This window comes from Jaculus jaculus, chromosome 6, assembly GCF_020740685.1.
Source record: "Jaculus jaculus isolate mJacJac1 chromosome 6, mJacJac1.mat.Y.cur, whole genome shotgun sequence".
In the NCBI taxonomy this organism is placed as follows: domain Eukaryota; kingdom Metazoa; phylum Chordata; class Mammalia; order Rodentia; family Dipodidae; genus Jaculus; species Jaculus jaculus.
Genome location: NC_059107.1, coordinates 64,576,091 through 64,720,269, shown reverse-complemented (window position 1 = coordinate 64,720,269; position 144,179 = coordinate 64,576,091). Strand labels below are relative to the sequence as shown.

Genomic DNA, 144,179 nt, shown 5'->3' with positions numbered 1-144,179 from the left:
CTAAGAAACTATGGCTTTCAACCTAAACTACTCTACCCAGCAAAAGTCTCCCTTGTAATAGATGGTGAAAGGAAAACTTTCCATGATAAAACTCAGCTTTACAATTATATGAACACAAAACCAAACCTACAGAAAGTACTCCAGGAAATTCTCCACAGAGAAGAAACAAATAACCAAACACAAATGCCTACAAGAAGAAGATCATAGCAATCAAACCCAGAGTAGATACAAAAAAAAAAAAAAAAAAAAAAATTCCATGGAAATGCCAACACACCTCTACCACCACAAAATGACAGGGATCAAATCAAATCTCACAGTCATCACCCTAAACATTAATGGCCTTAATTCACCCATCAAGAGACACAGGCTAACAGGGTGGATCAAAAAATTAGACCCCTCAATCTGCTGCCTTCAAGAAACCCACCTTACCACTAAAGACAGAAACCTCCTCAGGGTGAAAGGGTGGAAAACAATATTCCAAGCAAATGGGAATAAGAAACAAGCAGGTGTAGCTATATTAATATCAGATAAAGTTGAATTCAAACCAAAAACAATCAAAAAAGACAAAGAAGGCTACTTCCTACTTGTAAAGGGAACAATCCATCAAGAGGATATTACAATCATAAATCTGTATGCACCAAACACAGGGGCACCGCAGTTCATAAAACAAAACCTACTTGACAATAAAACAGAAATAACCACCAACACCATCATAGCTGGGGACTTTGACACACCATTATCAGTAATAGACAGATCATCCAAACAGAAGCTCAACAGGGAAGTAAGAGAGCTCAACAAAACCATAGAGCACTTAGACCTAACAGACATCTACAGAACTTTCCACCCCAAATCCACAGACTACACATTCTTCTCAGCAGCCCATGGAACATTCTCTAAAATAGACCATATACTGGGTCACAAAGATAGCCTCCACATATTTAGGAAAATCGACATAATTCCCTGCATGATATCAGATCATAATGCTATATTCCTAGAAATCAACAACAAAAAAACCAACAAGAGCCCCAACGGCAACTGGAAACTGAATAGCACACTCTTAAACAATAAATGGATAGTGGATGAAATAAAAAATGAAATTGCAAAATTCCTGGAATTGAATGACAATGAGAACACATCATACCAAAACTTGTGGGACACAACGAAGGCAGTCCTCAGGGGAAAATTCATAGCACTCAATGCCTTCATAAAAAAGACAGAAAAATCCCAAATCAATAGCTTAACCATCCACCTAAAGGCATTGGAAAAACAAGAAAAATCCAACCCAAAGAGCTCCAGAAGGAAGGAAATAATTAAAATCAGAGCAGAAATTAATGAATTGGAAACCAAGGAAACAATTAAGGCAATTGACAAAACAAAGAGCTGGTTCTTTGAAAAAATAAACAAGATTGACAAACCTCTGGCCAATTTGATCAAGCAAAAAAAGGAGAGACTCCAAATTAACAAAATTCAAAATGAAAAAGGAGAGATTACAACAGACATCAGTGAAATCGGCAGAATCATCAGGACTTATTTCAAAAACCTCTACTCCACAAAACTGGAAAATGAGGAGGAGATGGATAAATTCCTGGATGCATATCATCTACCAAAGCTAAACTCAGAGCAGATCAACCACCTCAATGAACCCATCACGCTCATGGAGATTGAAAAAGTAATAAAAAACCTCCCAAAAAAGAAGAGTCCAGGACCAGATGGATTCCCAGCCGAATTTTATCAAACCTTCATGGAAGAACTCAAACCAATCTTCCTAAAACTATGCCACACAATTGAAGAACAGGGAAAACTACCCAACTCCTTTTATGAAGCTAGTATCACCCTAATCCCAAAACCAGGCAGAGACGCCACAAGAAAAGAAAACTATCGGCCTATTTCCCTAATGAACATAGACGCAAAGATCCTCAACAAAATTCTCGCAAACCGAATCCAACAACACATCAAAAGCATTATCCACCTTGACCAAGTGGGATTTATCCCAGGAACACAAGGGTGGTTCAACATATGAAAATCTGTCAATGTAATACACCACATAAACAAGCTTAAACATAAAAATCACATGATCATTTCGATAGATGCAGAAAAGGCCTTTGACAAGATACAACATCACTTCATGATCAAAACATTGGAGAGAATCGGCATGGCCGGTTCACATCTTAATATAATAAAGGCAATATACAAAGCTCCAAAGGCCCAAATAATTCTTAATGGAGAGAGACTGGAGGAATTCCCATTGAGATCAGGAACAAGACAGGGATGTCCTCTCTCACCTCTGCTTTTCAATATAGTTCTGGAAGTCCTAGCCCAAGCAATAAGGCAGGAGAAGGAAATAAAAGGGATACAATTTGGAAAGGAAGAAGTTAAGTTAGCTCTATTTGCTGATGACATGATTGTATATGTAAGAGACCCGAGAGACTCCATCCCAAAACTCCTGAAGGTGATTAACTCCTATAGCAAAGTAGCAGGATACAAAATCAATGCACAAAAATCGGAAGCATTTCTGTATGCAAATGACAAAGACACAGAAAAAGAAATAAAGGACATAGTCCCATTTTCAATAGCAAAAAATAAAATAAAATACCTTGGAATAACGTTAACCAAGGAAGTAAAAGATCTATACAACGAAAATATAAAAACTCTCAAAAAAGAAATTGAGGAGGACTTGAAACGATGGAAAGACCTCCCATGCTCCTGGATAGGCAGAATTAACATTGTGAAGATGACAATCCTACCAAAGGCAATATATAGATTTAACGCAATTCCAATTAAAATCCCTACAATGTTCTTCACAGACATAGAAAAAATGATCTCAAATTTCATATGGAAAGGCAGAAGGCCTCGCATATCCAAACATATCCTCAGCAAAAGAAATACCTCTGGTGGCATCACCATACCCGATATAAAGTTATACTACAAAGCCATAGTAATAAAAACAGCATGGTACTGTCATAAAAACAGGAGTATAGACCAATGGAATAGACTTGAGGACCTGGATTTTGGGCCAAGCAACTATAGCTACTTGATATTCGACAAAGGCCCAAACAATATAGACTGGAAAAAAGATAGCATCTTCAACAAATGGTGCTAGACAAACTGGATAACCACATGCAGGAAACTAAAACTTGATCCACACATTTCACCATGCACAACACTCAAATCCAAATGGATCAAAGACCTCAACATAAGACCAGAAACTCGAAAACTACTGGAAGAAAATTTAGGAAGTACTTTCCATGATATAGGAATGGAAAAAGACTTCCTGAATAAAACCCCAGTGGCTCAAGTTCTTAAACAGTCACTCAACCATTGGGATCATATGAAGCTGAAGAGTTTCTTTACAGATAAGCATATAATAAACAAAGCCAATAGAATACCCACAGAGTGGGAGAAAATATTTGCAGGTTATCCAACTGATAGAGGCCTTATCTCTAGAATTTACAAAGAACTCAAAAGTCTAAACAATAAGAAGACAAATACCCCACTCACAAAATGGGGCACAGAGTTAAACAGGCAATTCACAGAGGAAGAGATACAAATGGCAAACACACACCTAAGAAAATGTTCATCATCCCTAATCATCAGAGAAATGCAAATTAAAACAACTATGAGATTCCACCTTACCCCAATAAGGATAGCCAACATCAAAAGGTCAAATGAAAATAAATGCTGGCGAGGAGTGGAGAAGCAGGGACACTCATTCACTGTTGGTAGGAATGCAGGATGGTACAACCACTTTGGAAAGCAATATGGAGACTCCTGAAAAAGCTGACTATAGAAATACCAACAGACCCAGTTATACCATTACTGGGCATGTACCCTAAAACCTTCAAACCAAAAGCCAGAGAGATTTGCTCAACCATGTTTGTAGCAGCTCAATTCGTAATAGCTATAAGCTGGAATCAACCCAGATGTCCATCATTAGAAGAATGGATAACAAAGATATGGTATATCTACACAATGGAATTCTATACAGCAGTAAGAAAAAACGACATAAAGAAATTTGAGGAAAAATGGTTGAACCTGGAACAGATCATTCTCAGCGAACTTACCCAATCACAGAAAAAAAATCGACACATAGTCTCACTCATCTGCAACACCTAACCTGAATTTGCCCAAGATGCCTTACATATCCAGCAAGTACCTCATGGACTAGACAATAAAATGGCTGGGAGGGCGGGGAGGGAATCAAAGGGTGGAAAACAGTAATCCGGACCCAAACGGCAATGGTACCATAAAATTCTACTTCCTAAAAGACAGACCAAATGACTGAACCTTCACTAGCCCCTTACAGGAAACACCTGAACCACAAGACACTGGAGAGGGTAGGATCAAGACTGACCTAAATCTCCTACATCTTCCTTCCCTCCCTCTCCCCCTCTCCCCTCTATCTCTCTCCTCTCTAACTCTTGTATATTAGTTATCTTTTTCCTCAATTTCTTAGTGGACACTGACCTGTAACCCCCACTTCCAGCTTGGGCCTACAATCCACAATGAGCTTTTGATCAGAGAAACCTACAAGGTTTCCCAAAACAATGACAGACTTCTGTCAGAGTAATTGATGACCCACCAAAGGCCAATGGTAAGACCCTATTGCTGAAGACTCCATACGCAGCTGACACGTAAAATGGAATGACATGGCTGGAAGCCAGGAGAGAGTCAGTCCCCAGACAGTCAGCGTGTCTAGTGCCAGAAGGCGCTACATAGGCGACTGGGGGAAGTGACCAAGATCTGTCCAAGCAACACATTGTTTAACCTAAGTAGCAACAATTAACCGGATGTGATACCCACACAAGTGCAATAGTGGTACACAGCCATGGTGAGGAATCAATTGCTCTTGATTTGGCTAACTGATCCACTCAGTGGTACTAGACCCTTAGCTGGAGCTGGGAAACAAGTCAGAACCATACCCAAACAGAAGCCCACTCTACAATATCAAGCTACCATCAATCACGGGGTATAAGAGGGCCTACACCTATCAAACTGTCTATCAAAAAAGTAAGTGTTATCTCAATTTTCTGGGTGCTAACTTACTCTCCATTGGAGAATCTGCTTCTCTTTTCCAGATAGATGCAGATCCTAAGAAGAGATCTGCCCCAACATACCTCAGAAGGGGCCCAACTGAAACTAAGGACAACTGGCGAAATAAGCAAGGGTGATGTTTTCCTGTGAACTGGATACCAGCACAAAGGGGAAGGAGATCAATGCAGAGAAAAATCAACTCCTACCAAATCAGAGAGCCAGAGCCTCAGAGGCCCCCAACACCTCAGCACTGAAGCAGACCAAAAATGAACCCAACATGGCTCAGGGAAATCTTGCGGAAGAGGGGGCGGAAAGAATGTCAGAGTCACATGTTGGGTCATGATTTTCAGAGACATTTATCATACTAATAACTGGGGGCTAACTCCACAATGCACGACCCATTTTCAATAACAAGGAGGGTCTAATGGGAGGGGGTAGATCACAGATGAGCCTAAATAATAGTACCAAAATGCCTGTATTTACTGAAAAGAAAACTAATAAATTAAATTTAAAAAAAAATAATAATGTTACCAAATGAGGTATCTCTCTAGCGCCCCCCCAATTATTTTTAAATAAATATTTTATATGTATTTATTTATTTGAGAGAGTGAGGGATATAGAAAGAATGGGCACACCAGGGCCTCTAACCACTGGAAACAAACTCCAGACTCATGCACTACCATGAGCATCTGGATTACATAGGTGGGGAATCGACTCTATGTCCTTAGGATTTGCAGGCAAGTGTCTTAACTGCTAAGCTATCTTTCCAGCCCTAAAAATCAATTTTTAAGTTAGTACTTTCACATATCAGCACCATTACACTTTGTTCTTACTCATCTTCCTCTCCATTTACTCTGTCCTACAACCCCCTCCTGCTGGCTCTCTTCCTCTCCTCAACTACCTCCCCTTTCTTCTAGTCAGCTTTTAGCATTCAAAAAGGAGTGAAGGAACTTTGGCTATAGATAATAAAGAATAATGTTTCACTTGGTCTTTGCTTCTGAAATGTGCATATACTTTTTCCTCTTCAAACCTGTTCAGACTTAAGTTAGGGCATTACAAAGGAGACAGCCACTGAGATGAATGAAATTTTCCTTCTAAGCTCAACACGGTGTCAGCAAACATTTGATGAATTGAGGAGTAGATGGAAGGAGCAATACTGCCAGATGCCCAGCTCCCGAGTATAGCACTCTATCATTGTTGACTGAAAAGACAAAACCAGTAATTCAACTTGCCGTTTTGAGTCTTCACTTATTTAAGGAGACTTTCTGGAACTGAAGCTGCATATATAATCATGACATGGCTGTTGGTGACCAGTAACTGTGTTTTATATTTTTCATAAAAAGTATTGTTTAATGAAATATTAAAGAAGGAAATAGAAACAATGAAAGTTATTTTCTGTGGCGTGAAAAAAAAAAAAAAAAAAGGTATGTTCACCTAGCCTTAGGGTAACACAACAGGCAGATGTGACTAAGACAATGACCAAGGCTGTAGCCTCAGTGCCAGCCCCTGGCTGGAGGTCACAAGCTCTGGGAGGGAAACTACTACTGTTTTCTGGCTAAATGCTTCTATTTTACCTATATAACACTTATGTTTATGCCCGCTTATTAATCCTACTCTCACTTTTGATTAGAGAAGCTTCTCTTTTTCAGATGACAGTGAACACTGGGGTGTCTCAAAATTTATCAAGAAGCTGAGAAGCAACAGTGGAATGTTCAGCACTGAGACATCTCTATCATATTCCCCAAAGCTCAGGGACTATTGCAGAAGAGGTAGTGGAAAGAATGTAAGAGCCAAAGGAAGGGGAGGACTGCTTACAATATGGTCTTCCAGACACAAAGTTGCCTTGATATTCATGACCTCACAGTGCCTAACACTACTTATATACCAGACCTGTAAAACAGGAGGGAAAAAATGATGTCACAATAGAATAGAGACTAGTTGAAAAACTGGAGGGTGGATTTACAAGGATGAAAAAGGAGCATAGTAAGAGGGAATTATGTTATGGTATATTGTTTATATTTATTAAAGTTGTCAATAAAAAGGTTAAAAAAGAGCTGGGTGTGGTGGCACACACCTTTAATCCCAGCACTTGGGAGGCAGAGGTAGGAGGATCACAGTGAGTTCGAGGCCACACCGAGACTACAGCGTGAATTCAAGGTCAGGCTGAGCTAGAGTGAGACCCTACCTCAAAATCACCACCACCACCAAAAAAAGGTTAAAAAATAAGTTATTTTTTTATTATTTACTTAATTTTGTACTTATTTCTAATCCAATCCACATCTTCCAAAAGTCTATCAGAACACTTTTCAATAAGGCTACTGTGTAATAAAATCTATTACTTTTCATCCTTCTTTTCTGTTGTCAATATTCACCACAAAGGTTTGCTTTCTCCTATCTAGGCCAGCAGCTCTCCAGTCCTGCTGTATGGCTCCTTCTATGGTACTGGCCTCTCTGCCCTCTTCTTGTTAGAGTAGACCATATGTTTCTTTGTAGTGCAATACTTTGCTTTATTAGAGTAGATGACTAGTCTCATCAGATCACAAAGATGGTCCAATGTGGAAAGCACAGCGACAGCCATCTTTGTCTCATAATGCCAAGATATTGACATGCCCCTCTTTCTTTTGCTTGCTCTCCCTTCTTTCCTCCCTCTGTCTCCCTGTCTGTTTTTGTTTCCAGTGGCACCCTGAGAAAGAATAAATGGAAGTTAGATCTTTTGAAACACTGTATGTTTAGAGATGTCTTTATTATACCTTTAAAAGTCCTTGATTGTTGGTTGACTGTAGAATTCTAAGTCAGAAGAAGAAATTCTATTACTTTCACAAATAAAGGACCACTGTTTCACTGACTTTGCTATGGTTTGGATTTGAATGTCTCCTGAATGCCCATATGTTAAAGGACTACAGCTCAGTGTGGGGCTTAAAGACATGGAACCTTTAAAAGGTGTTATTTAGGTCATAGGAGTATAGCATTGAAGGGGGTTGTGGGACCTCAGCCTCTTTCTTGTTCTGTTTTTGCTTCTGCCTTGTGAAGTAAGCCATTTTGCTCAGCTACATGCTATCACCATGATGAGCAGCCTAAAGCCACAGGGCCAATTGATCATGAACTAGAACCTTCAAAACTACGAGCAAAATAAACTTTTTCTTTAGTTAATTACTTCTGTAAGGAAAAAGTGTTAAAGGTGTGAGCTTGAAGGGAAGAAGCAGGTAGACAGACATCTCTGCAGGGAGTAAAGCTTTTATTCAGAGGTCACAGAGGGTCACCTCACATTTCAGCAGTCCTGAGACTGGAAATGTAAAGTGTGTTGATAGCTTTTTGCAAGGGGCTTTTTATCTAGCAGAGGATAGAGGGAGGGGGAAAGTGAGGATGTGGAGGCTGCAAGCCAGGGTAGCAAGTTAAGAAGTGGCTTCTTGTGCCTTAAGATAAAGGGGCAGCTGGTTATCTCTGGGCACACTTGGGCTATAGCTCAAGGTTTCCTATAAGTCTGCAACTTCTGGACAAATCCCCTGGCAGTAGTCCAGGGTCTTTCAACCTCAGGTATTTTGCTTCAATAATAGAAAGATGAGGGCTGGAGATATGGCTCAGCAGCTAAGCACTTGCCTATGAAGCTTAAGGACACCAGTTCGAGGCTTGATTCCCCAGGACCCACGTAAGCCAGATGTACAAGGTGGCACATGCATCTGGAGTTCATTTGCAGTGGCTGGAGGCCCTGGTATGCCCATTCTCTCTCTCTCTCTGCCTCTTTCTCTCTCTGTCTATCGCTCTCAAATAAATAAATAAAAATAAAAGTTTTAAAAGACTAATAGAAAGATGATTGATATAACCTTTGTGTTCTAGTGTTACTGGTGAGAAACCCAAAGTAATTCAGAGTCCTCTATTTTATGCAATACTGGTCTTTTAAATATCTGAAAGCTATAGGATCTTATTTTTGTCCTCAGAGTTCTGAAATTTCACAATGGTATGCCTTCTTGTGGATTTAGTTTAAATCAGTTTATTGAGTCTTCACTGACCCCTTTAAATCTTGAAAGGTATTCCCTTTAACCTCTGGGAAATTTCCTTCTCTCTCTCTCTCTCTCTCTCTCTCTGTGTGTGTGTGTGTGTGTGTGTGTGTGTGTGTGTGTGTGCATGTGGGTGTGGTGTGGTGTAGATGGCGTATGCACATATACACATCTGTGGCAGGGTGCACTTGCTGCTGGCGGCCACACTGGAATGTTGAGTGTCCCAGTCCCACCCCATCACTCTGGCTTGCTCTTCTTACTCATCACAGAGCTTACTGTCTTATGGCATTCCCGAGAGCTGTTTATGTGACAGCACTCTTTTAGATCTCCCCAGGCCCTTGTGCTTGCACAGGACATACTCTTAATCACTGAGCCACCTCTTCAGCGTTAGTTCTGAGAATTTTTCTTAATCTATTGCTGATGGCTTGGTCTCCTCAGTCTCCTGTTCATCTTTGAAATTATTGTTGGTCTTATCTCAAACTCTTGTGTTCACCTCTAATGTTCTTATATTATCTACCCTACTTTCCATTAGTGTTTTTATTCTGCTTTACAGGAACTTCCAATTTAGTTTCAAGCTCTTCTATCAAGTTTCTCATTTCTGTTGTCACATTTCAACTTTATGAATCATTTTGTGGTTGAGTGTTTACTTGTTTCTTGTTTCATAACATACTGTACTTGTTGCAGTGATGTAATCCATATTTTTCTCCGGAAATATTAATAATAGCTTTAATTTTTTTTTCAGTTTATTCTTCCTGGATCAATTGTTTTCCGTGTTTGCTTTGTTTGTTTTGGACTCATTATTTTCATGTTAGAGAATTTACAGAATGTCTGATAAGGCTGGACTCTCTGCTCATGATAAAGTTGGATCTAAAAAAGCTGACCAGGTATTCCCAACATGTGTAGGCCATATCCAGGAGGTCAATTATATTAATTTCATATTTTTGACTTTCATGTTACATGTAGGTAAAGTTTAAATAAACAAACAAAAACTCATTAAAATGAATCTTGATTTTGTTAAGCATTCATTTTGACAGCAGTCAGAGCTTAACATTAGGAAATATTGGTATAGCTCAATTTTAACTTTGATTTGAGACATGGTGATATAAATAAACTTAACTTACTACAAAGAAAAGTCTGAATTATATGAACGACTAAGGTGAGAGAAAATACGGAGAATGATAACTTTTAAATTAACCCATTTTACCACAGGCAACTCAAATTTTTTCAGTTTAAGTCCCACAACCTTTTTATATCAACTTTCATATCCTTTTAACAACATACCCTAGAATGGACTTTTACCTTAGCTATACACTTTTAACAACATACCCTAGAACAAACTTTTACCTTATAACATGTCTCTTTCTGTAGAAGCAGGATTATAATTTGGTATTTAAATATGTTCATTGTAGTAAGCATGAACAAGCATGTTGCCAAAAATATAGAGGTCAGTTATTTTAAATATATTGTAGATCTGTTTGCAGTCAGGTTCACAGCTGGCAGAAATCACCCAACTAAAAGCAGCTTATGGGAACAGAGGTTTAATTTGGTTTATTACTCAAGAGGAAGTTCCATGATGGCAGGGGGAAATGATGGCATGATCAGAGGGTGGACATCATCCCCTGGCCAACATAAGGTGGACAATAGCAAAAGGAGAGTGTGTCAAACTCTGGCAAAGGAAACTGGCTGTAATACCCATAAGCCTACCCCCAACAATACTTTGCCTCCAGGAGGCATTAATTTTTAAATCTCCATCAGCTAGGAACTTAGGATTCATAACACATAAGTTTATGGGAGACACCTGAATCAAACCACCACATACTGCACCTGACCCCCATAAACTGATAACCATACATGATATAAAATACAATGCATGCAGCCTAACTTTAAAAGTCCCCATAGTTTTATCAATCATAATGCATGTTCAAACCTCTCCATAATCCAAGGTCTTTTAACTAAGCCTTAATAATACCAAAAAATCCCCTCAAAATCCATAATGACACAGGATAAACACACTGCAAAAGATGGCATTGGGCATAGCAAAGAAATATTCAACCAACACAAGATTTAAAACAAAACAAACATCAAACTTTGTAGGCCAAGTCCAACAACTCTAGTCAGTGACAAATTTCCAAGTTTGATAATTCTACCCAGCAACAAGTCTCTGGAATTCCAATTCCACCCCTCCAGCTAGGCTACTTACAGTCCTAGAAAACTTCATCTGGGGCTGGCAACTTTCCTTAGCAGCTTTCTCATGGTCCCGGCATCTCCACTGGGTCTCCACTGTAACCCATGGTTCATTCTCACAGCTCCATTGGGTCTCCATACAGGCATAACTGCCCATGACTGTTTCTAAAACATAAGATCACATTGCAAATTCAATAACCCTCTCTCTTTCCTACATTGCTTATACTCCATAATACCAGGTAGGGTACTAATTTGTTAATCCAGAGGGAAATAAAGCAGATTTTGAAGAACAGGACACTCCTTGAGCACTTAGGCCCCTTCAAAAGAGTCTACATTCTTCCGGTTGCCCCAGTACAGGTAAACTGGCTCAATCTCGAAGGTTGTAATCTCTCAATTGCAGCTGAATGGGCAGCAGTTCACCCAAAGATTTCATTTCTGTGCCATATACCTCTGCTCACACCAGTCCATTTCTACACAATGCAATCCTGTACAAATTCTCAGGACACAGCCATAACAACAAGCTTCTCACACAAATTGCTTCTGGTCCTGTCCAAGCAAAGCTCTTTCTCGCCCTCATAAGCCAAACCTCACAGTCCGTCTTTTAGCTGACCAAAATAGTCCATCAAGCTGTACTTATAGCCCTGCAGGGTGTCTCTTAGGCCAAGGTTTCAAATCATCCCACATTCCTCTTGAAAATCAACTCCAAAAGGCCAAAGCCACACAGTCAGGTGTCTAGCAGCAAAACACCACTCTTGGTACTAACTTTACTGTTGCAGTCAGGTTCACATTGCTGGCAGAAATCGCCTGGCCAAAAGCAGATTGTGGGGATAAAAAGGTTTATTTTGGCTTACTGACTCAAGGGGAAGCTCCATGATGGTAAGGGGAAATGATGGCATGAGCAGAGAATGGACATTACCCCCTGGCCAACATAAGGTGGACAATAGCAACAGGCAAGTGTGCCAAACACTGGCAAAAGGAAACAGGCTATAAAACCTGTAAGTCTGCCCCCAACAATACACTTCCTCCAGGAGGCATTTATTCCCAAATCTCCATCAGCTGGGAACCTAGCATTCAGAACACCTAAATTTATGAGGAACACCTGAATCAAACCACCACAGCATGTTTGTAGTAACTTAGTATCATCTTAAACTACATCTGTGTACCTCAGAACATTTAATGACCATAAGCTTAGTTGTAGATAATGACAGACTACATGAAATATATGAACATGTGGCAGCATGATGAGTGCCTGGCCAGCAGTAGACATATAACAGACATGTACCTAATACAATCGTATTAAAGGGAGAGAGATTTTTTTCTTTAAAATTGTATTATAGTTTAAATTGATAAGGACTTAAGTTAATTTGATATTTTAAAAAGTATATGAGTGTTTACTTTATTTACTTATGTGCCAATATAATCATATCAGCTGTATAAAGAGTATATATATACCCTTAGCCATATATAGCCAGTCCATTTCTACACAATGCAATCCTGTACAAATTCTCAGGACACAGCCATAACAACAAGCTTCTCACACAAATTGCTTCTGGCCCTGTCCAAGCAAAGCTCTTTCTCACCCTCATAAGCCAAACCTCACAGTCCATAGTTCTTACTACATAAAGACTGTCACAAAGTCAGTCGCTAGCAGTTTGAAAGCAGATACTTTTTTTTTAACTTTACCTGGTGCTACAAAGAACAATTTATGTGGCCACTGTTTATGCCTGGAACTTGTTTAGAGATCGAGGAATGAGAAAGAGCTTTGTGTAATGAGGCTGAGGCTCAGACAGGATTGAGAGCAGGCGCTTAAGGCGGTGTGACAGAACTCACTTGTGAGCTTGTGTAAGGCAGAGGAGGAGGGGAGGAAAAGGGGAAGTTATGTAGGTTTGGCTGAGGAAGGAAAAGAGTGGAGGATGGGTCCAAAGTAGAAGACAGTGTTCAGGGAGTAAATGGGGAAGGGGAGTTTGATGGGGATAGGTTTATCAGTTAGGTTTCTATCTGAGAGCTGGCCCTGGTATGGGCATTTCAGCAGGGATTTTTTGGCACAGGAGGATTTGGTGAGTGGAGCAAGGGTTACAGAGGGAGGGGTGGGAGTGGAGGGCAAAAAAGCTCAGGCCAGCAGTGGCCATTTTCTAGAGAATATTTTGTCCAAATTTGGTTGAACAGAAAGTTGGAATAATTTGGTGGATAGGAGTTCAGTTAGCTTGAGTTCCTTTAAATTAGTGCTGAGATATGCCAATGGAGTGTCTTTTGGAATAAATAATTTAGTGCCCATTTTGGAGAACAAGGACTAAGAGGAGTGGCTGATTCCACCACCAGAGATGTCTCTGAGGCTTAAGGAGGGCAATAAGGTAAGACCCAAGAATTAGGAGGGAGCCTCCCCATGCTCATAATACTTGGGATGTCAGGTAGAACAATAAGTGAGAGGCTCCTGGAGCCTCCAATCACCCACAGACAGAGGATAGAGTGAGAAACTCCTGGAGTTTCTAAGGTCTAAGGGGCACCTCTGCAGCAGACAGAGGGTGATTACCTTCTCCTGCAGGCTGGAACATGGTAGATGAAAGTCAGTCAAAGGTGCATGGCTTCTTATCTGGAGTTCAAAAGTCCAGGGCAAGGAGGGAGGGAGAGAAGAAAGTGTGAGCTGGTGGATTCCTCAAAGGGCTGTCAGAGAATAGACTGAACTCAGAGAGGAATTTTGGATATTCATCAGGGTGCATGGCCAGCAAGTGAGCACAAGTGTCCCAAGGGAGTGAAACACTGACAGAGAGGTACAAAGAAGGATAAAGAAGTTGCCCAAAAGCCTCTAAGGCTCTGATCCAAGTCACAACACCAGAAATGTAAGGGAAGTGAAAGAGCAAAGCAAACTGGACTTGATCTCAACAGACAGACTGTTTATTGAAACACAGTAAGGGGCCGCAGTCTTCCCACAGGATGGAGGCTGAAGCACTCAGCTGGGGAAGGGGCTCAGCTTATGGGAGCACTATTTGAGTAAATGACAGGAATCAGGTACAGTCTGGTGGGGAGAGATAAGTAACCAAATAACAACATCTGATTTGTTGGATCTTTCACAATGAGTCAGAGGAGCTATCTAGTGGTTTTCTACAGGTTGGAATGTCTCAAATGGTTCCAGTTTGTCAGAGCTACTGGTTAAAGAAAGTTCATCAATCATTCAGGAAGAAAACCCATTAACCCTTCATTTAGTTTTGTTAGTTCTTCGTAAATCCTAAATATTAATCTGATAAAGTCTTTAGTATCTGTTATGTATGTAATTATATCATCCTCAGAGAACAATAATTTCATTTCTTTCCCATTTGTGTCCCTTTTATTTGTGTTTGTTGTCTTATTGCTATATTTAAGACTTCCAGTGCTATAGTAAACAGAAGTGGGGACAGTGGACAGCTGGCAAAGATTTTCTGCCATTCTGTGTGCTGCCTCTTTTCTCTATTCAGTGTCCTTTGCTGTACAAAGGCCTTTCATTTTCATGAGGTCCCAATGGTTGATTAGTGGTTTTACTTCCTGAGTAACAGTGATTATATTCAGAAGTCATTGCCTATGCCAACATGTTGAAGTGTTTTCACTACTTTTTCCTCTAGCAGTTTCAGAGTTTCAAGTCTGATAATAAGGTCTTTGATTCATTTGGACTTGATTCTTATGCATGGGCAGAGATGATCTATTCTCATTCCTTCTATGTATAGATACCCAGTTTTTACAACAGCATTTATTAAAGAGGCTGTCTTTTCTTCAGTGAATATTTTTGGCACTGTTGTCAAAAATCAGATGGCTGTAGCTTCCTGGGTTTACATCTGGGTCCTCTATTCTGTTACATTGATTTACATGTCTGTTTTTGTGCCAATGCCATGCTGTTTTTGTTACTATGGCTCTGTAATATATCTTAAAATCAGATATGGTGATACCACCAGGCTTACTTTAGTTTCTTAGAATTGCTTTGGCTATCAGGAGTATCTTTATACTTCCAGATGAATTTTAGGATTTTTTTTCTATTTCAGTGAAGAATGCCATTGGAATTTTGGTGGGGATTGCATTAAATCTATAGAATGCTTTTGGTAAGATACATACTTTTACAGTATTGATTCTTCCAATCAGGAACATGGGATGTCTTTTCATTTCCACTGTCTCCTGCAATTTCTCTCTTGATTATTTTATGGTGTCATTGTAAAGATCCTTAATTTCCTTGGTTGGGTTTATTTTTAAATATTTTATTTATTTCTTTGAGAGAGAAGGGAGAAGAGGCAAATAAAAAGAATGGGCATGCAGGGCCTCCAGCCACTGCAAACAAAATCCAGACACATGTGTCACCTTGTGCATCTGGCTTACATGAGTACTGGGGACTTGAATCTGGGTCCTTTGGCTTTTCAGCCAAGTGCCTTAACCACTAAATCATCTCTCCAGACCCATGGATAGGTTTATTCCAAGATAATTTATTTTTTTGTTAGCTTTTTGAGGTAGGGTCTCACTCTAGCTCAAGCTGACCTGGAATTTACTATGTAGTCTCAGGGTGGCCTTGAACTCATGGCGATACTCCTACCTCTGCCTCCCATGTGCTGAGATTAAAGCTATGCATCACCATGCCCAGATAATATTATTTTTTTGAGGCAATATTAATGAGATTGTTTCCCTGATTTCATCTTTGGCATGTTTATTATTGGTATATAGGAAGGCTACTGATTTCTGTGTGTTAATTTTGTATCCTGCTACTTTGTTGAAAGTATTTATCAGCTTGAACAGTTTTCTGATAGAGTCTTTAGCATCTGTTATATATAGAATTATATCATCCTCAAAGAACAATAATTTCATTTCTTTCTTTCCCATTTGTGTCCCTTTTATTTGTGTCTGTTGTCTTATTGCTATATCTAAGACTTCCAGTGCTATAGTAAGTGGGGACAGTGGACACCCTTGTCTTCTTCTTGATTTTAGTAGAAATACTTCAAGTTTTTCTTCATGTAGCATAATGTTAGCTATAGATTTGTTATAAACATCCATTATTATATTGAGATATGTTCCTTCTATTCCAAGTTTCTAATCTTCTTTGTATCATTCCAATTTTAGTATATCTGCCAAAGCAAGCACTATTCCAAGTTTCTTCAGGATTTTTGTCATGAAGGGATATTGAATTTTGTCAAATGCTTTCTCTGCATCTATTGGGATAATTGTGTGACTTTCGTCCTTGAGTCTATTTATATGGTGTATTATATTTATTAACTGGCATATGTGAAACCATCCCTGCATCTCTGGAATAAAATCTACTTGATCCGGATTACTTATCTTTTTGATGTGTTTCTGTACTCAGTTTACCAGTATATTTTTGAGAATTTTTGCATCTATGTTCATAAGAGTGATTGGCCTGTAGTTTCTTTTTCTTTATTTGGCTTTGGTATCAAGGTAATGTTGGCATTTTAAAATGATTTCAGCGTTATTCCTTCCCTTCCTATGTTATGGCATAGTTTGAGTTCAGGTGTTAGTTTTCTGAGAAGATTTGGTAGAATTCACTAATGAATCCACCTAGACTTTTTTCAGTTGGAAGATTTTTTATAACTGCTTTGATCTCATTGGTTTAAATGGTTTTATCTCATCATGCATTAACTTTGGAAAAATATATATCCATATCTTTTAGATTTTCCAATTTAGTGGAATATATATTTTTAAGATATGTTCTTATGATTTTCTGAATTTCATTAGTATCAGTTATAATGATGCCTTTTGCATCCTCAAATTTTATTGATTTGGGTCTCTTCTCTCTTTTGGTAAGGTTATCATAAGGGTTTATCTATATTGGTTACCTGTCAAAGAACCAACTCTTGGTTTCATTGATTCTTTGTATTGTTACTTTGGTTTCTATTCATTAATTTTTGCCCTGATTTTTATTATATTTTTCCATCTACTTATTTTGTGTTTAGCTTGTTCTTTTTCTAAGACTATTATGTTATTTTTTGTGACCTAGTTCTTTTTTAAAATTTATTTGAGAGAGAAAGTGGAAGAGGCAGGTAGAGAATGGGTATGCCAGGGGCCTCTAGCCATGGCAAATGAACTGCAGATACCTGTGCCACCCTGTGCATCTGGGTTATGTGCGTACTGGGGAATTGAACCTGGGTCCTTAGGCTTTGAAGACAAGTGCATTAACCACTAATCCATCTCTTCTGTCCCCATTTTATTGAGTTAAGGTCTCTATCCCCGGCCGACCTGAATTCACTTATGCATATGTTTAGGTCTGTAATGTCCTCCTGTTGGAGTGTGCCTTTAATCAATATAAAGTGACCTTCCTTATCTTTCCTCACTAATGTTGGACTGAAGTCTACCTTGTCAGATATTAGGATAGCAACCCCTGCTTGTTTTCTAGGCCCATTTGTTTGAAACACCGTTTTCCAACCTTTCACCTTAACATAGTGTCCATACTTTGTCAAAAGGTGAGTTTCTTGGAGGCAACCTATTAAAGGATGCTGCTATTTAACCCAGTCTGCAAACCTATGTCTTTTGGTTGGGGCTATGAGGCCATTGACATTAAGAGATATTATTGAAAGTGTGTATTTATTTTTGCCATTTTTTGTAGTTCTTTCTGTTTTAGCTTTGCTGTCTTGTATTAACTAGTATTCGAGTATTGTTTGTTTGTTTCCAGGTTCCTTATGTTGTGCTTTTCTTCCTCTTCACCATGGAGGATCCTTTAAAGTATTTTCTGTAGAGCTGGTTTTGTCTTCAAATATACCTTTAGCCTGATTTTGTTGTGGAATGTCCTTATTTCTCTGTCTATTTGAATGGGTAGCTTTGCAGGATAAAGTAACCTTGCTTGACAGTTGTTATCTTTCAGAACTTGGAATACATCACTCCAAGCCCTTCTGGGCTTTTAAAGTTTGTGTTGAGTAATCTGCTGTGATCTTGATAGGCTTGCCTTTGTATGCAACTTGATTTTTTTCTGTAACTGCTTTCAATATATTTTCTTTGGTTTGTATGTTTGGTAGTTTAACTAAAGTATGGCGAGGAGAGGTTCTGTCCAGGTTTTGTCTGGGTGGTGTTCTAAAGGATGCCTATATCTGCATTTGCACCTGTTTCCCAATTTGGGGGAAGTTTTCCTCTATGATTTTGATGAAGACACCTACTATGCCATTGAAGTGAATTCTTCTCCTTCTACTATACCCTGAAATCTTATGATTGATCTTTTCACAGTGCCCCAAATATCTTGAAATTCCCATTCATACTTACCTATTAGTTTGTCTTTCTCTTCATTGGACAGATCTGCCACCTGGTCCTCTAGTTTAGATATTCTGTCCCCTCCTTCATCTGTTCTACTGGTGAGATTTTCTACAGATTTTTATTTCATTAGCTGTGTTCTTCATTGCTAGTAATTCTGACTAGTTTTTCTTTATTATTTCTATTTTCTTACTTCTGCCTTGTGTTGCCCTCTTTATTTCATTAAATTGGTTTCCTGTGTCTTCTTTGATTCCCTCTTTCATTCCTTTGATTTCCTCTTTGACTTCTTTGAACATATTTATCATCATTCTTTTGAAATCTTCCTCAGGCATTTCCTCTAACTCATGCTCACTGGAGGTCATTTCTGATGCATTAGTACTTTTTGGTAGTTTTATATTGTCTTGATTCTTGGTGTTTCTTGTGTTATAATGTACATATTTTTGCATCTTGGATTAATTTAATGCTTGGATTTTCTAGTTAGGTGCAGTATTATTAGATGTATCAATCAATCTGATGTTATATATCTTCAAGGTAGGAGCTAAGGTGCTAGGTGTGGCTATTAAGACTCTCAGAGTATCTACAAAAGTGACCCTTGATGTTGGGTTTGCCTGCTATGAGAGCATTCAAATAGGCTGAGTGGAGCAAAACATAGGCAGATTCTAAAATTTAACTAAACAATGTAAATGTTCAATGAAAAAACAGCACAGAGTATTTATGCAAGAGTAGGTATTATGACAACCAGATCCTCTAACAAAGTCACTGTCCTTTAGGGTGTGTGGTGCACCACATCCTTAATCCTGTCAACTAGGAGGTTACGATTTCTGGTCTGTTGATGGTTCCAAGTTAGCTTATGACCAAGTGAGACCCTTCCCTGGTATAATCCCAATTACCTTTTGGGATGAGTTTGGTCTCAGTTAAGCTGTGCTCCTGCTTGGGTCCCTCTTTGGTGTACTGTGTGTTCAAGTAGGCTGACAGAGTTCCTGGATCGCTACTGTGGTTGCTAGCGCTGGATGCTATGAGCTTCCTTCCCCAGGTCTCTTGTGCTTGCTGACACTTGTGCTGCTGGCAGGGGAGAGGAGGCTGTGGATGGTGGCTCTAGTTGTCCCGCTGGTCCATGTGAATCTCTACCTCATGACCTGCTCCTCTGTAGTTTGCTGCAGTCCTCCCTTCATGTTTCTTAGCTCCAGTGTGAGTGAAAAATCCCCATCTCCTGGCTTTTCCTGTGGCTCAAGCCAAGCCTTGCAGCTGTCACCCTGCAGACCTGGTGCCACCACTGCTAGAGCCCCTGTGCCTGCCTGTGTGGGCTCTGGATGCTCTGGATCTACTTCTCTGCTGCCATTGGTAATTTCTTATGTACCTCACTTTTTAGTAGAAGAGTGTATTTTCTGGGTTTTTTTTTTTTTCTTTTACTCCCCTAGGCTGCTTTGGCATGGTTCCAATGCTGCCATCTTAACCAGAAGTCTTGTGTTCTCTCTTTGATACATCCTATTGTTGAGACTAGCTGAAGAGCTTTTTGTTTGACTTACTGTGTTTCATTTCTAGCACTTCATCAGCATTTCTATTTCCTTACTCATATCTTGTATTGACTTCCACATTTCATTAACTTAATTTCCTGTGTTCTCTTCCAGGAGTTTGTTTTCTTATTTAATACCTTCTTTAATTTCTTTGAACATATTTATAATCATTGTGTTGAATTCACTGTCTGCCATTTCATCTAATTCAGTCTCCCTGAAAAACATTTCTATTACATTTGTAAATTTTGGAGGAATTATGTTGTCTTTGTTTTGTATTTCTTGTATTGCTGTATAGTGATTTTTGCATCCTGACTTACTTTAATGCTTATGTTTTCTAGTTATCTACTCTGTTCTTAGATGTGTAAATCAGAATTTATATCTTCAGGGTAGGAACCCTAGGTGCCAGATGTGGCTTCTGTGTTACTCCCAAGTAATAGAAGGAGTGACCCCAAGCTATTGGATACACCTGTTATGCAAATATCTTACTATCAAATTAACAACAATGTTCCTTTTGATTTGTAGTATGCTAGGATTTTTTTGTTACTTAGAAGTCAGAGCAGTGTAGGGTGAGTTAGTTGAAAAAAGATGAAGGTGGCACAGATAACTGGGAAAGGAAATTTGGAATACTGTTAGTTTCCAACAATTTTAGAGGCTGGTAGGGGTATGGATGGTTGTAGTTATAAAGACTAAAAAGGAAGGGATAAGGAGCAAGTTGAAAAGGGGTTGGAAAGAAAGTGAAAGTAAATAAGTTGTGCATGTAAAAAATTGTAGAGCCAGGCGTGAGACTACATAGTGAGTTCCAGGTCAGCCTGGATTAGAGTGAGACCCTACCTCGAAAAACCAAAAAAAATTGTAGAAAGATTCCAACAGTCGGCTGGGTGGAGGAAAATCCAACTGAGCAATATACAAACCCAAGCAATACTATTATGGAGTATTTATGCATGAGTGAAGATTAAAATGAACATGCAGTGCTGGGCGTGGTGGCACACACCTTTAATCCCAGCACTTGGGAGGCAGAAGTAGGAGGATTGCCATGAGGTTGAGGCTACCCTGAGACTACATAGTGAATTCCAGGTCAGCCTGGGCTAGAGTGAGACCCTACCTCAAAAATAAAATAAAATGAACATGTAAACTAACAAAGCCAAATATCCTAAACTGGCTGGGCATAGGGACTGATATTCTTAATGTTGTCAATTGAGATGCTGAGTTTACAGGTCTGCCTGGGTCAGAGTGAAACCCTGTCCCCAAGACAGACAGAAAAAAAAGGCATTATAAGTTAAGTAATATCATAAGTGACAAAATTTAATCTTCATATACAACTTAGTAAGAATGGCAAAATAGACAAAATGTACATTAGATCTAACACATCAGTTTTTTTGTCTTAGTGGGATTGGCTTCCAGTTCTTTCCCTCCCTAGGATTATTTTCTTTAGCCACTTGCCCTGGTATGGAAAGTGTAACTTGTACTTCCTGTGCAAGCCTATATTCTTGCCCTGGTCCAATAGTAAGGCATAGAAAATAACAATAGTGCCCTCCCACCAAGAAAACCTATCCTCCTTTTCTATATAGCTAAAATATGCTATTATTTCAAAAAGGTATGTCCTATACTAAATAGTAAAACAGAGAAAGTGATTCATAGGGAAGAAAATTATAAGTAAACAGAAAGCAGTTAAATGCAAGTTAAACACCTTGTTAAACCTCAATTGTATTGGTCAACTTTTCATTATAGTAACAAAGTACATGGGGTAATGGACTTGATAAGAAAAAGGGGGATATTTTGGCTGTTTCAGTCCATGGTTGTTTACCCCTGTTGCTTTGGGCTTGTTGGTGACACAGCACATCATAGTGGGAGTGTGGGGTGGAGGAGGCCTGTTGACTTCATGGTGGTCCAGGAAAAAAAGAAAGAGACAGGAAGAAGAGGGTCTGGGATTCCAATATTCCCATATATTCCCATCAATAGCACACCTGCATTAACCTAACTTTCGCTAATGACCTTGCCTCACCCCCTTTTAAGGCCCCATCATTCTACCATGGGCTATGGCTAAGCCTTTCAGACATAGGTCTTCCAGGACATCCCAGATACAAACTATAGCATCAACTATCTTAATTTATCATGAAACAGATCCCCCCATCTTTAACAATCTTTATTCATGTGTGTGTGTGTATGTGTGTATATTGGAGCATGCCAGGGTCTCTTGCCATTACAATGAATGTGACACTTTTTGTACCCACTTTTTACATCCAGCTTTACATGAGTGTTGGAGAATCAAACACCAGACCAGCAGGCTTTGCAAGCAAATGTCTTTAACCACTAAGCTATCTCCCCAGCCCCTGGTTTCCCTTCTGAGTTTGTGGGAAATCTTTAGATTTAGAGGGCTAGCCTTCAGCCAATTGATGGCCACCCAGCTCCTTAGAATCTGCTCTGGGGAGGATCTTAAGGATCCCAGCTCTTCCTGCATTCGGCCTGTCTCCATTTTTTCTTTGAGACAAGCACATCCCCTCCCGAAGAACCAGGTCCTGATCAGCCCCAAGCATGGCACCATATTTACCCAGATATTGTTGGCTGGATGAATAAACTGCTTCCCTAACCTCAGACGAATCCTTACATTGTGGTGAGAGTGAGAGTCTTCCTACCAAACCTGAGCCAGCAACCTTCTTTGTAGAAACCAGATCAAAGTCCACACCTTCACAGGTTGCTTGGGTATGTGTGTATTGAAGTGGCATGTTTCTTGGCTTATTGTAACAGAACTATGGCATGGGTTTCCTTAAACTATGGAAATGGATTCTCTTAACAGTTCTGAAAAATAAATAGCACTCAAAAATCAAGGGGTAGCATGGCCAGACTGTCTCTACATGCTCTAAGGGAAGGATCCTTCCATGTTGCTTACAGATTTGGTAGCCCCAAGAGTTGCTTGGCATTGCTCCCACTTCCACCTGCACCTCCACTTGCCTTCTCCTCCCATCTGGCTGTCTCTTGTGTTACCTGCATACCTTCTTTGTCAGTGCTGAGGATGAAACCCGGGGCCTTGTGCATGCTAGGCAAGCACTATACCACTGAGCTATACCCACAGCCTTTGCACATCTATTTATAAAGATGCAATATGCTATATTAGAGACCTCTTCCTACTCAGAATGACTTCATCTTACCCTGCTGTATCTGTAATGACCTTATTTGCAATTCAGGATCAGAACTTTGGGGAGCGGAGACATGTAGTAGTATGGAAAACAGATTTTTTGCCCCTGGCCTGGAAAGTTAACCCCTCTGAAGCACAGCTGCCCCTCCATGCCTATATCCCCTAGCCTGTGCCCTGGTTCTTTGAAGAGGGGCTGTTCTAAGCTTGCTGACAGCAAGATTTCAACATTACTGAAACGTGCCCCTCCACTTAAACAAGAGCTGAGTGAATGGAATAAATGATAGCTGGTAAGTGAAAGAATTTCAAATTCTGAAAGAGAGGAGGAGAAATATTTGAGAACGAGTCCTTCCCAGAATCTCTGTACCTCACTCCAGAGTTTCCTTAGATAAGACACAGCACATTCTGGGTAGCAATTCCCATCCAGCTCTGCGAGGACAGCTCTTCTGTTCCCACTTGTCAGCGTCCTCAGCATCTCAGGCTCCCACCAGTGGTGAAAATTGGAAGATACAGGTGGTAAAAGGGTGCTCCCATAATGCTCACCTGACATGTTGGGCCTGTGCTTGCAACAGTGACCGCCCACTCCCCCAGCACACAAAGACCCAGAAATAGAAATCCAGGGACACAGATGTCTTTTTTGCCACTGAAGAACAAGACTGATGGTCTTACTGTCTAAGATGACATGGTCTGCTGGGCAGGAACATCCTGACTTTTCTTTCTTCAGTTGAGACCACAAGCCCTTATGGATAAGAGCAGGCTGTCAGGTCACATTGCCCCTGTGATGTTTACTTTAAAAACTTGCAAATCAGTGTGATTCACATCTTTAATGGTTCAGCCTTCCCTGTAATTGTGAGGGAGGAGAAGTTTGTCTTGAGCCCCCCACCCTCACCTTGCCACCCTTCTCAGTTGTCACAAGATACACTAGTCCTTCCAAAAACAATGACCTACACCTTCACTTTACTGGTGTCACCCTTCTCAGGAGTCTTCACTCTGAGGGAACAAAGCAGTGAGAAGCACTCAGTCCAGTCTTCCTGGAGAAAGCACGGAGGACATGGGCTCAGAATGGACAGGAAAAATAGGCTTTCCTGCCAGGAGCCCTGTCGTGGGCTAGAAGGTCTGCAGTGGAAAGTCCAGAGGTGGGCAGAGCAGAACAGTCCAGTGGGCCAGCCACCCAGCCAAGATCAGAGAAAACCACCATGTATTCTACCAAAACAGTCTTCAGAGGCAGAGATAAGACAAAGGCACAGCTAATGACAGACTAGCGCATCTTTCATCTAAACAACTGAGATTTCCTGGACATATTAATTACCCCTTCCTCCCTTGGAGGGAGGAGTACTCTTGTTACTAAGGCATCTCAGCTCCCTAGCAGCAAGCACTCCCCTAGAGCCAGGGGACCAGCTTCATCCCTGTTGGTATGGGGTGCTTAGATAAATTCCTTAGCCAGAGCCTTGGTCTCTTCCTTTTAAAGATGGGAGAAGTAGTAGTGACTGAAGCCTTGTGAAGTGCTTGCTGGAAGAGGCGGTGTGAGGCCTGCATCTGCCTCTTCCCTCAGGTGCCCCACGCTCCTGTTCTGCATATCAGCAAACCAAGTTCTTGAGAGAAAGCTTGGTGTTGCCCATCGGGAGGGAGACCGGTGGTGAGCGCAGGACAGTGGGCTGCACAGGTGGGGTCTTAGGCAATGGGACAGAGCACCAGGGCTCCTCAGAGAGTGTCACTGTGTCAGAAATAGAGAAGAATCGGGGGCCAAGTCCTGGCCAAGCTGCCATCTAGCCTTTCTTGCCAGGGGGTGATATCACTGTACCCAATTTTATCTGCCCGTGGCACTTGTGCAAGATGCAGACAGATTTCTGGGGATTGGTAATTGGAGAAGAGCAGCATAGAATTTCTAGATTAAAATGTTCCTCTCAAAACCCCTACATCAGCTTCCTGAAACTTCAGTCTAGGAAAGCCAACTTGTTCTAACTTCAGTCGGTTCTAGGACAACAACAAAGTGAAAAGATCATTTAAAACATTATTCTGGGGCTGGAGAGGTGGCTTAGCGGTTAAGGCTATTGCCTGCAAATCCTAAAAATGCAGGTTTGGATCTCCAGGTCCCATGTAGCCAGATGTACAGTGATGCAAGTGTGCAATGTCACACATGCACACAAGGGGACACACATGTCTGAAGTTTGCTCACCATGGCTAAAAGGCCCTGGCATGCCCATTTCCTCTCTCCACCTCTTTCTCTGTCTGTGTCCCTCTCTCTCAAAAATAAAATAATAAGCAAATATTATTCTAGGGCTGGAGAGATGGCTTAGAGGCTAAAGTGCTTGCCTGCAAAGCATAAGGACCCAGATTCAATTCCCCAGTGCCCACATAAGCCAGGTGCACATGGTGGCGTGTGTATCTGGAGTTCATTTGCAGTGGCTAGAAGCCATGGTGCACCTATTCTCTGTACCTACCTCTCTCTCTCTCTCTCATAAATAACTAAAAATAAAAAAATTATTATTCTGCTGCATATTGCTTCTTACCCTTTCTCAAGGCTTGAGGAATGATGGGGTAAAGTGGGGATGGGACAGGAAGTGTCTGTTCTTCCTTTGCTATTGAGAAAGTTGACTTCCTAATAAGTGATGGACACAACCTTTATAACAAGCTACCACTTGTTCCCTGGGCTTCCTTGTACCAGCAGGGGCAGACCTGAGGGGGATCCATTTGCTGGCTGGGACTTCTCATGGTGTCTCCAAGTCCAGCAAGTAAGGCTGGCAGTGCAGTTAGGGCCAGATCCAAAAAATGCAAGGCATGTCAGGGAGAGGTGTGAGGAGTGGAAATGTGCAGGCCTTGAAGCAAGCCAAGGACTGGAGTTATGAGTGAGGGTTCCCGCAGAGGCCATATGGCAGTGCCACCAGCCCTGGAGGGACATGACTGCCCTGGTGATTTGCTGGGCACAAAAGGCACCTGTTATTTCTTTTAACATTTTTATCAGATGTCTGCCAAAGAAATTGTGCACTAAATATTCTATATAGTTAGTGAGAAATGAAGACACAAAGGAAGATTTTTCTCAACAGGAAGTCATTGTTTCACTATATTTTTTGTTTGTTTTTGAGATAGGGTCTCACTCTGGCCCAGGGTGACCTGGAATTCACTATGTAGTCTCAGGGTGGCCTTGAACTCACGGTAATCCTCCTACCTCTGCCTCTTGAGTGCTGGGGTTAAAGGCGTGTGCCATGATGCTTGGCTGTCTGTTTCACTGTTTTAAGGTTAATGTTCTGAGTCCAGTTCAAGCTTCAAAAGAAAGCTTCAAGTTCTCATCAGGGCTCTCACAATCCTTTTCTCTTTTAAGTTCTGCTGCTGAAGTTAAGGATTAATTTTGCTCCAGTAATAATAAAAAGAGCTAACATAGGGTTGGAGAGTTGGCTTAGCAGTCATGGTCCTTGCCTGTAAAGCCTAAGGATCCAGGTTCAATTCTCTAGAATTCACATAAGACAAATGCACAAGGTGATGCAAGAGTGCAAGATTGCACATATGTGCAAGGTGGCACAAGAATTTGATTGCAGTGGCTGGAGGCCCTGGTGTACCAATTCTCATTCTCTCCCTCATTTACAAAAAAAAAAAAAAAAAAAAAAAAAGCTAACAGAAAACACATTCCCTGGGCTGGAGAGATGATTTAGCTGTTAAGCACTTGCCTGTGAAGCCTAAGGACCCCGGTTCGAGGCTCGATTCTCCAGGATCCACGTTAGCCAGATGCACAAGGGGGCGCATGCGTCTGGAGTTCATTTGCAGTGGCTGGAGGCCCTGGCGTGCCCATTCTCTCTCTCTCCCTCTCCCCCTCTTTCTCTCTCTGTCTGTCGCTCTCAAATAAATAAATAAAATAAAAATATATTAAAAAAACACATTCCCTGCCCCACTCTATTGTACGATGTGAAAACAGACCAACTTGTTCAATGGTGAGTAAAGCTATGTTTTATGTGAAGGACATTACATAAGATAAGCAGGAAGCTAATAAATGGCAGTCCTGTGACTTGAATCCAAGAAGACTGTCTCCAGAGCCCCAGTCAGCCCTTTCCTTGCCCTTTCATGGTGTAAAGTGCCAGAGACAACTGGTACCTGGCAGACCTGTGAGCCAAAATGCCTGCAGGCTCTAACCTGGGAGCAGACAGGTGAGAACTTGTGGATGTGTCGAATTTGCCAGTCTTTAGCTCTTGGTATTTTCTTCATCCCCGAAGCTAAGATCTTACAAAAGTCAGGAGATGGTGCTTAGGATTGGGGAATCACTGAAAAGCATTATAACCTTGGATGTGCTCCTCCCTCAGCTCCACACCTGTAGGTCAGGGGAGGGTGGGAGATAATAGGACAGGATCTCTGGTCAGGGGAGCGTGGGAGATGATAGGACAGGATCTCAGGTCAGGGGAGGGTGGGAGATGATAGGCCAGGATCTCAGGTCAGGGGAGGGTGGGAGATGATAGGACAGGATCTCAGATCAGGGGAGGGTGGGAGATGATAGGAAATGATCTGAGGTCAGGGGAGGGGAGGAGATGATAGGACAGGATCTCAGTGCTGTCTTCTTGCTCTTCCACCCCAGTGCTCTGAGGCAGTTCCACACACAGGCCCAGGTGCTATGCTGGGCTCCAGGTTTCCAGGGAAGAGGACCAGCTGCCCCTCTAAGGAGCTTGTGTTTCCCTAGGGGAAAATAGTGCTAGATCCATTCTGCCTTGAAGACAGTTGGGATCTCAGAGAACAAATAGCATCTGGATGTTGGGATATCACCCTCAGGTAACAAAGGAGACAATGGTGACCATGGATCCTGCGGTGGCAGAGACCTCAGGCCAGCTCACAGCAACTTGGGTACTAGGCCAATTCTCGACGCATCTGGGAATGACACTGAGGGTGAAGTGCTGGCTGTCTTTCCAATATGGCCCTATGGAACCTGAGCATGCATGGGAAGAGAACAAAAGGCTAGGTGTAGTGATGTATACCTGAAACCTCAGACCTCTGAAGGCTGAGACAGAGGGTTGCTACAAGCTCAAGGACAGCCTGGCATATATAACTGTTCTAGGCAAGCCTAGGCTACATAGATACATAGTTAGGCCATGCTTTAGAAAAAGAGACAGAATAAAGTTAATAAACATAACCACCAAGCTAGGTGGTGGCTCACAGGTGATATTTATAGAGCATACAATAAGACTACAGACTAAGATGTCATTGCCTGCTGTAGCAGGGATGAAAACTGGGTTTAGAGATCTATGGAATTGTCTCTAAAGTGGCTGCTGTGATTGGAAGATGGCCAAGTGACCTGAGGAAAGCTTTCCTACATATCACAAAGTGAAAAATGAAAAATAAGTTTCCCAGAGCTGGGACACCCCTGGGTGATCCAATAATCATTTTTGACCCCCCCCCCAAAAGAGGAAAGCCAGAATGGTAGTGCCAAAGCCAGAGAACCAGGACTGTTCCATGTTGGCACTTATCATTCACCCATAGCCAGAACTGAGCTGGCTCACTGTCTGGATGTTGATGCTGGTGAGGGCTCTGGGTCCACTACAGTTGGTGTCACTACAGAAACTGTGTGAGGTTGAGTTAAAGCAAAGGGACTTTGTTTCCCCTCCACTCATCTCACAGATCCTACATGAAATCTGTCTTTCCCTTATCACCACCAAGCATCTCCCACACAAGCCTATGGTCAGGTTTTGATCTTAATGAATGGGAAGGAGCCCTCATTTCTCTCTCAGGGGCCCTTAGAGGGTGACCTGGCCTCTCTTAGGACCTTGGACAGCTGACCTTATGCTCTACCAAGGGTGGCTCTGCTATGGGTCCTGCACTTCATTGGGCTCAACTGCTCTTCTCTGAGCAGCTTTCCATGGAGCTGAGTCATGAAGGCCAAGATGCCATGCTCACCTAGCACACGAGCTCTGACTGCCCAAACACTTGTGCTCCCTTGCAGTGTCAGTGCAGGCTTCTCCGAAGGAGTCACACAGTGGTAGAGGGCTGCTGTATGCCTGGGGGTATGGAAGGATCCTGGGCAGGGTCTGCCGTCCCTACATGTACACATAAGACCACTATGGCATGAGGTGGAACCAGCACTGGGAAGAGGAGAATGGGGCTCTGCAACTGGAGGTCAGCTAGCTCTCCCCACAGTGCCATCTTGCCCTGTTGAACCTGGCTTTCCAGCTCATTATGAATATGGACTATTAAAGGCTGGAGGATAGAACAGATTTAACATAGAGTGCTTGACTTTCAATGTTTTAATACATAGTATGCAAGCCTCCAGCTATATTCTAGCACTGAACCGCCAAAGCTCAGAGAAGTTGATCATAGATAGCCTTTGTTGATGCTGAGATTGTACTGGTCATCTCAGAGAGGAGGGTCACCTCCAACTTACTCTGCAAAAGGGTATTCTGAATGGATGAAGCTGTCAGCTGGGGTCATCAGCTTTATGTTGGAGGGATACCATGATATGTGTGGCTATGGGCCCCAATATGGATGTGTGTGGTTGCTTGTGTGCTGATCCATTCATGTGCTTGCAAAGCATGTATCGAAATGCCACAATGAAGCCCATATGCTTTGTGTACTAACTTCAAAGTCGATTTAAAACTTTAAGGAGCTAACTTGTAGAATTCTAAAGCAGTGAAAATTTTATGATGTCCCTCAAGGAATAACTCTAAAATAATTTTAAGCAATAAAAATTAGATGAAAGTGCCATAATGAGATCCATTATTTTGTATGCTAATCTAAATATATAATTAAAAAATTAGTCCCCCTATTGTAAGTCCTGTCTCTATTGATCATTTCTGTTTTACAGATGAAAAACCTACAGCTTGCGATCAGCTGGGACTCTTGGATGGTGGCTTCTCCCAAAGGTCTTAGATGAATAAGGGAGCTCACAGCTCACAACTCTTTTGTGTGACCACCACCCCCACAAAAAAAAAAAAAAAAAAGGACAAGATGAGTGGCTGCACTGCAGACACTTGGAAAGAGATCCCTTTGGGACTCTGCAGAGTGGATCTGAAGAACTGCTGCTACCTGGTGGACGTATTTGGTAGTGGTAGTGGAAGATCACAGGAATAGCGCGTGGGAGATGGCAGGGCAAGCAAATCACTAGTGGACAATCTTGGTGAATGGTCTTTTCCTGTAACTATCTCATGCAATTTTAAAAGAATGTACCTTTTTCTTATGAGCTCTATACCCACTAAGTAAAAATGCTTTTATGGTTACAGTCATCAAATCTATATATAGTGTGATATATATTGTGCTTGGTTGTGGTGTCAGGCATGGTAAGTTTTCTCATAATTTTGATGTGCTTTTCTTCATATAACCATTTATTTCACATTCACCTTTATTTATTGTTTATTTATGAAGAGGGCACATAGAGAAAATGGGTAGACCAGGGCCTCTAGCCACTTCAAACAAACTCCAGACACATATGCCACCTTGTGCATCTGGCTTTATGTGGTACTAGAGAATCGAACCTATGTCCTTAGGCTTTGCAGGCAAGTGCTTTTGAACCATTTCTCCAGCCCCATTTTTTAAAATTTTATTTTATTTAAACTTTTTACTGATAACTTCCATAAATATAGACAATATATTGTCATTGTAATCCAAATTTCACCTTCATTTTTTATTTTTGGAGAGAGAAGAGAGAGGAAATGAGAATGAGAATGGGCACACCAGGGCCTCTCGCCACTGCAATTCATGCTCCAGATGCATGCATCACTGTGGGCACCTGGCTTTATGTGAGTACTGGGGAACGAAACCCAGGCCGTCAGGCTTTGTAAGCAAGTGCCTTTAAGCGCACTGAGCAATCTCCCCAGCCTTCATATTCATTTTTTTTTTTTCTCAAGGTAGGGTCTCTCTCTACCCCAGGCTGACCTGGAATTTACTATGTAGTCTCAAGGTAGCCTCGAACTCATGGTAATAATCCCCCTGCCTCTGCCTCCCGAGTGTTGGGATTACAGGCATGCTGCCACCACGCCTGGCTCATCTTTTTTTTTTTTTTTTTTTTTTTTTTTTTTTTTTTTTTGTTTTTCGAGGTAGGGTCTCACTGTAGCCCGGGCTGACCTGGAATTCACTCTTTATTCTCAGGGTGTGGCCTCGAACTCAAGGCGAACTCAAGGCGATCCTTCCACCTCTGCCTCTCAAGTGCTGGGATGAAAGGTATGCACCACCAAGCCCAGCAATCATCTTCATTTTTTAAAACAGCTATCACTGAGAAGAGAATTCTAATTTGGTAGTGGTTTTAATTTAGTCCTTTAAAAATGTTATGTTATACCCCTCTCTCTTCTAACTTGCTTTGTTTCTGATGAAGGATTGGTCCTCATCCTCATCTTTGCCCCTGTGCATACTATCTGCATCTTGTTGCTGCTTAAAAAAAACTTTTATTTATGAGACTTATTTATGTGTGTGTGCATGCCATGACACAAATGTGAAGCTCAGAGGACAACTCTGAAGTGTCTGTGCTTCACTTTCTTTGAGACAAGGTCTCTTGCCACTGCAAATAACTGCCAGACTACAAGCAAATGGCAGACTGGCTTCAGGTTCTCCTGCTCTGTCTCCTGTTGTTGTAAGTGTATTGGGATTACAGGTAATTTGTGCCACTTTGCATCTGGATTTATATGGGCACTAGGGAGTTGAACCCAGGCTGGCAGGCTTTGCAAGCAAGCAAGTCCCTTTAGCCACTGAACCATCTCTTGAGTCCCTTGTTGCTGCTGTTGAGATCTCCTCACCACTGGTTTCAGCAGTCTGTTAATGGTGGGCTGTCATGACAGTCTCTCCATGATTCTCACACATGTAGTTCATTGAGCATCTTAGATCTCTGTGTTTGTGATGTTTACAAACTTGGAGAAGTGCTGACCGTTGCTTCTTGAAATACATCCTCCACTTTCTCTCTTTAGGAGCTTCAAAGGCACACATATTTAGATGGCTGAAGTTGTCCAACACTTCATTGATTTTCTGTTCCTTTGTAAGGATCCCTGTCTGCGTTTCATTATTTCTACTGGTATTCATCCCCAGTCTTTTCTTCTTCAGCTACTCACCCCATTTAGGGTGCTTCGCCTCACTTCAGAAGTTTTGTCTGCATATTTTTTATTTATTCATGAGCAAGAGAGAGCAAAAGCATGAGTATGGGTGTGCCAAGGCTGTGCAAACAAGCTCCAAATGCATGCACCACCTCCCTCTTCTCTTTTTCCTTCCTTTTTTTCATGGTGCTAAGGATTGGAACTAAAACCCAGAGCATACTAGCAAAGTGTTCTATCATTGAACTATATCCTCAGCCACTTGGTGCATTTTTCATAGTTATGTTTTTCTTTAAAGCATTGCAAGCTACATAGCCTTCAAGAAAAGATCATGTTTAAAATTTTTTTTATTTTTATTTATTTATTTGAGAGTGACAGTCAGAGAGAGAAAGAGGCAGAGAGAGAGAGAGAGAGAGAGAGAGAGAGAGAGAGAGAGAGAGAGAGAGAGAGAGAGGGAGGGAGGGAGGGAGAGGGAGGGAGGGAGGGAGAGAGAGAGGGGACAGTGGGCGTGCCAGGGCTTCTAGCCACTGCAAACGAACTCCAGATGCATGCAACCCCTTGTGCATCTGGCTAACGTGGGTCCTGGGGAATCAAGCCTTGAACTGGGGTCCTTAGGCTTCACAGGCAAGCACTTAACTCCTAAGCCATCTCTCCAGCCCCATGTTTAAATTTTTATCAATCATCTGCATGCTAATAACTCATGGACTGAGTGTTTGTGTCTCCCCCTACATACAAATTCATATGTTGAGATGAACTAACTATATTTCATTTGACCAATATTATTCTGACAACTTCAAAGATGAAAGTTTGTTAAATCCCTTTTATCAATGAGAAATTTAGCATGTTTACCTCTCTCTTCAAATTATTATTTATAATATTCATATTCCAATAGCTACTTTTTAAGTGACTGCATTTAGATTAATTAGAAGCTAGACTTAGCTGTACATTAGCTGAATTGTTCATCATCTTGTTTTTCCAATCCTTCTCATACTTAAGATTAATGTTTAATATTCATTTTCCAATCAATTGAATCTGGTTGGTTTGGTGTTTTTAAGTGGTGGGAATGGAACACTGGGTCACCACCCTGTCTAATTGCCATTTTTCTTCATTCATGTTTAATTGCCTATGTCTCACTTTAATATGTGGCAGAGAATTTTTAATCAATAAGGTGGTTTTTTGTTTTGTTTTGTTTTGTGTTTTCACTTAAAGTGCTCCTTTGCCCAACTGGCTGCTTTTCTGATGAATAGAATATTAGGTACCCCTTTCCTGGTTTGTACAGTAGTGGTTTCACTGAGGACACTGTGATCACGCTTCTTTTCAACTGTGACATTATCACATTCTCCTCCATTATCATCTTTAACATAGTGAGCTCTCAATCCAGATCGGTGCATGGCCTCTGTGCAGAGTCCACAGGAGAAAATGAATGGATTCTCTCTCTAGTTATACTTTGCCAGACTCACAGTTGATGCAGCCGTGTGGCAGTGGTGGAAACTGAGATAACTTGGCTGAATGTTTCCTCCTTCATATTCAGGTGGCTAAAATCAATGGGGACCACTTTACCCTCTATGGCCCTGCCAGGATTCGGGCACTGATCCCCCCTTCCTCCCCTACATTTCTTGTTACATACACTTTGCTTATCATTGCCAGGCCCAGGCATGGCCCCGCCATTATTCCCAGAGTGGCCCACACTCTCCTCTTCCCATCCTCTTTACTGCTAGCTCATCAAAACAGCTACCATACAGCCTCTTGCCTCTTCTTTGCCAAGGCCCACACTTTCTTCACATGCAATTTTGGTTAGCTGGCTGTAGGTCCCATCTCCTTCGCCCTCAGTACGAATCTCCCTTCATATCTCTGACAAATATAGGGCTCTCTGCTCCCATTTCCACATCACTCTGGTCACTGTGGGGGAAACAGAAGGGGCGCAATCCCACAGTGAGTTCCTATCATCTTGATCTGCAATTTGGGGGCAGGAGACAACCTAGGTCCTTTCTGCCAGACCCACAGGAGACCTAGGAGGGGCTTTAGGGTACCTGGATGAGAGGCTGCTACAGTGGGGAGCAGACCTGCCTCGAGCAGTGGGCCTAGGGTGAGGACAGAGGTGGCTTTTTTTTTTTTTTTTTTGGTATGCATGGGGGATAGTATTGTGATGTGTAAAGGTGATGCTTATGGACACACACATGTGCGGAGGACAGAGGATTTTGGTGTCTTCCTTTATTTTTCTTCTGCCTGTTTCCTTGAGACAAGGCTTCCTACCGCACCTGGAATTTGCTGGTTTTGGTCAGACTGGCTGACCTGCGAGTCCCAGCCATCTTCCCGTTTCTGCCTTCTCAGAGCTGGAGTTGGACATACCCAGCTTTTTACATGGATGCTGGGGACAAAATTCAGGTTGTCATGCTTGTGCATCAAGCACTCTTACCCACGGAGCTGTTTCCCTGTTCACCCCCACCACGAAGTGGCTTTCATGGAATATGGTTGAGGTCCTGGGGCCATGAAAAGGGTAGAAAGAGTAAGAACTTGGCTTCCTTGGAGTCCTCCATTAGAAGCTGGGCTTCTCAATGTATGAACTTGTGGCCCAGCAAGTCTCCTTGTATCGGAGCCCAGGTCCTTCTCTGTAAAGAGAGTATTCATCGAACCACTTCAGGGCTTGTGGAGGAAAATGAGATGCTGTGTGTAAGATATTTTGCTAGAACCTGGTCCATGTGTGTAGATGCTGGACGTGGATGGGCATCCTCTCTGGGCTTTTTGAGTAAAGAGCTGGAAGGGGCAAAAATGGGCCCTTTACTCCTCTCTTCTGCTTCCCCCTCCTAGCAGTACCACCTCCCCTCCCCCTGTGGTGTCAGTTCTTACCTCTCCTGAGTCCTCTGAAGATCACCCAGCATCCTCTTCCATTCCAGCCTTGGCACTTGCCACAGAAGGTCTGACTGTTCACACACTTGTTTCTGCACCTCCTGTGTCATCCCACCCCAGTGGCCCTCTGCAGAGCCCTGCCCCTTCCCTTCTCAGTGGACATTAGTGTTTGGTCACCTTCCTTCCCACATCAGAACATAGTGATACATATTTTTAGCTTTTCATGTCCTCTGTGGCCCAAATTTCCATGAAATTCGAGTAGCAGACAGATGGCTCACACACACCAGAAAAAGCCAAGCACATTTGGTTTACTTGGGTAATATCTGCAGGTGAAACCACAGCACACATACAGAAACCCATGAGCAGAGAGACCACCCCAAACACAGACACCAAAGCAGCAGAAGGGTCCAGGAAGTAGCTTTGGAAAGTTCTTAAGAAAACCAAAGGGTAGCTTTGGTGCTCAGAGATTCAAACAGAAAACCATACAAAACCAACCCATAAATAAATAAAGATTATATAAATGCAAAACAAAAGCCCAAGAGACTAACCATCTGATCTGTCTGTACATCAGTTGCTCAAAAAATGTTTAGAGAAAGGCAAAACTGTTTGTGAAGATGAAGCATAATCCTGGATACAAGCATGTCATAGCAGAAAGAATATTCACATGGAACCCCTATTTGAAATCTCACAATACTAGACAAAGCCAAACACAGACAATGTATATACAAGGGAAGACAGTAGGTAGCACTCTTGCATGATGATTATCAGACATTTCACCAAAACCACCCAAAGCTTTTAGAGGACATTGCATTGCTTGGCCAGCCTGGCCTCTTCCACCCTGTTGGCCCTCCCATACTCATGGCTGGCTGGCACACCCCACCTGGCCTCTTCCCAGGAGAGGGTAGACCCTGGGACTCATCACTCATAGCTGATCTCAGGAATTTTGTAAAAGGTAGGGCAATTCTGGGGCATCAACCACCCACAGAGCAAGACCAACATGGCATGAGGTGGGGTGGAAATGAGGGGATGGAGTTTCCCATAATATATTCCCATTGTATAAAAGTCTGAGATGTTTCTCAAGTGTGGCCCTCTGTCCTGGGCCCAAAAGTCATCTTCCTCTTGAGACATATTAAAGGGGAAGATTTGATCGTTGGGCTTTTAAAAGTTACACAAGATGGTTCCATGGAAGGGAGGGGAGTTTAGACCACCCTCAAACTCTGGCATTATCTTTACCCAAGAGATAAGGGATGTACCCTCAGAGACCAGCCTCATCTTGGTGCTTGGGAAGGAGAAGGGGCCAAGGATCCGAGCACAGCAGATGTCCTTGCTGTCTGGAGCAGCTGCAGCTGAATCCCTTCTGTTTCGCATGGCCTAGCTCCCCCACCTCAGGCCCTAAATTCTAAGCGATGACCCAACTTTTGGGAAGGTACTGCCAGTAAGAGGCCCTAAGCATCTATTTGGCAAAATTTAATGCCACTAGCTTTTTGTAGGAGCATCCCAATTGGAGCAAACCCTGATTGCTCCTAGAAAAAGAACTCCACTTTCTTTAGAGTATTTTCTACACCCAAGGAGTAAGATATCTACAGACTGTTGGGTGAAGGGGTTCTCCCAGGAGAGGAAAGAGGAAATAGGGTGTGCTCTGTTGGTAGAGCTCGACATGTAGTCTCTCATTTCTGACAGAAAATATACCTCACCGAAGTAGAGAGGCTGGTTAGGACCTTGGGAAGTGATTGCACTATCTAGAGTGCTTCCTTACACTGGAGCAAGAGGAAGTATGTGCAGACAGCTCAGGGGCTTGTTTGAAGCACTCCAGCCACCTCAGTCCTCCTTTTTCTTGAATTATATCCTCCCTTTTAGAACAGATGCAGAGCAGGCATGGTGTACTCTCAGGATTTGAGCTGGGTGTGTCCTGTCCTTTGTGGGGAGTGATAGCATAGATTTATCCTTTCCTTTTTTTTTTTTTTTTTTTTTTGAGACAGGGTCTCATGAAGCCTAGGCTGGTCTCAAACTCACTGTGTAGTCAGTGATAGCCTTGAACTCCTGATGCTCCTGTCTCTGCCTCCCCAGCGATGGGTGTACAGGCATGTGCCACCACACCTGGTTTATAAAGTGCTGGGGACTAAACCAGGCAAATCATTCATTCTACCAACTATGCTTGCCCCTAGGCCCCACTCCCTCAGCTGTCCTCAGATTCTGAAGTTCATGGTTTTGGAGAGTTTGGTTACACTCTGTGAACCCAGAGTACTACAACTATGTGAAACACCCCAAGCAGCTGCATATGTGTCCACAATGAGCAAGGGGTAGGTGCTCTCTAATCTGTTCAACAGCCAAAAACTCATTAGTTGGCCTAGAACTAGGACATCAAAGTCACAATTAGGAAAGGCCTGGCATATGGATCCATGGTGGGCTGTGTCTCTATGTGTGTCTCTCTGGAAAAGTCCAAGCTTGTAACCTTTTAGATTTTTAAAGATGTGTCATGCTACTGAATGAATAGTTCTTTCAGACTTACAGAAACCAAGTGGATTTAGAGCATTATGCATTTTGGCTCATTTTTTTTAAATTGCATGTTTGCATACTCATGTGTGTGTGTGCATGCACGCTGCACATGTGTCATGAAAACTAGCCTGACACTGAGTGTCATCCTCAATCTCTCTCCATCTTATGTACTGAGATGGGGACTCACTAGCACTTGCTATTTGGCTAGTGAGCCAGCTTGCCTCAGAGGTTCCCCTACCTCTGCCTCCTAGGTGGGGAATATAGGAGGGCACCACACCCACCTGGTATTTACCTGGGTGTCTTTATGTCTTATCCCTAGCCCCTGTGCCCACATTGACAGGAGCAGTGGCTTTGTTATGACAGTGCTAAACATCTTGCCACATAACCATGCCACAGGTTAAGTGTTTTATACTTGCTGTCCATGACTGGGTGCCTTACATTGGAGTCTGACAGTGAGAAACTCCTGCTCCATATCTAAACCCCCAGAGCCTCTGAAAAGGACTGAGCTGTGCACAGAAGAATTACCCCATGCTTGCTACCAAGTGTTGATAGGGTCATTCTCATGACGATAACCTGGCTGAGGAGGGGCTGAACCCTGGTTGATTGTGGGCCAGGAGCCCAGGTGTGGGTTGGGGTACAGGACTGCTTGGTTAACCCACAACCCAGATTCTCCCAGTACATGACATCACAGGGGCCAAGCTTGTTTTCTTGTAACCATGTACTTCTTTTCCTTTCTGCCTTACTCTGTCTGCCCTTTCCATGGAAACAGGTTGCAGGTTCAAGTCTTTGTACCCTTTACCACATCCAAGCACAGTGGCTCAACTAGAAACAGACTCAACATCTGCAAATTCTGAGCCCACAAACATTTCCCCTCTTCAGATACCAAACTCTTATGCAGTGCCCAAAACATCTTTCCTCTCACCTGCATAGATGATGGCTTTGTTTCTATGGCATGTCTGTTTCTATGGCACTGATGATAAGCACACTGCATCCTTCATATACAATGGGAAAGTGTGCGTGAGAGAAATGTCCACACCTTTCTCAATGATTCCATATCAAAACAAAATAGAATTGGGAACTGCATGTGTGTCCACACCTTCCTCAGCAATCCCACATCAAGACAAAATTGGAAACCAAGTACCAAGCATTGACTCATTGAAAATCTCTCTTAAGATGCTTTCTCTGAACAGTTTCATGAAAGGAAATTCTGGGCTGGAACTTACTTGTTGCTATAGAATATAATGCCATCAAACAGGTTTCATTTAAGAAGAGTCTCATCACATCACTCATATTTTCAACCCGCTGTCTATTGAGACACCTTCTACAATGAACTCTTCACAATGCATGTTTGTTGTTGATTCTACTCTGATGAGAAATCCACAGTGCTGCCAGATCCCTCACACTGTCTACAAGTTTCCTTAGGAACCAGTCCTGCCTACCTGTGACATGTCCCCTGCTTTATGTGTCATGTTATGGCAACACTGTATGGTCTAGCAGAACACACTGAAATTTCATATTCCCATGCCTTTGTGAAAATTTTCTTCTCATCATGGGATAATCTGCTGACTCTTAATTTGCTATAAAGTACCTATTTGTCTTATAAACCTAACTCAGCCATTGCTTTCAGAAAGGTTTCTCTGTTCACCAGAATGGTCAACCATTGTTGCCTGTGCCACCTATGTGCCTTGCCTGTTCTCTAACTTGTCCATATGCCTCCCACATTACAGATGCCCCCAGTGTATGACATCACAGGAGACAAGCTTGTCTCTCATAGCCATTTATCCTCCCCCTACTGCTACTTGCCTTTCCAAGGAAACAGGTCCAGAAACCTCTCCACAATGTAGATCAACCAGTCAGGCTGGTTGATCATTTCCTATGCTCATGAATCTCTTTGGGTAGGAACCATGTCCCAACCTCATGCCTGTCCATAACCCATGCTGACTGCATAGAAATGAACAAGCTGGTGAATGTGGGGTGGACTTATGGCATAGAATCCAAGGACACTGCTGCAGCAAGTCTCTGGCATTCCCCTCCATGAGGCTCACACAGTAACAAGAATGCACCACGTGATGCCAACTGACATCATCTCTGAGCAACAACCATTCACACAGAATACTACTTCTGTGGTGCTCTGCTGCTCCCTTGTCTCACTGGTATTTGCTTATTGTTCCAGTGACAATGATTGTTTTCTTTTAATGACAGAATAATGCCTGATGTGACGTTTATGGCTCACAAATATTATGAAATAAATGAGCAAATGTGAAATCTATTTTCTTAAAGAAGGCATCAAAAAATCAGATTTTAAAGGCTTGTCCTATATGACAGATTTTTCTGAGGTATTCATGCGCTTAACCATTTGGATGTCCACCATAAGAGAAGCAGAAAGGGCAGGGCCTGGGCATCAACCACCACCAGCACTAGGTTTTCAGATTTGCGTTTTCCTTGGTTACATGCCCATGTCCCTCCTTCACCTGTGAGTGCTACTTCCTGCTTCAACCATAAGCTCAAGCTTCTGTGTTGGCGGTCCGCACCAATCTCCTGCGGCTCACATTCACTAGTGTGCAGTGCTGCAGGTGGATGCAGGTCATGACCTGACCCTTCATCTCAAGTGCTACCAGTTGAGACCAGTTACAGAAATGGATGACAGATTCTTGGGGATTAAAGTTGTCCACTCACCACAGCTATCAATAAGGGCTCAGGATTTGTATTGACTTGAGTTCAAATCTAGACTTCAACTCTTGCTGAACAAGTCGTTTTCCTTTGGGAGTTCAGCTTTCTTACCACAAATGGGAGGAATTTTATGCATCCACAGGAGTTCTAAGGGCAGAGGGTGTAACACAACTGATGCCTGCACAGTGCTAGGTGCCCAACAATGGAAAACTATCACCGATTAAGGACTTTTAAAAATATTTTTTACAATGGTCAGGACAAAAAGGAGAAATGTTCTTTGAAGACACTGTGCTTTAAAGAGAATGGATTGTCTTGGAGCCAAGAGTGCTCATTAATCAACACCCCATGGAAGAATATGGGGGGAAAAAAAACAACAGCATTAGCACTTAAAAATAGCTGTGGCCACTACTAGGCCTTAAGATGGACAGAGAGTGGCAGGGCTGGGACCAATTTCTCTGAGACCAGGTCCAAGAGAAATAATCCCAAAGGACTCATTACTGAGCTTCCTCTGCTATCCCCCATGGTGACACAGAGCTGGGCGCTCAAAGGAGCCAAGGCCAAGGTGCCAAGAGTAAGATGCCAGCTGTCATCTGCGGGCAAGTGCTCCTGGGTTGTAAGTGCCAGATAAGTGAGGCAGGGCAGCCACATGGCCCTGTGTAGCATGCAAAGTGAGAAGAGCACTGCATATCCTGTGCTGACTTGATCCTCCGTTATAATTCAACACCAGCAGGAGATTCACATTCCCCCAGTTTCTTATGCTACACTTGGATTTAGTTTTGAAGTGCTTGAGACTCACAATACAAACAGGTAGGCCTCGGGCTCTTAGACTGATGAAACCACCTCAAACATGGGACTTAGCTTGGTTTGCTCTTACATCTGCTAGCTTTTCCATACATCACTTAAGAGGTTCCATGGAGAAAGCTCAGGATCAGTGTTTGGGGACATATATGCTAAGCCATCAGCCTGAGGAACAAAGATTAAACTTCTTCTACCAGAAGGGATGGGACAATTTGTGGTAATTTTGCGCTACAGGGGAGATACTCTCTGCCTGGAGTACAAAAGGGAAGCAAGGCTTCTTAGGGTAGAGGCGACAAGATTCCTGGAAGAGTAGGACCTTATCCAGGGGAAGCCTTGGCCTGTCTGATTCAGTCTAAGCATCTGAGGGCTCACAGGCCCTGTCTGGCTTTCCTGCCCAGGGCTCATCTTGGCAGGCAGCATCCTAACAAAAGTGGCTTGGGACTAGGCAGTGTCGTACAGTGGGGACAGCACTAGACTGGGAGTCAGGAGGCCCAACTCTAGTGCAGGCTCTGCTTCCAACTAGCTGTGTGACCTTGGATAAGCCACCTGGTTGCTCTGGGGTAACTAGAATGAGGGCTTGCTGGGGCATCTCTAAACTCCCCTGAGTGTGATCCCAGGTCCTACTATCCCTCCTTGGCCCTGGGCTCCAGGGGCAGAGTTGGGAGAAGGGCAGGAGAGAAGGGCAAGGATGCACACAGGAGCCCATGGTGCCATGAGTCAGGACTCCACTTTCTCCTTCTTTTTGCTTTTTTTCAGGAAGGAGGGGGTTCGGAATTTCTTTTTCTTCTTTGAGGGGGACTTAGAAGGTGAGCCCTCTGGTGACATGGGGCCGCTGGTGACTGACTCAGTTTTGTCCTTGGAAGTTTCGACATCTGTGTCAGCGTTGGTGGTCATCTGGCTCAGGCCTCTGCTGAGGACTTCCTCGGCACTCTGCTCCTCCTCCCTCCCGTTCACCACCACCCCTTCTGCCTTGACTGTTTCGAGCTCTGTAGTGGCTTGGCTGGTTTCTGTCTTCTTGGCATCTAGGATAAGATCAGAGGTTAGATTTCATGCAGGTGATAGTGTCTACTAGGGTCAACAGATCCAATGCTAGGCAGCTCAGCTGAATAAACAGAGCAATGGGATGGCAGGCTGACAGAGGCTGGAAGTAAGGCTCTCAGAGACAGATGACAGATGGGGCCATCATCCCAAACCCATTCCACATGGTTGCCCAGGGGAACCCATACCTTGGGCAGGTGGTAACTTTGGGCTCTTGACTACACAGTTAAACAGACTTGCTGGGGACCTAGCAGGGACTCAGTTCAGGGTATTTCTAGGCATAAAATGAGGAAACACACACACAGGAGAAGAAGAGACACTGTTGGGGGGGAGGGATGTATGTCATGTTCACCTCAGTGGAGGCATTGTTCTAAGAAACTCAGTTGCACCAATAAAAAAACTAACAACATGGAATCAGGTGTCTTTGTACCTGTTCAGTAGCCTATGTAACAAGGAACTTAGGAAATCATGAATGTTCTCAGGAGGCCCCACATATCCATAATGGACGGGTTAACCCCAAGGTATCTGCACTGTTCCAGGGACCCCTAGGTCCAGGCCTCTATTCTCCTGGGACTACCAGTTCCATGTTCAAGGGCAGTGGAACTAGTACCCTCAGACAGTAAACCCTCCAGGGAACACACAAGGCTACTTGGCTGCCTTTTGGCCTTCACCACCACAGTGTTTCCATGCAAGCTTTGAAACAGTGGGTGAAAGGGAAGAGGAAATAAGCCACAGACTTTGAGATGCACATGCAGTGTAGGATCTCCCTGGCTCCTCTACCTGAGTGTGCAACTCAGAACTGAGGTGGTATTCAGAGGAGGCAGCCTCAGGCTAGGCCCTAGCAAGTCCTAGTCAGCCATGGTCGTGTGTACCTATGATCCTGGCAACTGGGAGGCTGAGGTAGGAGGATCACTGAGTTCAAGACCAGCCTGGGTCATACAGTGAGATCCAGGTTACCTGGGTAGTGAGATGCCATCAAGTACTAAATTAGTTCTTACAATTCAAAGAACATGGTGTATAATAGAACTGATTCATGCAAGTATATTGCAAAATATTTTTATATTCCTAAACTCACTTTATCCTGACAACAATGCTGTGTCAGCCCCCCATTCTGCAGTGGCAGAGCTGAACATGTGATGTGAAATATAGGCCCATTTCTCTGCAGGCTCAGCTAAGAGCCCTGTGAGTTCCCTGAAGGTGAAATCATCAGGGATAGGGGTCAGTCAGGAGCTAGTCAGACAAAAGGCAATCATATAGTGGTTACTGCAGAGAGGAGGTTGTAGGAGTCTCCTTAGGGAGGCTGATGGTAGGAGCTGGGGACACAGACAGGAGTGACATTACCATGACTCAGCACAAGAGGATGTGGAGCATAGTGACAGATGACCTTCCCTAATCTGACAGGTCTGCTGCATGTCAGAGCATAGCTACTGTACCCCAGGAATTAGCACAGGCCACCCAGCACACCATATACAACTGTGGCCCACATCCACATCATACAGGGTCTGCACCAAGGCAACCCAGCTACCCACTGCCTGTGGCAAAGGAAGTATCTCAAAGGAAGACTGTAATGTTCAGTATCCTAACAACTCAAGCACAGCATGCTCCTTCATGGGCATTGATTCCTGCTACTTTGAGGATAATGCCAAGTGGCAGGAAAACAGCAGTTCCATCCCTCACATGCTCTTCCTGCCCTCTGTCCCTTTCAGGAGCTGATCCCTGCCTTTGTTCATCTCCTGCCTTAGGCCTCTTCTCCAGCCAACATTTCCTTCCTACTGTTGGTACAGTTACACTAACAGGCAGGCCAGACCCTCTGCACATCTGTAAGAGTGCTAGTTTCCAAAAGGACCCATGCTCTGGCCCACAGCTTTAGAAGAGGTCATGAGCTCCTTACAGTGGCATAGCAGGGCTGGTGATGAGCTCCTGTGGGCCACAGTGCTGTCCTGCAGGGTAGAGCAGGACCCCAATCCTCCCTGAGGTTTTGTTGCTGTGTGTGCATGTCTGTGTGCATGCGTGCGTGCCTGCATGTGTGTGTATATCCACATCTCTTACAGGAAACCTGGTCTATGTATACATGTATATGTACAGGTGAAATTGGTTATAAAGTTTACATCCAGGAAGATGTCGGAAGATGTCATAAAGGCAGTGCTGTGAGTTGCAGAGGAAAAGCTTGGGAGAAATTCATTTGCTTTAAAACATTCCTCCTTCCCCATTGCAAGTATCAGAGTGAGTTAGTAAACAGCCTCTCTATACTTACTACAGAAGCAAGTATTCACAATCGGAGAAAACTCCTTAGATGAAGGCACAAATGGGAAGAGAAAGGAAGACACCGTGGAGACAGGCTGACAACATGGCATCACAAGGAACACAGACAGTGATGACACCCACTTGAAGCTCCAGCCTCAAGCAGATAGATGTGTTTCCTCTGCATTGCAGGCCTATGCACAAGGCAGCAGCTAGGGGAAGAGATTCTATCAGCAGCACACAGGCAGGCGGCTCCATGCAGGAAGGGAATCCCTAAGTAGCTCTCTGGATAGCAATGCAGCCTTTCTGGTGTGGTATTTGGGGGACCTGGGGAGTGCTGTCCATGCCCTGGGGTTTATGATTCCAGTGGGAAGGGACTGTAACAGCACCAATGCCTACTACATGCATAGCCTTAATTATAACAAGGATTAGATCCTACATTTAAATTGTGCCTTTACTCTTTCAAGTATGATTTTACATATAAGGAAACTAAGGCCAAAGGGTTCCCTCATTTGGGCCTAGAATCCAGCTGTCTAAACTTCTCTCTTATGAAGCTGCTTCCAACCTAGTCCATGCTTTGGATTTCCCTGGAGAGAGCACACGTCAGGCTGCACTTCCTATCCTAGACCCAGACCATTTAATGCAGGAGTACAGTAGGCTCCAGACAACACGCCTCCTACAGCTCCCAGGCAGTTTAATGTATGGCTGAGAATGGCACCATTAGCTTTCCCCTGGAGAGGCAGAGTCTTGGACCCCACCCTAGACCTTCATTTTGATGAGGTCCTCACCCACATCAAAACCTAAGGAACAGACCCACTCATCTGGATAGGCCCATTATCCAACAGGTTGCAATTGAAGGTGAAGGGGCTGCTGATCAATCATTGCTTGGCAGGACTTAAGCTGTAAGGTGTACTATCATAGCTTGTGAGTGGGACAAACTAAAACTTGCTCATATTACCTAGAACAGAAGAGTCCCCAGTGGGGGTAGGGGCCACCACTGTTGAACAGCAGGTCCCTGCACATGCAGACAGCCCTGCCTCCCACGCAGCTATCTTTCCTTGGCTCTGTTGCACTCACCCTCTGCAGACTTGGAAGGGGAGACGATGGGGCTCTTTATCTCCGTCTCAGTTGGGCTCTGCACTGCAGAAGCAGGTGTAGGCTTTACAGCCGAGTCAGGCTCGTCTGTGCTTATGTCCTTTTCTCCTGAAAATACAGAAAACCACTTCAGCACAGAGGTCAGTGAGAGGCAAGGGGAAGGGAAAGTGAGAATGAAAAATAGTATTATTTTTTTCCTACTGGATCAACATTTCTCCTGGTTGAAGTTAGTTGTTCCTCCTAAGCTTGTTTATCTTTCTCAATATTTATTAACATTTTCCATGATTATAAAAAATATCCCATGGTAATACCTTCCCTAAATCCCCCCACTTTCCCATTTGAAATTCCATTCTCCATCATATCCCCTCCCCATCTCCATCATTCTACTTACATATATACAATACCAACCTATTAAGTACCCTCCTCCCTTCCTTTCTCTTCCCTTTATATCTCCTTTTTAACTTACTGGCCTCTGCTACTGAGTTTTTTTCCTTCTCACACAGAAGCCCAATCATCTACAGCTAGGATCCACTTATGAGGGAGAACATGTGGTGCTAAGCTTGGTTTTTATCACTGCTGTTTCTTCAGGGAAGGGATCAGTCAGAGTGGAGTAAAGCTACGTCTTCGTGAAAGCACGTCACCTAGTGGGCTGTGCTACCTGGGGATGCAAGGCAGCAGGAGAACAGCAGGTGGCCAGACCAGAGCCTGGCTCTGCTTCCTGTCTGAAGAGAACCAGTGCCATAAGCACATCAGAGAAAGGAAGTGGAGACCCAAACAACCTTGGACTCCCCTTACAAACATCCTTGATTTGTTGCGTGTAGCCAAGTCACTAGCTGGTTGGCTGACTCTGCTTTCTGTGCAGATGATTCCTAGGGTAAAAGCACCATGCCAGTCTATTTTTCCAACTGGCACCACATTCAAACTCTAAACAAGGCAGGAAGGGACTGCTTGGACTCTGAGCCTGGATAGGGGAGGCAGTAGAGAAAGGCTCTCCTCTGGGAGAACAACAGCTTAACCAATTGCGTCTCAGACTCGAGGTGCTTTTGAGCAGAGTGTGAAAGGGGAGAAGAAAGAAGATGCCTTCTTAGCTGGAGGGGGTCATAAGACAGAACCTGCAGCATTGATGACTTTTGAGCAGGCTAGCTACGAAAGGAAATGGAAGCCAGGCGTGGTGGTGCACGCCTTTAATTCCAGCACTCAGGAGGCAGAGTTAGGAGGGTCACTGTGAGTTCAAGGCCAGCCTGGGACTACAGAGTAAGTTCCCAGTCAGCCTGGCTAGAGAGGGGACCCTACCTTGAAAACAACAAAAGGAGGGCTGGAGTCATGGCTTAGTGGTTAAGGTATTGCTTGCTTACCTGTGAAGCCTAAGGACACAGGTTTGATTTTTCAGTGCCCATGTAAGCACAAGGTAGTGCATGTGTCTGGAGTTCGTTTGCAATGGCTTGAGCCCTGGCACGCCCATACTCACTCTATCTGCCTTTGTGTGTGTGTGTGTGTGTGTGTGTGTGTGTGTGTGTGTGTGTGTGTGTCTGTGCGTGTCTCAAATAAAATAAAAAGGAGCATTTTTTAAAAGAAAAGGAAAGGAAAGGAAGTGGAGCCAGGAAAGACAAAAGCACAACCCAGGGAAATCAAGTTCCAACACTTTAGAGTCAACACAGAGAGACACGCTTGATGAAAGGCTGAAACTAGGAAGGAGAAGAGACAAAGGTGTTAGCTAAGAATTCTGAATGCAGTTTCATGCTAGACCTTATCAGTTTATTATAATTCTGACTCTAACTCCTGTCTTATTACAGCTAATATTTTTTGTCTGGTGTTTACTAAACTATTTAAGCCACAATTAAAGGCCCTATTCTAAGCAGCTTATAGGTACTGACCCCTTTGTACCCAGCTGAGCAGGTCCAGTGAGTTCACGAAGGCAGTGTGTCTGTGAGGTGCAGAGACACGGTGCTTAATGATGTTCTGCTAACAAGAGGGATACTTGGTAATGAAGCAATATGGTCCTTGATGGGATCTGAGCTCTCTGCTCCAGCATGGATGGTCCAAAGGGTTATTTACCTTCCTGTTCTAGTTTCTTCCTCTCCACCTCTTTCTTGTATTCCTCCAGCTCCTGGTCAGTGAGTTGGCTGAAGGGGTTGGGCACCGTCTCCTCTGAATCATCTTTGGTATCCGCATCACCCTTGGACATCAGCTGGCTCTCTGTAGACTGAAAGTTAACCACAGAGTGTATGTCGCTCTCTGAACACTGTGGCAGGGACCCGGCCTGAGCTTCCTTTCAGAGGACGGCAGCCAACAGTCTTGCTAGGGATAGTGTGGCGTACAGCTCCTTGGAACCAACTCAAGGCCTCAGGTTGGGGCTTGTTCATTCCTCCCATTTCTATCTGGTCCCCAGACCCAGATTTACAACTGCCCTGGGGCATACAGGGGGTGGGGGCTTCCTCTGGATTGCTTTGTCCCTCGCAATGAGATCAAAGGATGCTCCCAAGCAGGAGGATGACGCACCTTTATTGCAATCCCTTCTACAGACACTTCCAAGCCATGACTGTGCGAATACAGTGGGTGGCCCAAAGTCAGCCAAAGCTCAGCAGACATAGCATTGACTGGAGCAATCATCACGCCCCACTGCCCCTCCCTGGCCCTCAACAGCAGTGCACAGCACAACACAGAGCATTGAAACACAGAAGACACAGCAGCTTCCATCACAGTCCAAGCAATGAGCTCCATTGTGCAGTCACACGTGACCAAGGGCAAACCCTGCACCTTGGATCTTCAGCCTGCTTGTTCTGCAGGCTCCTGCAGCGTCACTGGCAAAATCACTCCATCTTGCCACCGCTGTGGGGGCCCTGAGTGCAGAGAGCTGACTAGCTGGGCACTTGTAAACTCCAGAAATCCTCTGGCCCTTTCAACCCAAGGGAGGAGCTAAGGCCTAGACCCTATCGCCCTTTTTCCTAACTCAGTATGCTCATCATGCCCTTTGAGAATGCAGTGCTCAGAAACAGGGAGGAACACAGCAAAGTGAAGCCTGGGGAAGGTGATCCCCGGAAGGTGACCAGAATATCTGGTGACAGCCCACAGGGCCCCACCTAAAGGGGAGGTGGCCACAGGCCTATTAGGAGTTACTGAATAAAACGCAAGTCCACAAATGAGATTCCAAGGACTCCAGCAAAAGCACATTGTATGAAATGTAGAGTTGCGTTTAGACAATTCTGCTCACCATGCTGACCTTTCACCTCCTGGAAACATGGGCCATTTCTAATCTTGACCCTTTGGCATGATCAGAGCTCCCCATTGTGGGTGAGTTGAGGTGGTCAGGAGGCAGGTGAGAGGATGCAATGTTCACCCTTTTCCTGCCAATGGGTCCCCCACCTGCTGCTGCCTATCTGAAAACATCACATTATCCCAGTTTGCTCTGCAGAGGTACATATCCTGTATTTCCCACTTCCCACTGCCAAGGAAGACATCATACCCATTGCTTTGAGTCATAAGCAGCCATGATTCAATACAAACCAGAATTTTTAACATCACCTGTTGCTAAGTACTAGGCAAGACACTATTATATCTAAAGCATGGAAACAATATTTTTTGCTTCCTAACTCTAACTAGGTTTCTGTGTTCACTAAGTACCTTTACTGTCCCCAAGGAGCAGTAGTCCTGTCCACATGCCTCTCTCTGTGCCCCAGACCTCTGGGCAGATGTCATATCCAACAGAGAGATCAGAAACACTCAGACCTGGGGCACCTGGAAGCCCACAAGTCCTCAGCCAGGCACTAAGAGAGGGCTGCATGGAGTCTCATGGTGGAAGATGTAGGGCCGGCCAGCGGCATCCTTATGGGCAGCTGGGCTGCTTGGTGCTCCTGCCTGATGCCCATAGGGGCAATCCAACATTGTCCTCCCAGGACCTCAGCCCCCCTGTGATGTGGCCCTCAACTGTGCAGCAAGAGCCTCAGCCCTCAAGATGAGAGGAAGAGTAGCCTGAGGACTCAAGGGCCCTGCTGCTCAGCCCCAGAAGGCAAACAGACATCCCCTCCAGCTGGGAGCAGCCTCTGCTGTACCGGGCTTCGGCTCTTCTCTGAGATGACACTTGCTAGGAGTTGGGACTGAGGCCCTGCTGACTTCACATCTTGTCGGTTTTGCTCTCGAATCTGGGTGTAAAAAAAAGAGGGAAGGTTCAGAGCATGTTTGGGGACATGTTGAGGGTCAACACAACCTGTAAAGGGTCTAGATTGGTCTTTCAGTGGTGAGGCAGCCTATCTTCTCTGCCCTAACCATGTGCCCACCCTAAGATCTTCCCTCATGCCTGTTCCTATGACTCTGAGCCCATACAAAGCTCCAGGTTTTCACCAACTCTCAGATGTGGCTGTGAGGGAAAGCTAGGTAATGAGACATAGCAGATCATTGGTGTGGTGGTGGCATGGGCAGGGCGATGGCTTTCAAATTTTAATGCTTCTAAGAATCCCAATGAGCAATTTTATTGGAGCATGGAGTGAGAGTTCCTGGGAGGCAGTCTGCTGCAACTTGAATCCTTAAAAGAACATTAGAAGTAGAGTGAATGAGGTGTCTGGCAAAGGTCCAGAAATAAATCTACACCATCTGGAATTCTTGAATATAAGCTAGAAAAAAAAAGGACACAGGATTCATAGAAACTCATTTTGTGGGTATATCTTTCAGACAAAACTAGCAAGCACCCTGTTATATAAAGGGATTGTGTAAATGGAGCATGTGACATGGTGCCTGAAGACAACACATCCACATGTGATGCCACATCAGGGCTGCTGTGACTCCTGGGAACTTGACTTATGTCTTCAGAAGCTCCAAATACCTTTCAGGAGAAGAGAGCAAGCCACAAAGCCATGTCTCACCTTGTTCCTCATGTCTAGTACTTCCTGGGGGTCAGTGTAGAGAGGCACAAATTGGTTTGGGTTTTCAATCCGTATTGGCATGCCACTGCTAGACTTCTCCACCTCATCAGCCTTCATCCACTGCCAAGACAAAGCCCAGGTGGGTAAGAAGGCAGGGGGGCACACCCTGGAGATGGGGGGCCCACCAGCCCAAATGGAAGGTCAGCAAACTATTCAAGGATGCTTTCTCTTCTCAGATCCCTTTGATGCCTGTCTCCCAGAGCAAAGATGGGTGACAGATGACCTAGCAGCCAAGGGAGACCCTCAGGGCATAAAAAATACCAGAGTATGCAGCAGAACCTTGGTCATCATTTTGGACAGGCAACCACATGGGCTTTGGTATTAGCTACCTAGATTTGGGTTTTCATAGACACCTATTCTGTTTGTCTATGGCTACTTTTATGTTAATGAAAAAATCAAATGGGGGGCTAGAAACATGCTCAGCGTGTACTGCCTGCCAAACTGGCATGGGAACCAGAGTTCAGATTCCCAGCATCCACACATAAATCGGGTGTGATGGCACATGCCTGTAGTCCCGGTGCTGGATAGGCAGAGACAAAAAAAAGTCCTGGGGTTCACTGGCTAGCTAGTCTAGCTGAATCCATCAGCTCTAAGGTTCAGTGAGAGACCATGTCTCAAAGAGTCAGGTGGAGAACAACTGAAGACTTCAACTTCTAGCTTCCACACATAAGCACACACATGTACATTCATATATATGCAAACATGAATACACACTCACAGGCCAAAGAAGAAGGTCAAATGGAAGGTCTACATGTGTGAGCAAGGAAGAGGGTGAGAGGCAAGGTAACAGTACAAGAGTGTCCTGTGCACCTCCTCGGTTTGCATCAGACCTGAAACCCAAAGGTTGGATGCCTGGCCAGGAATTTCCCAGAAGCTAACCCAGCTGCCCCTTGGGCTGTGTGCTGACAGGGGTGGCCCAATCCAGCTGCTTTCTGGAGCAAGTTGGCCCTTCAATCCAAACCTCAGCACAAGAATGCAATAAAGAGGTGGTCAGGGGCTCAGGGTCCTGGTCATATCCCATAGGACCCTTGGGAGGAAAGTGTAAGCTGTTCTCCTCAAATGCAGCCCACCCTCGATGCTGGCCTGAGAAGTAAGGCATCTCCTTACTGTGGTCTTAGGCCTGGGACTCCCCATACTCCTCTGGACCTCATCAGCCACATTCACCCGCAGGTAGGTGTTGGGTGTGTTGAGCCAGCGGGTCTTCTCCTTCTGCTGCTTCTGGGCATGCTGCCGCAGGGCAGGGCCTGGGGTACCATCCTCCTCAAACACAAAGGCTGTGACGGTGGCTGGGATCTCTACTTCACTTTTGTGTTTGGTTTTCTCTTGGACAAAGGGGTGGCGGTACGTGTAGCCTGTTCTGTAGCCCTGAAAAGACAAAGACAGAACCATGTGTTGTGTAGGAGAGAGGTCTAAGAGTGGGCTTGCTTTAAACCCAAATCTCCACTCGACAAGAGAGGCCTGCTGCTTGCTCTTCTGCTGGGCTTCAGAACTGTTCCCACCTACTACTCTCCAGCGAGGCCTCTCAGGAAGACAGAGCTCCGTAGAGCTTTCCACTCCACATAGCTTGCAAATGGCATCTACTTCTGGGGTTCAGCTCCGCCTGTACCCCAAAGTCACCGGTGCCTGGGCCCCACTCCTCAGTTACCAACTGATCAGACAATGCCTTACACCAGGCTGAAGGACTGTTTAAAGCCATCCAGTTGAGCTGGGCCTGGTGGTACAGATCTGTAATCCAGCTACTCAGAAGGCTGAGGCAGAAGGATTGCAAATGTAAGGTGTCTCAAAATAAAAAGTAAAAAAAAAGGCAAGCAATACAGTCAGCGATATGGTGCTTGCCTGGCATGTGCAAAGTCCTAGGTTTAATACCTAGTACCACACACAAAAAGTTCCAACAGTCACCTCTTCCATTCCAGACTCTGAAGCTTTGAACCTGCTTCTTCTGTTCTGGAACCTTCACCTGGTCCTCTGAGCAAGACTCCACAGAGGTACAGCCAGTGTGGACAAACACTGGAGAGTCTTAGGGTTTTCCAGAGGAACACTGAGCTTTATGAATTAAAGTGATATTTAGGAATTTTTTCTGATCATAAAAATATGCAGACCCACATAGCAAAGTTAAGCAATATAGAAAAACACTTGGAAAAAAGTGAACTTTGTACAAAAGCACACCCCTACTAAAAACCTCCCCTACTAAAAACCTTTCCCATCATTTTTGTATATGGTTATATGTGGCCACATGTAGGTTTCACCACTAGTAAAATGTATTTACTTACTTACTTCACAGTACTTGGGATTGAACTCATGGCCTCAAGTATGTCAGGCAAGGGCTCTACCAGTGAGCTACACCCCTACTAGCCTGATACTTCTACTTACTTATAATGTCCATTTGAATCTTTTTTCTTTGTAAATTATTTATGTTCTATCCATTTTTGTATTGAGGTTTTCTTTTAATATTCATATATCTCTTTATACACGAAGAATATTCATCTTGGGAGATCACTGATGTCACAAATATTTTCCCCCACAACTTCTCTTTTAGCTTCACTTATGGTAGGGATGGTTGATATAAATGTAAATTTTGTATATTTTGGTATAATCATATCTTTCAATATTTATTATCACAATTTAAGACTTTTTGCCATGATTGACAAGGTCTTTTCAACATACAAACATCATAAGCATCATAATATTACCATGAGTTTCTTTTTTATGTTTAATGTTCTTTTCAGCCATAGCTCACATGAATTCAAACTCATGGTCTTCTTGCCTCAGCTTTTGGAGTGGTGGGATTATAGGAAAGCATCACCATGAGGCTTTATATTTTGTTGCTACTTTTTGTTTTGATTGTTTTGAAGAAGCCTCATGTACCCCAGGTGCCTCAAATTTACCATGTAGCTGAGGATGGCTTTGAACTTCTGATCCTTCTGTCTCAAGCTTCCAGGTGCTGAGAAGATAGGGAGGTGCCATTATGCCTAGTTTTATGCAGCACTGGGGGATGGAACACAGGGCTTCAAGCATGCTACACTAGAGTCCTACCAACTGAGCATTTCCAGCCCATGCCTGGCCCTATGTTTAAATTTTGGTAAGTCACAATTTTTCTTGTTGAAAGGAATCCCAAATAGCTGAAAGCCAGTATTTAATCTCACTCATTGAGAAAGTGTATGCTTATAAACTCTCATACATTTTGGGACTATTTCTGGCTTCTCTAAGGCAGTCGATTTGTCCATTCTGCTAACACTAAGTACTGTCTGATTCCTAAAGTGTTGTTGTTGCTTCTGCTTCTGCTGCTTCTGCTGCTTCTTCTTGTTATAATTATTATTATTCTTTACCATGGGGCAGAATCATTACCTCCAGTTATTACCTTTTTATAGAATTTTCACTCATTCTGAATTTCACTGAAAGTATATTTTGCTGAGAACTTGTACCTTCCCTTGTTTGGTAAAATTATGTAGCATTTGTAGATTGATTTGGGGGATGTAACTTTTGGCCTTATTGAAGCTTTCTAGCCAAAAATAAGTTTCAGATCTTTACTGATTCAAAAAAAAAAAAAATGAGTGTTCACTGATTTCCTTTAAATGATATAGGCTTCAGCAGAGGCTTGTTGCACAAACTTGTCATTCCAGTTACTCAGAATACTAAGGCAAGAAGATTGAAATGCAGGACCTGCCTGGAGTACAAAACAAATTTAAGACCAGCACCAGCAACTTACAGAGATCCTATTTCAAACAACAGTTTTAAAAAGTGTTAGGGGCTGGGGATGCAACTTTATGGTAGTGTGCTTGTCTAGCATATATGAGGCCCAGATTCAACCCCTAGTACTACAAACAATAAAAATAAATAAATATAGTAGGTCTACTTAATGTTTATGATGTCTTATTTTGCAAGTTATATCACTTTCTGCTATTATCAGAACTATTGTGTAGTGCTGCCACCTACCTTGTCGTTCCATGCTAGGCAAATGCTCTACACTGAGCTATTCTCTCAGCTTCAAAGAATATATCTCAGTTTTCAAAGAATATTCAGATGCAAAAATTACTGAGTTTTGCACTGGGACATCTCTATCATATTCCCCAAGGCTTAGAGTCCACTGAGGATGAGGTGGCAGAGAGGGCATAAGAGCCAAAGGAAGGGTCAGACTGCTTACAATGCACTCTTCCAGATACAAAGTAGTCTTGATAGTATGACCTCACAGTGCATAACACTACCTACACAAGACCTTCATAATAGAAAGAAAAAAAAAATGATGACATCAAAATAGAAAAGAGAAATTTGAAAGAAGGGATTCAGGATATGGTAGATTTAGGAGGGGACAATGGGAGTGGAGGGAAGGAATTATCATGGCTTATTGCCTATGCTTAGAGAAACTATCAATAAAATGTTTAAAATTTTTTAATTACTGAATTTTGTAGACATTTTCATAACTCTTTTCATTACTTTTTTGAGATGTTAGAGGCATGTAGCCATATTATTTGTCAAGAGTAATGATCTTGTTTTCTTTACAATATCTAGGATGCACATATAAGAGAAAATATACAATATGACCATAAGTGTATTTAACTCTCTGCCTGTGATTAAGTTCCAACATTGTTCTAGAAAAATATTAGCTGGTAGTTCTGAGACAAGAAATCATTATTTCAAAGTTTAGTAGACATAATTGTACTGTCACCCTCACGTGTTCTTTTTTTATTTATTATTTGAAAGCAGAGGGAGGAAAAGGAGGAGGGAGGGAGAAAGAGAGAATGAATATGGGTACACCAGGGCCTCTAGCCACTACAAACTTCAGATGCATGTACAACTTTGTGCATCTGGCTTTACATGAGCACTAGGGACTGGAACCAAGGCTGTCAGGCTTTGCAAGCAGGTACCTTAATTGCTGGGCCATCTCTAAAGCCCCATACTATACTGGTTCTTGTTTTGAGAAAAAAATGCTGTTCATGTTAAAGAAGTATCATCCTCTCCTATTTATTTTATTTATAAATTGATATTAAATTTTTACCTTTTAACTGGGCTAAAGAGATGGCTCAGTGGCTAAGATGCTTCCCTGAAAAGCCTAACAATCCAGGTTTGATTTCCCATCACCCACATAAAGCCAGATACATAAGGTGGTTCATGTGTCTGGAGTTCATTTAAAAATAAAAAGAAACTTTTAATTATTTGTGAGAATGATCAAAAGCTTTTATTCTTTGACTTTTTAATATCAGAAAAATTTTTAAATGAGTTAAAATACACTTTATATTTAGTGAATATTTTCTAAGTGCATCCTAGATTTAAAAGTGTGTGTGTGTGTGTGTGTGTGTGTGTAGTTCATGACAATGGAAAGGGGATCATGGGATAGAAGGAAGAGATTTTAAGGGAGAAAAGAAGAGAGGGCAATAGAATACATGTGATAAGAAAGCAGAAAAGACCTAGTTGGGGAAAGGGCAGGAACCAGTTGTGAAGGGAGAGGGGATGGGAAGGTCAGTGGGGAAGGGAGATAAATGAGAACAATGTAGATGACATATGTTTGAAGATGCCATGATGAAACCCATTCTTGAATTTTAGAACAAGCCCATGCTTATTATTGTGTTCTGGGAGTCTAGAGCAGGGCTTGCTAGTTCTTAGCATCTTTCCTCAACACTCTGATCATTCTCGGATACGGCTTAAATATCATGGGAATTGCCTGCTTCTCAAAGGATTTCCGTAGGTAACCACCCAGTCCTGATGCTTTGGTTAGGTATATAGATTCAGCACACAGCTGGAAGCTGGAGCTGTGTTCTTACTGTGAGCCACACCAATCTGCACTATAAAGTGACCCTCATGGTCAGCCTGGCAATAGGGTAAACATGACTCAGAAATAAACATGAAAGTAGGAGAAAATATCAGTTACTGCAGTGACTTTGACATGATAGAAGGGGTCCAAGGTAGGATCAGCAAGGATGGGGAAATGAATCAAACAAAAATGTCCTGAAGAGAGAGCTATTCTTTCACTTCTCTGAATAATCTACAATGTTGTTAGTTTCTTGCTGCAACTAACTCCTTGTTGCATATGCATATGCTGATCTCTCATACCAACTCAACCATCACCTCCTAGAAGAAGGTTGTCCTTTGGGTGTGTGTGTGTGCAGGTGTGTGTGTGTGCGTGTGTGTGTTTTCTGAGGTAGGGTCTCACTGTAGTGCAGATTGACCTGGAATTCACAATGTAGTCTCAGGGTGGCCTTAAACTCACAACAATCCTCCTACCTCTGCCTCCCAAGTGCTGGGACTAAAGTTGTGTGCCACCACACCCAGCTCCTTTTGGTATTTTTTTTTTTTTTTTGCGGTAGGGTCTCACTCTAGCCCAGGCTGACCTGGAATTTACTATGTACTTTCAGGGTGGCCTCAAACTCAGAGATCCTTCTACCTCTGCCTCCCAGTCAGAGATGCTCCTACCTCTGCCTCCCGAATGCTGGGATTAAAGGTGTGTGCCCATGCCCAGCTCCTTTTGGTATTATTATTATTATTATTATTATTATTATTATTATTATTATTTTGTTTGTTTGTTTGTTTGTCTTGAGGTAGGGTCTCACTCTAGCCCAGACTGACCTGGAATTCACTATGTAATCTCAGGGTGGCCTCAAACTAATGAACTCATGGTGATCCTCCTACCTCTGCCTCCTGAATGCTGGGGTTAAAGGCAGCACCACCATGCCCGGCTCCTTTTGGTATTATTATTACTTTTTTGGTTGTTTGTTTTTTGAGGCAGGGTCTCACTCTTGCCCAGACTGACCTGGAATTCACCATGTAGTTTCAAGATGGCCTCGAACTCATGGCAATCCTCCTACCTCTGCCTCCCAAGTACTGGACCACCACGCCCAGCTCCTTTTGGTATTCTTTAATGAACAGCCTACTTTGATTATATACCAGTTTAATTCCTTGTGTGACTGCCTCATTTGCTGCAATAGGCTATTGTTGATAAGCTACAGTTTAGCTGCATGGTGGGCTTTCTGTATTAAAGCCATGGGGCTAGGAAGAGAGGCTAGACCAACTACAGAGGAGGTATGGGTTAGGCTCCCACATGAGGTAGGCTCTGAATACAAGGAGAGGAGCCCTAACTGTCACAGAGAACACAGACATGAGGATATTGACAGCACATAGCAGGGGTGGGAAGGCCACACTTGAAGAAAACCCAACTGCCATCAGTATGAACACAAATTTAAAACCAAGCCACCCATCAAAAAGGATCCCAACAACTCAACTGTGACGTGGCAGTTTTTATGTGCCTCTAATACTTTGAGCTGCCTGTCTCTGGGGTCTCAGCCTCTATGAAAGGACAATGCCAGGATACTCACTAGGTTGTCCAGCATCCTCATGAGGGCTTCAAACTCGTGCTCTCCAAGCCGGCTCTTTTGCATGGGCCCAAAGGTGCTGCCAGCCCACTGAACAGAGCCCACCTCGTGTGGTCGGTGCTTCTCCTGCTCCAACAGAATGAGGTTCTGTGCTCCCCCGGCACTGGACAGAGCAGACACCTGCAGCCAGAGCAGAGTGTTCAACCATGTGCATGGAGACCTGAAATGCTATGCAATCTCCAACATGATGGTGAGGCCCTGGAGGGGAACTCAGAATCCAGAAAGGTCTGGGAAAATTGAGGAACTGCTTCTAGAAATTTGCTGGACATGAGCCCATTGCCAGGGAGTAAGATGTCAGTCATTCTCTCCCTGATACCAGGTTTTTGTTTTGTTTTGTTTCATTTTTTGAGGTAGGGTCTGGAATTCACTACGTAGTCTCAGGGTGGCCTCGAACTCATGTCAATCCTCCTACCTCTGCCTCCTGAGTGCTAGGATTAAAGGCATGTGTCACCATACCCAACCTGATATCAGTTTTTATATAGACTCCAGAAAGGAAGAAATAACAAGTTAAACCATAGGAATAAAATAATACTGAAGACTGAAATGGTACCTGGGATACAAGTGGGATTTGTGATTATTCTGGGGAGGAAGGAAAGATGACATTAGAAAAGACTCAAAGGGGAACATTTTATGTGATTTTTTTTTTTTTTTTTTTGAGACAGGATCTCATGTAGCCAAGGCTGATCTTGAGCTTTCTATATAGCCTTGATCTCCTTATTCTCCTGCCTCCACTTCCCATGTGGGGATTACAGGCATGTGCCACCACATCTGGCTAAGACTTCAATTCTTGTCAAGAGGAAAATAAAGCAAAATGACTATTAATGTTTGTCAAAACTGAGTGGTACTGGATAAATGGTACTCTTTATATTTTTTTATGCTTGAAACATAAAGTTCTCTCTATCTTTCTCTCTGTCATGTGTGTGTGAGTATGTCACTTGAAAGAAATAGGAGGCATATTAAGCCAGTGAAATCTGAGTGTAGCCCACTAAAGAGACAACTGGTCTACAGGGAGAACTCATACTCCATGACAGGGTTAAAAGTTAAAGCCCAGAGAATCCGTCCCACTGTCAAGCTCCATGAAGACGGTGTGGTGTAGATGGCTTCAGGTCACAGATTTGAGTAATAGGACAAGTGGTATGTGTAGAGCAGGTAATCTTAAAATAATCCTAAAAGCATTCATTCATTTAAGTAACCTTAATTTCCAAATCCACACTCAGCTAGCTATACATTCTCCCCAGCCCCATATATCTTCCACTTGATGTAGTTGGTTAGGTTTGGCTCCCCGGCTAAGTCCAGCCACAGACAGTGGCTCTGGAGTAATCTCACTACTAAGCCAGGTTCTCTGCAGTGTGTGTTAACTCTGTATGCAAGTAAGTGGACCCCCCACATAAATGCTCATTACAGAGGGCCTGTGCTGATTATAAAAACATGTATTTCGGGAGAAGGAAGATTGGTTATTTGCTTGTTTCTTCCAAAAAATAAAAGTAAAATAAAAGGACCCATTTACTCTGCTAACAAGCACAGGGCTATTACCCATGAAGATTTAGGAGCCCCAGTGCACATGATGTTCCCCAGGACTGATGGATGTGCCTGTGTTACTTCTTGGAAGTCAGTCAGCCATCCCCAAGTGACTCCATCATCCTGGGAAGAGGAGGAAGCCAGATCGCTTCTCAAAGGCCTTTTTACCCAAAATGAATGTCCATGTGTCCATGTGACTCACTCCTCTGGTCCCTGTCACCCTAAGGAGGCAGTGTTGGTGATGTTGGGTGCCATACTGCTGGGTGCGCTCTATTACCTACTCACCAGGTGACTTTGGGCAACTATTTGTTATTATCTCTGTGCTTCAGTTTCTTCATCTGTCAAATGAAAATGCACTGCCTACCTACCTTCTGAGAGTCTTTAAGGAAATGTGGTTGTATTAGTTTATACATATACATTTATACATATACATACATAGATACACACACACTCATACACACACACACAAACACACACACAAAATGTGTGTGAACAGGGAGATAGAGAGGAAGAAGAGAGACAGACAGAAAGAATGGGCATACCAGGACCTCTATCCATTGTAAACAAACTCCAGACATGTATGCCTCTTTGTACATATGGCTTTACATTGGTACTGGGCTGTTGTAACCACTGAACCATCTCTCCATCCCTGTATTAGTTTTTCTGACTGCCATGACTGCATGACAAGAAAAAACTTAAGGAAGAAGGGGGTTTATTTTATCTCAGCTCAAGGTTACAATCCATCATGGCAGGGAAGGCACAGCAGCAAGAGTTTGAGGCAGCTGGTAGGTAACAGTCAGTCCACAGTGAGAAAGCAGAGAGTGATGACTACCAGGACTCATTTGCTTTCTCCTTTCTTCTTCAGCCCAGGACCCCACCCATGGAAGATGGATCTTCCCACTTCACTTGACCTAATCTAGGTAGTCCCTCACAGGCATGGCCTGAGGTGGCCCTAATCTAGATAACCTAGGCTCATTTCCTAGGTTAGCTAGGCCCTTTCCTGTCAAGTTGACAATCAATATGAACTATCACAGTACTAAGTACTTAGCATGTTCTAGAACCTCAGAAACACCACACGGATGTTACTAAGGAATCAGTGGTAAGATACAGCCTCCCTTGGGACTGGTTGTTAGTGGGTAAGGAGGGAGGGAGGGAGCTGTCTCCTCCCACCTTGTCCTTCCTCTACAGTTTCCATGGTGACGGGTAGCAGATGGAGAAGCACAGCCTTCACTTCTCCCATCTGCCCGTCAGAAGAGCAGGGAGCTGCCTCTCCCAGTCAGAGATGACCCAGTTTTCCAGAACCCCAAGCTGATGGGGCACAAAGAGAACACCATACCCAAAAGAGTAGAGTAGGCACTCGGGTTGAACCATAAACACGTGTACAGCCATATCTGCTTGTCTGCCAAAGTAACTGGGAGAGAAAAGCGGACCACTCCACCCCTCAGAACCCAGGCACATCCTAATAGCTCACTGCTGCTTCTGTGCTCCCTATCCTAACCCTCAGCCTCTGGTCTCATCTTCTATACCTTTCCTCCCTATAGAAGCCTTCCTGCCCTGCCAACTGACGTGCAATCCTTGGAGCTTTGTTAGGGATTGGCTGTCTGTACTGTGGATGTGGGTAGTAATATCAAACGAGCCCTGAGCAGAAAGTGGGGCTGTCAGCAAAGGGGTTGACACCTCTGTCTCTAATCACAGATGGTGATTCTGCCTTTGGTTAAATTACTCAGGGATCCCTTCTAGGGCCTAGGCCCAGGAGAGGCCTTCTCACTGTACAGCCATAGGGAACATAGGCAGATCTTCCCATCCATCTTAACTAAAGGCCAGGCTGACTTTACAGAGATGAGCTTTTCCCATGAGTTAGTTTTTCTTGGAGACCTCTTCTTCAGAGTTGTGATGGGAAACCTTATTTAGTCTCCATAAGGAGAAGGACAGTGGCTTCCCTTTATAGCGGAGACTCTGTCAGGTCTGACATTAGTCACAAGCCCAAGCTTGGCAACAACATCCTTGGTTGTAGAGGAGAGAACCACATTAGAGAGTTATCATCTGGGTCCTGGGTCCCATGGTCTCCTGTTTTGATCACTGCCATTGGGGGATGGTGTCCTTATACCCCTCCTTATAACACCTCTACCTTTCTGTTTTCACATGTCTCTTTGCAACAAATTCTTCTAAAACAACTTCAGGGGAGCCACAGAGCACCTCCTCTGACCACACTGCAGGGCTGATCTCACTGTCCCCCAGTGACATTGAGAAAGGCAGGGGGTGTTCCTTTTGCACTGCTCAGCCAGGCCAGCCAAACTAGGACAGAGAGGACACAAAGAGTTCCCTGGCTCACCCTGGGGCACTCAGCCTCCCCCTTTGTCAACTGAGTCCTAAAATCACCATTCACAGCCTTTCATGTCTGGAAAGTCCAGTCCTTCCTCCCAGGAATTTCATGATCATGGGGCCTACCTGGCCAATTAAAAAAGCTTTCCAGGGGCTGGAGAGATGGCTTAGCGGTTAAGCGCTTGCCTGTGAAGCCTAAGGACCCCAGTTCGAGGCTCGGTTCCCCAGGTCCCACGTTAGCCAGATGCACAAGGGGGCGCACGCATCTGGAGTTCGTTTGCAGAGGCTAGAAGCCCTGGCGCGCCCATTCTCTCTCTCTCCCTTTATCTGTCTTTCTCTCTGTGTCTGTTACTCTCAAATAAATAAATAAATAATTGGGAAAAAAAATCTTTCCAGGACTGGGTAAGGGCCTTCCTTACCCCACAAACCTATATACTGCATAGTGTGTTCTTGGCTGACCCAATACCACTGTGCTATTGACAGAATCAACACTTGTCTAAATTCCTACTATTTCTCTACCTACTGCTTTGGGGGTTCTGTGATCACAGGCATCCCCGCCCCCCTTCCACCCATCCCTTTCCAGTGAGAATACTGCATGAAAGGCTAGTTTCCTACATATCCCCTTGGGGATACTCTGAATATTCAGGTTGCTGTGACAATGCTCCAATGGGCCCACTCCTCTTCTCTTTCCATATCTGACCACATGCATGGCCTTTGCAAATCCCACTCCCATTCCACTTGGAAAAAAAAGAGAGAGAGAGAGAAACCTCCCTCTGTGTGTTCAGTGTCACAGCTTAATGTAGCAGGCACACTTGGTGAGGTGGGAACAATAGGAGCTTTTGTGTGCACTGTGACAGTTTCTGATGAGTGCCATGGGCTTCCTGTCCTAGGCTTAGACACCCCAAAACAGGATGGTCAGGCTCTGCTGGTCAATTTTGTCAAGGCTGGAACTGACTGTGGAAAACTCCACATGCAGCAGGTTATTCCAAGCAAAGATTGGTTCCCAATTCCTAGCCAGTAGTGTCACCATAGTTCCCAGAGACCCTATCAAAGCCAACTTATGAGCCTATTTCCCAGAGTACCTTGCTCACCTGTATCTCACATGCAGCCTGCAGATGGAAGATCTTGTAAAATGCTTCCTCTACGGTGTCACCTAAAGCAACAATGCCATGATTTCTTAGCACCAGGATCTGTGGTGGAGGAAAAGGCCAAATAAACCTTCAAAACTTTACTCCTGAGAGGGTTTATTTTTATAGTTATTTATTTATTTTTGCATCTAAGTCAACTTCCATATCCAAGCTCAGAACTCCCTCCCTCAACTCTGGTTGATTTCTTTGGGCAATGGGTTTTCAGGCCTCAGAGAACTCAGAAGTCTGAAAAACTGGTACATGTGCACTATGTGATTGAAATTGTTTGATGCCTAATACAAGTATCTAACCTCAAAACCAACCTTTTGACCATGATTTAGTTGACTTTGGGATCAGAACCCAGTGCTATAGGAGGAGGGTGCACAGAAGCAAGTGATCATATCACCCCATTGGACCTCAGGTTTCACTCCAGAACATCAGGGAGGTCCTGCCAGCTCCAAGACCCCACAGTTGTGTGACTATGTGACAGAAGCCATGTGGCCTTCCAGCTTAATTTTCTTTTTTCAGTATTTTAAAAATATCTGCAATATGTAAATATTCTCCAAAGACACATGCCACTGTTGTGGTGCCATCTTTTGTATGTTCTGTCAATTTGGTATGTGTGTAGTATGTGGTCTACATGTGTACTGTGGTGTATGTATGTGTGCAAATGCATGCATCCCATGGCATACATGCAGAGAGGCCTTATTTTTATTTTTTGTTTTTCTCAAGGTAAAGTCTCAATCTAATCCAGGCTGGGACTTACTTTGTAGTCCTAGGTTGGTCTCTAACTCATAGGGAGCCTCCTGTCTCTGCCTCTTGAGTGCTGGGATTAAAGGTGTGCAGTGGTCTTATTTCTTTGAGATGACATCTCTCACTAGCCCAGGAGTTTAGCAATTGTTCAGTTAGACTGGCTAACTAGCAATCCTCGTGTCTCTGCTCTGCTCAGTGCTTGGGTTCTAGGCATGCACGGCCATATCCAGCTTTTTATGTGGGTGTTAAGGATTGAACAAAGTCCTTATGCTTATACAGAAGGCTCTAAGGCCACATCAGAGTATCCTCCCAGAAGAACAAACAAACCTTGCAGGTGGGTCCAAGGCACTTCTGCAGGTTGATGCGATCAGCTTCCTGCTCCATTTCCCCATTGAAGTCATAGTAGGCCATGTCCCCTACCAGCAGGGAATTGTGAGAGACAGGCAGGAGGCCACACTTCATGGCAGACACCTGCAGGGAAACAATGGGAGTCTACCTCTGCCATCTCTTGTGAGAATAGGCCAGCCCTGTTCTGGAGCTGGGAAGTATAGGGAAGAAGACCTCTGAAAGCCCTCCACCCAGCTCTGCCTTCATGCTTGCCTCTAATGGCTTTCTGTCATGACTTCAGTGCTAGTACAGCAGTTAAGACTGCTGGAGAGAATGTACCCAAGGGAGTTCAGTTCAGGCCAGCTTTGCTCTTGCCCTGTGACTCTGGGGAGAGGAACGTTTGGCAGAGTTTCTTGAGATTTTTTCCCTTGGCTGGGTTGGTGAGCAGGGAGACAGGGTCTCATATAACCCAGGTTCACCTCAAACTCTTTATGTAACCAAGGATGACAAACTTCTAATCCTCCATACCCCTAGGGCTAGAATTATAGGTGTGTGACACCATGCCTGGCTTGGTATTGGACAATGAGCCTATGCATGCTAGGGAAGCATTCTAGTAACTGAGCTACCTCCCAGCTTTGAACCAGGTTGTGGTAAATAGGGTCCAGGACTCTTGTTTTGGGTTGGGAAACCCTTAGCCTTGGTTTCAATGCAGAAAATACCTGTCTTCTCACTAACAAGGAAGATCATTGTAAAGAACCATTCTATGACTGTGGAATAATATAATCACCAGGGACTAGGATTAAAATCCAAGTGAACATTGAAAATTATGAAAAAGTAGACAGGCTCAACTTCCACCAGTTTATTGTCCTAGAGCTGTATGGGGACAGGGCAGCCCATAGTCCAATAGAACTGACTCAGGTGAATTTTGGGAAGTGCAATGGCCTGTGTGAGTTCTCAGACTACAGGTGCAGTAGGGTGAGAGATGACTTGAATGAACATTCCCTGTATTTATCCTTTAATCAAGACCTTGGTAGATGAATAGACCTGGCTGGAGGCTCATAAGGTAGAAATTCTCCCTCTTCACTGTGGCCTGAATTTTAGATCTTTCCAGAACTATTTTTTTTGCCTGTATATTTGTATGTCTCTACCTTAACTCTCTTAGCTCACCAGTTCAGCCAGACTGGCTAACCAGAAAGCCCTAGGGACCCTCCTGTCTCTGCCTCCCCAGGGCTGGGATAACAAGTGTGTACCACCATACCTGGGCTTTTACATGGTTAACTAGGGATCCAAACTCAGGTCCTCATGCTTGGGTGACAAGCATCTTACTTACTAAGCCTCCTCCTCAACCCCTCTTTCAAGAACTTTTAAAATGATAAGACTGCTATGCCTCAGATCATATTCCCTCGGGAGGTTGCCTTAAGTCTGGCTGTCATGGGTAAGGAGGCACTAGGTGGTGCTCATGGGGCTGGCAGTTCCCACTCACCGCTGCAGTGGCTGGCGTATGCAGGTGGATGGCACACCTCACGTCAGGCCTGGCTGCATAGATGGCTGCATGCAGACCAAACCCTGTGGCGTCCACTGGGAAGCAGCTGCTGCCCTTGTCCACCACCTCCCCCAGGATATTCACCTTGATCTGGACCAGGGCAAAGGAGAAGAGACTCAGATTGATGGGGTGACAGGGCCCCACTTCCTCTTCCTGGACATGGGACCAGCATGTCTCCCTTATGTCTGCCTGCTCTAGATGTCAGGAGCAATGGCTGGGCTTGATGTTGGGAGACAGTGACCAGAAATCTCTACCCACAATGAGTACACAATCTTAAGGGGGTGATGGGTGGTGGTAATTCAGTGGGGAAAATGTGGTGGCAAGATTTCTCTGTGAATCATTTCAAGTCCAATAAAAATGCAGGTTCTGACTCATAGGGGAATCTATTTGTACAAATTTTCCAAGCGATATCCATGCTGTGATGCATGGACTTCATTCTGAGAGTCAATGATGGAATTATACAGAGGTAGCTAGTTGGAGCTTTTAATGCTAGCAGAATGAGAAGATCAGAAACCTTCCCAGAGGAAGACATGTCTAAGATGAGCCATTTCATCTTTAAAACATTTTAAAAGCATAAACAAAGGTAAAAAGAACAGTGTTTACCAATTGCCAAAGAGAAAGATAGTAAAGGACGAGTGGAGAGAGTACTAGTTGTGTGTTCTGCTTCTGACCAACAGAGGTTGACAGGTTCTATAGCTAAAAAGAAAAGATACACTTGTATGTGACTGTGTGTGTGGAAACAAAAGAGAACAGGAAGTGAAACTAGTGGTTGGCTGTGACGTTCCTCAGTCAACATAAACAATTTCACAGAATATCAACACCAGAGATCACTTTGTAACTCTCAGACTAGACAAATGACCCTCCTTAATCATGTCTAAGCATGGACAATGATGGACTCTCCCATATCCCTGCTCTCGAGGGGAACCTCTTTATCAGTGACAGGTAGGTGAAACCTGGCTGTGTGCTGCGATCCTAAATGAAAAGTAGAATGTCCCATCTTTGAGTTGTCCCTACATCTCCCTAGCATATACCACAAGGCCACACCTGGCCCCACAGCTCTCCCACCAAACCCAAATCACAAACTTACATCTTGAAACATCCTAACACCTCTCTGAGCACATACTCTGGTCTCCAGGAGGCATCCTTGCAGCCAACAGCTCACCTAACTTCTTGACTACAATTATTCCCTGCATACCAACAGCTAAGTCACAGTTTCTACAAATCAAAACAACCACAACCTTCATAAGTGCAGCACCCATGTCTATAACCTCAATCTGTAACACAGGAGAGTTAAACAGAACACCTACTGCCTTCACCCCATAAAACCCACATTCATGCATCCCAGCATCTCAGTTCCTCAGAGGAGCAGCTTGGTGAGAATGCCATCTCAGGGACCATTATATCTGACCTCATATATTCATTTCATCCTTGGATGTAGGATCTGCTGTCACTCAACAATCTCTACAGCGTAATATGACAGCCGCCAACCCATCTAGTATCCTTGCACAAACAATAACTACCTCTGAGGACAGTCCCAGAGGCACAGGCTTGATGTGCTATGTAAATTCAAAAATAAACCAAGTGTCAGGATATCCTTGGTGAGTGGGGTACAACCTATCTCATTTTTTGTTCTCTTCTTCCTCAGCCGTGTTCCCTCATGGATGCATGAGCTACACAGCCATACACAGCAGCCTGAGGTCTACCCACACCCCAGAGAATCTCTGGCTCATGACACCCAAACCTGTATCTTTAGGCCAGGTCTCTTCGGAATCTAAGATGACAACTGACTCTGCCTCTGGAACATCCCACCAATCTCACTCAACACCCACATCAGTTGATTATTGGGAGCAGTGAGCATGCAAGACCAGGGTTTCCTTCCCAGATCATGGCAATTGTCCTGGCATCAGTTGGCCTGCACACACAGTCAGGGGATCTGTGCACAGTGGAGATCTGATGGCATTGCTCACCTGCCTGTAACACTGTTATGGCTCTGCACACTCAGCAGAAAAAAAGCTAGTGCTGTACAAGGCCTCTGTGCCTCATGTTTTGTCCCTAATCCCTTCCAGGCCTCTGGGTATAGACAGAATACTGAGCCAGACTTGCTATTCATCTGTCCTCCCATGTGGCTTCAGTGCATGTTGAGTTCTAGCCAGACCTACACCTACACCCCCACCCTCAGCCAGCCGCCCAGAGTCTGCTTAGCCACTTGGCTCACAAGGACTTCTATACCTCATTCCCCTAGAAGCCTCTTTCCTCATCCTCCCACAGAACCCAGTGGTACAGGGCCCTTGCCCTGGATTCTCCAAGCTTCCTCTGGTTCCTCGTTCTCAGCGTGAATCTCTAACAACCTTGCCCATCTCACTAACCACAGACTACCAGGCCCTTAAAGGCAAAACCAGAGATGTCACTTCTCACTTGGCCATCATCTCCTTAATCACTTAACCCTTTATGGATACCAGTGAATTCTACTTACAGAGTGACCTTGGCTATCTTTGAGGTCATATCAGTTTTATGGTTTTTCCAGCCTGGACTTATATCTGAGGAACCCTGGACCTGCTGCTTGCCCTCACCTGGGCATATGACACAAAGGCCCATGTGTTTGAGACCTGTCTGCTTCACGACATTCCTTTCAGCTGCTTCTTTCCCCCACCCAGGAATATTTCCCAGTCTACATCATCTTCTAGATGTCTACTCCATCCCACCTGAAAGGCAGAGCATGGAAAGAGACCCAGGAGCAGTCTCTACCCCCACAGCAAAGCTTTGATGCTGGCTCCACTGTGTCTCCATCCAGGGAGTACTTCTCTGAACTTCTGTGGTCTAATCTCAGACTTGGGCCTCTGGGAGTGTGCCCAAGAGCTCCAGGCCCAACCGTCCTCCCTTCCTCTCTCCTGCTGGGATTAATGCCTGCACCTTGGTTACAACATACCTAAGACACCACTTTTTTCCATGTGTCTTCCCTGCTCTGGGTCAGGACAATAAAGGCTGATTTGAAGATGTTCCTAAAGGATCAGACGGGCACTGTCACCTTGGTAAGGATCAGCATTAAGATGCTGGACTATACTCACCAGACTGGATGCTGTGACCTCACTACAGGAAACCCCCTTTGGACTGATCAGGAAGTGGTCCTGCTCCTTGCTCACTCTCAACTGGAGGAAAGACACACATCCTCAGAGACACTTCCAAAGACTGTATCTGAATCCCTTCTTTCCCTGAATCATTGTACCCAAGGCTTCCTCCGGTGAGCCCTTTGCTCTCCCTCACCATTAGGAGAAGGAGAGGACCTGATCTTGATTTGGACTGTGGAAAAAGAGCTACAAGAAGAATCCCACAGTGCTTAAGAACAACCCTGGAGACAGGATCCAAGAGTTTCTGGTCAAAAGGAAAGGCCACTGGGAAGGTTATTTATTTTAGTGTCTTCAGTGGTTAGAGATCTTAGAAGAGTTCAGTGGATTAGGTCAAAGGACACCAACAGTGCCCTGACACACTAAGGGTTGGCAGTTCTCACTTGGGGTTTTGTGGGGTCCACAGGTAGTGTTCTCCTTACCGTGACATAGGTGTCGCTGAGCTGGGCCCAGCCGTAGAGGTCTAACAGTCGGTACACACTGCTGATCTTACACCTCATCAGCCGCTCCCCCTTGGCCAGATTCAGGGAGTCAGCAGTGTGGAGGTCATTGATGGGCGTCATCATGGAGAAGTCTGCAGAGACAGTGGGGACAGTGTGGTTCTCAGAGGTCAGGAGCTCACACCTGCTCTCCCAGTACTTGCTCTCCATCTCTTTAGATATCAGTGGCCCTACAACTGCAAGGAGACATCCTAGGTGAAGGAGCAATGGGCTCTTGCCCTTAAAGCAAGGGGTAAACCCTCATCTCATTTAAGGAAGAAGGGTGTGTCTTAGAAACAGGGCAGACAGAAAAACAATGTAGGAAGAAAACCCAACTTTTCCAAGTCATTTTTGAGACCTAAACCCCAAAAGCCATGGTTGGCTAAAGAGCATGAGGCCTCCAGCAAGGTACGTCTACTCCTTTCTGGACATACAGTCACTTGGTTAATGTGTTGGTTCTGGGAATTTGTGGACAGACAATAGGGACTTGGATATTGGCTAGGAAGGCTTAATTAATAGTCTTATCCGTAAAGTACCTTACAGATCTGGGTGCTAATGTCCAGTCTAACCTCTGAACCATGATGACCACTGCCTAAATGTCTCAGGAAAGCAGAGAAAAGCATCTGGGCACCAACACTTAGGCCATTCAGCATCTAGAAATAACTAGTCAATGAGAAAGGATTCTAGTTTCCTGGTCAAGACTTTCCTAGTATAGTACTCCCCATTACAGCTCCTCGGAACTTCAAATAGATTAAAATGGCCTTTGAGGGGCTGGGAGATGGCTCAGTTGGCAAAATGCTTACCTTCCAAGCACAAGGATCTGAGTTTGATCCCCAGAACCCATGCAAATGCTAATAAAAGAAATATGTATGTGCCAAATTTCATAGGATAAGGCTAAGCCTATATTCAGTAAGAAATATCCAGCTTAAGTGCCTTTATTGTTGAATTAAAATATGAAAAGGTTAAATTTTCTTTAGCTCTAGAAAAAAATGTAAAGACCAGAATAATACAAAAAGTTATGGATAATAATGAGTAAAGTATCAGGTATGGAGATGCTTGCCCATGTTTCCAGCACTCAGGAAGACTGATAGTTCCAGACTGGGCTACATAGCAAGACTCTGTCTCAAAAAGACAAGGATGGAGATGTGGCTTAGTGTGCTTGCCTAGCATGTCAAGATCCTGGGTTTGAGCCTCTGCACTGAAAAAAAGGTAAAAATCAGGAAAAACAGAACCAGTAAGTAAATTCATGAATTAGTATATGTGAGATACATGAATAAGTGAACATCTGAGGTAGTCAATCAGGAAATGACAACGTTGCAGCAAAAACAAGAATGGGCACACCTCATCACAGAACAGTCTAAATGATGAAAGTAATGTTTAAGTCACTTTAGCAACTTTGAAAAGATCTCCTGAAGTAGGTCACTTCACATGGAATAAATGACCAGAATATTCTGAAGCAGCAGCAAACTGATTCTGGATGAAACTGGAGATGAGGGAATGTCCAAAATCTCTACCTATGTTCTTGATGACTTTGCATGTGGGCTTCAGGTCTTATTTGAACTCTGTCAAAGCAAGGAGAAAGGCAGGGCTCACCCTATGAAGTCACAGCTTAGGTCAGTACTGCATAAAGACAGCCCCAAAAGTGAACCACTGGCCTTGCTTGTGAATACAGGTGTGAAAATTCTTTTTTTAAATATTTTGTTTTTATTTATTTATTTATTTGTCAGAGAAAAAGAGAGAGAGAAAGAATGAGAATGGGCACACCAGAGCCTCCAAGCCACTGCAAACAAACTACAGACACATGTGCCCTTTGTGCATCTGGCTAACATGGGTCCTGGAGAATCAAACCTGGTGCTTGGGCTTTGCAGGCAAATGCCTTAACCACTAAGCCATCCCTCCAGCCTGTGAAAATTCATAATAAAGTTCTAGCAAATCAAATCCAGAAGAGTATGTTTAATACAATGCATCAAGACCAAGAATTATTTATTACATAAATTTAAAGAAGAGCTCAATATTCAGAGATTTATTACTATAACTCATTATGGCAACTGTTCAAGGAAGGAAATGGAACTCATAGTCCAAATGGATTTTATAAGACTCAGCATCCATTTCTGAGAAAGACCCATAATGAACTAGGATAAAGAGCTATTTCTTGTAAAGGATAAAAAATAATTATCTCAAACTCTGTGGTAAAAGAATTTCCATTAAAGCCAGAAATAGGATGTTGCAGTTGCCTTCTCATTGCTGGCACAAACCACCACACCAAAAGCAGCTGATGAGAGGAAAGGATTTATTTTGTTTTATAATCTTGAAGGATAGCTTCATGGTAGCAGGAGAAAACATGGCATGAACAGAGGATGTATATCACCTTTGCCACAACAGGTGGAAATAGCAGCAAGAGATTAAGCCAACTAACAGTAGTAAACTGGGGATAATAAACCTCAAGATCCATCCCCAGCAATACATCTCCTCCATCAAGGCTCCACCTCCCAAGTTGCTATCTGCTGGGAACCAAGTATTCAAAACATATAAGTTTATGGGGGACACCTAATTCAAACCACCACACAGGACAAGGCTGATCACTAATCTATTATTAAACACTGTCCTCAAAGTTCCAGTGGATAATAGGAAACAACAACAAAACATAAATCAAAGGGTAAATGCTGGAAGGATGAAGGCAATATGACCATTTGCAGATTATTTGATTATCTGTATACAAAAACTCAAGAAAGAGACTGTGGAAATGGCTCAGCAATTAAAGGTTCTTATTTGCAAAGCCTGAAGGCCTGGATTGATTACCCAATACCCATGTAAAACCAGATGCGCAAAGTAGCGTATGCATCTGGAGTTCAGTTACAACAGCAGGTGGCTCTGATGCACCCATATTCATCCCCCCCCCTCTTTCTCTCTGCTTGCAAATAAATAATAAAAATATTTTTTAAACTCAAGAAAATGTTACTCAAAATAAGTTTGAACAAAAATTCATTTATGATAACGATGTTACATAAAGTTCTTTAAGGCATTGGTAGAAAGCGTATGAAAATAAGTACTAAGCTTTTCTGATGGATATTTAAAGAAGACTTCAGGGGCTGGAGAGATAACTTTTTGCAAAGCATGAGACCTGAATTTGATCTCCAGAATCCAAGTAAATGCTAGTTGTGTGGTGGGGTACACATATGATCTCAGTTCTGGGGAAGTGGAGATGGGTGAATTCCTGGGCTTCACAGTGTCCAGCTGTCAGGAAATAGGTAGGTTTCAAAAACAGGTGAAGGATAGCACCTGAAGCTGTTGTCCTCTGGCTTCCACACACACACTCATACATATGCACCCACATACATGAACACACATACACATGCCCCAAAAAGAAAAATAAACAGAAAGCATACCTTGTGTGAAAGGATTTAAAACTCACCCATGCAAATATTTTTAAAGCACCTTCCCCTCACCATGTTCCAGATGTTATTGTGGGATATATTCTAAAACCAAACACATAAATTTCCCCCAAGGAACTTATATTCAAATATAAAATTATAAAATTTCATTTCTTCTACCAAATCAATGTATTCATTTAATGCAGTTCCAATCAAAATCCCAAGAGGAGCTTTAAGAAATATTATTTATTTATTTTATTTGCAAGCAGATAGAGATAGGAGAGAGACAGACCTAACTGGATACACCAGGGGCCTCCAGCCACTGCAAACGAACTCCAGACTTTGTGCATCTGGCTGTGTGTGGGTGCTGGGGAATCCAACCTGGGTCTTTTGGCCTTGCTAACAAATGACTTAACTTTTAAACCATCTCTCCAGACCCCAAAAGGACTTTTTAAAAAGGCAGATGGGGATGGAATTTGACAAAATAATTCTAACACTGTAAAGAATAAGTTCATTCAAACAGTTAAGAAACACTGAATGACTAATGGTCTTTGTCCTGTCAGATGATAAGACATGGGGAAAGGTTTCTAGGTGTGTGGCCATGGGAAGAAGACACAAAGGAAAAGAGCAGTGGATTCTGTTACATACAAGTAATCCTACAAGAAAGAAATGAAAACAGAACAAAATTAAGAAGCAAAGGAGAAACGTGAAAAATTGCGTTAATTTAAAAACCGGGCCAGGGAGATGGCTCAGTTGGTAAAGCTTTTGCCATGCAAGTGTGAGACTCTGAGTCCAGATCCCCACATACATTAAATGCCAGATGGATGTGGAGGCCCACCTGTAATCCCAGTGCTATTGAGGCAGAGACAGGGGATCCCCAGGGCAAGACGGCTAGATAGACTAACCAAAATGGTGAGCTCTGGGTTTCGTCTCAATAAGTAAGGTAGAGAGCAACTGAGGAAGACACCTGATTGTCAACCTCCACATGCACAAGCACTCATACATGCATATGAATGTGCACTGCACACACATACCATAAACACATACCCAGGTTAAAAAAAAAAAAAGCTAAACTGGGCGTGGTGGCACGCGCTTTTAATCCCAGCACTCTATAGAGAGTGAGGTAGGTGGATCACTCTAAGTTTGAGGCCAGCCCAGGACTACAGAATTTCCAGGTAAGCCTGGGCTAGAGTGAGAACCTACCTCAGAAAAATGAAAACAACAACAAAAAAAGCTAGACATGGTCACATATGCCTATAACCCCATCACGAAGGGAAGAAAAGGAAGAGGCTCTCTGGTCAGCCAGTCTAGCCAAAACACAGCAGTTCTGGGTTGAGTAAAGGACCCTGTCTCAAAGAAATAAGGCAGAAGATTAATAGATGCCCTCTGGCCTTTGTACATGTGCACACATACATGCATACACCACACACACACACACACACAAAGTACATACTACATACATATACACACACAAAAAGCCTAATAATGACATGATTTAATAATATATATCCACTAAAAATTATAGTCCAAAACCATATTTTATCATGTAAAAAATTAGTTGATGCTATTAAAATTATATGTATGGTATGATCATATGCCTGCTTGCAATATGGTAAAAGGGCTGAAACAATATACAATAAAATATTACTAATTGTGACTTCTGGGGTTTTATTTAGATTATTTTCATTTATTTATTTGCGAGCGAGAGAAAGAGGCAGAGAGAGAGAGAATGGGCGTGTCAGGGCCTCCAGCCGCTGTAAATGAACTCCAGACGTGTGCACCCCCTTGTGCATCTGGCTCACGTGGGTCCTGGGGAGTCGGGCCTCAAACCGGGGTCCTCAGGTTTCACAGGCAAGCGCTTGACCACTAAGCCACCTCTCCAGCCCGACTTCTGGGTTTTGACAACATAGCAGAGTGGTCTTTGCTGCCCATTCCTGGATCCCAACCTCCCATTGTGAGTTATGTGGATAAAGAGCTCCTTGATGCCCAGGAAGGGAGCCTTACCTCCTCTTAGAGCTCATCTATAGCTTTAGTTTGGCATGTCTAGTGGCGTGACTTGCTGCTTCTCATCCCCTGAAGTCACCTCCACCCCTCCAACACTTGGCATCAGGGACAATTCTCTTGTGGGAATTTAATTCTGAAGGACATCAGAGGCAAAGCCAAGCATCTTCTGGCACAGGCCTGCTAATGCAACTGCTAGCATGCACTGTTGCCTGGCAACCAAGCTGCTTCTTGCCCTCCCTCCTCCCCTGCTCCTGGCTGCAGCCCAGACACCCACTTACTCATGGAAGATGTCGGGAAGACTGCATGGGAGGTGCTGGCCATGAAGTCCGCGATCTGCCGTAGTGCCCAGATGTTGGAGGAGTTGTTGCCTTTCTTTATCTGCTCCTGGATGAGGCCCTCCAATTCTTCTCTGAAAGACTGCGGCAGGCCATGGGCTGGTCCCCGGCTTCACACAGGAAGCTGAAGGCCCCACAGGTCCCCAGGGGCTGGTCCCTGAGCTTCCCACAGGGGTTGGGGGCATGCTGAGGGCCCTTCAGACCAGTTGCTGAATGCAAACTACTCTTGAGAACCCAGGCCTCCCCTGATCTGCACATGCTCAACACTGGCTAGTGTTGCTTCACCCTGCCATGCTAATAGTGGTACACAGAGATCGAACTATGGACTGCTCAATAAGGGAGCCCAGGCCAGCCCATAGGGACCCAGCTCCCCACCCTCCAGCCTCTCATGATGATTGCTGCAGGGAAGACTGGAAATGGGCTCAGAAGGGATTCGGGAGTGTTGTTTCGCTCCCAGAGCCAACCTGCAAGCTCACAGGGCCTTGGCCAGTGATGGAAGAGGAGTCAAGTACCTCCATGGCCAGCCCATCCTGCTCAGCAAGTCTTAGGTCCGTCCCCTCCAAAACAAGAGAACTACAGTATCTCATTCATGGGGAGTCTGCCCTGGCCACCCACTGGCCCCTCACCGGGCTCCGCAGGATCATGGTCACCCGCTTCTTCTGCTCCATCAGGTTGAAGTCCTGCCTCAGGTCTGCGGCTCGGTTGCGAAGGCGCAGGTACTCTGGGTCATCTTCAGAGAAGTGGTCAAAGTAGTGCTGGCCTGGCGCGGGCGGCGGGGAGGCCGCCTCAGGGACCCCATCCTCACTCATTTTCAGGCTAAGCCTACGATCTGCTCCTGGAACCCTGCAGAGAAGGGACAGGGTGAGCAATGGCTGACGCTCCCAGTAGGTGCCACGAATGTGAATGCAGGGGTAGCATGAAGTAGACTCACAGTGGGGTGTGGAGACCCAGGAAGGTGTAAGGGAACCAGTGTGGGGCAGGATGCTGGCAGCTTCCTGGGACCCTGCTCCATAGGTGGCGCTAATGCACTGCCAGGACGTGAGGAAAATAAGGGCCTGGCTTTACTGGTTACACTGGGGCAGTGGAAACATGACCTGCAAATCTTCTTGAGCCTTTCTGTGCTCCCTAAAGTATGGAAGCTATTTACTGAGAATCAGTACTTCATCTAAGAAGCAGACCACTACAGGCTGGAGCCTAGCTTTGCCTAGCATTCCTGGTGAACTGTGGGAAATAATTTGCTGGTACTTGAACTTGAACTTTGATCTGGCTTCTGGAACCATGGTGATTTTGGCTTTGTAAAAATGTATCTTAGTGCAACCTAATTCTTTAGTCCATGCTTAAAAAGTAGTATTGGATGTAGTATAATGACACTTAAGTGTGACAATGCCACGATGAAATCCATTTCTTTGTATTCTAATCTAAGATCTTAATTTAAAAGATACTATTCTGGAGGGCTGGGGAGATGGCTCACTCAGGAAAGCATTTTCCCCACAAGCATGAAGCCCTGAGTTTGGGTCCACAGTGCATACCTGCAATCACAGAGCTGGGAAGGTGGAGACAGGAGGATCTCTGGGGCTCACCAGCTAGGACAGACATGGTTTTTGGCCAGCACAGGCGGTACTGGACCTGGCCTCAGTAGTCCTCCCTCTCCCTCACAGAGCAGCTGCCCAGCCCCAGGATGTCTGTGGGGCAACTCACTCCCTGCTAAAGCATGGGAACTAGGTCTTCTAGGCCTAAAGAGAGGCCAACTTGATCTCAGCCACCATCCCAACTCTGAGCTAACCCACAGGGCTGTTTGGGGGTATTGTGGGATGCTCTGAAGTGATCCCTATGGCAATAGGAGCTCTGCTTTCTTTACCATTGGTCATGTGATTACATGGTGATTAGTGGCTAAAGGCACAGACCCTGGAACAAAAATCATCTGGGTTTGAGTCTCAGCTATGCCTCGTAATATAGTTTGGACCAGGGAATCTAACTGTCCTCAATTTTCCATGTATAGAATGGGGGATGTGATAAAATGGCTATGAAGGTTAGCAAGTTTGTATGTGTGAATAGGGCCTGTTACCCAGCAACCAGGATCAACTCTTTAGTCTTACCAGGTGTCACTGAGGGGCTAGAATGACCTTACATTATGTGACAAGTAATGAGAGACTATGGTTCAGCTATGAACAGGTACATGCTAATGACTGTAGTTATGTATTTTATTTCAAAAGCTAATTCAACCTTGAGTTATAGTAACAAATGAACATGTGTGGGTCCTCTACTTTAGGCATCCCATCCCATAACTGAATGGAATTATAAGGCAAGCAGTTGATAACACAGTTGGTAGCAGAGAATTAGTGACAGAACAGCAATTTCTAGTCATGATTTATGTTCACCCAGGCCCTCTCTATGACATGCGTGTTACTGCCTCATTTCTAGATAAAGAAACAGAGAGGTTAACTAACTTGCTCAAGGTCACCGACAACAGTGGATTCACTCAAAACATGCCTGACCCCAGATCCTCACTTCTCCACTTTATCTTACTGTCCCCAAACACTGGGGCCATCTTGTGGGATGGCTCAGGCTGGTTCATTCCCTGGAGTCCTGGGACCAGAACAAGGGAGACAGCAGGCTGCTACAGGCAGGCACTTTCCTGAGGGAGTGAAGAAGAAATTCCTCCAGCAGGAGCAGCTGCTAGAGGAAGGATAGGCAGCAGCCAGCCCACTCTGGGATGCTGCAGAGCCCCTTATTCTAAGGCTAGGACTGGGGCTAGGGAGGGCTGGCAACCTCTGAGGCTCTTCACATTCTATGTCACTCTCAAATCAGCAAGACGGGCAGCTTAGAGTTCAGAACAAAGACCCCACTGCTTAGAAACCCACCCTAGGTCTATGGACCAAACTATCAAGCGGAAGTCGTCCCCATGACTCCAAAACTACCAACTACTTACAGGTGGGGCTAGCCCAGGCCTATCCAGGCTCGGTCCTTTCAGCTCCCGGTCTCTGCTCTTAGAAGGGCCAGACACGTCTATACCTCATGCATCCAGGTAGAAACTAGGAAACAAACATACAAAACATTAGTGCAACTTTTCACTTGACTTATTTCATAGAGTGCTGGTATCCACTTAGAAAAGACCCAGAGATGAATGTTTATTAAGAACAAATTGAGTCTATAGATGGTAAGGATGGCTTTCTTACCTTTACAGTCAGGATCAAACTTCCTTTTATACCTCTTTGGGTTGTGCAATTGAGGAGAGGAGGAGGAGAAACTCCTGGAAGAGGAGTTGAAGGGAAAGGAAGAGTTAGATGAGAAGCTGAAGGAGAAGACTTGGAGGAGGAGCTGAAGGGGAGGAGTTAGACGAGGAATCACAGGAAGAGAAAGAGGAGTGGAGGAGTTACAGGAAGAGGACTGAGGAGGAGTTGGAGGAAGCAGCAGCATTGACAGAAGCTACTCTCTGATGGTAGCGGGAACAGAGTAAGAAGCTCCCCCAAGAACTAGGGGATGAGACCCCTGCCTGACATCCTGCCCCCAAATCACTTCACTAATAACATTTGAACTCAAAGACATCAGGGTGAGGGATTTGGGGATACAACTTAGAGAATACCACACACCCCAAGAAAGTGGGACAGTCTCAAATTCAAAACAATGTCACCTGCAGAGTAAAGAAATGGTTTGTCTTACAACTGAGTCATGTGTCAGAAGTCTTCCTAGGAGGGCAGAGTGTCAAGACCATACAGAGGAAGGAGAGTTACTCATGCAAACACCCAGGAATCAAGGACTTCACAAGATTAACCCTCAAGATATTTGTTTGTAAGTGGCAGCTGTCATTTTTGTATGCATAGCAGCTGTTCAGTACCAGGCCTGGCAGCATCCCTGGCCATCTCTTATGTGCCCACTCACAGCCATGGCTCAGACAGACCTCTGCCTTGGTCTGATCTGATGTCCAAAACTATTCCAGAAGACCCAACCCCTCAATAAGAGGAAAGGAAACTGGACATGGGGGTGTGGTATGCCTGAGGAAATCCAGGATGGCTATGTGGTCATTGAAGTACAACTCTCTTAGTCCAGCCAGCCAGCCAGGCTCCTCCATGTTTCAGTGCCTGGAGGTCCCTTGGGCCAGTCCTGATAGTCACCCTGCTTCCAAAAGCAAGGCTCTGGCTCTGTATCTGCTGGGATCTCCTAAAGGTGATTTTTAACAACAGGGTCACAACCACTATAGTACCCACCTGAGGCCTCTCTTCCACTGGCCTCTGCTTATAATCCCTAAGAATTAGTCTGTGACCATCTTCCTTCCTTACCTCCCCACAGCCCCTGGCTAAGTTCAACTCACCAAGATTTGAAGTGTTGGGAGTCTGAGCTGTTTCTTGTGTGCAATAACAGAACTGGCCCTTCACATGTGCTGTCATGGAAGGAGGCAGATGTCTGTTCTGCCAATGAAGAACATAACCCTTGACCCAGTCCCTAACAGTGTGGAAGTTCCAACAGAACTTATGCCCAGGGTCAGGGTGTCACTCCTGGACTAAAGTGAAATGACTGACTAAACTGTTACTCTACCACAACAAAACCACTCACAGGGTTTTGGGCTGAATAGTCAGGGAAGGCTTTAAATGTTTAAATGATGAACTTGCTTGAGCACCTCCCAGCCTGGGTGAGTGGCCTGTGAAGCCCAGTACCACTGCAATCTCTTCTGCAGCTTCCCAGCACATACCTGGAAAGCCCCCAACCCTACACGCACACCTGGTTCCAGCTGCCCACAGTCCTCAGCAGAGCTGAGAAGCAAGGGATAGTTTGTATCATAGTGCCCATATAGGAAAATGAGGCACCTGAACCCCTTAGGTGGCACATAATGCTCCTGATTCACCTGATGCTATCTGATTCAGTGGGACATCAAGCTGGGCTGTGATGAGGCAGGAAAAGTCCAATGGTGTGTTCTAGTTCATGGCTGCCCATACATACACATTCAGGCATTAAAATAAATGCTTAAGTCTCTCTGACCACTGGCATCTCCCTCACATCCATCCTGAAGTTAACCTTTCTAGTAGACCATGGTTCCTGCTAATCTATGTCATGGCTTCCCTCTGCCTGGCCATTACCCACCTACAAACACCCTGAGAGGCATCCTTGACTCTCCTGTCTTCTCACCCTGCACATCTCATTAGCTACCAAGAGCTCAAGTTTTTTCCCTTTATTTCTCCACCCCTTAATTGTCATTATGGCATTTTCTTCCTACTAATCACTCTGTAACTGATCACTAGAGTTATTCTCTCAAAATTGCAAACTTGGTCCAAGCCTGCCACTGCCCTCTGAAACCCCATCTCCTTCACCAGGGGCAATGCTCTTCCATCCGGAACTAGTCAAACTGAGATTCTGTTACATAAAAGCAGGTGTTCTTTTCACCATTTCCAAACATAAAACCTTAATTCTGAATTTGCTTTTTTAAACCAAATGCATACTTAAAGTGTTTAAAGTTCAAACTCATCAACCCCGCTAGAAGCTCACTTGCTTGCGTGCGTGTGTTCCCCCCCCCCCTCTCTCTCTCTCTCTGTCTCTGTCTCTCTCTCCTTATCCCTCTTCTCAAAGTCATCTGTAGAATGAGGTCTTCAGCCTGAGATGACACTCAGTTCTTGCCCCATCCTCACTGCCAGTCATACTCTGGGGTTACTCGGGGCACCACACATATTTCCCAGGGGCACTGGTGTCTGCTAGGGTTTCCTTACCTCTTCTCCTCCTCCTTCAGCTCGGGTATCTCTCTCTCTGAGGATTCCCTTCCCTCCAGTTGTCACATCACTTTCCCTTACCTTTCTTTATTTCACTTAATAATCTAACAGCAAGTCTGTGACCCAGAGTTCCTAGTAGGCAGAGTTGTGTCTTGTGCTTATCTCAGTCCCCTTGGCATTGCTGTAGGACTGGTGAGAAGCACATGCTGAACAAATGCTAACTGAGCTTTCAAACTAAGGCAACTTAGCAACTAACATTAATGAGAGATGGGCCAGCTCAAGAAAGCAGCCCTGGTCTAACCTGGAGTGTTAGGGGTGACAAAGGCCCAGAGAAATCTCAGGTGGTGAGACAACCCCAAATAGCCCAGGTACCAAGCATTCATAAAAGCATATTTGAGGGTGCTATGGGGCTTAAATCAACTCCTTCTAAACACAGTATCCTTTGTCCACTCCAGCCTCTCCTCTCTGTTTGAAACTTATTTCCAGAAGATTTTCCTAACAACCCAACTGCAGACACAGCACTGACTTCAGTGAGATCCAGGAAAAGATAACATCAACATAACACAGCCCACTCTGCACACCACCCACTTCAACCCCCTTGGCTCTCCACAGTCCCCATCATACCCTTCTTTGTCCCATGACCTCAGCTCAGGAAGCTCAGAGCCCCTAACAGTGGGGCTTGGTCTCAACTCTGCCCTCCTCAGCTGAGGACTCAACCCAGCAGGATATCCCCTCACTAGAACACAGTCAAATGGCTCACCACCTAGTGTCCAAAGAGCTACGCTCTGTCCTTGCCCAACTGGTCACCACTGCCACAGGCACATCTGAAAGCCCAGTACACCCTTCCCCAGGGCAAGGCCAGCCCCAGGCAGAACCATCATGGCAGATACTCCCTGCAAACATCAGGCCTGGCATCAGAACCCAAACTCACAGATCCTTGAAAACAGCCACAAGTGGGAGAGGAGGTAGTCTGCACCATGCTGTTTCTTCTCTCAACTGGAGGCAGTTGAATAAGGAACCCAACCACACCCTCCATGCTGTGTTCAGATAACGGAGGAGTCCTGGTGGGAGGGCACTTATCACTATCTCCTCACACCATACACTTCTGACTTCTTCAGTATTCCATATCACATATTAACTGCTATGGTCATATAGAACCAAATTAGTTTAAAATAGGGAAAGGAGGAGGAAGGAAGAGCTGGTAAGGTTTATGTCCATATTCACAAACTGTGTTGGCTAGAATGGCCTCTTAACTGACATCTGGCTTAGACAACAGTACTGACTTCTGGGTGCTCCTGCCACATGTTCCCATACCAAAGTCCACAGAATGTTAAAAGATTCTAGCCAACGGCCTCAAACCTAGGGGTTGGTAAACAATTTTTCCATCCTACTACTCTCCAAGAATTAAGTTGCTGGGAAAGAATGGCCAGCAGTACTTCCCCCAAATCACTTCCATTCCTCTCACTGGGCAGGCAGGGAGACTGACCAAGGATCTGTGGGAACCCAGTGGTAAGCAGGAACTGGAACTGGATATGAGAGGGGAATATCTGCAAGAATGACATCTGGCCCCTGCCTGCTACAGAGCCACAGCCATGCTTATAATCATGAAAGACATGAATACATAAAATCACACAGAACATAGACGATAAATGCATGTAGACATGCCCTCTATTGTTCAACACAATACAGGGTCTGAAAAGGAAGACCAGCGTGACCTGAACAGACGGTGCACAGTGCTTCTTGGGACATGACACTGGAAACTTTGGGTCCACATTTATGAGAACCAAAGTCCTAAGTTAGATGATGAAGAAAGACATTATTCAACCTATAGAATTCAATCAAATAGAACAACTGCTGTGACAGGGTGTGGCGGGGCAGGGCAGGGAGGAGCCCTCTCTCCAGGGCCTGTAGTGAAGGGCCAACATGGTGACTTTGCAAGGGGGAAAACTGAGGCCTTGGGAACCTGATTGCCTATATCTGGGACCCAAAGCTGGTCAGTGGTAGGGCCTGGGTTTGGGAGCATCTGGTTGAGAGCCTGTCCTCCCTTCACTTCCCTATGCTTTCCTCTCCTCACTCAAATGAGGGTGAGCACCAGGTAGGCCTGGTGGAAAGCAGAGAATGGAAATCAACAAACAGCTCTGGCCAAAGACTAGGCTTCACACTCCCAGCAGAAGCCCCAAGGACTTAGCCTGGGAGGACAATTCTGGTTCCTGCTCCTGGCACATGGGCTCAGAACAGGGCTTGTTCCCAGCTCAGAATAAAAGGAAGATTAGGAGGGAGAGGCAGGTCTGACAAGGTAGAAAGTGCAGCCAGCCTTGCAGGTCAGGTGGACTGCAGCCACAACACTAACCATAGGTCAGCTACACAGGCTCCCATGGCCACTGGTCACTGCAAGGTAAGTGAAACCACCACTGACCCCTATTCGATTTGGACAGTTTCTTCACAAAACACCTGCCACAAGCCAGGCCTCCAGTGGCTAGAGGTGTAAGGCGTGGAGTTCCCAATCCGAGTCCTCCATAGGCCCTTGTAGGGTAAAGACCTAGGGAAGAGGATTACAGTTTTTTTGTGGGGAAGGTGAGTGAACAGTGCCCTTGGTAAGGCTTAGAATAGCAGCTGGGAAGTTCCAGCCCTCAGGATGCCAGCACTAGGCCTTAAGCCATGCAGCAGGTGCCTCTGCCATAGGTCACAAAACCAGGTGGTCCTTATGACTGCATAAGGTAGAGGAGGCATTTGGGAAGCAGAGAAATGGCTGGGCCCAACCTTTGGCTAACCTGGAAGACTATAGGTAAGAACTCATCCAAAAGGCTTCCTGAGTTGAGTGTTCTGTGAGTCACTACTACCTACCTCCAGATTCAGTGACTCTTGTCCCAGACCCTCAGAAGCAGTCACTTTTCTGATGAAAATCAATAAAGTGCCATTTTGAAAAGTTTCAACTGAACCAAGTGCAAACACAACAATGAGTCTTGTATTTTGGCCCATGAGCAGTATTTCTTCAGTAAGAAAATGAATGTCACCTAGTAGATCACCTAGCAGGCCTGCTTTCACCCCTACCCCCACTCCTAGGCAAGAGCTCCATGGAGCAGCTGTCCAGTACTGCTCTCTGCTTCTGATAAAGTAAGCCACACTCCCCAGCCACCAGAGGGGGAAATGAACTCCTTTAATAAATTAAAGCCAAAATTGTTTAGATGGTTTCATTTTATTAGAGTTGGTGGGGGTATTTTTGGTTTTCATTTTTCAATACTAACTGAGCATGAGAGAAATTTGTTAAAGAACACCTTTAAGAGGTGGGAGGTTTGGGGACCTGAAAGGGTATTGTACACACCTGGCTCTTACTCTCTTTTGTGACCAGCCTTGAGATGAGCAGCCACAGGACCCTGCCATGACACACTGAACTGCCAGGAACCCAAAGCAATGGGGCCAATCAGCCATGGCCTGAACCTTCTGTAACTGTTAGCCAAAATAACCTTTTCCTCTTTCTAAGATGATCCATCTCAGGTATGTAGTGTAGTAATGGGAACCTGGCTGATCTCCTCGTGCATCCAGTGGAAAGTCCCAGCTCTGGGATGATGGGGCCAAAAAATGGAAGGCAACCTATGAAGCAGCAGATCAGTGTTTCTATGGGTTGTTGCTATAGCAGGCAGCCTATGCCGAAAAAGCTCCTACATTTTCCTTCACTGAGAGTCTTCTGGAAACTTTATGGCTACCTCTCCCACGACCCTTTGAACCAGCATCCCCCATAAGCATCTCTGACCTCCAAGTTTGTTGCTCTTCCTCTCACCAGTTTGAGCATCAATTTTATCCTATCAGCCTGACAGTTTGTCATTGTTACATTGCACTTCCATGATTGCTTTTTGTTTTTGGAAACAGGGTCTTGCCATGTAGCCTGGGCTAGCTTTGAACTCAAGATCTACCTACCTCAGCCTCTTGTATGCTAAGATTAAAGGTGTAAGCCATCACACCCACATTACATGATTTTAATTCAGCAAAATTAATGTGGATTTATCTGATACTTAACATTTTATCTATTTCATTTTTATTTTGTGGGGGTAGGATCTCACTCTAGCCTAGGCTGACCTGGAGATCACTATGTAGTCTCAAGGTGGCCTCCAGCTCATGGCAATCCTCCTACCTCTGCCTCTGCCTCCCAAGTGCTGGGATTAAAGGTATGCACCACCATGCCCAGCCATTTTATCTCTTTTGCATAATTTCCTTTTTGTCTCTAGTTTTGCCCCAGACCTTTTGTCTTAATCTATTCTTTCCTTGTGCTAACCTCCCCTATTTCTTGGAAGCTGTGTTCTTTTGACCTATACTAAGGACATCAAATATTTTTCTGTCATTTTTTATTCTGCTTATACATTAGAGGTAAGTGATTATTTTGCGTCTTCCAGATTATTTTACTCGGAAAATAAATTAAGGATGCTTTCTTGAGACATTTTTGATTGGTTTTCTTTTCCTGAATTTTCTGATAAAGTAAAATCAAATCCACATAAGATATGATGTTTAGGGGCTGAGGCCCAGCAGTTAAAGGTGCTTGCTGGCAAAACCTGCTGGCTGGGGTTCAAATCCCTAACTCCCCACATAAAGTCAGGTGGGTGTTCATTTGCAGGGGCAAGAGACCCTGACATGTGCACACATGCATGCATATACACATACACACACACACACACACACACAAATATAACCATCAGAGAAATTAGACAGTGCTTTCTGAAAGTCAAGTGTGATATACATGTAAATACTGTTGACACTCCTTGCATCCAGTCAGGTTCTGCACTAATATTGCCAAGGCACTTACCTTGGTGATCAGTCCTCTTAAACTTAGAGACATAACAGGACAAATATTAAGGACATCAGTTCACCCTATTTCCAGGTTATAAAATGGATGGTGCTCTGTTTATGGAAAACTTAATAAAGTTCAGCCAAGCTCTTCTGTAGGTGATCAGGTGATTGGCGTACCAACATCAGATAAAAAATACAACCTTCTTGGGCTGGAGAGATGGCTTAGCAGTTAAACGCTTGCCTGTGAAGCCTAAGGACCCCGGTTCGAGGCTCGGTTCCCCAGGTCCCACGTTAGCCAGATGCACAAGGGGGCGCACACGTCTGGAGTTCGTTTGCAGTGGCTGGAAGCCCTGGCGTGCCCATTCTCTCTCCCCCTCTATCTGTCCTTCTCTCTGTGTCTGTCACTATCAAATAAATAAATAAATTTTAAAAAATTTAAAAAAATACAACCTTCTATCTAACAGCTTCCTAAGAAGTCATAAAACTGTTACTAAGATATAAGGAGGAGGGAAGGAAGAGTCCACATGGTTGAAAACAATCTGAGGGCTAGCAGATCTTGGTCCAGGACATCTCCTGCTTGAGAGAATGACAGGTAAGATGAGTCATACAAGGGCAGATGCAGGTGTCAGAAGCAAAAATAAGCATTAAGTCTAGACCCATTGGCTCATCATGTTTGTTCAAATCTAAGGCATCACTGATTGATAGGTACACCATTATTTAAAATACTTATAAGAAAACACACTCCAATTTTAGAGACATCTAAACATAAAGAAACTATGTATCTTTAAATCAGTGATGTATTAGAGCCCAAGTTAGAAGATATTGTCATCAGCTACCTTTCCTAGTCAGCTATCTACCTGGTCAGAGACCAAGAGATGCCAATACAGAAAGAAGCCATGAGGACTTTAGCTGTCCCCTCCACAGCAGGCAAGGCTTGCTGGCTGCCAAACTCTGCTTCTGCCTGGTGCTGTGTCCTGAAGTCCAGGACACAGGCAGACTTGGGTCACAGCTCCCACATAGCTTTTGCTTGGTATACCACCACATTGTGACCAGGAGGCCTCTTTCTTCTCTGTCAGACAGGAGCATAACATTAAAGTACAAAGCTAGTCAAGCTTGAGAAGGTCAACACTGAGAATACCAAATGAGATATATGTGGAGACATGTCCACTTCTGGGCTTCTGATTCACTAAGCTATAAAACCACATGCTAAATGTGTTCTAGAGAGGAACTAGCACATAGCAGATGCTTGACAATGGCAATTCCCATCTAAAGTCCCATCAGATCTGCCATTCACTTCTACTCTGCATTTTTCCCACACTGGGAGAAAGCAGAAAGAATGAAGGGCTATGGACAGTAGGGAATAACTCAGAAGAACTCTAAATCTATCTTTCTATGCCAAGTACCCAGGGGATTGTGTCCACCAATAAGCATGATAGCCAACACCAGGGTTGAATCCCAGCTTTACATCTTCCTAGTTAAGACCTTAAGCAAAGTACTTAATTTTCTTTTCCTTTCTTTTCTTCTCATATCTTTCTTTCCTTCTTTTTCCTTTTCCTTTTTCCTTTTGGTGGGACAGGGGCAGGGTCTCTAGGCTAACCTGAAATTCACTATGTACCCAAGAATGACCTTGAACTCCTGATCCTCCTGTCCCCACTTCCTGAGATAAATGTGGAAATACATCCACTGCCTGGACTTCCAATTCGCTGAACAATAATAATAATGGGATTATAGTCATGCACCACCACATCTAGTTTTATTCATTGCTGGGGATCAAGCCAAGGGCCTGGCTCAGCTAGGTAAGCACTCTACCATCTGAGTTACATCCTCAGTCCAGAAAGACTTCATTTTCTGAATTTCAGTAGCCTCATTTGTGCAGAATGGATAGGATTGTATGAGATAACTCTCATGAGTGCAGGCTATACATATGGCCTGACAAATAAAGATTCAACAAAGTTTGGGTACCACTATTAAATCATTCCCAGTGTGGTTAATTGAGAATGTAACAAATTTAAAAATAAAAATCACTGGGCTGGAGAGATGGCTTAGCAGTTAAGTGCTTGCCTGTGAAGCCTAAAGACCGATTCCCCAGGACCCACGTAAGCCAGATGCACAGGGTGGCACATGCATCTGGAGTTCGTGTGCAGTGGCTAGAGGCCCTCCACACTCATTCTCTCTCTACCTATCTGCCTCTTTCTCTCTCTATCACTCTCAAATAAATAAAAAAATAAACAAAAATATAAAAATCACTACCTGGTTCCATCTTGCCAGCAAGCATGCATCTGGACTGGCTGCCCCATCAAATGTTCTCAAGGGACTGTCAATGATTCCATGAGTCTGAGCTTAATAAAAAATTAGGCAGGTTACGTCTGTGGCTGCATTTCTAAAATAAACATGCAGATCTGGTGGTCTCTATGCATTTCAAATGATCTGTTCCATCTCTCCTTCTGAGCATGTGCTAGTGTTCCAATGTACCCTCCTCATGTTAAAATTCAGTTGCCTTGACAACAGTATTAAGAAGCTGGACTTCTGGGAGATGGTTCGGTCAGAAGGGTAAATTGCTTGTGACTGGATTAGGCCATTATCTTCAGTGAGGGCACTTGCCAAAAGGGTAAATTTAGCTGAGTTTTCTGTCTTGTGTATGCCTCCTCCACATGTGACACCCTCAGTGGATGTTTGTGTCATGCCTTAGACTTCATAATCTCCAAAACTGCAAGCTAAACAAACCTCTTAGTCATACATTTTTCATAAATGTTCTTCATGAAGTCTCTGAAATTCTGTTATAATGGCTGAAAATACAAGAGGGCAGCAGTAATCCAGAGCTACCAACATGGGTTATAATGCTGCTTCCTTCACTGGTGAGAATGTATAGGCTAGGCTGTGGGGCTTCCAGGTCATTAGCCTGCCCCCTTTGGTGTAGCCACTTGTTATAGGCATGAAAGGCTGTGTCTTGCCAGCTCCTGATACACTTGTTCCCTGGAAAGGGCATCTGGCTCGCCTTGAAAGCCAAGCACAGAATACAGGAGTCAGGAGTAAGATTTTTCCATCCAGGAAAAACGAAAGTGCAAAGGACTGGAAATCAAATCTGAAAACCAGAAAAGACTCCATGTCTCACCAATTCAACATAGTAGGATTGGCATTAGGAGCAAATTCAAAAATGTTTCCCATACTGGTGAGGAAATGACTGAAATGTGTCAGCCCAGGGCATAGTATAGGTGACAAGAGCCAAATGATAGAGATACATTAAGCATCCATTTAACAACCTTTTGCCCAATGCATTATGACACTAGAGCTACCTTGTGGAAATATATACCTACATGATGTGAGATTAAGCCATTGGGGTGGAATAAATATATACACTTAGTGCCTGCTGCAACCAGATGCCATGCTAAGCACAGTCCTGTGTGAAGATGAGAGTCTCAGAAACTGGAAATTTGGGCAAGTCTCCTATTTCTACATGATGGCCATCACAGAACCTGTCTCATGAGGAATGTCCCACTTGCATTTCTGGATGGCCACTTCACAAGGGACTCAGAACCTGACTTAGCTGTCAGATTCCCAGTGAAACTTTGCACCAATAAAAGGCAAATGTGTTGCTGGGCATGGTGGTCCATGCCTTTAATCCCAGCACTTAGGAGGCAGAAGTAGGTGGATCGCTGTGAGTTCGAGGCCAATCTGAGACTACATAGTGAATTCCAGGTAAGCCTGGACTAGAGTGAAACACTACCTCAAAAAAACAAAAAAAAAAAAAGCAAATGTGTACCTGTCCCTGCCTCCATTCTAACATCCACACAGGCATGTGGGCCTCCCACTCCTTTGCGGGAGTGATTAAGGATCTTGAGATGAAATTATCCTGGTTTACCCAGGTGGACCCTAAATTCTATCACCAGATCCTTAGCAGAGAAAGAGAGATACTTGACACAGCAGTGGAAAGGCAATGGGATCATTGAGATTGTGATGTTCATATTTTAAATTTGACAGTATCCAAAACCACTTACAAGATAAAACCTTGGGCATGCCTAGGAGGGGTTTTCTAGACTGGGTTAACCAAGGAGGGAAAACCCAACCTAACAGTGGATGGCACCATTCTATGGGCTAGAATCACATACTGAATGAAAAGAAAGCAAGTTCTCCCTGCTTCTTGACTGCACCTTGAATGTGAGCAGCTGTTTCATGCTCCTCCCACCATGGCTTCCCCATATGATGGACTGTATTTCCTCAAACTGTAAGCCAAAACAAACTCTTACTCCCTAAAATTGCTCTTGTCCAGGTATTTTGTTATAGCAATGGGAAAATAACATACAGAGGCAGAGAGTGGAGTGATGCTGTCACAAGGAACCTTGGGAGCCACAAGAGACTGGAAGAGATAAACAAGGGGCCTTCCACAGTGCCTTTGGAGAGAGCATAGCCTTGCTCACACACTGATTTTGGACTTTTCCAGCCTTACCATGCACACAGATACCTGGAGAGTCTGCCAGCTGCATTCTATGACTCATTGGTATGGAGTGGGCCCTAGTTTCCATGCTGCTACCCCTGCTGGTCCCCACTGTGAACTCAGGTTAGTTTTAAAGCATCTTGCAACTGATAACACCGTGACAAAGGTAACCATAGGAAAAAAGGGGGTAACAGTTATAGATCTAATCAGCCACAGTGCCAGGCCATGGCGACAGTGCATAGAAGTTCTGGTGTTAGCTGTGGGATAGAGTGGATGCAAGTCATTGACCTTCAGTGGCACTTGTCTGTAGGCTCAAATGATGTTCATGAATTAAACCGCAGCTCACCCAGGCAATGCTAATGGGTTCTTTTTTGGTGGTGGTGGTTTTTTGTTGTTGTTGTTGTTTTTGTTTTTTTGTTTTTTGTTTTCGAGATAGGGTCTCACTCTGGTCCAGGCTGACCTGGAATTAACTCTGTAGTCTCAGGGTGGCCTTGAACTCATGGCGATCCTCCTACCTCTGCCTACCGAGTGCTGGGATTAAAGGTGTGCGCCACCACACCCGGCTTTAATGGGCTCTGATTGCCCTAATTTAGAACTCTCTAATAGGTCAGTCAAGAGTGGTCTCATCCTTTTTGACAGGAGAATTTTTGAAAGAACATTGGTGACAGGGCCTGTCTCCTAAGCAATGTTCTATCTGCACTTTTCTGATTTTCCTAATTTTGATGGACTTGATGAAAACTATAAACAATTATCTTTGTCTTGATGTTTCTATAGATTAAATGTACTTGGTCCAAAAAGGAGACAAAAACTTGCCTGTACAGTAAGTACCCTGACTTTGACAGGTGAGGAGCAGAGGTCAGTGTAGACTGTGGGATTTGGGTGGGAGTAAGTGACTTCCTCACTGCTGCAGCCTATATGCTCTGCTCCTCCAAAGTAATGGTAACAGGCAGATAGTGTGGCTTGCTCATGGCATTTTCCTAAGGCTTTTCAGCTCCTCCCAGTCCATTCCTCACACATGATTATATTTCTAAAGGGCCTGGCAAAAACATCCACAACTTCTCATTGCCTGTAGCTAAGATAGCCCTGTAGCAGTCACCTCCTTGTTGCTGGGACAAAACACTTGACCAGAAGCAAGTTATGGGAGGACAGGGTTTGTTTTAGCTTACAGTTTCAAAGGGAAGTTTCATCAAGGCAAGAGAAACATGACAGGCCTGAGCAGGAAACCTGGGTCACATCTCCATATCAATGGGAAGGAAGTGGTCTGAGTGAGACAGTTTGAACAATCAGTAATTTTGATTAATAAACCTCAAGGTCTGACCCTAGTTACACATTTCTCTACAATTTTCCCTAATTGCCATCAGCTGGGGACTAAGTATTCAAAACCAGAGGCTAAAGGCCTTGGTGTACCCATTCTCTCTCTCTGCCTCTTTCTATCTCTTTCACATAAATAAATAAAAAATCTAAAACAGAGAGAGATACTATCTCAATGTATTAAGATAGAATCAACATTTCATTCAAACTATCACAGCCCCAAAGATTTTGGCCTGACACAAGCTCCCAACATCAAGAGTCACCTCCTTAAAGAGAAAAGGTCCTGCCCTGCATACATTTAGGAAGAATATGGGATTTATGCTTAGTACTAGCCATTGGCTCAGGGAAGAGTGGCATTATGCCTTTTCTGGACAACAGGTGGCCATAAGGGTTCTCAAGCTCCACCAGAACATTATCTCCAGTCTTCTTCCACATGAGATGCTCACTCCACACAAGGGAAGCCCCTCCTCCACCCGACTCCTTCATACTCATGGTGCTGCCTCTGTGGCTTCCAACACTGACTTCTCTCGTCTTGGCTCTAGGTCTCCTCATTTAGCACCTACATCTTTCTTCTTTAGTTATGCTTCTGATGTATGAATAGGGCCTATGACTCCAGGCCCTTCCACACCCCTCAGACCCATCTCCTCTACCATAGTGTAAATGTCCCCTCCAAGACCCCTCTTGAAATTTAGATGTTGCAATGGTGTTACGGGGTGAACATTTGAGAAGTGGTTAGATTATGAGGACTGCTTTCATGGATGAGTTAAGGCCACTATCTCAAGAGTGGGGGAGTTAGTTCCTGCTAGAAAGCCAGGTGATCCAAATCTGTAGATAATCAGAAGACTGAGGCTTGAGCCCTGGGGTTTGGAGTAAACCTCAGCCACACAGTGAGGCCCTTATCAAGAGATAGGAAGGAAGCATGGGAGAAAGGAGGAATGAGAAGGATGAATTTCACCTGGTTTTTAAATGCTGAGGATTGAACACTGGGGTGTGTACATGCTAAGAATGCCATCTGTCTCTGAGCTATGTCTCCAGCCTATTCCAACATTTCTGCTTATTGTGTTCTTATGCATGTTATGCTGCAAGAAGGCTCCCAGCAGATATGGCCTCTGTTCTTGGGCTTCTGCCTCTACAACTGTCAGCCAAAGAAGCTTTTCCTCATCCATCCAGCCAGAGATGTTCTGTTACAGTAGTAGGAATGGGAGGAAAACTTCCTTCCCAGACTTTCAAGAGAAGCTGCCTTGCCTTACAAGGTTTTCCTAATGTAGAATTAACAAGGATGGGTGCTGGGCAGAAGACAGAAGGATGGGACCTGCCAGAAAGTATGAGGGGTTAAGGTGTTCGTGTTGAGAAAGAAGCAGTTTGTGACGTTTGAGGACACTAAATGGCAAAATAGAATTATAAGAAATATTGTTGTAGTCTACAAATCCCCATTTTCCATGCAAAAAAGACAAACAGCTGGTTGTGGCGGTACACACTTTTAATCCCAGCAGTAGGGAGGCAGAGGTAGGAGGATTGCTGTGAGTTTGAAACCTGCCTGAAACTACACAGTAAATTCCAGGTCAGCCTGGGCTAGAGTGAGAACCTACCTCAAAAAAAAAGAAAGAGAGAGATAAAGACAAACAGACACAAAAAACTCAAGCATAAAGAACTTTTGCTGGTTACTTAGTCCATTTTTCTTAATTTTTAATATGTTGTGTATGTATGTAAATGTGAGTGAATGATGTTGTGGATGTATGGGTGTACATGTGCCACTGTGCACATGTAAAGGTCTGAGGACAACCTTAAGGAATTGATCCTATCCTAATTGTTTGAGACAGTGTCTCTCTCTCTCTCTTCTTTTAATTTTTATTTATTTATTTGAAAGAGATAGAAAGAGGCAGGGAGAGAGAGAGACAATGGGAACACCAAGGCCTTTAGCTGCTGCAAAGGAACTCCAAACACATGTATCACATTGTGTATCTGGCTTGCATGGGTCCTGGGGAATCGCATCTGAGTCCTTTGGCTTTGCAAACAAGTGCCTTAACCACTAAGCCATCTCTCCAGTCTGTGTCTCCTTTTATTTGCTGCTGAGGGTGTCAGAATAGTTGGCTCATGAGCTTCAGGACTGTCCTGACTCCACCTCCCATTGCTATAGGTATATTGGGATTATAAATATGTGTGCCACTGCATGTCCAGAGTTACATGAGTGCTGTGGATCCAAACTCTGGTTACCAGGCATGTGCAGCAAGTGCTTTTAGCTACAGCACTATTTCCCCAGGACCAACTCAGTCCATCTTTGAAGTCACAGTAGCACTCACAGTGTGAACCTCACAGGATGTGGCCTGACAATTAAGCATCAAGTTAACTGCTCATGTGCTCTCAGGCAGCCATAATTCCTTCCATTTCCCTCTTTAAACAGGCCCTTTGGACCTTCAGAGTGACTGGAGAGTCCCAGCCTGTGACCATCACCAGCTCAGAGCTTGCTTGCAAACATCAGTTTCCACATCTAAGGAAATAAAAGTGTTATGAAAAAAAAATCATTTCCAGAAGCATTTAAAAATGCATATATTAATATGCAGCAAAATTTAAGTCCTCATGAAGCAGTTAATAAGAGTAACAGGGCCCCTAAAGAAAAAGTGAGGAATGTCTTTGAGCCTATAGGTAGAATCTAGGTCATTACACTTTGCTACAGGTCAAAAATATGTAAAGGGTCTGATCTTTTCTTATCTCTGCCTCTTAAGGGAGGCCTTTCACCCCCTTCTGAGAAGGTTCTTCCCAGAGAATAAAGACTTCTGGGAAAGTTGCCCTTTTTCAGCCAACCAGACCTCAAACATCTCACATAAAAGATTCTCTTAAGTACTAGAGGGATGGCTTAGTAGTTAAAGTGTTTGTCTACAAAGCCTAAGGACCCAGGTTTGATTCCTCAGTGCCTACGTAAGCCAGATGCACAAGGTAGCACATATGTCTGGAGTTCCTTTGCAGTGGCTAGAGGGCCTGGTGTGCCCATTCCCTCCCTCCCTCCCTCCTCTCCCCTACTCTCTCTCTCAAATAAAATAAAAATTTTTAAACTAAGATTATCTCAAAGGTATCAGAGTGGGCTTCACTATTTTCTGGAACTCCCTCTTGCCTCCTTGGGCAAAAGCTGTGCCTTCCTTCATTCTCCTAAATTCTATCGAAAACATAAAACCTGCAAAGTTTTCCCTCTGTTCTATGGATTTCAATTCTTTGAATTTATAAGCAAGAATCCAGAGGCCACTGGCTCAGCAAGAGCTTTGCATCACCATAGACTTTTGGGGGGGTCTTAGCTGAGTTGCTACCCATTAAGAGCCAGGTTAAGGCTCTGATGCTTTCAAGACATGCCAAAATTCCCGTATCACTCAGATTTTTGGACCAGATGGTTTTGCAACTCTGCAAAGTCAGTTTAATTTCATAGTTATTTTAACATTCCATGTATTTTAAATATACAGTGCTCTGCTAATTAACACTTCATTTCTCAAGAGTCCCATACGTACTTGTAACCTGTGAAAGATAATGTCAAGAAAATGAATCCTATTTCTTTCCCAAATAGCATCCCTGGGATAGTACATATGAAATATCTCAGCTTTCCTCTCTGTGTGAATGGAGTGGGGTGACAAGTCAAGCATAATCCCCTGGGGTTGGAGGGGCAACATGTGTGGACATATCACTTTAGGGCCTTGGATACTGATTTTCTTTAAGACAGGTTCCCCACCATAGTTCTATGACAAGAATGTATATTAGTTAAATAGGCACTAACAAGAACGCATGCGCATGTGCACGTGCGCGCGCACGCGCACACACACACACACACACATTATATATATAATACATATAGATAGTACATTTGCATACATGTATGTATGTGTGTGTGTATATATACACACACCCATATAGTACATATACACACATTATAGGCAGAAGGCACAATGACAGTCTGTTAGCCTGGGAAGCCAAACAAGGTAATTATAGGTATGGAGGGGACTGGAATACTCTGCCTAAATCTTATTAAGGCAGGATAGAAAGAAAAAAATTAAGGGAACATGAGAAGGGAAGGGAGAACCTCACCCCAGAGACTGGATGAAGTCTGTTACCAAGTCAAAGTCAAGAAGTCCAACACAGTGGCAGGGGCAGGAGTGGTGGTACATGGCTTTGATCCCAGTACTCAAGAGGCAGAGGTAGGAGGATCACTGTGACTTCGAGGCCAGCCAAAGACTACATAATGAATTCCAGGTTAGCCTAGGCTAGAGCAAGAGCCTACCTCAAGAAAAAAAAAATCCAACACAATTAACAAAACTTGCTCTGAAGGTAGCCTAAGTAGAGACGATATTCCCTCCACATAGAGATATTTCAAATAAAAAGTTAAAATAGTTATGATGCCTAAGCATATATATCTAAGTATGACTCTTATCCTTTCCCAGCTGTTTATCTACACTTTTTGTTTTGTTTTATTTTGCTTGAGGTAAGGTCTCGCTCTAGTCAAGGCTGACCTAGAATTCACTATGTAGTCTCAGGGTGACCTCGAATTCATGGCAATCCTCCTACCTTTGCCTCCTGAGTGCTGGGATTAAAGGCATGTGCCACAACACCCAGCATACCTACAATTTTTTTGTGCATTTTTTAAAATTTATTTATTTGAGAGTGACAGACATAGAAAGACAGATAGAGGGAGAGAGAGAGAATGGGTGCGCCAGGGCTTCCAGCCACTGCAAACGAACTCCAGACGCGTGCGCCCCCTTGTGCATCTGGCTAACGTGGAACCTGGGGAACCGAGCCTCGAACTGGGGTCCTTAGGCTTCACAGGCAAGCGCTTAACCGCTAAGCCATCTCTCCAGCCCTTACCTACAATTTAAAAAATATATATTTTTATTTATTTATTTGTAAGCAGAGAGAGATAGAGAAGAGGGACAGAGAGAAATGGATGTGTCAGGACATCCAGCCACTGCAAATGAACTCCAGATGCATGTACCACTTTGGGCATCTGGCTTTAAGTGGGTACTGGGGAATCAAACCCCAGTTGTTAGGCTTTGTAGACAAGTGTGCTAACCACTGAGAAATCTCTCCGGCCCCTTTGTCTATAATTTTATAGGAATCTCAAATGCAAAACTATAAACTTCATTTACAGTAAAAGACCATTTCTGCAATCATTGTGACCCATGATTTTACCTTATCAATTGTTAAGTTTATCAAAGACATCTATCTCATTACCAACAAGGAGGAGGAATTAGTTGTTCCTTAGAAACGTTTTGAACAATGTTATTTCAGGACACCAAAACTGTATATATTGCTACTGCTAAGACACATCAGACTCTCTCTGGAGAAGCCCATACCCTTTCTTGGTATGTCTTATCCTTTCCTTGAGAGCCTCTCTTATTATTAACTCCCCATTTTTAAATCAAAGTTAAATTCTCTTCCTGAGAAAATGTAACTCTGCTTCATACTGGCTTATCTTGAAACTCTTTTCTGGGGTGAAGTAAGAATTCCACCTCCACCTGAATAGAGCGCTCTGAACAGAAGTCCTCAGGCTGCTGCGGATGAAGATGTGAAGCTGTGTTCCCCATACACTTAGCCACTGGCAACATGAAGCCTTTCTAAGCCATTCTCCCTTCCTCCACTCAGCCTGAGGTTTGAACATTTGGAGGTTTATTTGGCTAATATATCTCCTCTGTTGAGAAGCCAGAAATCCAGGGAGAGTTGATTAAGTGTTTGTTCATCCTTCCAACATCAATGTGACCTACTGAGACTGGCTTCTTCCTGGTGCTCTACAAATGGTAAGGGCTGACAGACAGGGGACTCATGGAGGGACAGCATGGGGTAGCTATGGAGACATATGGAGGGGATGCAGGCTGCCTTACTCTAAAGTAACAGGGGGACTCTGAGCAAGAGGAGAATGGGCTCCTTAGAAGTTGATGAGCACCAAAGAGGGAGTCTGCTAGGGGTTATTACCTGCCAGGACAGATTGCCACTACCTACACCTTCCCTTTCTGAGGGAACAGGTATAAGCAAACAGCTGATCCTGAGGCAGGAGACAAAAGCAATCATCAGAGCTGTGCAAAATTTCTTTACTAAAGTTCTAAGACTAGCCAAGAACTAGAACAGGCTGTCCCTGATCCTGGGCTAAAGGTAGAGCCTGTCTGATGTCATTCATTATGGCATCCCTATCACTAGAATCAGTCACTGAGAACTGGGTCACTGAATGGAATGGCACATACAATGAAGGGACACCCCAAGGCACCTCTACTCGCACTGTCTTCCCTCAAGGGCCCGACCATGTGTCTGCACAATCTCTCGTTGGAGTTATAGCTGGAACTTTGGGGAACAGACAGGTCCCTCTGTAGAACCCACAGGGAGGCTCTGTCCAGCTCTAATGGCCCTCTGTTGTTTCATAGGTGGCTCTCTTCATTAGGCAAGTCTGCTTAATGGCCTGCCAACATGTGTCCTTGCAGATAGCACAATCATCCCTCCCTGGGTACCACTAACCTTGTTTCCCTTCCCCAAGCCTTTGGTCAATTCACAGGCAGAAGCTACACCCTGGAGGACACACATGAGCCTCCCTTAGGAGGTCTCTACCTTCTGTTTCTGAGATACCACGGGCAAAATGAAACTGCCAATATTCTGTTGGACCTAGTAACAAAGGTGATATTTTCAGTCATGCTTTCCTGCCCTTGCCACTGGGCTCAGAGCATGATGTACTACAGGCCACAGTAAGGAGCAGACACAATTCTGTAGGAAGGGAGAACAAAGTGAGCGATGCTGTACATAAAATACAGAATCAAGACTTTGGGTCTTTACAGTTCATGAAACCATCTGTCCACCAGAAACAGTTCTGGATTTAGCCAGGGACACACCTTCCTAAAGACATGAAGATCACATACCTGCCCAATGCAAAGATTACCACAGATCATCAGTTTCTATCCAGCTGGGCAGCATGAGAACGAGATGGCACATCTGTGAAGGAGAAAGCTCTCCCTGGCACCTGGACATACAAGCTGTGTAGAGGCAGGTGTGCTGGAGACTTTGTCTTAAGGAGAAGCACTAAGCATGCACGAGATCAGAACCCGATTCTGATCCCCTTCCTTCTTGGATAGCCATGGAGTTGGGTTGGGCTCACAGAGGAGGGTCTTATCTGTCAGAAAAAGTCTTCAGATAAAGAGTTCAGTAGACTAAAGCCTCCTCTCATCTGAGCCCACTGTCTGCCTGGGGACGTTGGGTGCTCTCCTTTAGAGACATAAGGGAAACAAAGGAATTGTGTGGCAGTCTTCAGAATGGCATAGCCCAGCTACCCCTACCCCCACCCTACTGGCAGCTATGAGGAGAAGAGGAAATTCAGAGGATATAACTCAGCCCGGAGCTGTGAATGTCACAAAAAGGAAGAATTGCCTGGCAGAATAGGTCATAGGGCCTGCCTGCATCTGACTATTTGTATGTTTGTCTGAATCCACACCTTCCCTACTAATCCCATCTCATCATAGTAACTCCTGCTCACAGTTCACTTCCATGTTATTTACATTCAAAACCTCAGTGCACTGACACATTAAAAAATAAGACACATTTGAACACATGAGCCACTGTTTCAAGCTTGAGATCTGAAGAGCATCTCTATAAGATGTGCCTTGAGCTACAATTTTGGAGAGTCTTTTTTTTTTTTCCCTGCATAGATGCTGCTTTTTGAGGGGGCATGTGAAATCACTGCTGGCTGTTTCCTTCCCAGCAATCTCTGACTGCTTCTGGAGGCAGAATTAAAAATGCATAGCAAGGGAAGGTGGTGCATAAATAAATAAAACACCAAGATGTTCCACTTCCACACTAAGCCTGATGGTTAATTCAAACAGGCCAGCTTTGCTCTAGTCTTCTGGCTTATATAAAAAATGAGGGGTTGGATCCCAAAAGTTTATCTAAGAATGCCTGACAAGTATAACTTTGAGCTCATGTCAGTTTGTAAAAGGCTGATTTTAATCCCCCCTCCTACCTCCTCAGCAGTCTGTCTAAGGAAAAAAGAAATGCTATTGGGTTAGCCTTAGAGAACAGTAGGGATTAGGACAAAGTTGACAGACATTTTAAAGCATGCCATCAAAAAGGTGTGGTGAACATGTGGACATGGTACAACATACCACGGCTCAGAGGTGATGTGGTAGAGAGGAATCAATACCTCTGTATGTGGACTCCCAATGTCCACATAGCAGAACTGATGTCACTGGGCCACCTGGGAAGGTTTTAATGTTAATAATACAGTAAGGCTTGGTGCACTTCCACAAATGGCTTGCTGCACCAATAAAGAAAGGATTATCTTTCTTGTCCCCAAGTCCCATAGCTTTTCACAGATATGCAAAAGCCCATCACAAGCAGCCACTAAGCAGACTTCATCTCTGTTGTCAAGGAAACCAGTCTGTTCTTAGCTCTAGAATCAGAAACTAGTCCTGGCCTCTGCACATCCTCACACCCACTCCTACTGCTGGAGCCTGCTGTCTCTCCCCCACTCACACCCTGACTTTCTCTAGCATTCCAGTGATAGCCTAAGCCAACCAGTAGGCAGATACATAGACCACATGAACAAAAGAGTGTCTCCATACGGAAAGGCAGGAAACACTTGGCAAAGGCCTGGGAACAAGGGCTAGGCAGTTACCTGTGTTTCCAGGAAGAGCCTAAGGAAGCAGGAACTACCACCCACTGACAACCCAGCACCTTCTCCAGATCATCTGCAGCACATCCTTCCCAGTAGGAGCCTAACTGCTGCATCCAATGGACCGGGCCTGGTGTGCAATCTGAGGCAGACGTAGCCTAGAGTGGCCTTTAGATCAAAATGCTCCCAGGTGAGGGGCGCGCAAAGACTCAGGAGTGAAACAGGATGCAGAAGGATCCTTGTCTAGGTACCACTAGGAAATGTTGCTACCATTAAGGAAGGGAAGAGAGTCAAGATGGGAAGGAAAGAAGGCAAGGCAGGAGTAAGCCTGGAGCTGAGAACACAGAAGACAAGGAATGTGCTCATGAAATCTAAGAGCAAGGGATAAACTAAAAGAGGCTGTGACAGTCTCCATGGACAGTTTCACCTAAAAAGGAACACACAGGCTTGGTCCAAATTTTAGGGCATGTAAAGTGGTACACATAGACACATTTCAGTCAATAATGAACTACAGGATTGTAACTATCTGGTAGGAATGAAGAAATTCTAAAAAGACACTTGGATCCCTCACTTTGACTGTCAAGACTATTGAAACAATGAACCCCAAAGAATTGGAATTTCCCTAGGAATCTCAGGCTGGGGAAGGAGAAGGCTGGGGCCCTGAAACCAGCCAGAGGAGAAACTTGCCTCTCAGGAAGAGATTTCAAGTTCTGACAAGTTGCCAGACCATTGTGCAGGAGAGACTGGAGCTAAAACAAAGATGGGTCAGTGATGGGCAGGACCCACCTTGATCATGGCTGCTTGGTTATGCATGCCTCTTGCCTTGTTTAAGCTGAACCTCATGTCAGGACCCCAAGATGGACCTTGGGTGTCGATGGACCTCTTTATTTGTTCCTCTTCCCAATGTGGCCACACTAACTAAATCTCCTTTCTCTGATTTTCACTATTACTAGTCTCTTAAATTGGTCTATTAAGGATGGATGGCTATGCCTTACTTGTTGGGGCTGCCTGGGCCCAGGCTTGAACCCTAAAAATTCTAGTAATGGGACGGCATGACTTAAAAATTCACATAAATTTACAAAGAAGCTAAAAATTCTTGTGACCTTATTAGGCTTTTTTTGTTTGTTTGTTTCTGTTTTTAATTTTGTTTTGGGTTGTTTTTTTTTTTTCTTTTTGGGTTTTTGAAGACAGAGTCTTACTATATAGCTCAGATGGCCTTAAATTTAGAATGCTTCTGCCTCAGAAATACAGATCAAGAATGGAATTAAGGTCTGTGCCACCACCACATTCAGGCCTGGCCTTGTGTATTTACTGCATAGTTGGATACGCAGAGATCTAGCACTGTGTTTAGTAGCTTTTGTGCAGGTTGGTAGCCTGGGAATTATAGTGTACACTGTTGCAGGCAGGCAAACATTAGGCTTAGAGGTCATTGAAGGCTGGACCCCACCTCCTGTTTCCCTGGTATCACTTGAAAGAAACACTTTCTCCAGATCAGAGGAACAAAGTTCTAAGGTCCTGAGAGGTCCATCACTCACCTCTTACTTAGAGACATGCTAAAGAGGTGAAAGGAATAGTTGTCTCCTTAATGAGATAATGTACTGTGCCCCTAAGAAGGCCCCTCCCTGATTGTAGTTGCTTGCTGACTCACTACAGAGTCTGCTGCTGTTCTGAGCTCTTACTCAGGAAGCACAGCTTTCTCTTTCCCCCTTTCTTCCTCTTCTTTGGAGCCCTACACATGCTTGCCCTGACACTTTTAGAGTTCCCACCTTTATATTCCTACCTCTAAGCTCCTGATATGGCAACCCCCTCTCTCTTTGGGGGAATCCTCCTGTTCTCTTGGGAATCTTTTTCTATGTCTTCCTTAATAAAATCAACTTTACCACCCTCACCCCTTATCCCCATTTCTGAATTCTTCTTAGATGGAGACATGAAGTCAAAAGCCATTGAAGTCCAGCCTATCTGGGCCAAGAGAGGCCCCATCACTCTCAAATCCCACAATGACACTATATTGCCCAGGCAACACTGTCCAGGTGTGCATGTGTGTGCTCTATGCGGATTGTGTACAAAGAAATCATCTAACGCATGCTTCTCAGAATGTTTTCCATTATTAAGCAAATAGATCCTCTGAAATTCCCAAGCCAGTGTATGCCTGCCCCCTTCCTGACACCTCTGCCTTGCCTGAGTCCCATTTGGGATACATGATTCATCTGCTCTTTTAAGCCAAAGCCCTAAGGAATCACACGTGGGCCTATCTTTCCATGAGCCACAGCCTGGGCAGTTCAGTTTGCACTACTACCAGGAACTGTTGAGATTCATGTACCAGGTAGATCACCTACAGAAGGTGTTCACAGTTGTGGAATGAACATGAGAATTTGAAGATTTTCATCTTTTGAATTTCAAACAATATGACCTGAGCTACTGTTGCTTTGTCAGGCTATCCCAACCACTATATTTACTTTATTATTCTTCCTTCTGGAGATGATAGCAATCATTTTTGTCAGCACAGGGAAGTTGGTAAGACCCTTGAACACCTGCCTACCACCTCACAGGAGCCTTGGAGAGAGACTTGCATAATGATTAATAGAAAGGGAAATCACTCTTTGTCCAGTAGCACTAGATTTTAATTAGACAGCTATACACCTGGGTCAGTCCTGAGCCAGGCCAGTAGTCACAGGAATACAATTCATGCAACCCAAATACTTTGCCAGCTTCTCAAATGCCCTGTTGAACACAGGAGAGGCAATGCGTTTTTAAACTCCTCTTTTGTGGGCTGCAGAGATAGCTCAGAGGGGAAACTGCTTGTCCCAGAAGTCTCATGAAAAAAGTCAGGCCTAAAGCAACTGATTACCCACCAGAGCTAAAAGGTAAGACCTAATTGCTGAAAACACCAGGAACTGAAAGGAAACAGCCCTCTCCTGACAAATCCTCATGGTGCCAGAAGTGCTAAGGAAGCTGCTGGAGGATAAAAACCACCAATAGCATGAATAAACAGGAGATCCTACAAGCTATACAACCAACCACCCAAGAGGTACACATCTGTGTAATACTGGCACACAGCCTATGCAGGTAACCAACTGCCCAATGATTGGATATGAGACCAGCTCGTGGGAGAGAACACATACCTGGTACCAAATTAGAACCCCATGGCCAGGAATAACATAGACCCATGAGAGAAATCCCCAGCACTCTCTGGATAACTAGAGTGGGCATACACATCAACAACTCTCTTAATTTTGCATATCCCCAAAATCAAAGTTGCTCTCACCCTTGGTCAGAGTTTCTGTTTTCTTTCACAGATAGCAGAGAATAATGGGGGGAGTCCAAGATCCATCAGTAGGACAAGTAGATACCCAACTGTCTTTCAGGAGATGTGCCACCTATACCACAACTACAGGGGCCAAGGAAAAAGTTACAGAGGAAGCAGTGACACAAGTATTGCCCCTACTGCTACACTGACAACCAGCTGTAGGAAAATGGCAAGACACACAGTGGTTAATCAAAGCACAATGAAGCAGAAACCCAGATGCCATTGAGAACTCAACACTAAACCAGACTGCTAACAGACCCACCAAGGCTCAGGGAATATTGTGAAAGAGGGGGCAGGGAGATCGTAAGAGCTGCAGAGGGGGTAAAAGTTACCTGAAACACAGCCCCCCTCCCAGAGATGGACCAAAGCCTTAATTAGCCCCCACTAAATACCAATAGCACCACTGAGGAGAACCCTTAGGGAAAGTGGGTCATGGGAGAGGGGATATGACTATAACCTTCTGTAAAATAAGTGAATAAATAAAAAATTTTTAAAGTAAATTAAAAATAAAAGGAAAAACAACCCTGTTTATCCAAAGGAATGTCACTGGTGGTTTCCAAAGAATACAGAGGTCCCTGAAAATAAAGTCAAAACAGGCAAGCAAATGTCTATGCTTGAAGGAAAAAAAAAAAGTCACACATGATGATATATACCCTTAATTCCAATCTGGGTGAGTTAGGCAAATCTCTAGGACCTGCTAGCCAGACAATTTAGCCTAATTCACACGTTCCATGGCAATGAGATACCCTGTCTCCAGAAAGGTGGGTGGTGCCTGAGAAAAGAAACCCAGTTTGGCCTCTGGCCCCATGAACAAACATGCACACACACACCACCCCTATTCCGCTCTGATTTGCTACATTCCACACCCAGCTACCCACAGGCTTTTCCTCTAAACATTAATGTCCTCCTCAGTCTGCCTGACTTCCCTCCTCTTCCTCCTCACTCAGTTCTGACAACCTCAGAAAGCTCAATTATTACCTCCTTTTTCTCCCCCACTTCCCACTACACAAGGCAGGCACACTATCCATGCGCCGAAGGATGAGACAGGCAAGGGAAGAAGCCACAGGACACACAGCCCAGAGAGTCTCTGACTGTCAGGGGAGCAGAGGTGGAGTGCTATCACACAACCATTAGCAGAGAACTGGCACAAATGCAAGAGGCAGAAGACAGAGGCTAGGCTGAAGCTGAATTAAGGGGGACAGCTGAGCAGGGACCTCATTTCTGACCACCAAGCAGCCAACAGTAAAATGTTATTGGCAGAAGGTAGAAATTGCAGCACTTCGTTAGGGCTCTCTGGACAGTTCACACTGTCATTAGGTGTAAGCTGCCTCCGCATCTGCAGAAGTCACAGGAACTATGACTGCTCCTGTTCCGAGTGACCTAGCATCTATACATATCTTTAGTTTCCCTGCGGTCATGGTATTAGCATGAAGTCTAACACCATATTCAGTTGATGCTTCTAAACCAACTCAAACCTGACACTTTTTATTTTATTTATTTATTTTGAGAAATAGAGAGGCAGACAGAGAGAGAGAGAATGGGCACAGGGGGTGGGGGGTTGTCTCTAGCCACTGCAAATAAACTCCAGAAGCATGCACCACCTTGTACATCTGGCTCTCCTGGGTACTAGGCAATTGAACCTGGGTCCTTAGGCTTCACAGGCAAACATGTTAACCACTAAACCATCTCTCCAGCCCCAAAACCTGATACATTTCAGTAAGATAAGTTGTTTTACCTATTGTATAACTCCAGGAACTTTGTACAGGCCTTTCAAAAGTTATGCAGTCTGAAAATCTTATGAATGCTTTCCTTACTGTAGACATGAAAAAAAGCCATTTCTCCACTTTTCTGCTTTAAAGAGGGATGGGGATGAAAATTTACATAACACCAGCTTGAAGGTGACAGTCGTCATTGGTCCCCCCAGAATGCTCATAAAGGCAGTTTGGGAGAGAGGGAGATGTTCCTATGTGATAAACATCCCATTCTGTTTTTAAACAATCATTCACCCCAAGAGTCCCTGTTCTTCGCCATCTCTTTAAGAATTCCTGGTGGTAATTCAGCTTCTCACATCTCCACATGGAGAGTGAGAGAGAAAAAAAAAAAAAAACAAGTCCTGGCTAAGCAGAAACAGAATGCCTCTGTGCTCACTGTCATTCTTTGTTGTTGTTGTTCTCTTATATTTTTGTTTGCATTGACAGTACTGGGGGTTAGGCCCAGAGCCTCACCTGCAATGGAAAAGTATTCTACCACGGAGCTACACCTTGAAAGCAGGATAGGAAGTTGGGGAAAATTGAAGGGACATGGGAAAGGAAAGAAGCCAATGCCCCACATTCTGGTGAAAGACTCACCAGCTGAGTCAAGAACTTCATCACAATTAACATGTGAGATGAAGATTGCCTACACAAGACAATATTCCTTTTCTATAGAAATATTTGAAATGAGAAGGTTAAAATAGCTGTTAACCATGCTTAAGCCTGCCTAAACAGCCTCACTCCTACCTAGCTGTAAACTTTAAATTTTCTATGAATCTCACAAGGACATCTTTTACAGGAGACATGTCTTAACTCTCTTGTGAGATCTTTACTTTTACCTTATCAAACTGCAAACCTTTCCAAGTCACCTTCAGAGCCATGCTATGATAATGCTTATTGAAAAAAGGAAGTTAGAGGGTGAGTTCCCCATAGAAACTCTTTTTTGAAAAAAACTGTTTATTAACAACTTCCATAATTATAGACAATGAACCATGATAAGTTCCCTCCCCTCCTCCACGTTCCCCTTAGTAAATACACACTCCATCACATCCCCTCCATCAATTAGTCTCTTTTAATTTTATCTCATCACCTTTTCTTCCTATTATGAGGATCCTGTGAAGGTAGCTGGGCACTGCAAGCTTATGGAGATCAGTGCCAATTTCTGTCTGAATGATTGCATTGTCAGAGTCCAACCCTTCCTTTGGCTCTTACATTCTTTCTGCGACCTAGTTTGCAATGGACCCTGAGCATTGGAAGGTATGATAGAGACATTTTAGTGCTGAGCACTATTATGTCACTTCTTCTCAGCACTATGGTGCCTTTTGGGTCATCCTAGTGGTCACCACCATCTGAAAAGGGAAGCTTTCCTCACGAAAAGTGACAGTAGCATTTATATGGGTATGAACATTAAGTACTTGCAGGACAATTTGATGGTAAGCATAGTATATGCATTTAGCCAGAAAAAAAGCAGGCATTACACTCCTAAAGCTCATGACCTCCCCCACCATAGGCTTTTGATTAGGTTTTTAATGCCTGGCATGTATTCCTTCCCATCAAGTGGGCTTCTAGTCCAATTAGAGAGTTGTTGGCTTCCCCCATAACAGACATGCCACTATTGCAACCATTGGCTTATTTGGCCTGGCTGGCCCATCTTAAGGCTTGCAGTGTCCACTGTTGAGTATCTTCACTGGTGATTTCTCTCTCTCCCATGAAGTTGCATGCAGTGTAGCTTTTTCCAGCTTCCTGTCAGCTGGTCCACAGGAAGGTGGTTTTCAGCTCAGCTCCAGCTTGGTTTCTCAGTGACCTTGCAACCCAAGCACATGGAGTCTTCAACAATAGGATCTTACCATCTACTCTTGGTGGGAAGTCAAAAGCCTTAGCAATGATCTATAATGTTTTGGGGCATGAGGAACCTTCCTGTCCAACAACCTACTGGAAAGTATCCCATCTCTGGCACTGAAATTTTTCAAGTAACAGTCTATGGCTTCTGGGTGTGCCATTGTCCAAAAAAGAAGGATTCCATATGGCTTATTCATAACATCTTGAATTTTCAAAAATATTTTATTTTTATTTATTTATTTGAGAGAAAGAGAGAGGCAGATATAGAGAGAGGGAGAGAGAAAGAATGGTTGTGCCAGAGCCCCCAGCCACTACAAATGAACTCCAGATGCATGAGCCACCTTGTGCATCTGGCTTACGTAGGTACTAGGGACTTGAACCTAGGTACTCTGGCTTTACAGGAAAGTGCCTCAACCACTAAGCCATCTCTCTACCCACAACATCTTCAATTCTGATTAATCCTCCCCAACCCTTCTCTTCAATCTCTTCCCATGACCTCATTTAGGCCATTCTACCCCCTATAATCTACTTACATATATACAAACCATCCCCTTAAGTCCTCCCCTCTCCTCCCTCCCTTATAGCCCTTTTCTAGCTTACTGGCCTCTGCTACCAAATTTTTCTTTTTCTTTTTCTTTTAATTTTTTATTAACATTTTCCATGAATATAAAAAAATCCCATGTTAATTCCCTCCCTCCACCCCAAACTTTCTCCTTTGAAATTCCATTCTCCATCATATTACCTCCCCATAACAATCATTGTACTTACATATATACAATATCAAACTATTAAGTACCCTCCTCCCTTCCTTTCCCTTCCCTTTATATCTCCTTTGTAACTTACTGGCCTATGCTACTAAGTGTTTTCATTCTCACGCAGAAGCCCAGTCATCTGTAGCTAGGATCCACATATGAGAGAGAACATGTGGCGTTTGGCTTTCTGGGCCTGGGTTACCTCACTTAGTATAATCCTTTCCAGGTCCATCCATTTTTCTGCAAATTTCATAACTTCATTTTTCTTTACCGCTGAGTAGAAATCCATTGTATAAATGTGCCACAACTTCATTATCCACTCATCAGTTGAGGGACATCTAGGCTGGTTCCATTTCCCAGCTATTATAAATTGAGCAGCAGTAAACATGGTTGAGCACGTACTTCTAAGGAAATGAGATGAGTCCTTAGGATATATACCTAGGAGTGCTATAGCTGGGTCATAGGGTAGATCAATCTTTAGCTGTTTTAGGAACTTCCACACTGATTTCCACAATGGCTGGACCAGATTGCATTCCCACCAGCAGTGTAGAAGGGTTCCTCTTTTTCCACATCCCCACCAACATTTATGATCATTTGTTTTCATGATGGTGGCCAATCTGACAGGAGTGAGGTGGAATCGCAATGTAGTTTTAATCTGCATTTCCCTGATGACTAGTGACGTAGAACATTTTTTTAGATGCTTATATGCCATTCGTATTTCTTCCTCTGAGAATGCTCTATTTAGCTCCATAGCCCATTTTTTGACTGGCTTGTTTGATTCCTTATTATTTAACTTTTTGAGTTCTTTGTATATCCTAGATATTAATCCTCTGTCAGATATATAGCTGGCAAAGATTTTTTTCCCATTCTGTAGGTTGCCTCTTTGCTTTTTTCACTGTGTCCTTTGCAGTGCAAAATCTTTGTAATTTCATGAGGTCCCAGTGATTAATCTGTGGTTTTATTGCCTGAGCAATTGGGGTTGTATTCAGAAAGTCTTTGCCAAGACCAATATGTTGAAGGGTTTCCCCTACTTTTTCCTCTAGCAGTTTCAGAGTTTCAGGTCTGATGTAAAGGTCTTTAATCCATCTGGACTTATTTCTTGTGCATGGAGAGAGAGAAGAATCGATTTTCATTCTTCTACAGATATATATCCAGTTTTCCCAACACCATTTGCTGAAGAGACTGTCTTTCCTCTAATGAGTATTTTGGGCATTTTTATCGAATATCAGGTGGCTATAGCTACTTGGGCTTACATCTGGGTCCTCTATTCTGTTCCACTGATCTACATGTCTGTTTTTGTGCCAGTACCATGATGTTTTTCTTACAATGGCTCTGTAGTATAGGTTAAAATCAGGTATGGTGATACCACCAGCCTTATTTTTGTTGCTCAGTATTATTTTAGATAGTCAAGGTTTTTTGTGATTCCAAATGAATTTTTGGATTGTTTTTTCTATTTCTATGAAGAATGCTTTGGGATTGCATTAAATGTGTAGATTGCTTTTGGTAAGATTGCCATTTTCACAATATTGATTCTTCCAATCCAGGAACAGGGGATGTTTCTCCACTTTCTAGTGTCTTCTGCAATTTCTCGCTTGAGTGTTTTAAAGTTCTCATTGTAGAGATTCTTTACTTCCTGGGTTAGGTTTATTCCAAGGTACTTTATTATTATTATTTTTTTGATGCAACTGTGAATGGGAGTGACTCTCTGATTTCATCCTCTGTGTGTTTGTTGTTAGCATATATGAAAGCTACTGATTTCTGTGTATTTATTTTGTATCCTGCTACATGGCTGTAGGTTTTGATCAGATCTAACAATTTGCTAGTAGAGTTTTTAGGGTCCTTATGTATAGAATCATGTCATCTGCAAATAATGATAACTTGATTTCTTCCTTTCCAATTTATATCCCTTTTATGTGTGTCTCTTGCCTTATTGCTCGGGCTAAGACTTCCAAAACTATAATAAATAAAAGTGGGGACAGTGGACACCCTTGTCTTTTCCTGATTTTAGTGGAAAAGTTTCCAGTTTTTCCCCATTTAGTAATATGTTGGCTGTAGGCTTGTCATAAATAGCTTTTATTATATTGAGATATGTTCCTTCTATTCCCAGTCTCTGTAGGACTTTTATCATGAAGGGATGTTGGATTTTGTCAAATGCTTTCTCTGCGTCCAATGAGATGATCATGTGATTTTTGTCCTTCAACCCATTTATATAATGTATTACATTTATAGATTTGCGTATATTGAACCATCCCTGCATCTCTGGGATACAGCCTACTTGGTCTGGGTGAATGATATTTTTGATGTACTCTTGCATTCTGTTTGCCAATATTTTGTTGAGAATTTTTGCATCTATGTTCATGAGGGAGATTGGTCTGTAATTTTCTTTTTTTGTTCTATCTTTTCCTGGCTTTGGTATCAGGGTGATACTAGCCTCATAGAAGGAATTTGGTAGAATTTCTTCTTCTTCTATTTCCTGCAAAAGCTTAAGAAGCAATGGTGTTAGCTCTTCCTTAAAGGTCTGGTAAAATTCAGCAGTGAATCCATCTGGGCCTGGGCTTTTTTTAGTTGGGAGATTATTGATAACTGTTCGGATCCCCGTCTTTGTTATAGGTCTATTTAAGTGATTAATCTCATTTTGATTTAATTTAGGTAGGTCATATAGATCAAGGAAATCATCCATTTCTTTCAGATTTTCATACTTTGTGGAGTATATGCTTTTATAGTATGTCCCTATGATTTTTTGAGTTTCTCTGGAATCTGTTGTGATGTTACCTTTTTCATCTCTGATTTTATTTATTTGTGTCTCTTCTCTCTTTCTTTTGTCTCTTCTCTCTTTCTTTTGGTCAGATTTTCTAAGGGTTTATCAATCTTGTTTATCCTTTCAAAGAACCAACTATTGTTTCATTAATTCTTTAGATTGTTTTTTTGTTTCTATTTCATTAATTTCTGCCCTAATCTTTATTATTTCTTCCCGTCTACTGATTTTTGGTTTGCCTTGTTCTTCTTTTTCCAAGGCTTTAAGGTGAAGCATTAGGTCGTTTACTTGCGACCTTTCTAATTTCTTAATATAGGCACTTAAGGCTATGAATTTACTTCTTAGAACTGCCTTCATTGTGTCCCAGGGATTTTGGTATGTTGTGTTCTCATTATCATTTGACTCTATAAATTTTTTTTATTTCCTTCTTGATTTCTTCATTGACCCATTCATCATTTAGTAGTGTATTGTTTAGTTTCCATGATTTTGTGTATGCTCTATAGCCTTTCTTGCTACTGATTTGTAGTTTAATTCCACTGTGGTCAGATAGAATGCAAGGAATTATTTCAATTTTCCTGAATTTGTGAAGATTTGCTTTGTGTCCTAATACATGGTCTATTTTAGAGAATGATCCATGTGCTGCTGAAAAGAATGTATATTCTGCAGCCTTTGGATGAAATGTCCTGTATATATCTGTTAGGTCCATTCCTTCTATGACCTCATTTAGTCCGGATGCCTCTCTGCTTATTTTTTCCTGGGATGACCTGTCAATTGATGAGAGTGGGGTGTTAAAGTCACCCACCACAACTGTGTTTGGTGTTATCTGTGACCTTAGTTCTGTTAGTGTTTGTTTGATGAATTTAGGAGCCCCCATGTTAGGTGCATATATGTTTAGGATTGTAATGTCCTCCTGTTGGAGTGTGCCCTTAATCAATATAAAGTGACCTTCTTTATCTTTCTTGACTAACGTTGGACTAAAGTCTACCTTGTCAGATATTAGGATAGCAACCCCTGCTTGTTTTCTAGGCTCATTTGCTTGAAACACCATCTTCCAACCTTTCACCCTAAGATAATGTCTATCCTTTGTAGAATGGTGTGTTTCTTGGAGATAACAAATTATAGAATCCTGCTTTTTAACCCAGTCTGCAAACCTATGTCTCTTCATTGGGGCATTGAGGCCATTGATATTAAGAGATATTATTGAAAGGTGTGTATTTTTGTTTGCCTGTTTTTGGTGTGTGTGTGGTTCTGGTTCTACCTGTGCTCTCTTTTGTTAACTAGTATTTGAGTATTGCTTGTTTTTGCTAGGTTCCTTATATGTGTGCTTTTCCTTTTCTTAACCATGGAGGATTCTATCAAGTATTTTCTGTAGAGCTGGTTTTGTCTTCAAATACTCCTTTAACCTGCTTTTGTCATGGAATGTCCTTATTTCTCCATCTATTTGAATGGATAACTTTGCAGGATAAAGTAACCTTGGTTGACAGTTGTTATCTTTCAGAACTTGGAATATATCACTCCAAGCCCTTCTGGCTTTAAAAGTTTGTGTTGAATAATCTGCTGTAATCCTGATGGGCTTGCTTTTGTAGGTAACTTGATTTTTCTCTCTAACTGCTTTCAGTATTTTTTCCATGGTTTGTGTGTTTGGAAATTTGATTATAATATGACGAGGAGAGGTTCTTTCCAGGTTTTTTCTGGCTGGGGTTCTAAAGGCTTCCTGTATCTGCATTGGCACTTCTTTCCCAATTTGGGGGAAATTTTCTTCTATGATTTTGTTGAAGACACCTACTATGCCTTTGGAGTGGAATTCTTCTCCTTCTACTATGCCCTGAATTCTTATATTGGATCTTTTCTTAGTGTCCTGAATATCTTGAAATTCCCACTTATACTTTTCTATAAGTTTGTCTTTCTCTTTGTTGGACTGTATTAGATCTGCCACCTCGTCTTCTATCTTAGATATTCTGTCCTCTCCTTCATCCACTCTACTGGTGAGGTTTTCTACAGAGTTTTTTAATTCATTAACTGTGTTCTTCATTGCTAGTAATTCTGACTGCTTTTTCTTTATTATTTCTATTTCCTTATTTATGTCTTGTATTGCCTTCTTTATTTCATGAAATTGGTGTCCTGCATCTTCTTTGATTCCTTTGATTTCCTCTTTAAGTTCCTCTTTGACTGCTTTGATTTGTTCTCTGACTTCTTTGAACATATTTACAATCATTCTTTTGAAATCTTTCTCAGGCATTTCCTCTAACTCATTCTCACTGGAGGTCATTTCTGATGCATTAATACTTTTAGGTGGATTTATATCGTCTTGCTTTTTAGTGTTCCTTGTGTTATAATGTATATATTTTTCCATCTTGGATTAAGTTAATGCTTGGATTTTCTAACTAGCTGGGTATTCTTAGCTGTATCAGTTGATTTGATGTTATATATTTTCAGGGTAGGAGCTTAAGGTGTTAGGTGTGGCTCGTAAGACTCTGAGAGTATCTACAAAGGTGCTCCTAGGGGTTGAGTTTCCTTTCTATGGGAGTATTCAAGTAGGCTGAGTGTAATAAAATACAGGTAGATTCTAAAAGTTAACTAAACACTGTACCCATTCAATCAAAAACAGCCCCAATTATGTATGCCAGAGTAGTTATTATTACAACCAAATCCTCTATCAACATAGAGGTTAAGATTTCTGGTCTGTTGAGGGATCCAAGTCAGCTTGTGACCAGGTGAGACCCTTCCCTGGTGCAATCCCAGTTACCTTGGATGATTTTGGTCTCAGTCAAGTTGCCACCTGGTCATTGGCTGCTGTTCTGATTTCTGAAGCTGGGCATTGGCTTTTCTTGCAGGGCAAACCGAGCCTGGCAACTGTGGCCCTGCAGATCACACCCCTGCTGCTGGAACTGCTGCTGCTAACGCTGCCTCTGATGGGTCTGTCAGCTGCTGAAGCTGCTGCTGCTGGGCCCACTGCTGCTGCTGCCTCTGTTGGTGCTGCTGCTGTAGCTGCCACTTCTGGAGCCACTGCTGCTGCTGAAGCTGCTGCTGCTGGGCCTGCTGCTACTGCCAGTCCTAGGTCTGCTGCTGTTTTGGCCTCTGTTACCGGTGCTGGAGCTGCTGCGTCCCGCTGTCGCCCCAATTTGGCGTGGCCATTCCCGGGACACTGCTCTGTTTGCTGGAGCTGGGCTCAGGCGGTGGGGGAGAGGAGGGAGCCACAGCTGCTCTGGTTCTCTCGCTGCTCCACGTGTTCCTCTACCTCACAGTCTGCTCCTCCGCTGCTCACTGCCGCTCTCCCTTCACGTTTCCTCAGTTGCGGAGAGCACGGTGTGAGGGGAAGCTCCCGCACCTAGATTTTCCTCTTGTTTTTCTTTTTTGAGGTAGGGTCTCACTCTAGCCCAGGCTTACCTGGACCTACCGCGATCCTTCCTACCTCTGCCTCCCAAGTGCTTGGATTAAAGGTGTGCACCACATGACTGGCTCAGGTACCAAATTTTTCTCCAACTCACATACAAGTCTAAACATTTATAGCTGGGATCCACATATAAGACAGAATATGTGATGTTTGGTTTTCTTGACCTGGGATACCTTGTTTAGCATAATCTTTTCCAGATCCATCCATTTCCCTGCAAATTTTATTTTTCTTTACAACTGAATAGAACTCCATTGCATAAATGTACCACATCTTCATTAGCCATTCATCAGTTGAGGGACATCTAAGCTGGTTCCATTTCCTAACTATTGTGAGTAGAGTGGCAATAAACATGGTTAAGCAAGTATCTCTATGGTTGTGAGATGAGTCCTTACAATATATGCCTAGGAGTAATACAGTTGAATCACATGGTAAATCTGTTTTTAGCTGTCTCAGGAAAACCAAACTCCACAATGGCTGTACCAGATTACATTCCTAACAACAATGTATAAGAGTTTCTCTTTTTCTACATATTTTTATACATCCTTGCAAGCATTTATTGTCATTTCCTTTCTTGATGGTAGCCACTTTGACAGGAGGGAGATGGGATCTCAGAGTAGTTTTAATTTGCATTTTCCTGATGGCTAAGGAGGTAGAACTTTTTTTTAGATGTTTATATCCCATCTGTATTTCTTCTTTTGAGAATTCCCTATTGAGTTCCATAGCTCACTTTCTAATTGGGTTGTTTGAGTTCTTATTATTTAGTTTTCTGAGTTCTTTCTATATCATAGATATTAGTCCTCTGTCAGATGTATAGCTGGCAAAGATTTTCTCCCTTTCTGTAGGTTGCCTCTTTGCTCTATTCAGTTTCCAGTGCTATAAAAAAGCTTTGTAATTTCATAAGGTCCCAGTGGTTAATTAGTGGTTTTATTTCTTTTTTTTTTAAATATTTTTGTTCATTTTTTATTCATTTATTTGAGAGCGACAGACACAGGGAGAAAGACAGATAGAGGGAGAGAGAGAGAATGGGCGTGCCAGGGCTTCCAGAGTGGTTTTATTTCTTGAACAACTGAGGTTATGTTCAGAAAGTCACTGCCTATGCCAATATGTTGAAGGGATTCCCATACTTTTGCTTCTAGCAATTTCAGAGTTTCTGGTCTGAAATTAAGATCTTTGATAGATTTGGACTTGATTCTTGTGCACGGACAAAGACAAGAATCTATTTTCATCCTTCTACATACAGATATCCAATTTTCCTGGCACCATTTTTTAAAAAGGCTCTCTTTCTCCAACAAATATTTTTGGCATTTTTGTCAAAGATCAGGTGGCTATAGCTGCCTGGACTTACATCTGGGTCCTCTATACTGTTCCATTGATTTCCAGGTTTGTTTTTGTTAGTATGGCTCTGGACAATCAGCCTTGTTTTGGCTCTTCAAGGTTTGGTTTTTTTTGTTGTTGTTGTTGTTTTTTGTTTCCAAATGAATCTTAGGATTGTTTTTTCTATTTTGTGAAGAATGTCATTGAAATTTTAATGGGGGTTGCACTAAATATGTAGATTGCTTTTGGTAATATTGTTTTCATAATATTGTTTCTTCCAATCCAAGAACATGGGATGTCTTTAAATTTCCTAGTGTCTTCTGTAATTTCTCTCTGGGAGATTGGAAGTCTTCATTGTAGAGATCCTTTATTTCCTTGGTTAGGTTTATCCCAAGGTACTTTATTTTTTTTTGAATCAATTGTAAATGGGAGTGATTCCCTGATTACATCTTCAGCATGCTTGTTGTTAGCATATAGGAAGGCTACTGATTTTTGTTCTTATTTTTTATCCTGCTATATTACTAAAAGTGTTTACCAGTTCTAACAATTTTCTAGTAGAGTCTTTAGGGTCCTTTATGTACAGAATCATATCATTTGCCAATAATGATAATTTGATCTCTTCCTTTCCAATTTGTATCCCTTTTATGTGTGTCTCCTGCCTTATTATTATAGCTAAGGCTTCCAGTACTATATTAAATAAAAGTGGGGGGCAGGGAGAGATGGCTTAGCAGTGAAGGTGCTTGCCTGCAAAGCCAAAGGACCTCAGTTCGATTCCCCATAACCCACGTAAGTCAGATGCACAAGGGGGCACATTTCATTTACAGGGCTGGAGGCCCTAGCACACCCATTCTCTTGCTCTCACTCTACCTGCCTATTTCTGTATCTCTCTCTCTCTCTCAAATAAATAAATAAAAATAAAATATTTTAAAAAGTTGAGACAGTGTACACCCTTGTCTTGTTCCTGACTTTAGTGAAAAAGCTTCAGGGTTTCCCCCATCTAGTATTATGTTGGCTGTAGGTTTGTCATCAATAGCCTTTATTATGTTGAGATATGTTCCTTCTATTTCCAGTTTCTACAGGATTTTTATCATGAAGGAATGTTGGATTTTGTCAAATGCCTTTTCTGCATCTATTGAGATGATCATGTCATTTTTGCCCTTAAGTCCATTTATATAGTGTATTTCAGTTACTGATTTGCAAATGTTGAATCATCCCTGTATCTCTGGAATAAAGCCTACTTTTGTCAGAATGAATGATCTTTTTGATATATTCTTGTATTCTGTTTTCCAGTATTTTGTTGAGAATTTTTACATCTATGTTCATGAGGGAGATTAGCCTGTAATTTTCTTTTCTTTTTTTTTTTTTTGTTCTGTCTTTGTCTGGTTTTACAATCAGGGTGATGGTGGCTTCATAGAAGGAGTTTGATACATTCCTGGTCACATTCAGCCATCTGTTAAGCAAACTTTCATTGGAATCATCTGTGTGTAACAGTATTCTAGGTACTATGAGACACACAGTGATCAACAGGACAGGTCTGTTTCTCCAGAGCTTACATCTGAGGCAAGGGACATATTCCACCTTTACAAACTCAGAAGGAGAGGTCTCAGAGAGAGAGGGCACAGTAATGTGTGCCTGTCATTTCAGTACTTCAGAGGTCAAGACAGGAGGATCATCAATTTAAGGCCAGCTGGTTATATACTGAGACCCTGTCTCAAAACAAAGAACAAAAACACAGGGGGCTAAGAGATACACAAAGAATTAAAAGAAGGTGACACATTCATTATTTGGCCTCTGCCATGGTGATCCCAGTGGAATACCTCTTGATGACAAATTAGCAGGCACACCAAGACAATGAACAGGATGAGTGCACAGTCTCAAGGTTCTCCCAAGTTGCTTCTGAATTATGAGAGAAAGAGCAACTTTGCTGGAGACCCAGTGTGAAGAAGATGCTCAGCAGACAGTAAGCATCCTCATCCTTTTAACCTGGCATCCCCATCCTTTTAACCTGGTTGGGAGCTGCCTCCTTAACCCAGGTTTGGAGTTTAATGTAAATATGGCCTCATAGCCTCAGGCATTTTTTAAAATTTATTATCTTTATTTATTTATTTGAGAGAGATAGAATCAGTATGCCAAGGACTCCTGCCATTGCAAACAAACAGATGCATATGCTACTTTGTGCATCTGTCTTTCCCAGCAACCTACATAGAATTTTCTAGTGCTATGAAAGCTAGTCAGCAAGGAGAAAGCTTCTGCCTTAGTTCCTACTTGATTTCTTTGTCTTTCAATCAAAGCATGTTGTGTCTTCAGCAATAGGATCTTACCATCTAGTTCTCATGGGCAGGAACAGTAGCAGTGGCAATAGCCTACACTGTTTTTGAAACCATAGGGACATCCTTAACTAACATAAGCCCTTATTTCACTAAGCTATTGTGGCTGGACTTCTGCTTTGCACAACTGGAGGCAAACCTTAGCTAATACCAAGTGTTACCCAGACAAGGAAGGGTAAACACAGGCCACTGTGATAGGATTGTTCTGAGCTGTACCTGGTGATATTCTAAGCAAACAGTTCAGTGTCTCTCAAATTCTCATGACCATAGAACCTTTCATTTCATTTGTTCTTGCTGACAGATCATGCCCCACCAAATATTCAGTGTTCCAAGAGTATTTTCTCTCCTCCTCTTCCTCCTCTCCCCTCTCTCTTCCTCTGTCCACCCCTTTCCTTTCCTGGATACTCTTGTAGGCAAACATAAATTCTTAGTAAATGTTGAAACATAAAACCACTGTAACTTTGCATACTAGCTTAACTAGTGTCTGTCAAGAATTTGTGTCTACCCAAAACCTGTGAATATGCCTTTGCTTATAAAAATGGTTTGCACAGTCATACTTAAGGTAACATGGGGTCACCACAGATTAGGGTGAATTTTAAACCAAATGGCCAAAGACATGGAGGCAATGTCCACTCAGAGGAAGCCATGTGATGAGTATGGCGGATACTCAGTAATAAAATATAAGGTAAGAGAGACCAGGAATTACTGGCCCTGCTGGAAGGTAAGAAGAGACAGTATCTTGACCTGGGAGAAAAGAAATTATTGTTTTAAGTCCTCTAGTCTGTGGTAAGTAGTTAAGGCTGCTCTAGGAAACCAATAAATCTTTGCAACCCTGTTACAAAAGCTGCATTACTACAATATCTTCCAAGGAAGAGAACTGGGGTCAATGTTTAAACTTGGAAGCCTAAAGAGCCTGCCTCACCCACACCTACCTCCTCCACTACCTTTGAGACTTTTATAAGGAAAGTATATTCTTCCTGTCACTCTTCCTTGAAACCAAAAAGTATCTTGAAAATTCTGACATTAAAGAAGGGGAATTTGAAGCTTAAGTAGAAATGCCACAAAAACAGCTTGTTAAAAACCTGGGTTTTCCATGAATAATATGCCTTATTTTGGGTCAAGGCACATCTATATAGGTTTTTCTTCTTTAGGATGGAAAATCAGAGCAGCCCGCCCTACTCAAAGCTTGGGGCTCCTTTGAGGTTTCCTGAGTTTACTTATACAAGTGCTACTCAACTTGTAAAGGGGTACCTCCTGATAGACTCCTAATCTGCATAAATAAAAATCTCATTAAGGCAAAAATGCATTGAACACACACCTAACCTATGACGCCTCACACTCAGCCTCGCCCACCTTAACCATGCTCAGAACATCTGTACGTGTTCACCTGCAGCAGTGCAGAATCATCTCACACAAAGTCTGTTTTATGAAGAGTGTAGCTAGCTAGCTCATATCACTGACTGGATATTGCACACTGGAGGGTACAGTATGGCTGTTCACTGCAGTAATCACAATTACATGGCTAAGTGGGAGCAGCAGCTACCTGCTGCTGCCCAGCATTTTGGCAGATCATCTCATATCCCCAGCCTGGGAAAAGATCAAAATTTAAAGGATGGCTGGGCATGATGGCACATACCTTTAATCCCTGCACTCAAGAGACAGAGGAAGTAGGAAGATTGCTGCAAGTTTGAGGCCACTCTGAGACTACATAGTGAATTCCAGGTCAGCCTGAGCTAGAGCGAAACCCTATCTCAAAAAATGAAAAACAATAACAAAAAATTATCAAACTATGGTTTCCAGTAAATTGTGTCATCATCATAAAGTTAAAAAAATCGTCAAACCATCCTTATGTCAGTGACATCTACACATAAAAATCTTACTTCCTAGGATTGTTCTTCTAACTGTCCTGAAGAAGACGGCAATAGGTGTTTGCAGCTATGTTGGCCTTGGCATACTGAAAGTTCTAAGAGACAGGAAACTTTTTGTATAGAGCTCAATAGACACTAACAAGACAAAGGTGTGTGTGCCTCCCTTTCCCAACCTTAGAGGAAATGTATATTTACCAAATAATAATAGTAATAGTCATAATAAAAAATATGGTTTCAGTTTATGAATAAGTCTACTAAAGATTTCCTGTAAGACATATAAATAACTCAAACATATAATTACTTATATAAATATAAATAACCCAAGATCCTTGATAGCATTTCACCATAGGACCTTGGTTTCCACTGACATAACCTTGCAGGTTGGCTCTCTTTAGACACCACATTTCACATCACATTTTGTGAGTATGTTGCACAACAGAGAGCATGATACTCTCAAAACTGATCAGTGTGAGAGAAACTGAGAGACGGAACGTGTCTTGGAGATTGGATGTCTCTTTCTCCACATACATTAGCAGCATAATGAGAAGTAGAGGAATCCTGCTCTTTATAAGACACCTAAGATATAATGCCTTGATAAGGTGCCGCACAGTGCTATAGTCTCAGACACTGATGGTCTTAATGCCTTAAATGCATGAAGCCCTTGTCCACAGTGGTTTGATAAACTATCAGTTCTATAATACTCAAACCCTTTGGAAATTGTTTGTGGGTAATTACAGGTAATTTGTGCCCAGCAAGGACATAGAAATTTTACAATAAGATTCTACCTCCCTAATATACTGATATACCTCAATATATCAAAGTACTATTGACTACTATATATATAATAATGGAGAAAAATAACCCAAAACTATTGAGTCTTTAAAGTTAAAAATCACAGGTCTGCATGAGATTACCTAGTTATGCACTATAAAGTTTATCCATTTACTCAGTCTATAAGGATGTGTTGGTCGGGCTGGAGAGATGGCATAGTGGTTAAGACATTTGCCTGTGAAGCCTAAGGACCCAATTCCCCAGAACTCACATAATACAGATGCACATGGTGGTACATGCATCTGGAGTTTGTTTGCAGTGGCTAGGGGCCTTGGCACGCCCATATTCTCCCTCCCCCTCCCTTCTCCCCACCCCCTCTCTCTCTCCATATATATGTGTGTGTGTGTGTGTGTGTGTGTGTGTGTGTGTGTGTGTGTGTATACATATACACACACATACACATATCATAAATAAATAAAAATTTTAAAAGATTTATTGCCTATTATGGATCTACTTTTATCATTTAAAAATGTAAGATTACTAACAGCCTGTTCCCCACAAAGAAGCTGTGATGACCACACTTCCAGTGCATGTAAGTGAAAAACACAAAGAGTGAACACGACTCACTGGCATGCAAGAGGCACTGGGCAAACACCAGTCTCTGCTGTTATCACAGAGCTCAGTGGGAGAACTTGGGGGGTGGGGTTTGGAGGATTAAGCCAGAACAATTGCTGGTGGGTTGTATGAGAAAGTAAAGATAGAAATTAAGGACAACTTCAGCTTTTTTGGCTGAAGCAACTGGAAGGGTGATGTAAGGAAATGTGGAGAAACAGGTCGAAATGTCAAGAGCTCTAGTAAGGACATGTTGGGTTTGGGTGGAGATGCCTGCAGCATATCCATGTAGCACATTCCAGGAAGCAGCTGGTGCATGAGGCTGCTGCCTCATTACTCAACACTGCAAAGAGCCAGACGGCCAGCAGCATCAGCACCTCTGGTGAGTTTTCTGGCCAAGGCTGAGTCTCAGGCCACACCCATACCTATAGTTCCACAGGCAATCTGTAGGCACAAAGAAAATTTGAGAAACATCAATCTAGCCTTCCCTGCAGAGGAGAAAGACTGTGGGTTCTGCAGCCTGTAAATAGAACTAAAGCCAAGTCCTGGATGAGCTGAGCTCTCAGAGGGAGGGTAGCACAAGGTACTTTATTTGGCTGTTATCTTAAAAAAAAGAAAAACCTACTCTATAGAAAGCTTAATTCCTCCACAAATGCCCTGTACTGAACCAAGGCTTGAGTCAGGAGAAAATGCACCTTCCCCCATCAGTCCACAGCATTTCGATGAGCATTCTGCACACTATGGATCACCAGTGGCAGAGCGAGGCCGGACAGGGGAGTCGCTGCAGAGTGAAGTAGAGGTCCACAAGGAGATCTCAATCTCTCCATGGGACTACAGCTAAGGGATGGTATTGCAAACTAGACCATGCCTCAGGAGGGAGCCTCTCCTCCTGACCTTACACTTCAGACATCTGCTAGATCCCTCAATCCCTCATAGACAAAGTTTGGTAAACATCACCAGAAAGCATGAATTGCTTTTAAGTTGTTTTTGTTGTTTTATTTTGGTTTATCAAGGTAAGGTCTCACTCTAGCTCAGGCTGACCTGGAACACACCCTGTAGTCTCAGGGTGGCCTCAAACTCACAGTGATCCTCCTATCTCTGGCTCCTGAGTGCTGGGATTAAAGGCATGTACCACAATACCTGGCTTAAGTGAATTTTGAACAAACACAAAGCCAAGAATACCTCCTCATTTACCTTCAGCCCCACTTGGAAGCCAATTAGATTCAACAGTCATGTTATTGCTGGCGGCATTTTGGACTCCTGCCACATGAAGCCCATTCCCATGACGCACAAATAAAGAAGTAAGGCAGCTCTCCCCAGCACTCTGCCATCCATGACACACTCTCTGTCTCATGGGCTCAGAGCTGGCCCAAATTCCCTGAAAACACCCTTCTCCAGCTGGAGAGATGGCTTAGCGGTTAAGCGCTTGCCTGTGAAGCCTAAGGACCCCAGTTCGAGGCTCGGTTCCCCAGGTCCCACGTTAGCCAGATGCACAAGGGGGCGCACGCATCTGGAGTTTGTTTGCAGAGGCTGGAAGCCCTAGCGCGCCTATTCTCTCTCTCTCCCTCTATCTGTCTTTCTCTCTGTGTCTGTCACTCTCAAATAAATAAATAAATAATTTAAAAAAAAAAAAACACTCTTCTCATACCTGAAAGTCATCTACCTCCATTTCTATTTCTTCAAAACCCCTACTGCAGGCTGGGAATGTGACTCAGTTGGTAGAGTACTTGCCTAGCATGCATGAGATTCTGGGGTCAGTACCCAACACCACATAAAACTTAATGTGTTGACACACACATATAATCTCTACATTTGGAAAATGGAGTTGTGGCACCAAACTTTCAAAGACCACCTTTGGCTATATAGAAAACTTAAAGCCAGCCTGGGACACATGACACACTGTCTCAAAAACAACAAAAAAAACCTGTCTCTTCAGAAGTACACATCTTCAGCTGACATCTGTCCCTTCTCCTTGTGTGACTCTTCACCCTGCTCATGGTTGCTGCCTTTGTCCTCTGATTACATCCTCTCATGCCTTGCCATCTTCCCCTCATCTACAGTCTTACTCACCCTGATGACTTCTCCATCCACATAGTAAGCCACCCCACACTGATGCCTTCTCCACAGTCTGGCACCAGTCTTCTCTCCCTCTCCTCTAGCCCCAGCCACCACCTCCCATGGTCATATCCTAGGTCTGTGTCACTTGCAAGATCACCACTCAACATTAATGTCAGGGTCCTACCTCTTGACTTTTTCCTTCCCACTCACTCTATTCCCTCCATCCTTCTCTAGCGGCCAACCACCCTTTGGTGATCTACTATCTATCCTCCTGCCTCAGGCTCCCTCATGCTGGAATTACAAGCATGCACCACTATGCCCAGCCCAAACATCCTTTAATGAATGAATACATAAACAAACTGTGGTAAATCCATCTAAAGGCATATTACTTAGCAATCAGAAAGAACTATTGGTGCTAGGGAAGGTATCTCAGTCAGTATTTACCTTGCAAGCATGAAGTCTTGAATCCATCCTCAGAACCCACGTGGTTGTGGGGAGGAGGCAGATGAATGCCTTGGACTCACTTGTCAGTCTAACCTACTTGATGAGCTCGAGGCCAGTGAAAGACTGTGGTGGTTTGAATGTAAAATGTCCCCCATAGCCTCAATCAAGTGCTTTTGATTAAGCCTCATCTTTGTCCCCAGGGGTAGATCCTTCGGGAGGTGAGCCTTGCTGGAAGTATGTCACTGGCAGAAAGCAGGCCTCGAGGTTTATTAGCCCAGCCACACTGGGTGTTCTACTGAGCTTATTCTATTTCCTTCCTGCTGATATGTGATGATGTAAGGTAGCTTCCTGCCCCTGCCATGCCTTGACCACCATGATGAAATTCCCCTCAAGACTATAAGCCAGAAATAATCCTTTTCCTTTCATAAGCTGCTTCTGGTCAGGTGTTTTGTCCCAGGAACAAGAAGGTTAATTGCTACAGAAACCATCTCAAAACAAAGATATCTGATACCACCAGAAGTTCTCCTCTAGTCTCCACATACATACATATGCATGTTCGTATGGACAACACAAACACACATACACACATATAAAAAAGAACTTTCAATATTTTATAACAATGTAAAACCCAAATCAAGTGTGTGGGTACCAGGGCCTGTGAGTCAGATTCACTAGAGAGGGATAATGGTAACTTTTACAGTCCTCATTGTAGTGGCTGTTTCATAATGACACGTATGTCTGTGTACAATTAGTAAAAATATACATGTAAGGAACATAAATTTGCTTACAATATTCTGTATCAGTAAGTTGACGTTTTATAAAGCAAGCTTCAGTATAATGCTGGGGGAGAATGAACTGCCTTTGAAGAACCCACATTGGGGCTAAGGTAGTATGCTCTAGTGTGAAGAGCCTGCAAATGCTACAGCATCTTGCCTGGCAGCTCCACTTCCATTCTGTGTGCTATCTTCCTGCCTGCTGACCACCATGAAAAGGGCATATGCAGCAGCATGCCCAATCTGCAGCCACCTGGGTCTCAATTGGCAGGATCCAAATTATTGCTGTCCTGTAAGGTAGGCCCCACCCTGGTAATCCTGTTCAAACCCCTCCCTGTGCCATCTTAACAGATGCAGCCATAAAAAAATCCCAAAACTGTGCAAATACTGCATTGTGGGAATTACAGAGTAAAAATGGAATTTTTTCACAAAATCAGACTCACACTATAAAAGACAATCATCTTAGCAGGTGAAAAGTCCAGAGTGCCTCAGACAGGGACAAATGACATGGGCAGAGAGCAAGGGCACTTGTTCTGCAGCAGCAAACCTGCTCACTGCCCTGCCCACGGTTTCCCAGCAGGCTTGCTCTTTCTTGAGCTGCCTCTATGCATCAGAAACATACAAGTTGAGCACAGCAGAAACCAGGTGCCTGTACATAACCTAAAGCACAGATCTGCTTTAGTTGTTGACTTGATGAAATATTGCTTACTGTGTGACCCACCTGCAGGATCTTTTGACAATGTTCTTGAATTGTTTTCATTTTATGTGTGGTTAATAGTTCATGGTTCAATGTCAAAACTTCCAATATTTATAAAATAACAAACAGTATAAAGCATGTTTTAATTTTGGAAAATATGTAAAATTAAAGAATATGCTGGGCTGGAGAGATGTCTTAGCAGTTAAGGCTCTTGCCTATGAAGCCTAAGGACCCATATTCAACTCACCAGATCCCATGTAAGCCAGATACACAAAGGTGAGGCAAGTGCAAAAGTACACATGCCCACTAGGTGGCATAAGCATCTGGAGTTTGATTTCAGTGGCTGAGGCCCTGGCATGCCAATATTCATATTCTCTCTCTCTCTCTCTCTCTCTCTCTCTCTCTCTCTCTCTCTCTTGCTCTAAAATTAAAAAAAAGGAGAAGATGGGCTGGAGAGATGGCTTAGCAGTTAAGCGCTTGCCTGTGAAGCCCAAGGACCTCAGTTCAAGGCTCGATTCCCCAAGACCTGCGTTAGCCAAATGCACAAGGGGGCACATGCGTCTGGAGTTTGTTTGCAGTGGCTGGAAGCCCTGATGCGCCCATTCTCTCTCTCTCTCTGTATCTATCTGCCTCTTTTTCTGTCTATCACTTTCAAATAAATAAATAAAAATTTTAAAAAGAAGAAGAATATGCTATAACCCCAAGGAATCACTAGTATCTTTAGAACTGATTGGTTTGTCCAGGAGTCCCATACATGCCTCCTGTTCCAATATCTTTATGAATGATGCCTCACTTCATCCACAGTGTTCCAGTATGCATGATAGATATGTTCAGCTTAACAACTGTCAGCTCATGGTCAATTGTAATTCACCTATAATCCCACTATCCCACTCCTCTTCTCATGCAAAATATTATTTTGAGATAAATCCTAGATATTACACCACTTCATCCATAACTATAATAGGCATTTTAAAATATTTTTATTTACTTATTTGCAAGGTGATAAAGAGATAGGGTATGCCTGGGCCTCTAGCCTTGCAAACAAACTCCAGATACATGTGCCACTTTGTTCACCTGGATTTACGTGGGTACTAAGGAAATCAAATCCAGGTTGATAGGCAGGCAAGTCTCTTAACTGCTGAGCCATCCCTCCAACACACAATAGACATTTTCAGAAGAAAAATTTTTTTTTCAAGGCAGGATCTCACTCTAGTATAGGCTGGCCTTGAACTCATAGAAATTTGCCTACTCCAGCCTCCTGAGTGCTGGAATTAAGAACATATACCACCATTCCTCGTATTTCACAGATATTTTAATTATTTGGTATCTTTTATCTTGATATATCTTCAGTTTGGAACAAACCGAAATATAATACAGTCTTCAGAACTGACAATAGCTTTGCAGCCTGAGATGTTGACAAGGTCAAGCTATCCAGCAACAGTCCAAACCCTTTTCCAGCCTTAATGATCACTGCTAAAGCAAGGTGATAGAAACATGGAGACAGCTGTTCTTCTTGTGTATTGTAACCACAGAGGTACTGAACAGTCTCTAGCACCTACAAATTCTGCCTTTTCATCCCGGTGGGAAAAGCTAACAGCCCCATCCTCCTTCATGAGGGCCCACTCTGTTAGCTCCCTTTGCTTCTGCTAGTTTCTTACTTCTGTGTCTAAATCACATACTGGCAATCCTGATGAGTGATTACCTTCCCTGGGACTTGAACAATAATGACCACCAGTCATTATTCAGCAGAGGCATTTAATTCCTCAGCAGTCACATTTTTGCCACAACTAGCCAAACCTAATTTGCCACATCTTCTGTTCTGATCTATAATGAGATATAACTGTACTTGTGGAAATTCTATGTAAAGCAATGGTCAGTGATCATGAGCGGGATAGATTCTGGACTACTCTGGATGGGAAAAGATACTGGAACTGAGTAATTGGGGTACTTGCATAACATGAAGCAAACGTCAGTGGTTATTTATTAATTTTTTTTATGGGGAAATTTTCTTCATTTTTAATTTACAGCAGAAAGAATATAAAGCATTCAGAAAACATTTTCCATATTTTAAGGGCAATTCAAAACATTTTGCATGGTTTCCAGCAGCTGAGTTCTTCAACAGATCCATTGATTCAATGATGCTTTACATGCACAATTACAAAAATAAAACTTACAAAAAAAGAAGACATCTAGACTAGTTTTACATGCAAGTCTCAGGGACCCCCCATTGGGCGCCAACTACTGTGTGGAACTGCCATAAGCGACCGTGCAGCCAGAAAGGGGTTCGTCTTTATTGTCTTTATTTCGTTCACACAGTACAGCTGATTTCAAATGGGTAACAAGAATAGCAATTAAATCTTCAGGAGACAGAATAAGATTAGCTATTAATTTTATAATGAAATCCTACTCCTGGCACTTGGGAATTCAGATTATCCAAGAAAGCTGCGCTTACCTATCATCTTATATTCAAAATTAAGATTCACAATCAAGAAAAAGCGGTTAGAAATGCTTTGTTTCAGTGGAAGTGCATTTTTACCTCACCTAGAATTCACAGTTGTACTGGTAGGTTTTGACCCTACTTCCTATCCCCTCCTTAATACCTTCTAATTCTATATAAGTCTCTATCTTCCAGAATTTTCTAACTTATTCAGCTAATAATGTAACATGTGAAACATTTAAAAAAATAAATGTGAGGGTTGAAGCAAATCCACTGAGGTCATTACTCTGGTCAAATGATCAGTTATTTGTACTATAAGAAATGGAATACGTGTATCCAAATCTAATATTAGTATAGGGTATTCCGAAAGAGCTGGCTTTCACATTCTATTCCCTGTTATGAATGAAAATTGTGGTTTTTTGTTTTTTTTTTTTGTAAATTAATGTCCTTATACATGTGTAAAATAACAGGTACTTGGGTGACTGCAACATAACCCACACATGTCAAAACAAAATTGGGTCAGGTCAGTTTACAAATGTACAGGTGGCTACTCATGGGGCTGTCACTGTTGCCAAAGCTGATCACAAGCAGAAAGACATATACTGTACAGTAATTTGAGGTTGGCAGTGAAAGGAATTAATTAAAAAACAAGTACAATTATAGAAAAGGCACCAAGAGCACTGACCCCATTTTTTTTTTTTAACCACTATCTTTTTGTTTCTATCTTCCTTCTAAAGACACCAGTTTAAAGCTTCTTTGTGAATATTTTTAGGCTTCACAACAAGCCTTGAGTTTTAACTCACAGTTGGCAAGCCAGAACCATGTAAAAGACATCTCATCTTATACCAACCAATTATCACACATAACCTGGGAATATTTAAACTGGCACCAGCAAATGCAAACTTTATTCTTATTCTCTATTATTTATTAATATTTTTATCTTTACTTATTTATTGAAAGAGAGAGAGAATGGGTGCACCAGGGCCTCCAGCCACTGCATACGAACTCCAGACTCATGTGCCACCATGTGCATCTGGCTTATGTGGGTTCTGGGGAGTCAAACCTAGGTTCTTAGGCTTCACAGGCAAGCTCCTTAACCACAAAGCCACCTCCCTAGCCCCAGAGTTTAAATATAAATCATGGCCATGCAATAATGTATTTTTCTGCTGCATATGGGCTTGCTGAAAATTAAAGCCTTGGCTTATAATTAAAGATGGAAGCCTTATCCCACCTGTTTCTGCATTACTGTCTTTCCTTGGACTTCATGGTTATTGATCATAAGAAAGTAAAAACAGAATCCCATAATGACAGGAAAGTCCAGAAGAGACTTCAACTTCCTAGAGGACAGAAAAACAGATAGGCAACTGGTAACTGATGTCTGAGAGGGAAAGAATACTCAGCCTAGCTTTCAAGCAAGAGAGGATGGAGTCAAGGAGCAGCTGGTCTGTGTGACAGAGCCTCAAATATCTGGAACTCTGAGGTGGCAGGTGCTTTGTCGAGCAGAAAGGGAAAACAGATGCTGGCATGGGGATACAAACTGTGACCTCTATACAGAGCTACAGACCTGTGCGCCCTTTCCTGTCCCACATACAGCAGTCCACAAGCAGTTGGTCAGTGTGGCCTACCTCTTTATCTCAAGACTGCCTGTATCAACTGCCATTTCTAAACTCTGCAGATTCCATCACTAGAAGGGTCTTCTTAGAGACACTGCAGGTGAGAACTGGAGTTGTCATGATGACGTTAGGAACTCCAAAGGAAATTCCTTCTCAGGTGCCACCTAGGATCTCCAGATCACAGCACCCATTTGATTCACCCTGGAAACTATTTCCACTTACTGGCCCAAGCCTTGAGATATTGGCTATCAACAGAGCCAGATAATGACCACTTTAAGAATTCTTAGGTTTGAGGTCGGAAAATGGCTCAATAGATAAAGTGCTCACCGCTCAAACTGAAGTACTAAGTTTGATCCCCAGATCCCAAGGAGAAAGCAAGCTGTGGGACGCTTCTGTAATTTTAGGACACTTGTGGCAACATGGGTGACAGAGAAAGCAAAATTTCCAGGAAGTTTGTAGTGAGTGCAGCAAAGAACAGCAGAGAATCAAGAGCTAGAAAGTCTGCTTTAAATGAGGTGGATAGGGAGGGACTGACCTGAAAATTATCCTTAGACCTCCACACATGCACTATGATGTGTGTGCACCATAGTCTGTCTGTCTCTGTCTCTGTCTCTCTCTCTCTCTCTCACACACACACACATGCATATGTAAAAATAAGTAAAATTAAAACAAATTTTTTCAGATTTTGCAAATCCTTATGTAAAAATCATAGAAACAAATGATGGGATGTCTTGAACAGAAGAAATATTTTAGCCACTTTGATAAAGTGAATGTAAGTGATCACTAGAGTAGAGAAGGGAGGCAAAGGAAGAGGTGACAATAGTTTCACATTATAGAGTAGATTTGAGTGACATACATGGTCAACAGTTAAGGGAACAAGAAGTTATAAGACATAGAGGTACCCAAAGTAGAACTTAAAAAACAGTTAAAAGCTTCTATGAACTAAGGATATGGGGTGAGACAGGACTATTGATTTATGTGAGAACCTCTTCAGTCACATCTGACTTTTGAACTATGTGCCTGCATTGCCTTAAAAATTAAAAATGTTGGGCTGGAGAGATGGCTTAGCGGTTAAGCGCTTGCCTGTGAAGCCTAAGGACCCCGGTTCGAGGCTCGGTTCCCCAGGTCCCACGTTAGCCAGATGCACAAGGGGGCGCACGCGTCTGGAGTTCATTTGCAGAGGCTGGAAGCCCTGGTGTGCCCATTCTCATTCTCTCTCCCTCTATCTGTCTTTCTCTCTGTGTCTGTCGCTCTCAAATAAATAAATAAATAATTTTTCAAAAAAATGTACCCAAGCATAGTGGGGCATGTCTGTAACCCCAGAAGCTGAGGAAGGAGGCTTGGGAGTATGAGGCCAGCCTGGGCTACAGAGTGAGACTCTGTCTCCAAAATTATTAGGGGACAAAAGAAGAAAAGAAAAAAAATGATGGGTTCATAGTGTATGGTAGAAACAAGTATGCAACAGTTAAGCTGCCTACAGGATAACTATGGTAACAGATATAGCTAATTTAGGACACAAAAGAGCTCAGAGAAATGTGATGTCAAGACAGAAGGGGAATAAATTCTAAATAAAGGGACTCTGAGATCATCAGCATGGGTGCTCTGCCATCTGACATAGTCAAAAGGAAAGAACTGGTCCACCCTCGCCTGCCCTGAGTCTTCTCACTGTGTGTGTGTGTGTGTGTGTGTGTGTGTGTATTTATTTATTTATTTATTTATTTATGGATTAAAACAAAGCCTGCTGGAGCCCTGGGCTGAGCAAATGAAGCAAGCATGATGAAAAATTATACTCAAAAAACAACATGGGTGAGCTGGGCATGGTGGCACACACCTTTATTCCCAGAACTTGGGAAGCAGAGATAGGAGGATCACCGTGAGTTCAAGGCCAGCCTAAGACTACATAGTGAATTCCAGGTCAGCCTAAGATAAGAGTAAAAAGCAAAAAAAAAAAAAAAAAAAAAGTGGAAAATCATGTCCATTGTTAAATGAAATTGTCTGCATAAAGTCCCCATGCCTCTCAAAGTTTAATAACATTCAAATGAACTTGAATGGATTTTCCCTTTGATAAAATGATTCAGAATTGAGTCTAAGTATTTAATTTCTCTTTCCAAACTCCACAGAAAATTGCCAAAGGAATATAAAAATAGGAACAAATCTGCACCACTTTGGGTTACCAGGAAGCTGCCATCCGCACAGCAGGAACTGTGGGGGACTGACATTTTTCAACATGGTTCCTCCCATCCAGGAACATGACATTCTATTTCTTCAGTAAATATTGGTAGTTCATATTTTCAGTGAAAAATTACCATTTTGTTAAGAGCCTTACATGTTAGGATTTGTTCTTAATGATTTTAAATCTTTTCTGCCCTTTGTTTCATATGTCCAGGATTGTGTATTTTTACCTTTCTGTCTTGGTCTTAATGGAAGTTTGCCTGTTTTATTGATTTTCTCACTCCAGTGTGTATGTGTGTATGCATGTGTGTGCATGCTTGCACACATGCATGTGGAGGCCAAGAGGACAATCTCAGGTATCATTACTCAGGTGCCATATACCTCTCTCTCATTTGACTGGAACTTAACAATTATCCTAGAATGGATGGCCAGCAAGCCCCTGGAATCTGTCTCCTCCTCAGCCCTTAGATTACAACTGCTCACCACCATGTCTGGCTTTATTTTTTTTTAACATGGGTTCTGAGGATTGAACTCAGGTCCTCACACTTGCCAGGTAAGCACTACCAACTGAGCTTGACCCCAGCCCAGGTTTACTGATATCTAAAAGTACCAATTTGCAAGCCAGGTGTGGTGGCATATGCCTTTAATTCCAGCACTAAAGGCGGAAGTAGGAAGATCACTGTGAGTTCGAGGCCAGGTCAGCCTGAGCTAGAGTGAGACCCTACCTCAAAAACAACAACAACAAAAAAGTATCAACTTGCTAGGCGCAAAGTGGGGGAGGGCACACAAGGAGGGGCTCAGCAAAGAGCTCAAGAAAGGTATAGAAATGGAGGGGGTACTTTCAGAAGGATGGAGTGGCCCTGACTACTTGGGGGTAAAGTGTGGAGAAAGAATAGAAGGGCAGTAGAGGCTCATCCTAAGGTACAGTTATGAAGATATTCCACCTTGTTTGAGACAGGGTCTCTTATTTACTGCTCCTTGTTTACCAGACTAGCTGACCTGCAAGCTTCTGGGAATCCTCTTGACTCTGCCTCCCATCATTCCATAGGAGGGCTGGGATTATAGCTACTTACTACTTCAGATTGATTTCTCTCTCTCTTGCAGGTCAGCTAGTTTACCTGGCACTGTGTTGGTTTTAGCACGCAAGTCCCCATCCAGGAAACCCATCAGGCTGGACTATCAGAGCCCCAACACATAGCACAGCATTAACCATCACTCTGTATGTTTGTTTCATCAAAGATGGCCCAGTTGGTGTGCTGCATCGGTGGGGACCCTGCTATCTCACTGTTGGGGATAGAGGTAAAGGAAACCTGCACACTCATGTTCATTGCTACACTATTCACAACAGCTAGGACATAGAACCCACCTAGATGATGGTCCATGGATGACTGGATAAAGGAAATATGGTGTCCATATATTGTGTGTAATATTCTGTCACCTGCAGCAGGATGGACAAGCTGAAGGACATTATGTTAGGTGAAAAAGTCAGACTTAGAGAAACCCAACATTGTTCTCTCTCGGGTAAATATCTTTTTCTATAAGTCAAATGTAAAATGTATTGTAGTGATTTCCAGAGCCTGGAAGGATGGGGAGAAGAAGGATGGTAAGAGGGTAGGAATTGAGGATCAAATGCACACATGGCAAGTTCTGTTTTCATAGCACAGTGAGGGGATAATTTGCAATGACTATTCCATGTTTCATGCACGACTAGAAAAGAAGAGCTTAAGGGCTCCAAACACAAAGTCACAGCAAGGAAAAGGAAGTATTAATTGCCTTGATTTGATGAGAACACATTGTATACATGAATTAAAATATCACACTTTAGGGGTGGAGAGATGGCTTAGTACACAGTATTCAAAAATAAACATCTAGAGAGATGGAAATGTTAACTACCCTGATTTAACCATTACACAGTCATGATATATGTATCATATTATTACACGGTACTCCCATTGATTTGTATAATTAAAATAATTTTAAGAGTGGTTAAGTGGTGTCAGGGAAGGGGATGAAGGAGAGGAGAGGTGAAAGGAGAGTTAATCAAACTTTAAGTTGGAGCTGGAGAGATGCCTTAGTAGTTAGGGCACTTGCCTTCGAAGCCTAATGACCCAGGTTTGATTCTCCAGGTCCCATGTAAGCCAGATGCACATGGTGGCACATGTATCTGGAGTTCATTTGCAGTGGCTGGGAGCCCTGGAGTGTCCTCTTCCTGCTCCCCCCACCCGTCTCTAATAAATAAAGAAAGATAAAACTTTTAAAAAGTACATTTCAAAATTTAGTTGTGGCCAGGCATGGTGGTACACGCCTTTAATCCCAGCCCTTTGGGAGGCAGAAGGAGGAGGATCACCATGAGTTAGAGGCCATCCTGAGACTACATAGTGAATTCCAGGCCAGCCTGGGCTAGAGTGAGACCTTACCTGAAAAAAAAAGTTGTTATGAATAACCCATATAGAAACCTTCTTATCACTAGCTAATAATATATTCTAAAAGAGAGTTTGGGTAGAAGTGCTTTGTGGGGCAGATAATGCTAAGCCTGGAAGCCATAGACTATTACTAGAAAAATTTTGGTGCCAGGGGTGGAATACCTTTCAGTGAGTTGTTGACCAAAGAGGCCCTTGATGTCCCGAAAACATTACAGGCCATTACCAAGGCTCTTGGTCGCCCACCAGAAGTAGATGGTAAGACTCTACTGCTGAAGACTCCACAGGCTTGGGCTGTAGGACACTGAGAAATCGAGCTGATGCAGAGCAAGAAACCTCCTCTCTGTTGACTAGCTGTCAGGGTGCTAGAAAGAGCTATATAGCACCCAGCCTTTTGGGGACAAGTCATCAATGGTTGTAACCAGCAACAGACCCTGCAAGCCTTACAGTTGGCCAGCCAGGCAACATGTGTCAAATGTGCAACAGTGGCATGTCTGTTATGGGAGGAGCCAGCTGCTCTCTGATTGGACTGGAGGCCCACTCCACTGGAAGAAATTCATATGTGGTACTGAAAACATAGTCAAAAGCCTATGGCTGAGAAGGTTATAAGCCCCAGAGTGGGCAGGCAGGCAGGTGGGGGGGGCTCCATGTTCCTGTAAACAACTCCTCACCCTGCTCTATAAGTAACCCAATAAATTCATTGGCTCACCAAAACCAAATAGATCTGAATAAGATAGTCAACCGCTTTGTCCTGATATAACTGCTTTGTGCCCACAAAGAACAAATTTTCTTATCACTTCATTCTGCCACTTGCAAACCACTTTTGTTGGTTTAACTGAGAAGCAAGGTCAAGATGAATCTGTTAGAAACTTGATATTCTACATACAATCTGAATATGAGGGATTTGGCAGTGACGGGTGAATATAGAAGACAGTTTTGGGGTTTCAGACTTTGGTAGACACAGTACATAGGGTTGAACACTGATACTATTGTCTCTCTCCTGAGATTTAGAATTATAATCCAAGTACCAGGGTGTGCACCCTTGTACAAAGTTCAAAATGTTCAAAGTACACAAGAATCCCTCTACAAGGAAAAACACATTTCTCATGGACTCAAGGACAACTTGAGTTGAATTTTGTCACTTTAATAAAATATAACTTCAATATGTATATTCACAAGAACCAGTTCAAAACATCTATGCTTGGGCTGCTGAGATGGCTATGTGGTTAAAGGCACTTGTGAAGCCCAGGTTCAATTCCCCACTACCACATAAAGCCAGACACAGAAAATGGTACGTGCATCTGGAGTTCACTGCAGTGGCAGGATGCCTGGCATGGTCTTTCTCTCTACTTGCAAATAAATTTAAAAAAAAAAAATTTTTTTCTTTTTTTGGTTTTTCGGGGTAGGGTCTCACTCAGGTCCAGGCTGACCTGGAACTCACTCTGTAGCTCCAGGGTGGCCTTGAACTCACAGTGATCCTCCCACTTCTGCCTCCCGAGTGCTAGGAGGCATGCACCACCACGCCCAGCTAAAAATATTTTTTAAAACAGCTATTCTTTATAATTCTTACACTATTGAAATGACAAAACAACCTACATGTGGTGGTTCACATCTGTCATCCCAGCATTTGACAGGCTGAGGCAGGAGGATTGCCATAAGTTCAAGACTAACCTGGGCTACAGGGTGAGACTCTGTCTCAAAAAATCAAAACAAATATACAAATAAATGCAACAATCAAACTTTAAATTGTCTGTGTAACAGTTTTAAACAGCTTACTATGCCAGGTAATACTGTCTTGCTGAAAGTAAAACATCATTCTTAGTTTAACAATGAGAAGCTGTGTGGTGGGTCACACACATACTCTCAGGAGCCTAAGGCAGGAGGATTGATGAGTTTGAGGCCAGCCTGTACTACATAATGAGTACCTGAGGAGGGCTACAGAATGAGACCCTATCTTAGAAAACCACACATTAAAAACATTAAGTAAAGACAATGGCAAAGTCAGGCCTAAGGGGTGATTTTACACATTGTCATTTTTACCACTTGACTTCAACAATGCCTGTGTAGACAATGCTCACAGCATGAATTGCAAAACAATGCTAATCACCTCAAAATGTGCCTGCCACTTGAAAATAATCAGATATAATTTAACATTCTGCCACCATGGGCTGGAGAGATGGCTCAGCAGTTACTTGCCTACAAAGCTAAAGGACCCAGGTTCAATTCCCCATGACCTATGTAAGCCAGATGCACAAGATGGTGTAGACATCTGGAGTTTGTTTGCAAGAGCTGAAGAACCTGGCACACCCATTCATATTCATTCATTCCCTCCCTCCCTCCTCTCTCCTCCCCTCCCCTCCCCTTGTCTCTGTCTGTCTGTCTCTCTCTCTCTCTTTCAAATAAATAAAATAAAATTCTGCCACCAAACCGCAACAGAGAGACTTTATAAGGGAGCTGCCATCCTATACTAATAAAATAGTCACCACTAACATCTGTGGAATGTTACTCTGTACCTAAATTTTCTGTGGAATAATTCACCAATCTTTGGGACATAAATGACATATGTTTATCTCCATATTATCACAAGGGGAAACTTAAGTACAGAGAGGTCAAGTAACTTGCCCAAATGCCCACAGCTGGTAAGTAGAATAATTTGAAATCAGGCAATAGAGCAACACTTAACCATGGCACCCAATTGCCCATCTTATCATCTGAGGTAGAAAGTTCTTCCTAGGGAGTCACTCATCTGCATTCCATGGAGATCTAGTGCAGTCACTGCTAAAACCAACATGACTTCTTCAGTGTACTTTTGCTATACCTGCTGCTAATAAATGGCTTTGACCTGGTCACAGGAAGGTGGGCCTGGTGTGACCCTCATTCCCTGCCAATGGCAGCAGGCACCAGGAGCTGTTCTTTTGAGCTTGGCAAGCTTGTCCCCTGCGCAGGCCAACGTTTGTTTCTCATGTGCGCTCTCTTCAAAATTTCCCTCCTTTCCCTGTGTTGTAAGTGGCCACCAGGCCTGCTCCATGCCTGGCTCCCGTGGGAACACACAGAGGCAGAGCCTGGCCCTAGCATGGGTGGGTGGCACCTCATCTCAAGATGCACAGGAACACATTATGTTATCACTAGGATAAAGTTACTCATTTTAGAGAATTTGTAGATCCCTCAGAACACCTGAGATATGAGAAACCTGCATGGCAATTTGGAATGAAACTCGCCCTGTAACTGACACTGACAAGAAAGGACATGATAGAACATATCACTTCACACTGTGTTTGGAAACAGGTCCTTTCTGGTCTCAGAATAAGGAACTCCTGGGCTTCCCTGTCTTAAGACGGTTTTGTGTTTTTATATTCTGTGCAACTTTTATCATGATTTATAATCTCTTGAGAGATTTTTTAATATTTTATTTTTATGTATTTATTTGAGTGAGACAAAGAGGCAGAGGTAGAAGGAGAGAAAGAATCAGCATGCCAGGGCCTCTAGTCACTGCAAACGAACTCCAGACACATGTGCCACCTTATGCACCTGGCTTATGTGAGCCCTGGGGAGTTGAACCTGGGTCCTTAGACATTGCAGGCAAGCACCTTAACCGCCAAGCCATCTCTCCAGCCTCTTGAGAGATTTCTTGATGAACATCTGGTCTTACATCTGTCTTCATGTGCCAGCGTGGCAGAGACCACGACTATCTGTGTCACCTTTTTGTTCCAAGAACCTCTCACAAAACCTGGCACATTGTTTGTTGAGGGAATACATGAGTAAATGAAACATAGGTATTTGTTTCCCATCTGAGCAGGTTCCCATCTGGCTTGGATTCTGGCCCTAGCATTTCTACCTTGCATTGTCTTTTTCCTTTCCTTCTGCTTCAAAGTTGGGCTACCTTGTTACATTGTATGAATCCTTATAAACAGTCTTAAATCCCTTGTGAAACAAGGTAGGAGCTAAATAAAGTTTCTAATGTCATATATATTTTTTAAATCTTGACACAAAACCATTAACTCTATGCCAGCAAACACACTTGATCATCTACAACCCTTCAAAAGAGCTGAGGGTTACTGAGCATGGCGGCACATGTCTGGCACCCTAGCACTTGGGAGACTAGGGCAAGGGGCCACTAAGCTCAAGGTCTGATCTAAACACAGTGAGACTGTGTCTCCAAAGGAAAACAAAATAGCTATCTCCCACAGTATGGAAATATTTAATGTGAATTCCACCTCAAGGCCAGGGCCCATGGGTATTTGAGGCAAAGTAGTATGCTATATATAAGACAAAAACACTTCTTTTTTATTTATTGTTTTTTAACCTTTTTTAAAAATTTGTTTGAGGGCTAGAGAGATGGCTTATGGGTTAAGCGCTTGCCTGTGAAGCCTAAGGACCCCGGTTCGAGGCTCGATTCCCCAGGACCCACGTTAGCCAGAAGCACAAGGGGGCGCACGCATCTGGAGTTTGTTTGCAGTGGCTGGAAGCCCTGGAGTGCTCATTCTCTCTCTATCTGTGTCTCTCTCTCCCCCTCTCTCTCTCTCTCTCTCTCTCTCTCTCTCTCTCTCTCTGTCACTCTCAAATAAATAAATAAAAATGAACAAATAATATTTTTAAAAAAATTTGTTTGAGAGAGAGAATGAGTGTGCCAGGGCCTTCAGCCACTGCAAACAAACTCCAGATGCATGCACCACCTTGTACAGCTGGCTTACATGGGTCCTGGGAATCAAACCTGGGTCCTTTGGCTTTGCAAGCAAACACCTTAAACACTAAGCCCTCTCTCCAGCCTGGACAAAAACATTTCTTTTTTTATTTATTGTTTTTTAACCTTTTTTTTTTTAATTTGTTTGAGAGAGAGAGAGAGAATGAGTGTGCCAGGGCCTTCAGCCGCTGCAAACAAACTCCAGAAGCATGCACCACCTTGTATACCTGGCTTACGTGGGTCCTGGGGAATCAAACCTGGGTCCTTTGGCTTCGTAAGCAAACACCTTAAACACTAAGCCATCTCTCCAGCCTGGACAAAAACATTTCTAATAGGGCTGGGTAATTTAGTGGACAAGAAAGAAAATGGAGCTTGCTATAAAATTAAGGATTTTTGGATCAAAAAATAGTTAGACTTTAGTTCCAAAATGTACTGGCAGAATATTCATAGAGAACATTTTGCTATCACTTATGTCTTATGTGGGAAGAGAGGGAAGAAGGGGAGAGAGGAGGGAGGGAGGGATGCTGGGGGCAAGTCCTGTCCACAGCATCTAGAAGCCTGTTCATTTTATAGAATGAAAGTTAGCAAGCAAATGCACTAGTTAGGGATATAGCTCAGCAGTAGACCCTCTGCTTAGCACACTCACGGGATTTGAGCCCCAGCACCAGAAAATCGTGCTTTTAAAAAAGTAAATAAAATGGTCTCTGCCTTTCAATATGTGTTACTCATGGATCAGTGGGAGGTTTTTCTTGCAAGTCTATAATTTCAGTTGCCTTTTCTGATCATACTCATTTAAAGCACATTTGCTTGAATGTTGACCAGCTGTTTTTCCCTTAAGTGAAACTTAACTTCCCCGTTCAGGCAAACACCCCACACTACAAAAGTTAAACACCTCACAATCCCAACTAGTCCCCAAATACCTTTCAAAGGAGCTGAACATCCCTTTCTCCTTTCCAATGCCAAGACAGTCCCTCTTTCCTGAGCAGTCAAAAATGTCCACACAGGAACCTAAGATTTAATTTCTATTATTTATGTCTCATTTCAGTCAGTTGATTCTTGGTGATAAACTGTCAGAAGGAAGGGTGGGCACGAAGAAATGGGTTGGTAATGACTTGTGGGTTATAGATAAATGACAGTTTTTAAAAGAACTAGATACTGTGTGGGCTGAGGCTTGCTTTTTAAATTTTACTTGTCTGTCTTTGGCAGGGGGTGGAGATTAGGCATGAGAAAGGAAAGGAAAAAGAAAGACAATAGGCCATAGGCAGGCCTGATCAGCATCCTAAAGCGCTCGGCCCAGTCCTCCCTTCCCCCAGCACCTGACGGGCTACGGTTAAGATTTCAAAACAAGCAACCCAGGGTTCACTCCTGCCTCCACGATGGATGGCGGTCTTTCCATGGGATTGGGGCTGGAGTGGCGTGGGAGAGTGGGAAGGTGGGAGCTAAAAGGTGAACTGGGTGGCAGCATTCCCTCAGGAACAGGGCTCCCAACCCCACCCACCACAGCGGTGGCCTCAGAAACACCCAAACCCGCAGCCCCGGGCTCTGGTCGCCTATGCCAACACCTGCGCGGGCTCCGCTCCTCCCGGGCCGGCCCTGGGGAGTGCGGGCCCGGCGCGCCCAGCCAGGCGGGCGCAGCTTGGCTACTCCCCGCAGGGCGGTGGCCGCGGAGGCAGGCAAAGGAGAAGGCCACATCGCCTGGCGTCCCGGTCCCCGGGCGTGCCCCACGGTCCGCACGCGGGCGCGCGGGTGGATGTGCAAAGCTCCAGGTGACAGACAGCAGAGCCGCAGGTGGAAGCCGGCGCCATCGCGGGCCCGCCACGCACCGGCCGCCCGCAGCCCCGCAGAGCCGCGCGCGCGGCTGGGGGCGCCCCGAGACCCGCCCGCCGCGGCGCCCACCCTGAGCCTCGCGAGACGCCTACCTCGCGTCCGTCCGTCCCGCCGGGCTGCTGGGCGGCTCTCCGCGGCTCTCGGGAGCCTCATCAGCGCGCAGCTGCTCGGCGGCGGAGCGGCGCCTCCCGCCCTCCGCCCGGCCTCGAGCGGCGTCCCGCGGGTCTGGACAAAGGCCCTCCTCGGCCACGCGCCCCGAAAGGCGCAGCAGCCAGAATGAAGTCGGAGCCGGCCGACGGCTGGCTGAGGGAGTGGGCGCTCCCGCCGCGCGCGCCGACAAAGGCCGGGCGAGCGTGCAGCGCCCCCCCAGCGGCCGCGGCCTCTGCTGCAGTGTCCCCGCCCGCGCCTGCCGCAGCCCCACCGCCCAGGCAACGCCAGAGCCTGCTGTTGGCAAGAAAACTGCGAGCGATAATCCTCTCCAGGTTTAGAAAAAATTTACTCTTGGATTTTGTTTTTGGAGTGTATGAAAGACACTTGCCTTTGAAAATTAGCACTCACTTGACTGAATTCCAAACGATAATGACCCCTGTTCTAATTCTGACCCCATTTTCAACTAGGACAAAATGTGTGCTGCTGCCTTGCCCTCCCAGGCTGGGGGCTTCAGCTCCCCAACCTGCACTACCTCCCCCCACCCCGCCGTCTCTTCCCCCTCCCGCCATTCAGGGACCAGAATGGGTATGTGCTGGGAAAACATACATCTGGGTTGCAGCCTTAGACCCACCTTTACCCAGCTGTGTGACTTTGAGGAAGCCACCTAACTGTGGGCCTCACCACCTCTCCCTGGTAAATGACCTACTGTATTCATTACCTGGGCCATTGCTAATGCTTCTGGCCCTCAGAGACTAGGATATCAGGGGCAGTTTAGGACTTTTAACCTCCATCATATGCTTCCCAAAAGCCTCTGAAATCAGTTTACTCTGAATGCTCTAAAAATTTTATTGATCATTTTCATACACGCATATTATGACCTCTCACTGCCTTCTATTTTACCTGAGCCTCTTCTTCCTAGCTATTCACTCGTCTACTTTGATATGTGTGTTTGACCCACTTAGTTTAATTAGGGTTGCTTGCATGAGTATGGGTGGGGGTTATTTGCCAGAGTACATGCTACTACACTACTGAAGAAAATGTCTACCACCGCTCCCCCCCCATCTCCTGCAACCACTGTTAGGAACCTCATGCCCTCCTCCATCATCCATAAAAATGTTTCTCTTGGAATATCTAGCATCCAGAAAGGCCTCTGGTCACTTATCCCAAACCAGACCAGCTCCCCCCACCCCCCGAACTCTCTGGGCCTTACTGCAGTGCTGCTGTGCAGGCAGAATCCCTGAATTCTGGTCCAGAATGGACCATTTCTTAACAAGGGCCCTGGTGATTCCTTGGCACACTGACCTTTAAGTTAAGAATAGCTACTAGGCTGCTACCAACTCAAAAATGAAAAAGGTCCATGGCAACAATCCTAGAATGGTTGGCAGGCAGGGCACCTCAAAAGAGTGGATTTTGTATTTCTGCAGTAGCTCCCCCTAACCACACCCCTATCTCTGGTCCCTGCATCCTCCTTCCCCACTCTCAGCTTCTCACTCACTCCTATTCTTTCTTCAGAAGCAGTCTGCCAGCCTCCTTTCACGCTGCTGCTGAGACCCACCAGAAGTACAACACGTCTAGCCACACAAGTGAGCTTTCCTCTCACCCATCCCCAAGGCAAAATCCCATGGCCAAGGAAGCCCTATGACTGTCCAGTCAGAGGTCCAGGGGACTGTGACACCACTGGTACCAATGATGATGAGATCTGGGGTATCAATGACAAAGTGGGCTGTATTCCTAAGTAGGATCCCCAGAGGGAAACAAGGAGTTTTGTCCATAGGTTTCATAAAGTCACTCCCAGCCACCTCTGTCACCCTCATATTTCTCTCCCTAGCATGTTAGTTTCTTCAAATTAATAATAGCAAGCCCTTGTTGGCTCCTGAAAGCATTTGGAGGCTTAATACACAATCTTACTCCATCTTTAGAACTCCACAAGGGTGGTTACTAATCCCTGCTTTATTGATGAGGAAATGGACACACAAAAACGGTAAGCTGTCCAAGGCACAGCTAGTATATGGCAGAGTCAGGATTCCAAATCATGGCTCTGACTAGACTGCTGCCTGGCCTTCCCGAAAGGACAAAAAAAATGTTTTTGTTTTTAATGTGTACGTGTGGCATACGTACATGTGTACAGATGCATGTGTTCTGTGCACATGCCCCATGAATACATGTACAGAGGCCAAAGGAAGATACTGTGTCCTCCATTGTTCTTCTGACTTATTTCCCTGAGACAGAGTCTCTCAATGAACCTGGAGCTCCCCACTTTTAGATCAGACTATGTGACCAGAGCCAGCAATCCTCCTGTTTCCACCCCCTCAGCACTGGGGTTAGAAGCATGTATGATGGTGGTGGTGCTGGGGATCAAACTCAGGTCCTCATGCTTGAGAAGTAAGCACTGTTACCCCCTGAGACATATTCCCAACCTCCAAAATAGGCTTTTTTGGGGAGAGGGTTCAAGGTAGGCTCTCACTCTAGCCCAGACTGACCTGGACTTCACCTTGAAATCTCAGGGTAGCCTTTACCTTCAGCGATCCTTCTACCTCTGCCTCCTAAGTGCTGGGATTAAGGCATGTGCCACCACACCTGACTCCAAAATAGCCTTTTTTTAGCCAAACTTAAAGCTGCATATAGTGGTGCACACCTGTAACCTCAATACTCAGGAAGTAGAGGCAGGAGGATTGTTACAAGTTTGAGGCAGCTTGAGCTACACATCAGATTTCAGTTGAGCCAAGAGTACAGAGCTACAGAGTAAGCCTTATCTCCCGAAAACAAAACAAAATGCTGGACAGGCATGGTGGTGCATGCTTTCAATCCCAGCACTCGGAAGGAAGTGGTAGGAGGATCACTGTGAGTTCGAGACCACCCTAAGACTACATAGTGAATTCCAGGTCAGCCTGGACTAGAGGGAAACCCTACCTAGGAACAAAAAAAAAAAAAAACATAAGCAAGACAATGACAAACTCTCCTTTGCTCAAAGAAGTGGTTCTATTCTTTAGCTATGACAGGACTGTCAAAATGAAAAAAATCAAATGTGTGTTCCACTTCTCCAGCCTCCATCTGAGCGTGACTGTGCTAAGAAAGGTGGCTCCATCCCAAAAATTTTGGAATTACTTAAATATCTGGAAGAAAAGAGGACTTTTACTAAATTTTATATTAATAATCTATGAAAGTTTTGCTAAAGTTCCAGAAATTTCCATCCACTTGATTCCAAGTTCACGTTGAATTCAAGTGATAAGAATTATAAAGGTTGTTAGCTCCAGCTGTCACCAGACAACTTTGAGACTTAATAGGCCATAACATGCTTAGCCCTTAACCAGTAACACAGAGCTCGAGATATCCCATGTCAGACACGGACCGCTCAACTGGCTAACTCGCAGTGCCAACTTTGGTTTAAAATGGAGCTAGCCTAATTGGTAGAGTGCTTGCCTAGGTTCCTAGGTTCCATTGACAGCACTGTATCAAAACAGGCATGGTGCTGCATGTCTATAATCTCAGCACTTGGGAGGTACAGGCAGGAGGATCAGAATTTCAAGGTCATCTGCAGCTATATAGCAAATTTCAGATCAGCCTGAGATACATGAGTACCTATGTCAAAACAGATAAATAAAATTAGATTTTGTAACTGACTTGAAATAAAATTATTTCTCAAACTCAAGTCTTTTGACAAAGCAGCAGCAATAATTCATAGGGAAAGGAGATATCCATGGGTCAGGCACCCAGTGCATTGCTAGGAAGCTTCTAAGATGACCTTAAGGCCTCCATCTCTTAGAATTTATCTCTTAGGTATTGGTAGGACTGACTTGCATCCAACCAATAGGTTGCAAACAGAGTTTTGGGACATCATCTAGTGTTACAGTCACAAAAGACTTTCCTTATGGCAGACCTTCTTTGTTGCCTTCCTAACTTTAAGTTGTCATTAGTGTCCATATTAGGAAGCCCTACATGGCAGGAAACTGAGGGTGGCATCATCCAGAAGTAGAAGAACTCAGTCCAAAAGTCCTAGAGGAAATGAATTATGTGATAAACACATGAGCTTAAAGGTGGATCCTTCTTCAGTTGAACCTTCACCTGATACTCACCCCTGACCAACACCCTGAGAAACCTGGAAGCAGAAAACTTTGTCGTGTCTGCTAACGCTCAACTCCTGAGCCACAGAAATCATGAGATGGTAAATGTATTACTCTCTGATGCTGGGTGTGTGACAATTTGTTACACAGCAACAGATAACCAATACAGATCCTTAGTACTCTCAAGGCCCAGTGGCCTTCTGTGGGACATGCTAGAGTTGCTGCAGGATTTAGCACTCTGAAGATCAGTCCTCAGCCCTTGACCATCAGTACTTAGTGTGTGAACAGCCTAGCTCAGTCACCCTTGAGCACTGAGAAGATACCACTGAGGCATGTCCTCATTATTTCCCAGACAGCCTCAGCAGAATGCAGTCCAGCTACCTACAAGGAGGAACCTACATATCACTCATCCTCCAAGGCCTGCTTCTCCTCCTTGTGTCACTTTCCTACTTACCTGCAGGTGCTTTCTGAGCTTGCCTCCCAGCTTATACTCATGTAACCACTACTTCTAGGGCAAAGCTACTTAAACTGTGGGCTGCAACCCCATGCAGGTACTTATACCTGAATGTGGGAATTCACAATAAATGTGGAACAAAAACGGTTTCTGAACATGCAATAACCAAATATTAACTCAAAATCAAATGTTCAGTGAATCCATGGTGTTTCTGGCAGTGCTTCACCTGTTGCTACAGCCTTGGTTCTGAACACACAACATGTGCACCTTACACTGCACATACTATCATGCCACACAGCACACATGAACATGGCATGTGGTAGTTTGAATGGATGTTTCCCAATATATTCAGGAATTTATTAAAGCTTTAGATCTCTAGCCACCTGACTGAACGTAGTGTCACTGTAGGCGGATCCTAGGGTCCAGACCTAAGGTGTGTTTGAGAGCAGATCTGGAATTCCAGCCTAAA

The 144,179-nt window shown here is 43.6% G+C and overlaps 1 protein-coding gene across 1 annotated transcript; it reads right to left on the bottom strand.

The window, feature by feature from the left end:
- Positions 1–35,170: 35,170 nt before the first annotated feature.
- On the bottom strand, positions 35,171–139,190 carry Add2 (adducin 2). Its single transcript, XM_045151767.1, has 16 exons — positions 139,138–139,190; positions 77,328–77,430; positions 75,025–75,241; positions 74,342–74,480; positions 68,632–68,783; positions 68,153–68,233; positions 65,028–65,177; positions 63,545–63,688; positions 62,429–62,527; positions 57,441–57,617; positions 51,244–51,501; positions 50,077–50,196; positions 49,270–49,359; positions 47,276–47,423; positions 45,203–45,328; positions 35,171–41,868 (listed from the first exon to the last, which is right to left on the bottom strand). The coding sequence occupies exons 3-16, from the start codon at positions 75,205–75,207 to the stop codon at positions 41,564–41,566; spliced, it is 2,172 nt and encodes a 723-aa protein (XP_045007702.1). The 5' UTR covers positions 75,208–75,241; positions 77,328–77,430; positions 139,138–139,190; the 3' UTR covers positions 35,171–41,563.
- Positions 139,191–144,179: the final 4,989 nt, after the last annotated feature.

Excerpts from the sequence above, each read along its gene's own strand:
- Add2 (XM_045151767.1), bottom strand. The coding sequence starts at position 75,207 with ATGAGTGAGGATGGGGTCCCTGAGGCGGCCTCCCCGCCGCCCGCGCCA. Across the intron at positions 74,481-75,024 it reads CCATGATCCTGCGGAGCCCG|TCTTTCAGAGAAGAATTGGA; the intron begins GTGAGGGGCCAG and ends GGCCTGCCGCAG. Across the intron at positions 51,502-57,440 it reads TGAGGATGCTGGACAACCTA|GGCTACAGAACAGGCTACAC; the intron begins GTGAGTATCCTG and ends TTGTCTTTTCAG.